The sequence below is a fragment of the Podarcis gaigeae genome (assembly GCF_964106915.1).
Source record: "Podarcis gaigeae genome assembly, chromosome: 9".
Classification (NCBI taxonomy): domain Eukaryota; kingdom Metazoa; phylum Chordata; class Lepidosauria; order Squamata; family Lacertidae; genus Podarcis; species Podarcis gaigeae.
The window spans coordinates 56,808,913-56,928,514 of record NC_139685.1 but is presented as its reverse complement, the minus strand read 5'-3'; the positions used below and the strand labels follow the sequence as shown (position 1 = coordinate 56,928,514).

Sequence of the window (119,602 nt, the reverse complement as noted above, 5' to 3'; positions counted from 1 at the left end):
ACTTGTAGAATATATTGTGTTTTAATGTAACCTGAATCCTGAAATGCTTAGATTTAGATTTACTTATGTTTTTCAGATAATACAACACAGCACAATCCTACCCAATAATTGGGATCTTTTACAGAGGCCCCCTGTATGGCAGCAGAAAGTGGGTAAGAAGATGCCAGTCAGCTGGCTAGTGAGTTAAAGCATGTGAGCCTGCAGGTGGTGTATTTGAGGGAGGTACACAATCCACCCCCATCCTCATCTGTCTGACGTGAGCCCTGGTTGTCACCTAACAGATACTTGAAGGGACACAGCAAGCAGAAGGATATTGATAAGCTAGAATGGGTGCAGAAACGGGTGACCAAGATGATCAAGGGTCTGGAAACTAAGCCTTATGAGGAAGTTTGGTATGTTTAGCCTGGGAAAGTGAAGATGGAGAGGAGATATGACAACCATCTTCAAATATCTAAAAGGCATGGAAGATGGAGCAAGCTTGTTTTCTTCTACTCTAGAAGGTAGGACCCCTACCAATGGATTCAAGTTACAAGAAAGGAGATTTCAATGAAACATCAGAAAGAACTTTCTGACAGTAAGATCTGTTTGATGGTGGAACGGTCTCCCTCAGAAGGTTGTGGACTCTCTTTAAGCAGAGGTCGGATGGCCATCTGTCATGTATGCTTTGGTTCAGGCTTCCTCAAACTCGGCCTCCAGATGTTTTGAGACTACAGTTCCTATCATCCCTGACCACTGGTCCTGCTAGCTAGGGATCATGGGAGTTGTAGGCCAAAAACATCTGGAGGGCCGAGTTTGAGGAAGCCTGCTTTAGTTGATATTCCTACATTGCAAGGGGTTGAACTAGATGACCCTCAAGGTCCTTTTCAACTCTACAGTTCTATGCGTTCATAATCAGTATCACACCACTTTAAACAGCAATGGCTCTCCTCAGAGAATACTGTAGTCTGTAGTCTGTTAATTGTTGGGATACCCTAGGTCCCCCCACAAAGCTGCAATTCCCAGAGTTCATTGGGAAGAGGGATTGACTGTTAAGCCAGTTTCAGAACTGCAGGTCTATAAGGGGAATGGGGGTGTCCTAACAACTCTCAGAACCCTTAAAGGTAAAGGTAAAGGTACCCCTGCCCGTACGGGCCAGTCTTGACAGACTCTGGGGTTGTGCGTCCATCTCACTCAAGAGGCCAGGGGCCAGCGCTGTCCGAAGACACTTCCGGGTCACGTGGCCAGCGTGACAAAGCTGCATCTGGCGAGCCAGCGCTGCACACGGAAACGCCGTTTACCTTCCCGCTGGTAAGCGGTCCCTATTTATCTACTTGCACCCGGAGGTGCTTTCGAACTGCTAGGTTGGCAGGCGCTGGGACCGAGCAGCGGGAGCGCACCCCGCCGCAGGGATTCGAACCGCCGACCTTACAATCGGCAAGTCCTAGGCGCTGAGGCTTTAACCCACAGCGCCACCTGCGTCAGAACCCTTAACAAACTATAATTCCCAATATGGTTTAACAGCTGACCTCTCTTTCCAGGGAAGTCTGGGAATTGCTGCTCTGTGATGGAAATGGGGGTTTTGAAATATACTTGGAGTCCTGTAGTGATTTCATGCTCTTTATTGCAGCTTGTAAAACTGTGATTGAATTGCGCCCCCCCCCCCACCTCAAGCTTTTATATACATTATTTACACAATGAGTCCTGTCTGATTGGCTGATTCTGCTTCCCTCCTGGAGCCTGATTGGTCTTTCCCTGCAGGCCAATCAGTTCAGTTGTTGCATTCTAAGATCCTACCAGCCTAATAGGCTGATTAACTTCTTCCTGGAGCCTGATTGGTCTTCTCCTGCAAGCCAATTAGTTGTTGCATTCTAGGATCCTACTTGCCTATTGTTCTAGGATCCAAGGTTAGTACATAACAGGTTTCCTAATACCTCTCAGCATCAAAGTTCAGTTTCTAGCATTCTTCAGGGTGAGCCAGGATCATTTAAAGTCGAATGGTGCCGTCTTAAATGTATAACACAGGTGGGGCCTAACTTAGGCCCATAGTTCAGAGGGTTTTACTCTGGATACAACACAGAGAATAGGATTGGACTGACAGTCAAAACGTCTTTCAGTCCTGTTGATAGGACAACATTCTCCAGCTGAGAACTGCAGTCTAGTGCAGGAAATACAGAGCTGGACTCGGGAGGAATGAGCGAATGAGTGCTATTGCACCCTGGCATGTGCTGCCTGAGCAGTTGTCTCATTCTGCCAATTGGTAGGGCTGGCCTCAGCCACACAGTAGAGCTACTCAACCAAGGCATGTTTCACTTTGGTTTTAATAAGCCTGATACCTTCCTGTAGAAATGCAGGGCTTTACTTTACTTTTAATTTTGATGCCTTTCAAAAAGGAGTGATGAACAGCGTATTTGTTGATCTTAACTCACTTTAGGCAGTTCATTTATTTAATTTTGTAATAACCTGCTCGTGCCCTTGACGTTTCCAACTGTGGGGACATTATCAATGACTAGTTAGGATGAAAGGAAATACTTCACCTCAGCTGTGGAGGATCCAGCATCTGTTACATTTTAGCTGTTATCTTTGGCCAGAGACCTATAACTGATCTCACAACGGAGACAGGAACCATATGAATTAGAAACATATTAACCCTCACCTAGCCATCCTGGTGAATATACTATAATGGTGACCTACACATAATGGATCCCCAACCACCATCCTGTGCATCGCAACTGTATATTCCTGGTGTGTGTGTGTGTGTATGTGGGTGGGTGGGTGGGTGAGAGAGACAGAGTTCAGCTTGTCCATCCTGAGTCTTTTTTATTTAAAAAGTAACACTCTGAGCAGCTGTAGTTTTGTATTTTAAACTTGAATAAAATTGTAGCACCATTACAGCTGCAGGAATAAAATGAGGCTTGGTTAGACCTAACAGTGAATGCGTCTACTTGTGGGAAAGTGCCTTTTTGTTGTAGAAGGTGATAATATGTATCAAAGTAAAAATAATAAAACGAACATCTGTAACCATGGACATGCCAACACACAAGCCCTGACAATAAAATGTAATAACAATAAAAAGATAAGGAAGAAAGAATGGGGCATTATTACCCATTATTAAATTCTCAGTCTTTGAGTATAGTTTTTTAATACATGCCTTAGTCTGTCTCAAGTGATTTTTATGAATTTTACTGCCAAGCCTTATTTAAAGGTAAAGGTACCCCTGCCCGTACGGGCCAGTCTTGACAGACTCTGGGGTTGTGCGTCCATCTCACTCAAGAGGCCAGGGGCCAGCGCTGTCCGAAGACACTTCCGGGTCACGTGGCCAGCGTGACATCGCTGCTCTGGTGAGCCAGAGCCGCACACGGAAACGCCGTTTACCTTCCCGCTGGTAAGCGGTCCCTATTTATCTACTTGCACCCGGAGGTGCTTTCGAACTGCTAGGTTGGCAGGCGCTGGGACCGAGCAGCGGGAGCGCACCCCGCCGCAGGGATTCCAACCGCCGACCTTTCGATCGGCAAGTCCTAGGCGCTGAGGCTTTAACCCACAGCGCCACCTGCGCCCCTGCAGGTAGTAGTAACAGTAGTTAAATTCCTCTTCCTTTCTGTTTGTGGCTTTGTCATGCAGACACCTTAGTCTGTCCCAGGTAATTTTATTTACTTTATTGCCAAACTGTCTTATTGTGTTGCTGTTAATATCATCATCATCACCATCACCATCACCATGCACTTTGTGTATGTATTTGACTTTTTCACATGGACTCCTTAGTCCAGTGTTTCCCAAACTTGGGTCTTCAGCTGTTTTTGGACCACATTTCCCATCATTCCTGACTGGTCTTGCTAGTTAGGGATGATGGGAGTTGCAGCCCCCAAACAGCTGGAGACCCAAGTTTGGAAAACCCTTCCTTAGTTTATCCCAGGTGATTTTTATTTATTTTGTTGGCTAGTCATGGTCTGCCTTATTGAGTCATTATTGTTGTCTGATCATGAGCCACGTATGCACTGCTGGCAAAAAAAGACACCACATGGCACTCCCAAGACCAGAGTGCCCAAGTGTGTGGAGAAAATACAGATGTGGCAGCAGCACTGGCTTTCTGAGTTCACCTCGCCCCAAGCTCAAAAAACACATTCAGTATTGCAAGCAGTGATTATATGCAGCAGCAGCAGCAGGTTGGATCCTGCACCAGAAGTGGGACTAAACGGCTGAGCATAGCCTAGGATCCCTTTGAGCTCAGAGTGGATCCTTGCCTGTATTCCTGGAAGAAGTTGATAAGGGGAAAGTTTTCGGAGTGCTACACCAGCAGCCTATGTCTGCACTGGCGGCACCAGTACTTTTGCTTGGGGAAGAAAATAGCCATGGAAGTCAAGCAGAAATGATGAGAGGTGTGCAAGGCAGAGAAAGACTAAGAAGTCTCTGCACACTCTCAAACTCTGCCCCACCAGCACCACCTAAAAGTTGAAGCAGATTCCAATTAGGAAAATGACTATGGAGTGGAGGACGTTTGGCTCCAAGAGAAGAAAATTTCCAGTGATGACATCAGTCTACTTCCTGAATCAAAAGATATTACTAGCGTACCATCTAGGGATACCTGCCTAATGAGATTGAATTGGTCTCCAGAACCAAAACAGCAGCTTTTAAACCTCCCCCAAATCAATTTTAAAGGTTTCTAGCACACACAAGAATCCTGAACCTATTTGTCTGAAATTTGGGGGCAACTTTCTCATGCCTGTTATTTTCAAACCAGTTGTTTACAAAACACTAGGGGAGATTAAGTGATTCACTTTTGTCTCCTATCCAGTACTGGAAAGATTGAAATTCTGGGGAAATCACTGCATCCCTCCTCCTGGAATTTGTCAGAATTCACATTCAGATTTAATCCAAATCTAGCAGGAAAACCTCCGTACTGATCTGCCTATAATTTGGCAGGTTTCAAACACTCTGTAAGGGCCACACATTTCATTCACTTCTGTCAAAAGAAAAGAGGGAGTGGGAGGAGGAGAAATGAACCTTCTTTCTTCCTGAAATTGACTTGGACCCGGATCCTGAGTCTAACCAAGAAGCCTCTGAACGTCTTCAGATGAAGCTGAGCTGTTTCCCAAGCACCAATGCAGTCCAAACCAAATATTGTGATTGGTACACATCCCTAGAACTGGTGGTCACTTCATAAAAGCTTGATTTGGCTTCTCAGTGAAACAAACAAAAATTAAATATACCCCAAACGAAATGTTATTATTTTTTGAAATGCAAATCAAAGGAGCAATCCAAAAATGGCTGTGCTAACAGTAAATTGTAGGAGAATGTGTTTGTATGCATGTGTTTTAATAAAAGGATGCGAAACTTCAGCCTAGAAAGTGTTTTATGTGCAGTGAAAACTGAAATTAAAACTTGCTACATTTTCTGTTATGTGATATTATATTGAATTATATGACACTTCCCCTTATCCCACTGCACATGTTGGCTTAGTTCTAAACTCTTTACTCACACAACTATGATTTGCAAGGTGGATGACATTGTCTTGGCAGTACAGAGTCCTTCTTAGATAGGAGAGCCCATGAGAAAAAGAACCAAAAGCAAGGATTAGTGAGGAGTGATCTTGCCTGCCTTTAGCCATCAATACTCGCCATTCCAAAACTAGTTCTACACCATTAACAATCCTTTTGGCACTGAAATTTAAGGCTCAGAGACTCCTTTTGCATTGATTCTTTGTGGTCTCACATATGTTTAAATGGTTGTTATCAGAAAAGAAATACGCTGCACATTGAAACTGCTAAATTATTTCTGTTGGATGAGTTAATTGTCAAAATGTTAATTTGTCAGATGGATATGGTGAAGTCTTCCCCAGCTTGGGAGTCCCAGTGGCTATGCATATCACTGCTTTGCCCCTTGATCAGCACAACATTAAAGCCCTTCAGGTAATTATCTGGAATTTCATCATCAGGGGGTTAAAAGGCATTTGTTATGAAGAGAGAAAGTGGTACAGTGGTACCTCGGGTTACATACCCTTCAGGTTACATATGCTTCAGGTTACACACTCCGCTAACCCAGAAATAGTGCTTCAGGTTAAGAACTTTGCTTCAGGATAAGAACAGAAATCAGGCTCCAGCAGCGCAACAGCAGCACGAGGCCCCATTAGCTAAAGTGGTGCTTCAGGTTAAGAACAGTTTCAGGTTAAGAACAGACCTCCAGAACGAATTAAGTACTTAACCCGAGGTACCACTGTATTTAAATATCTACTTCCTCTAACCCATCAGACTCCAGATATCCTTCTATTAAAACCCTGAATTCCTAAATTACAATTAAATGTAAAAGTATGAGAAGCGAAAGCTTTCATGTTCAAGTTCTGAACCAAAGAGCTGCTATGGAGTTGCTACAGCATGGAATGTCAACAATTATCTGATCAGCAATAAGGAACCCCCAACAATGATGATGGGAAAAGACCCTCCAGCACACCTCAGGTCAGCAAGCTAATTTAGGTTGCACAGTGCAGGCCGCATAGCGAGCAGAGCTTTGCACCCCATTGCCTTAGTGCTACCACCCTTAGCAGAATCTGCCACGCAAGGCAGCGACCTCACTCTGCCCAATGGTAGGGCCAGCCTTGGTCTATTGAGTTCGGTATTGTCTACTGTCAGGGAGCGGTCCGAACAGAAAGATTGGGAAGGGTATCTGCAGTCAGATCTCCGAAGGCGCGTGCGGGGGGGGGGGGAGAGACTCATCCCCCCTTCTCCCCAGCAGTTTCAGTAGGAGAGAGAGGGAGAATACTACGCAGCCTCCGCAGGAGTTACCAAGCTACGAGATAGTGGAAGGAGAGAGGGGAGGGAGAGAACAGCCAGCAGAGACATCCCTAGAGAGCCTGGGCCACCCCTCCTCCCCTCAGGCTTATAGGTCTCTCCATATTTGACAGCAGAGAGTGTGGAGAGGCGGAACTTCCTGTTGGTGCCCAGGATGTTGCTGGGGTGAAAGGGGAAGGGCTCAGAGTAGCCAACACCTCTCTTTGCGGAGAGATATGGATTCTTGCTTTGCAACCAGATGACTGAATAAAAACTGAATAAAAATACAAACTGGTTGTGATTCTCACCTATGAAGTTACCAGGGGAGGACAGGACACTCCACACATGACACCTACACTGACAGGCAGCAGCTGTCCAGGGTTTCAGACAAGGGATATTTGTAGCTCTACCTGGAAATTCCAGGGACTGAACCAAGGACCCTTTGCAAGGAAAGCAGTTGTTCTGCCGCTGACCACAGCCCTTTCTTTAAATGCGGCATCAATTCAATGAGGCTTTCAACAATAAATATAATAAGAGAGAAAGCAAATGTACTAATCGCTCCAAAACCACCTAGTGTGGGTTTTCTATGCATAAGTAATCATGTCACAACTTTTTTCAAAGTTAGGTATTTTTCAATTTTACAGAGCTAAAACACCTGTGTGTTCATGTGGGATTTAAAAAAATAATAATCTAGTTGCTTAACTTTACTATTCCTAAATCACCATGCGGTGGGGGGAGGAGGGAAGAGTCACAGCTGCTATTCAAGGTGCAAGACAGTAATATTGTTTAGTTTTGGCTTCAGAGCAATGAAAATTTGGCAGCTTCAGAGTTAGGAATGGGAGGAGATGGGTGTGCGAGAGAGCCAGGGCTTGGCATAAAGATTTCATCACTGGGCTAAGAAAATATCAGGCAGAATGGGGTCTTCTGTATGCAAATTAGACTGCAGAAATTTATAAAGCTGATTAAGGTGTGCATTAAAAAGTGCAAACCTGAGCCTCTCAGTTTTGACATACTGATTTTGCACCTAATCCTAATACTGTGGTGGCAGCAGAGCCGTCTTTCCAATTGGGTTTAGTGGCGCATTGCACCAGGGTGCTGGCCTCTCAGGGGCGCCCCAGCGAGTGGGGGAGTTGCGCGGCTTTGCCAGCAGCCTGCCCTTTCCCTGCACATCCACCAGCTGTGCCCCGTCAACCATATGACTGGCGGGCATGCAGCTTGCCTCCAAAGCCTCTGTGGGAGGAGAGTGTTCCCTGCAGAGGCTTAGGATGGAAGCTGTGCCCTGCCAACTATATGGCTGGCGGCAGCAGGAGCAGGAGCAGGAGCAGCAGCTAGGTGCTTGGTTGTGGGTGCGCACGCTCTCTCGTCCATCTGTTGGTGCCCGCAGGAGCCTCTGTGCGCTCACCATGGTGGACAGCATCTACCAGACCCTCTCACCGAGCCAGTATGCCAATGGCCACGCAGCACAGGTCTGGCAGCTCTACATTGGCAACACGCAGAGCCGCACTGCCAAGTACAAGAACTGGTTGGTGTGCTGCTGCGCACCCAGTGCTGCAACATGGTGCTCGACGTGGCCTGCAGCATCGGGTGAGTCACACGGCAGGAGGAGGACGCAGTGCTGGGTGCTGGATCATGACCCAGCTTGAAGGCCTGGGCTCCCTTCTCCCTAGGGGGGTTTGTGTCTCAGGGTACTCTAATCCGGATCCACGCATGTGGCAGCTGATCAGGACCTCCCCCCTTTATTGAAAGCACATGGCTCGACACCCCACACACAAGAATGCTGGGAACCACAATCCCCGAACTACAATTCCCAGCTCCCTCTAACAAACCACCACTTCTCAGGATTCTTTGAAGGCGTGTGCTTCAACCGCGTCAGGTGTGATTTAAATGAAAGGAAAGGGCCCCCGTCGCTTTGTTGTGGGAGAGGCTCCCCCTGTTAGGAACATGACACGTGTGTGTGCAGCTTCCTTCCCAAGCCTCTGCAGGAGGAGAGCGATCCTCATAGAGGCTTGGGAAAAGGTTGACAACTCTGGGAAATAGGGGGGGGGGGCGTTGCAGCAATCTTTGTACCACGGCGCCAGATATGCTTAAGACAGCCCTGGGTGGCAGGAAGTTCTCCTTGCTTGCCAGTAGGTGGCAACATCCACAGAGCTCCACTTTATTATCTTCATTCACCCCTTCTAAACGCTGCAGTCATTTGACTAAGGGCCCCAAAGAAATTGCCATTTAGAAATAGTGTGCATTGGCTAAATGTGTTTGATGGGAGCCTAGAGGTCCCTGGTTCAGATCTCATGGCAGCCACAAGCTTGCTTTCTCACTTTATGTCACTGGGGAACAAGTTGCAGTCTGAGGGGTGCATTATTCCCTTTGGAGCAATATTCCGAGACCAAATGCCAGTCAGTTGCAGAAGAAGAAGAGTTTGGATTTGATATCCAACTTTATCACTACCCGAAGGAGTCTCAAAGCGGCTAACATTCTCCTTTCCCTTCCTCCCCCACAACAAACACTCTGTGAGGTGAGTGGGGCTGAGAGACTTCAGAGAAGTGTGACTAGCCCAAGGTCACCCAGCAGCCGCATGTGGAGGAGCGGAGACACGAACCCGGTTCCCCAGATTACAAGACTACCGCTCTTAACCACTACACCACAGTGGCTCTCCAGTGTGCAGGCATGGTGACACTCTTGAGTTTAAGGATACAGAGAAACAGTACACAAATAAAGTGACTATGACCCATGAGGCAAGCTTGTGGCTGCCATGAGATCTGAACCTTGCCATGAGGCAAGGTGAGGCAACCATCTCAGGTGGCAGGATCCACAGAGGCAGCAGATCCCAATGTAGATCTTTATGCTCAGCTCCTCGCTATAATGTACATCTTCACTCACCCCCTTCTTCCCTGCTGGGGAAGGGGGGCACTGTTTTGTGGTTCACTTCAGCATACCCTCCAAGAGCCTCTATTTTCCAGGGACAGTCCTGGAATTACGAAAGCCATCCTGGCTTCTGATTCAATCCAGGAATCCTATTTTCCCTGCCAGTGCCGCCACCAAGGAGGATGAGCAGTGGCAGCGGCAGTGGGCAGTGGCAAGGGAGCACCCCTTTGCCTCTCCATGGCCACAACTGTCAGCTTCCTCCCTTGAACAGCTTGTAGCAGCTGTTGGAGTGCAATTGAGGAGCAAGAGAGACTGCTGCCATTAAAGCCCAGCTGGCAGAGGGCAGGGCCACCCTGGGCAGGAAGAAAGGAGGAATGGAACCCAAGAAGTTTTGATTATTATTTTTTCTGCATCCACATCTACTCTTGCCCCCTTGTATAATTTATTTATTGGTGCATGTTTTTCTTTTTGCAAATCTACCAAACAATAAAACAAAACAAAAATTTACTGAGCCAACCGAAAGAAAAATGTGTATAATTTGAGAAGAAAGAAATTTATTTATTCCCCAGCCACTCTGAGCAGCTTCCAACAAAATATAAAAAATACAATTAAACATCAAACATTAAAAGCTTCCCTAAACAGGGCTGCCTCCAGATGTCTTCTGAAAGTCATATAGTTGTTTATTTCCTTGACATCTGATGGGAGGGTGTTCCATGGGGCAGGTGCCACTACCAAGAAGGCCCTCTGCCTGGTTCCCTGTAACCTCACAGTGAGGGAACTGCCAGAAGGCCCTTGGCGCTGGACCTCAGTGTCTGGGCTGAACGATGGAGGTGGAAACGCTCCTTCAGGTATACTGAGCCTAACAGAATTAACCCTTCGGTTATAGACGGAATGATCTCTGCTGTTGCACTCCCAACACTGGGCAGCCTGGTGATTGGAAATAATTGGTTTCACGTTCTTGAGTCAGATCATGAAGGCTGGCACTCATATTTGGGAATGTTCGCATCTGGTGTTAGCAGCTCTTCTGGCCCTGATTCATGGAGCAAGTAGGTGGCTGGATTCTCCAAGATCGATGCCAAGAAAAGGGAGAAACAAAAGAGAAACAGTTTCATCTGTATTGTAAACCTCACGGGTGGCAGACTCTCCAGCCAGAATGTGTGAATGAAAGGAAGGTTGGAGGGGAAGGAAGGGGGTCCATCCGCACCGTTTTTACAATCGATGTCTATTATTCAAAATAAGGGAGGCAGTTTTATAAGGCCTGCGAGTGCAGATTTCCTAGCCTGCTTCTTCTAAAATTACCAAGAATGCAAAAAAGGAAAATAAAATAAAACCCCAATAGTTTGACCTCTTAAATCACAAATTGGATAGGTTTACTACTAAAGTGCATTGTAAATATGTTTCCCATTATTTAGCTCATTTAGCATGTTCAGCAGTGAGCATTCGGATGTTTTGCGTCTTATTATTATTATTATTATTATTATTATTTCATAGCAGGCATTTGATGATTTTCCAAGCCATGGGGATATTTAAAAGACCTGAACGCAACTGGCACAATGCTAATAGGTCATTGTAAGCCATCTGGATGCAGACAAAGAAAGATGAAAGATGTAATAGACTCAGATCAGGCTGCTTATATTGGAGCCCTGGATACTAAGATACTTAACATACTCAGCATTATGTTTAAAGTAAAAAAAAAGCTGAATAACTCTTACATATTTGTTCAAGCCTTATGGAAATAGCCTTTCTGGTATTGTTTTTGAGTGCAGCCCTCACTCTAATTAAGTAGAGATAAATCTTATGGACAGTACCCAATGAAGAACCTTTTCTAGGGATTTCTACCTGCACAAGGAAACTTCCCCTTCCTCTCCTCTCCCCATGTGCCCCTGTGTCCTCCCTGTTCAAGAGGGCTGGAGGAAACCCCAGAACAAATTTTGGGGTGAGCACGGGGTGAGTAGCAGAAGAGAAGTTCAATTGCACAATCAAAAGCTAGAGGAACTACTTATTTGGATACCACCTTACCAAATTTTATGGAGCAAGACTGTAGTCTTTGCCCAAATCCACAGAGAAGTCCTTATACGTGTGTGTGTGTGTGTGTGTGTGTGTGTGTGTGTGTGTTTATATGCATATGTGCAGCAGTGTGGTGCAGAGTGATCTACTATGACATGGGAGACCAGTGTTCAGATCCCTGCTCAAGCAAGAAGCTCACTAGGTTACCTTATGTACCTCAGGTAGGCGAACCTACCTCACAGGGTTGCTGTGAGGATAAAATGGGGAGAGGGAGAACCATGTCCACCAGCTAGAGCTCCTTGGAACAGAGGCAGAATGTAAATTTAATAAATGAATAAATAACAGTAAGAGAACAGAGTCATGCTATTTAACCCTTCCATATTGTAATACATCCAAACAGTGGTACCTCGGATTACATACGCTTCAGGTTACAGACTCGGCTAACCCAGAAATAGTACCTCAGGTTAAGAACTTTGCTTCAGGATGAGAACAGAAATCGTGCTCCAGTGGCGCGGCAGCAGTGGGAGGCCCCATTAGCTAAAGTGGTGTTTCAGGTTAAGAACAGTTTCAGGTTAAGAATGACCTCCGGAACGAATTAAGTACTTAACCCGAGGTACCACTGTACTTTACACAGTTACAATTTTCTTGTTATACCATTAACATAATATAATGCATTTTTGCATGTTGTTCTGACTAATCTATGCATTTTTATGTACACTTTCCCCACACGAATGCTTTTTTTAACACTTTATTTGCTTGAAGAATGGCATCATAAAATTCAGAAAAGTGAGGATTTCAAAGCATAGCTGTGTTCTGGTTTGTGTATTTCAGGAAGCCTGAATTAGGTAGATTCGTGTTTTTAACTAAATCCCACCCCCATCCCTAGTCAGTACAGCAGGCAGATGATGGGATCAGAGGGAGAATCCAATGGGAGAAGCTGTCGCTGCCCCCCCTTCACTACATTCAAAGTTTCACACCTTCTCTAGGATGTAGCCTGATTCACATCTGGACAATATTTGGAGGACGTGAGATCACCTGGGAGCTCCATGTATGCCACTCTGGAGTCCTCAGAGAAAGGCAGGAATGTAACAAACAAGGAAATGTGTGTAGCTGAAATCTGTAGCAAAGTGATGTCTCATTGCATGGCGTAAGAAGAAGAGAATGAATTTCTGTGACCAACTTTGAAGGAGTTTTTCAGAAGCATTTCCCCTTGTCCAAGAGGTCTACTTTTAGCACTTATTGGAAACCATATACCGTATTTTTTGCTCTATGAGATGCACCAGACCACAAGACGCACCTAGTTTTTGGAGGAGGAAAACAAGAAAAAATATATTCTGAATCTCAGAAGCCAGAACAGCAAGAGGGATGCACAGTGAAAGCAGCAATTCCTCTTGCTGTTCTGGCTTCTGGGATAGCTGCACAGCCTGCATTCGCTCCATAAGATGCACACACATTTCCCCTTACTTTTTAGGAAGGAAAAAGTGAGTCTTATAGAGCAAAAAATACGGTATTTAATGGCACACCACAAAATAGTTATAATGCCTTCTGCCTGCATTGGATTGCAGCCCAAGACTCGTGTAACATTGAAGTATAGGAAGCTGACTTATACAGAGTGAGACCACTGGTCCATCTACCCCAGTACTGTTTGTACTGACTGGCAGTGCCTCTCCAAAATTTCAGATGGAGTTTTTTCCTCTGGCCTACCTGGAGATGCCAGGGATGAAAACTAGGACCTTCTGCACGCAGAACAGATGCTCTTCCACTGAGCTATGGCCCTTCCATGTGTTTTAGCAAGGGACTATGGGAATACTGTAATGCTAGATTCTACCGCTTTGGTTAAATAAGAATTACTTTCATTTGCTTTTATTCTTGATAACTAGAGTGGGCCTATTTCCAGATTTTCCAGTGGATTTATTCCTTTGCATTTTAATGTACATCAGACTTCCTTTGCACTGTACTTTTTACATATTTTAAGCTTGGAAAAAAATGTACTGGAACAATAAGGATAATGGAGCAAGGAGAAAGGAGTCCCAAAAGCTGCATTAAGGGAATATGCATGACTTTCGATGCAAAAGCCAGTGACTGCAATCCTGCTCCATTAATATCCACAGATTTTGCCACTGATTCCTAGACGTGCAGGATTGTACCCAGAATAAACTAGCTTAGCACAACCAGAATACCACATAAACCTTGCATTTAAATCGTCTTAGTCCCCCCTGGTTTAATCGCAACAGTACTGCCTTTTGTCCTTTGCAGATGCCAGACCCGGGTCTCAAACGGAAACAGAATGAAAAGCCCTTTCACTAATGATCCATGGATGTTTCAGCAGCTTACAAACTAATAGAGCATCATTGGCCAGCTGTATCCATACCTAAATGGCGCATATGGTGAGCAAGTTGATGCACTCTCCCAATTAGGCCCTGTGTCTTAAAACTGCAAACCTGTTTAGCAGTTAGCCTGGGAGTAGCTCTGTGAATACAGTAAAATGACACTTATGCTGAAAGTGGACGATAGACTTCGCAAAAGGGTGAATTTATTGATCTGTGTTTCTAACTGGACACAAACTGGAAAAATTCCATTAAAGCCAGGAATCATATTAGCCTTCAGATGGCACAAGTGGCATTCTCCATTCTTTTTGTTCGGATGGAGAAACATTATATAGTTCTGATTGACACCCCCCCCCCCACGATTCTCCCTCATACACCAAGATGCTGTGGACTAGTAGATGATGCACAAGGATCATATAACTCAGAGGATATCAACATGGTGCCCTCCGGAGTCCAGCTCCCATTAGTCCTAGTCCAGCACAACCTTTAGTGAAGGATGTTGGGAGTTGTAGTCCAGCAGACACCATATTAGCTACCCCTGGTAAAACTGCTGCCACAGAAGTACACAAAAAACAGAGGTGTCCATGCAGAGAGAACCAGCAAACCATCTTTAACTCTGACCAAAACCATGTCAAATGATTAGGGCCATACTAAATATTCCCTAATGTCAGTTTATAATATTTGCTTTGAAATTAGCCCATTGTCTACAGCCAAACTAGTTGCTGGAAAGGTAGTTACATAACTTTAACTCTCTTGTTGTTTCAGTGCTGTTTGGCACCCCTTTCTTCCCCAGGCTTCTTTACTGAACTTCTCCTCCTTCACTGTCTACAGACCCAATTTGTCCTTACCACTGTTTAATCTGTAGTGATTTGTTCAAATCTATTGTACTAGCAGTTGCGACATCATCTGTTGTTGTTGTTGTTGTTGTTACATTTATATACCACCCTTCATCTGAAAATGACGGGGCAGGTTACAACAAAAAAACACAAAATCAAGAATACATAACGTAATAATATGTAACGGTAAAGGTACCCCTGATCATTAGGTCCAGTCGTGGACGACTCTGGGGTTGTGCACTCATCTCGCTCTATAGGCTGAGGGAGCCGGCGTTTGTCCGCAGACAGCTTCTGGATCACGTGGCCAGCATGACTAAGCCGCTTCTGGTGAACCAGAGCAGCACACGGAAACACTGTTTACCTTCCCGCCAGAGCGGTACCTATTTATCTACTTGCACTTTGACATGCTTTCAAACTGCTAGGTGTGTATTGGAGATTAAATGCCAATGAGGGCAAATGAGGGAAAGGACAGAGACAGCAAATAAGAATAATAATTGTGCTGAGATCGAGCAACAGGCAGGAGAACAAGTTGGGGCCAAGCAGCATTGAAACAACACAGTTTTCCAATGAATGTGGAAAATCAGACAATGCTTCAATAATCTGACTGTAAAAAAAATTGCTGTGGAAAAGTGTTTCCTCAAAAGCTGAAGTAATATCTCAAAGCTTGCCATATTTACCAGAGGGTGGAGAAGGTGGATGGAGAGAGCTGACAGGTTGAGCTTGTAAACAGGGGAAATTATTTTACGTGAAAAGCAAATCATTTTTAATTCTCGTCCCACCCCACCCCCCACAAAAAACTTTAAAGGTTTCTAGTATATAAGGCCCTGGACCTATCTGTTAGTAATTTGGTAGGTCCCTACCTAGGGGCACATCTCTCATCTCTGCAGTTTTCAGACTACTTCTCCACAAAGTAGTAAGAGAGATTAAGGGATTCCTTTCTTACACACTGTAAGTCCAGTCAAAGGCTCATCTCGCTTCAGGCTGAGGGAACCAGCATTTGTCCAGACAGCTTTCCAGGTCATGTAGCCAGCAGGACTAAACCACTTCTGGCACAACAGAACACCGTTATGGAAACCAGAGCGCACGGAAATACCATTTCCTTCCCGCCACAGTGGTACCTATTTATCTACTTGCACTGGCGTGCTTTCAAACTTCTAGGTTGGCAGGAGCTGGGACAGAGCAACAGGAGCTTGTCACCATCGTGCAGATTTGAACCATTGACTTTCCATTCAGTGGTTTAGACCACAATGCCACCCACTGCCTTGGACTAAGGAGCATTATTTTCCAAACCATTAAATTGGGCTCTTGAATCATGTAGTGAGTGCATTCTCTCACCTCACTTATTTCAAGCACACTTGGTATCTTTCATCCTCCTGCTTGGGAAATGGGTGGGTTATGGTTGTCCTGAGGAGGTTAAAGAATGTTCCACTATGTGTAGCAGCAAACAGGATTTGATGTTCATTACTCCACTCTGATTCTGACATCGGAGGTGAAAAGGGATTTTAGCAAGTGTGAAATGTCTTAAATTCCTTAAGCCTCACACCGTTCAAGAGCTACCAATATTAACTAAAAGAGCAACGGTGTGAAATTACTTTTGGTCACTTATAATCTATCCAGACTCTAATGCTGTGTTTAAAATTAAGCCCTGATTGCAAAGGATAAGAAATGTTCTCCTCTAATTTCTCATCTGGGGAGATATAAAGTGACTTACGGTTAACCAGAGGAAATGAAAGAGGGATGAGACCTACAGTTAGAAGTCCAGGTGGTTCTACTGCTTTCTTATTTTTCTTCACTTTTAGATTTTTTTCCATCCCTCTCTTCCTTTTGTGTGTGTGTGTGTGTGATTTTTAAAAAAACCCGCTTGTGATATTGTGAAGGGAAGAATGTAACCCTTCCATTTTATTTCTCCGCATATAAAGGCAAACGTGTTTCATTAAAACAAGATTCCAAACGTGTTTCATTAAAATAAGATTGCTGAAAAATGCTCTGCTGATGACTAGATCCTCAGCGGCGGATTAATGGAATGTATGCAGTTCTTTACAAACAGATAAAATGTTATCTGCAATTCTTAACCTATATTGCAGCAGCAGTATGCAGGATGGCTGTCCTTTAAAGTTCTCTTGGTTACGCATATGGGTTAATATAGTTACTGGGGGTTATTGTTCTAAGGGGAATTTGCCTATGAAATGAAAGACATGAAAAGATAATGATAAATCTAAATTATGCAAGTCTGTTTAACAGAAATATGTGGTTAAACACAGCTAATGGGGCATTTCTAAACTGTGGGTACAGTGTTATAAAATATGTGAGAGTTGCCTAGGAACTGCTGAGCTGATGGGAAACATGATCTGGCCTGCACCACCAGCCCAAAGACCAAGGGTCCCTGAGAGTTGAAAGCACCTGCCTCCAAGGAAGAACATTGTGGCAAGGAGAAGTATATGCAGGTGGCAGGTGGCACAAGAACCGACCCTCAGGACAGGTTGCCAGGAACGGATAAGACAAGGAAAAGTCCTTACCATCTGCTTTTATTCAATATTTACAGAGAGAGGCTTGAGAATGCAACCTCTTGGAATAATAGCGTTGTCCTGAGTAAATCTCTGTCCCCCCTTTTCTCCTACTTCCTCATTCATCATCTTCTTCCGTATGGGTGGTGCTGAGGACCCTTTGCTCCTGAGCCCTTTGCTCTATTACTTTCACGGCTCGCCAGGTTCTGGGGGTGGGGTCTGGAATGCTTTCTAGACACAGTGTCCGTCAGCTGTTGCTCTCCTGGTGCTTCCCAGCTTTCCCCATCATCTGCCTCTGAGCTGTGACCTCCCTCAAATCCCTGTTGCAATTCTGAACAGTCTTCTTCTTTGGAAGGGTCAGGCTTCAGAGGCCGTCTCCACCATTCCTCCTCTGCCCAGTCCCTGACAGCAGGATACTTGGGCTCAAGTACCTGCAGAAGCATCTTCTCTGATACCAAGTGACTTGATCCATAAGATTCTGGTGTGTATGTGTTCTGCTCATGGTCTCTATGGGGATTTCTGGTGAGAGGGTGGTTAGAAGAGCATTCTCCATAGCAGGGCCTCAATTTTGGAATGATCGCGCCCTGGAGTTTGATCTGCGTTCTTCATTGCTGGGATTTTGACATCGACTGAAGGTGTTTTCGTTCACCCAGGTCTTTTAATGTAAAGGTAAAGGGACCCCTGACCATTAGGTTCAGTCGTGGACGACTCTGGGGTTGTGGCGCTCATCTCGCTTTATTGGCCAAGGGAGTACAGCTTCCGGGTCATGTGGCCAGCATGACTAAGCCACTTCTGGCGAACCCAGAGCAGCACACAGAAACACCATTTTACCTTCCTGCCGGAGCGGTACCTATTTATCTACTTGCACTTTGATGTGCTTTGGAACTGCTAGGTTGGCAGGAGCTGGAATCGAGCAATGGGAGATCACCGCGTCGCGGGGATTCGAACCGCTGACCTTCTGATCGGCAAGCCCTAGGCTCTGTGGTTTAACCTACAGCGCCACCTGCGTCCTTGATAATGTAATGTTATCATTAATAACATTTTCTGGATTGGGTGTTGTTGTTTTTTAATGATTAACATTTTAATCAGCGTTTTAGTGACTTATTTAGGGATGCATTTTGTTGGCTTATCTTGTGCTATACGTGGTTTGGGGCTCTGAGGAGGAAGGCTGACTTATAAACATAATAAAATAAGTAAGAACATAAGCCTTTAGGATCAGGCCAACATCCTGTTCTCACAGTGGTCAACCATATGACTGTGGGACCTGAACACAAGAGCCCTCTCCCCTCCTGTGGTTTCTTGTTGCCTCTCACTGTGGAGACAGAACATAGACATCAAAATCAGCAGCTCCTAATCTCCTTATTTCCCAAGAATTGGGCCAATCCTCTTTTAAAGCCATCCAAGTTGGTGACCATCACTGCTTCCTGGGAGAGCGCGTTCCATGGTTGAACTATGTGTTGTGTGGAGAAGAACTTTCTTTTATCTTTCCTGAATCTTCCAGCATTCAGCTTCCTTGGATAGTCTTGAGTTCTAGCATCTCACCACTCTCCCCATGCCATGCATCATTTTATAAACTTCTGTCATGTCATTGCTCACCGGTTCTCTAAACTAAAAAATCCCAAATGCTGCAACCATAGCTGTCAACTTTCCCCTTTTCTTGCGAGGAATCCTATTCGGAATAAGGGAATTCCCCTTTAAAAAAGGGAAACGTTGACAGCTATGGCTGCAATCATTCTCCATAGAGGACCATCCTTGCCCTATCTATAGGGTTGAGAAAAAGCAGCAGGAGGGTAGATAATATCTCTCCCCCCTGTCCTTTCTCTGCCAAAAAAATGAACACTTCATTTGAACAGTCAGTTGCCCTGGGGCTGTGGAGCAGAGGAGGAACACATGCTGCCCCCACCCATGTGGCACAAACAAACACATACAAATTTAATGACCATTTTAAACAAACACATGGGCTTGCAAATGTCTAATATATTTTCCCCTCCTTTGAGATGTCAAACTTCACTCCCCCACCCCTTTTTGAAAAAAACAAAAGTGTGTGTTTTGAATACAGTGCCAAAGAGGCTTGGTGCTCAAACATACAAGTCCACTTGTGTATGTGGGACTGATAACGTGGAATAAGATACAATGCCATCTTAAGCAACTTGCACAATGGACAAGAAAGGACTCTGCCACTTCAGCTTCAAGATCCCTGCCTCCATCTGACGCTTTCGACTGTCCTTGTAAGGAGTCTTATATATGTCCATGTATTTCCTCTACACAGAAACCCTTAAACGCCACCCAACTTCTATTTGTTTCTGGGCATCCCAAACACTCCAGACTCCAGACTCACATCAGTATGGTCTCTGGTACCTTTAGCAGCAACAGAATCAGCCAGGGCTCCATCCTCCCAAGCTAGATGGAAATAGGTGGCAAAGCTGAAGTCTTGCAGAAATCACATCAGTGTCCATGTGTGTCTGTAAAAACTCTTTCAGAGGGATATAAAATGGATGGATGTCTGCTGGCGAAATACTGAGGGGGGCAGACACAACCCCATGTGCCCTGCAGCTCCCTCCATGTAGTCTCTGGATGGGCCTGTGTGAAGCCCCTTCCGCTGTAACAGTCTCAGTGTGCAAAGCTGTTTCTTTTCTTATTAGTGCTTCATATCAGGCACAAAGGGCTTAAAGGACTTAAATTTATCTGGGGAATCAGCTCACTTGTCCAAAAGCACTTCCTCTAATTTGTGATGTGTGGGGTCTGAATGCTGTGTACAGTAGCACTTTCAGCTATTTTTATTTCTCATACTCCAGTTATAAGACCTGGCACCGGACACAAATGAAAAGGCTGGATTTGGATTAGCTCTAGAACAAATAAAACCCAGATTCTTCTGAAAATAAGCCTTAAATTTCCAGGTCATCTGAGACATCAAACGAAGCAGGCTGGAGCCTACAAAATCTTTTGGCGCAATGTGCTTCATGGTCTTTAAAGTGCCACAAGTGTCTCAAATATTGACCCAGTCCTTAGGGCTGAACCAAATGCCACTGTGTGTGTGTGTGTGTGTGTGTGTGTGTGTGTGTGTGTGCAGGCTCCCAGAATTATCCTTAAGACCTTAGCAAGCAGGAAAGGGGAAGCTTAACCCTTTCCTTTCCCATCCATGTCCCCTTTGTGGTTGTGATGAAATCAGTATATGAGGAAAGACCCTAGCTCCATAGTGGAACACCTGCTTTGTAATCAGAGGGTCCAAGGTTCAGTCCCTGGCATTTCTATAAAGGGCTGGGAATGCCCTCTGTTTGGAAACCTACAGAGCTGCTGCCAGTCAGTGTAGAGAATACTGACCTAGACAAACCAATGGTGCAACTCAGCTTTCTATGTGACCTGCACCTGCTATTCACATTTTGTTTTGTTTTTAAAGGATGCTAGTGTAAGTTATAGATTATGGCTATGTGAACACTCATTTACTTAGCATCCAATGTGCTCCCACTCCTGGTTTGGGAAGTGTCATACATACAACATTACCCACAAGTTCCATTGTGTCCCATGTAGATGTGTTTAGGATTGCAGGCTTGGCCTTCTAATGTCAAGGCTTCGGGGAATTACGATTCCTCCCCCGGTGGCAGTCAAAAGGCAGATAACCGAAAGAGTTCTTACCACGTGATTTATTCAGTATTCACAGAGAGAGACAAAAGAACGCTGTCTCTAAAATAATGGCGCTGCTCCAACTGAGCTCCTTCCCCTCCCTTCCTAGCAACAGCACATCCCCTTACTTTGGCCTCCAGGGGCTAATTTTCTCAGAGTCCTTCGCTCTTCCACTTTCAATGCACACCGAGTTCTGGGAGGAGGGGGTCAGAAATGCTCTCCAGTGATAATATGTCAGCTGGCTGCTCTGTCTCTGTCTCTCCCTTCTCTTCTCCCAACACCCTCCTAACTCTTCTGTTCTCCTGTCTCTGAACTGTGACCTTGAATTACTACTGTAATTCAATACTGCCTTCCTCTTCTCTGGGAAGTTCAGGAGGAGGAGAGGCTGTCTCCACCATTCCACCTCAGTCTCGTCCCTCTCAGTCCAGGCCCTGACATATAATCACATCACCTGGTAGAGTTGATGCGTCACTTAGCGGATCTGGATAGGAAGCTGCATCCCTGCTTGCATTAGAAGTCGCATCCCTCCAGTTCAGTGTGATCTTCGTGAGCATCATGGTGCACATGCAAACACACCTTTTCTGAAAATATACGAGACTTGGTTGTAGTTTCTTTTGTTGTTGTTGTTCCAAAAAAAAAAAAATCAATAGAATAACACATTAGATGTTGCACGCAAGGCCCAAGAGGTCTTTTCGCATAATTGCATAAGGAGATGAAAACCCCACACCTGTTTCTGCTCGCTGCGGAAGTGGCATCAAGTAGAAGGGATTGCAAGCGAGCTCTGAAAAAAAGTAAATGGTCAAAAATCACCAAACATGCTGAAAAGTGGAAATCTTGAATTTCCACAGGTGGCTTTTAAAACTGAATGTTTCCCGTTTTGTTTGGTTTTTAAATGCCATGAATGAAAAGATGTCCTGCAGCCAGACTTCAGTAAAACAACCTTGTGTTGGGGCAAAGCTAGTTGATGGAAGTTCTACCTCTGTCAACAAAACAGAATCCAGGCGAAGCTTTGTTGACATTAATATTAGTTGATTTGCTCATTCTTGTGGGTAAGAGCTAATAATGGATTTCCACATATTCAAGGAATGCATTTGGATTTTGAAGACAAACTCTTCAGCAATTCCCTTTATAGCCAAATAGCACATTAATGCAGAGAGTAATAGTGTAATCAAATCCTGCTATGAGACAAAGGAAAGTCATTTTTCTTTCCTTTCCTTTTTTTTAACCGTAGGAATTTAGCAGCCTCCAGTAATCACACTGATATACTCTAGACTCATACTTACTCCCAGAGAGAGAAGTCAAGGGAATAAGAACAGATGCAAGGCTGGGTATCAGTCTCATGTGAAATTAAAAACAACATTGACAGTTTCGAGTGGGGAAGGTTTAAATTCAGAAAGTGTTGGAAGATCTAGTTGAAGATTAGTATTAAACCTCATGTGGGGGAAAGGGAGGTGAAGTCTTTTCCATAAATCATCCAGATACTTAATTTGATATCAAACATGAACCTTAACATGTGTCATATAATCTGGCTTAATACACCCGGGGCTTATTAAAATGGTGTGAGCCAAAGAGTACAGTTATTTAGACAAGTTTGAACAACTCCAATGCAAGGCAGAAAATCTACCTTAATTTGAAATCATCTTGGAATTGTCTTATGTAAGGAAAAAGAGGGAGGGAGGGAGGGAGGGAGGGAGGGAGGGAGGGAGGGAGGGAGGGAGGGAGGGAAAGAAAATGTTTACCAGTTCTGCTGCTATGAATTTTGATCCAAAAAGGAACAATCTCGAGACCAGCAAGATTATTCTAAGAAAAGGTCATGAAATAAGCTTTCAGAGGTAGAAAATGTTTTGCGGTTGCCCTGCATGTCAGTTTTGGAGAGAGAATAGATGAGGGCTGAGACCCATCCATGCCACCATTTGGTGAACCATTTCAGTGGTAAATTCTGAAATATAGGAGTTCATTCTCTTCTGAAAGTGCTCTGGGGCTGAAGTGATCCTGAAGGATAGTTTCTTGAAATGATATCACTCCAATGGAGTCACTCTAGACTAGACCAATGTACTGGTGTTGTCCCAGATCTAATTTAAAGTATATTCATGGCAAAATTACAATTGAATGGTGAACAGGGGTGAAGTTTGGCATGGAATGTCACAAAACTATTCTATTTGCCCAGCATCCACTTAGTGTGTATTTACTGCTATGATATTCCAAATTGGTTTGCTGGAAACCTTGAAAATTCCTTGAAAAATCCACCAGGGCTGCCTCCCTCCACCTAGTGCCCTCCAGATGTTGCTCTTGTCAACATATACACCTGAAGGTGCGTCTCTACCCCCATCGTTCAGCCCAGACTCTGAGGTCCAGTTCTGAGGGCCTTTTGGCAGTTCCTTCACTACAAGAAGTGAAGTTACAGGGAACTAGCAGAGGGCATTCCCAGTAGTGGCACCCACCCTGTGGAACACCCTCCCATCAGATGTCAAAGACATGAACAATTACTGGTATACGACTTCCAGAAGACATCTGAATGCAGACCTGTATAGGGTAGTTTTTAATGTCTGATGTTTCTCATATATATATCCTGTTGGAAGCCACCACCCAGAGTGGCTGGGGCAACCCAATCAGATATGCGGGTTAAAAGTAAATTATTATTATTATTATTATTATTATTATTATTATTATTATTATTACTTTGTAGTCCAAGCCTTTGCAAGTGCTTGAATCCAACAAATTACCGTACTGTGCTTTGAAACGCTGCCCTGAGTTACCAGCTGCTTTTATCTTTTGTGGTTTGTGTGTTGAATACGTATTTTTAAATGGGCTGTATATTGCCTTGGAGCTGGTGTAGGAGGCGGCATAGTAGTGTTAACATAATAAAATAAGACATTATTGCTAATTAGTCCTAAGCTGATCAAGATGCAATGAAGAACCTTGTGGGGCAATTATGTCTTGTTTGAAGAGAACAAGTGGAATTTTGAATCACATTAAACAGTCACCAAACAGCGGTAAGGCAATCAAGTTTAATCACATTTCCAGAAACTCATACAGACGTTCCTTTTCCTTTTGGGAAGCCAAATTCAGTCACAATTGCATTCTTCTCCATATAATTCTTTCAAACCTCTTTGCATCAATGCATACTGGCAGCTCTACAGTTTCGGCATTGCACCCTCCCAAATGATAACAGCAGACATTCAACAAGTTTTGTAATGACCAGTGATGACAGATGTAGATGCATCTCTGGTGCATATGGAGAGGGCAAAGTAAAGAATGAATATGTCTTATAAGATCTATTATAACCACAAAGAAATGTAGAAACCAGAACCAAATATGAGTTTTATTTCCACGGGGAGCGGGAGTCCATTATCTCCATGAATGCTAATTAAGCAATATACCTTTTAAGTATTGGTTGACATTACATGTATTCCAGGAGAAAATCCGCTAGATATGAACCGTGATTCCTAGTTGTGTCCTGTTGTCCTGTTGTTCAAGCCATTTTTAATTTTTTCCGTATATAGTGAATGTATTTTGCATTATGACATAATACGTTTATGTTGCTATGGAAGCACACAGAAATGTTGTCCTAGTTGTCCTAGGAAACACACAGAAACAGTTTCTGATAATGGCTGTCACCCTGTAGCTCAATCCAGACTTTTTCATTCTTTGTTCTTCTAAAAGCCAGGATGTCGTACTGAACCTTGAGCTACAGTACTGAAGTCTTAGTGCAGACCACACACAGCTTAATCATGAGGGAGTTGGGTGCAATGTTTCCATGAATCCAGTGCCTGCAGCCTACCTTTGTCCCATCCACTATAATCACCTGAGGGGATCATTGGAAGACCAGAATTTCATGGCTGGCTTCTTGCTGTGAGCATGGAAGAAGGTTATACTCATGGTGTATTCATATTTCCCCTTGCTTCCCACCCAGTTGCTCTTGTTGGTCTTCTTGGCTTGGATATGCATGCTGTCCCAGTGTTGGGAAGGTTCAACGTGCTATAGCGTTGCTTTGTGCATGAGCAAGGAGAACAGCTTTTGTCCAGCTTTTGTGGCTCTTCTGGGCGTGGTACCTAATTCCTGGCTGAAGCTTTCCGTGGACTCGGCATTGGGAGTCAATAGCGCAAAGCCCAGCACATCTGCATTTTCTGGCATGGGATGGTTGACTTCATTACTGGTAGTTTGCTACATCCATTTGGGGAGAACAGGGAATCTGCTCATTAGGGGAGGAAATCCAGTGAAGTGATTGTGCCAAATTGAATCATCCAATTAACTGCGCAAGATTTAACAGTCTCAGTGGTACCAGTTCATTTTCATACTAGACAGCAATTAAGGATTGCCATTATTATTACTATTATTTACCTTCCCTTCACTGGAAAGTCCCAGGGTGGGTTACAGCAATATAAAACACATCATTAAAACATTTTTAAACAAACTACGCTCGCAACTAGAGTGCGTCCTAAAAATATATAACTCAGGTGTCCAAGCCCAGGTTAAAGAGGTGTGTCTTCAGTATATGATGAAAGCAGTACAATGAAGGGGCCAGACACACCTTTGTGGGGAGGGAATTCCATAATGTAGTGGGTGCTACAGAAAATGCTCACCCAAACTTCTGAGGATGAATGGAATACTATGTGAAGGAATACTATGAATGGAATACTATGTGAAGGAATACTATACCTGAAGGAGCGTCTCCACCCCCATCGTTCTGCCCGGACGCTGAGATCCAGCGCCGAGGGCCTTCTGGCGGTTCCCTCATTGCAAGAAGCAAAGCTACAGGGAACCAGGCAGAGGGCCTTCTCGGTAGTGGCGCCCGCCCTATGAACGCCCTCCCATTAGATGTCAAAGCGATAAACAACTACCTGACATTCAGAAGACATATTAAGGCAGCCCTGTTCAGGGAAGTTTTTAATGTGTGATTTTACTGTATTTTTTGTTTCTGTGGAAGCCGCCCAGAGTGGCTGGGGAAGCCCAGCCAGATGGGCGGGGTACAAATAATAAATAATGATAATGATAATGATAATGATAATGATAATGATAATGATTATTATTATTATTATTATGTGACCCTCGGGTGTATGGATCAGCCTACCGTATTCAATAGAGCAAAAAGTCGGGATATACATGCATTTCCACAACACATTTTTCTCCACTTATTTCGACTGCAACTTTTAAAAATCCGATAGTTAATAAAGAACATTTAAAAAACAGTTAACAGAATTAAGCATAAAAACATTTGCATTTTTTAAAGCCATAAAAGGAGTGTAAAACAAACAAATTAAGCAAAATTACTGCTTTACCCACTATCTCCAAAGCTCCAAAACTGAACTTACTTAATTCCCACTTGAATACATGAACTAACTGCAGCCATCTTGCTATAAAGAATGCATAGAAAGCATAGAAAGCATATGTGGCAAAAATAATAGACATCCAAGGTATCATTATAATTTATCACATGTGTAATAAATTATACTTGTAGGTCTTAGGGCAGTTCACAGCAAAAAGTTACAATATACAAAGCACAAAATAAAAATAATAAAAACTTAATCAAAAATAATCAAAACAATTAACAATACTAATGTATACACACCACTAAACGATACACTCCCCAACAAAAGGCCCTAAACAGTACTCCAGCCTGCAAATACAAATACAAGAATCCAAATTAACATGTAACATTTAACAGTAATTTAAAACAACCCCACCCTCTGAATAAAACAGCTGGCATTGCCCCCGCAGCAACTGCAGACGGTCCCCTTGGTGGGGGAGATGGCAGTCTCCAGGAAAACTGTTTTGCAAAACTGTGTATGCTGGGCAAAATCGCAAGTAAAATGTGCATGTTAGGAGAACTGAAATGCTGGTGTGTTCTCACGAGGACTTTTTTTTTTAATTAAAAAATTGCAAATTAATGTGGAAATGTGAATGGAAATGGGCGGATTGGCCCATCGCTAGCCAGCAGTAGGCTCTTCTTCCTTTTCCCTTTTCCAGAGGTTGCAATTGCTGGAAGGCCAGAGCCATAGAAAGCAGAGAAGCTCAGATCATCTCAGGTAAGCTTACATTCCAAGGCAGGGCGCCGCCGAGAAGCTATTTCAGACAAAGAGAAATGTTCCAAACTTCCTTACATGAAGCTTCTTGATGGATGTGCAGTGATTTCAGATGTTTTTGATTACTTGTTCAATAAATGCCAGCTCCGTTGTAAATTCCTTCACAAGGGAAAGATTGTTTCCACTGGCTTCAGTGAAAAATCACTAAGCCTTTTTATGCTCGGTGCCCTGCCGTTTTAAAGTTTGGTTAGTTTTATACTGCTGATTGCTTTTGAATTTTTCATAAACACATATAACTGGAACTGAGGGGCAAAGAGACAGCCCCTGTTGCACATGGAAGTATTCAGGCTGCAAAAATTGGTGGGTTATTTCAGCTGGTTTCAGGGGTGGCAGCAAAACTCATCAGTGAGTTTTGGCCACTATTGTTGTTTCAAAGAAAAATGCCCAACATGATATTTACATCATGACATAACACTGCTCCAAAGAGCATTATTTGGGGGGGGGGGGAATGTTGTCCCTCACTGTCAGGTGCCATTAATATTTTGCTTATCTGAAGTTATGGCTCTGTTTGTGGTATCTGATTCAAATTGTTTTTAAAATGAGAAATCTCACACAAGTCAATGGATGTCTTTACAAACTTCAAAGCGGTACAACAGAAAGAAAGAAAGAAAGAAAGAAAGAAAGAAAGAAAGAAAGAAAGAAAGAAAGAAAGTCAGACTCCTCCCACCTAAGAGAACACAACTTTCAGTATGAACAAGGTTTGAAGGCAAACTCTACAGATTAACCATCTAGTCCCCTAGACAAAAAGTTGAGAGTAGAGACATAACCTTGTGCTACTGCATGGAGAGACCAGTCTTCCTTTCATAGAATAAGTCAGTAACTAAGGATGCAACTGCAGCAACCACAGACTAATTCAAAACACAGGATTGGCTGCAGTTTAGCACACTTTTAAGTAATGGGCAAATGTGTCGTTGTCCTCCTTTATGTACTTATGGTTTTCTGTACTTACACACAGGGCTTGTACTTGGGTGGAAGACAAAACCTGGGTTTGTGCTGGAGGAGAAACAGCCAATTCCATTTTTCTATAGTGAGGTATTGCTGTTCACAAAAGCTCGTTCCTAAAATTCATTTAGGAAATCAAGACGAGGCAACAGAAACTGCTTGGTCACAGCTCAGCGGTAGAGAATCTGCCTTGCATGCAGAAGATCCCAGGGTCAGTTCTCAGCAACTCCAGGTAGGCTAGGAGAGACTCCCTACCTGAAACCGTGGAGAGCAGCTGCCAGTCAGTGTAGGCAAGACTGAGTGAGATGGACCATTGGTGTGACTAGGTATATGGCAGCTTTCTCCATTCCTAACTTTCTGAAAAGCAATATGTTCAAATTGTGCATTTTAATATATTTCTTTAGAATAATGTAATGGTAATTGCTTACACGAAACAAAATGGGTGCCCCCTAGTGGCCATATACTAGCTCTAAATCCTTGTAACATTTAATCAAAGATCAACAATTGGCCGGTGGAATATAAAAATCACTCAATAAACTGCCAAGTAACAATGTTTCACACAGGATGATGTTTCAAATGTATTTCACACACAAACACACACCCAGTCTCCCCCACTATACTGTCTGCTTTTGGCTTTGATTGTTACATCTTTATTATCCGACACACAGCTAAATCATTGCCTTCCTGTTGTGTTGTTTATTTTTATCACTTCCACCCCATACAAACTGTGTGTGTGTGTGTGTGTGTGTGTGTGTGTGAGAGAGAGAGAGAGAGAGAGAGAGAGAGAGAAGGAGGGAGAGAGAGAGAGAGGTGTTCATGGTTTCTTTCTCTGATATGCATGATTAAACAATGCTCCTACAACCCGTTACCTTATAGCATTTGTTTTCCTTTTACAACGGAAGTGTAGAATCTGTGGCCCTCCACAGATCTTGAACTCCAGCCCCCATCAGCCCCAGTCAGCATAACACTGGATGATGGGAACTGGAGTCCAGCCACACTTGCAGAGCCACAGGTTTTACAGATTGCTAGAGGGTGAAAAGGAGAAAAACCACATGAGACACCAGACCTTCTTGTACAATTCTTTGTCAGAGCAGCCATGGGAGAGAGTGAAAATGGGAATTATCAAACCATACCATTTTCCATATTCAGATCATTTCCCCACACTGCTGTTTGTCCCTCTCTAGTCTGAATCAAATTATCTCAGCTTCTTTTGAAAGAAATTGAAATAGACATGGGGTCCAATTATGAATCCTCATCTCGTTTGACTTTAGTTGTCAGGGAGTCAAAAATCCATGCCAAGACTAACGGGTTTTTCTTTCATGTCAGGATAAGTGATTATACTGTATACATAAAAGATGACTGTGTTGTTGTTGTTTCTGATAAATGAAGATGTCAGTTCTGCGGAGAAACATAAGGCAGCTTCAGACATTTTTACCTGCACCAAAGATCCTGGACTATAACTGCCTCCACTATATTCATGATGTGATTTGTGGGAGGGGCACTTTATGTGGAAAGCATGTGTCCTCCTTTTCTTCCCACTTTTTAGATGAGAAGAAAGTTAAACAATTCAGTATCTGCATGGAGTGTCCTTGTCACAGTCACACATCTTTGTCACAAGCATGGAAGGAGAGGGATCAATGGGAAGAGGATGGTGGGCCATAGTGTGTGTGTGTGTGTGTGTGTGTGTGTGTGTGTGTGTGTACAAAATAGTCTGCAAGTGGAGTACAATTGGGGGAGGCAATTAAAGTTCTAGCATACAAAAGATGAACAGGTTAAATCTGTAATGATACACTGGTACCGGTACTGTGTGTGCTTGAGTAGCCCCAGAATAAAAGCACTGACTGTACCCATTGCATTATTGGAATATGTTATTGGAGCTGCGTTTTCAGGTGGAATAAATGAGCAATGCTGCTTAACTTCTGCTAATGCTCAAATTACTGAACAAATAGAACAACAACAACAAAAAGAGGATGCATTTGTGTGGAGGGAAGCATGTCTCTAAGTGGCCAGAAAGGATGTGCACTCAATAACAAACATCTCTAAAAGAAGATTTCCGTTTCTTAAAAGCATTTGATGGTGAGACGTGCAGCCCGAAAGTGGAGTTTCTGTGCATTTCATCACAAGGAAGACAAATTTCGTTGACGGAAAGACAAACATCTTTGAGCAAGTCCTTTAAAATGAAAGAACATATGTTATGATTTGTACATATATGGCAATCCTGCGTGACAGACGGCCTGAGAATGTGAAAGGAGCTTTTGGAAAGGTCTGCTGCTGAGAGAACATTAAACAAACACTTAGACCAAGACAACGATATCTCAAGTCTGCTACTGACAGGATGAGAAGCCTGAAGTTTTCACTGCCTGTCTTCATTCCTTTCACAAGCTCGGGTCTTCTGCGATCCTCCCTAGAAAGAGGGAGTTAGAGATGCAAGTGTTAGGTCTCTCTCGAGAGAAGAAACTTGAGATAATCTGAAATGAAGAAGAGATGGACTCCGGTGAATTCGCAGTGATGAGTTGAAGGCACAGTGCACCTACAGATGAGTTTAACAGTTGAGCTCCTCAGGAGTGCAAGCAACTTATTTATGGCAATGCAGCTGGAGGCTAGAAAACCTAGGGATTTAGTAGGCTTTAGTAATGGAAGTTTGCACTGACAAAAAGTTGGCCAGCAATTATCTTACAGGTAATTCAGACTGTCACAAGACTGACTTATTGGACTGGAAATGGCCAAAGCTATTAATTGTAAAGGAAACTCAAGGTATGGTTAAAAGCTTGACAACACAGGTCTACTATTTGACCAGTTTGGGGCTTTGCCACCCAAAAGCCATTTTGTGGTCACTTTAACATCTCTCAAGGCCCTCTGTGGTTAAGTTGCCCCACAATGAGTCAATGGATCCCATTCTGCTTTCCTCAAGTCACCCGCCAGCAATAAGCTATTAGCTTAACCTCGTAACTGAAATTAATATAGAATAAGGAGAAGCAAGACACTGGGGGAGTTATTATCTGTCTTCCAGATGCGGAGGGTGAGGAAAATATGGGAGGAACTGTGCTTTTTAAATAAAAAATAATAAAAAATTATATTCCGATGGCCACAATCCAGGACCTGACTAATGACTTTGAAATGCTGTGGACAGAAGTTAAACAGGCATCTCTATCTGGATGCACAAGGGAGCTCTTGATCAAGGACTGGAGAGGGCCAAAAGCAAGGGAAGCTCTGCAATTTGAAGTCCTGCCAGAAGCATAAAAACCCACCAGGTCTGTGCCTGTTGCAGGTACTAACAAAGGGAAAGTAGCCCTATGAGAGTAGGAGGTACAGTTCGAGGACAGAGAAATCAAGAAACAAGGAGACTGAGAAGGTACCAAATGGCCTTGTATAGATCAACAGGATGCTTTAGCTGTGGTGTCAAATTCTTTGCACCACAAAGCTTCATTCTTGACCAAACCTGTCTAAGAAGGATATAGAGATACGTGCAGTGCCCCCCCCCAAAAAAGATGTTTAGGAGTACTCTCATTTTGACTCAAGAAAATCACCATTTTGTAGTTCAAATCGGGAAAAATAAATACAGTAAATGGACAAAAGTACAAAGATTCACAAAATGTTTAGGGGTATGTGTACCCCTGTATACCCCCAGAAAAAAGCACTGGATACATGTTAAGTTTCCTCCCAACACAATGACAGAAGGTCATATCATATGGAAAGTGGGGTGGGAGAATCTAAAATGGCTTCCCCTGAGAATTTGCTCTCAGCATTGGGTGTTTAAGAACTCCTGGCTCAGTTGAGTAAAGTAGAAAGTGGTAGGAAGTTGGAAAGGAAAATATAAGTGGATGAATACGAGATTAAACATATTGAAAGTTGGGATTAAAGGTGACTCTTGATTCTGAAAAAGTTTATTTTTTAAAAAAGATATTTATTGCGATTTTCAAACAATACAACAAACCTCACACTCAAAGCCAAAATAAAAAAGGACTAAAATAAAAAGAGGCAAAAAAAACACCATCACAATCAATCAATCAATCAATCAATCAATCAAAAACAGAAAAATGCAGCACGAAACATAGATTCTGAAAAAGTTTAAGACCACTGCACTACACCCTATAGCCTGATCCTGTTTTATTCAAATTAATTATTGGGCATTGTAAAATGTCTCTCCATTCATATTATATTGCACAAAATCATTTGGATGTATTAATAATTAATCTGATGCAAAAGGTTGTTATTAGAGATGTTCTACAAATTGGCATGTCCAGGTCATTTGTCCTCTGTTTTGATCTCTCAAATGCTTAGCCAAAACACAATTGCTCAGCACAACCAGCCATGGCATTGAGAGAATGGTATGTTACCTGTTCATTTTCATCATAGCAACTTAGGGGGGATTTTTAATTGGGAAAAGGGTGGAGCTGGAAAGCAAAAAATCTGATAACTAATCTCATGATTTTATTTTTTATTTTTTGCATCCTTAGATAATGCAATAAAAATTAATTGTAAACTAATTGTTAAAATACTTTTAAAAAAGAAAATCAAAGCCTTCTGTGGAATCTTCTGCTGCAAACTACTATTAAGAATTGTTATCATGCAAAAAAAAAAAATACACATTCATTGGGGAAGTGTTATAAAAATTACAAACAGTTTTTGTTTTGTTTCTTGCAGAAAATGGCAAAATCAGAGAGTTAAAGACCCAGAATTTCCCTGTCTGTCTAAGAATGTGCAGGTGTGCAGTTTCTAATCGGCATTGCAACTGGCTCAATGTTCCCCACAATGCAAAGTCAACAGGTCTGTAAAACAGAATGTCTCAGCTTATTCATCACATCTCCTTGTGGACTGTGTTGTAGGGGTCATAAATGAAATCATTCTGCTCTACCGAGTGATAAATGTTCTGTTCATGAGAGCCTGCTTTTCAACTCTGATAAGCCTGGGAGGCTAGGAGTCCTTTTTTCCATTTGCAGGTTGACCCACAATTCCTTGAAGGTTTCTTCATACTGGGGCACCAGTTCCCCCATAGCAGTACTTTCAAATTTCTACGGGGCTCATCCTGTCTCCATGTCTGCCTGTTTCTCTCTCTCTCTCTCTCTCTCTCTCTCTCTCTCTCTCTCTCTCTGATCTTCTCAACCCAAAATCTGGTATCTCAAATCCAGAGAAAGTTAGGAGTCCTTAAACCTTATTGGAATCAGTTGCACAAGTTGTGACTCATTTATGTCTCATTCATTTCAATAGGACTTCAGGAGAACTTTATTATTAGTATTATTTCAGCCAATATGTGTGTTCTTCTTGAGCCCCCACCCACCCATTTTTTACCTCCTCACCCCATCCAATAAAATAAAAGTCTGCCATTTGGACCAAAGTTGACTTGTGCGGGAAACTTTATTTTTTCTGGCAGTATGGCTTGGGCCATTGAGCATCATACAAGCTGAATATTTTACCATCACATCATCAAATTAAGTTCTAGTCTCTTTGACTGAGGCTGGATTCAAACCAGGATGATTTGAGTGAAAAGCCACCCATTCTCTTTATAAAGCACTCCATTACTTTTCCATTTCTTAATGGATGATCGCAATGTGGTCTGGGCTGCTTCTTCGCAAGCATTGAACTTGCTCTGTCTGCAGCTGGCAGGTCAAAATTGCACCTGTCTTCACCCTTCGACAACTGACAGCAGTTTAATTCACAAGCTCTTGGTCTTCATTCAACAGGGCGAGTGGTGGATTGCTCACATTTTCCAGACAATGGCTTGAAAATGATATTCCAAACCATATTTAGCATATGACTATCATGCATCATTTCTTTTGAAATATGGGGACTGGAAGTCCCATCTACAGCATATCCACCTTCCTTGCCGGGTCCGGCAAATGCAATTTAAATCATGGCAGCACTTTAGGAGCATTTTAGAATCCCAGCTATATTAAATGCATCTGGTGTCATGTGGTGGGAATGGAGGCTGCTAAGAACTGGGCAAGCATTCAGCTTGATCCTCAAAGCTCTCAACTGGTGCCAGGACTTTTAAACTGAGCCAGGGTGGTATACGGCACATGACCACAAATTGCACCTTTGGGACAGTGCAATCTGCAGCTGTGGCCAACAGCAGCTTGTGAGTTTTGCTGAAGGTTTGGCAGACTGACTAAACCTGTGAGAAGGTTGAATCCACAATGGATAACTGCATAGACTCACTTTTGAATTGCTCGGTCATATTCTGAAAAGCATCTTTGTCCGTTTGTCATACTTATTTTCCAGTATATTGTACCATCTTGTCCTCTAGAGGGCAAGCATTCGCCAGGTGGTCCATTTTGACCAAGAAATGAAGGGAGACCATTGCCATCTTCATACAATTTGATAAATGTCGGTTGTGTGGAAGCACAGCACACCCACTGTCCTGTCCACTGTTTTCTATGCTCATTCAGCATAACTTCAGAAAGCAGTTCGTAGAATCTGCCCACGCAGCTGATAAATCCTGGAAAAGGTATGTTCTCTAACCAAGAGAAAAGATCACATGAGAGTAGAATTTGTCTGCATGTAGGAGGTGGGAGAAAGGTTGAAGGCTGCAATCTCACCCCCTACCTCTAAGGGCACTCTTGGTAATCTGTGAAGAGTCTGTTGTATCTCGGTCAGGAGTTTGGCCTACACTCGAGTAGGACCCTGGCAGAGACACATGCCCCTACTGGCATGTTCCCTCTCACCTGGTCGATCGTTCAGGAGCTTCATAAGCTTTCTTCAGCCCAAACATCACAGCGACCGCTGCCAACCGACACCGGCACACTTAGGGATCTGTAGAGTTTGCACACCTTGCGTGGCAGACCTCAGCGACTCAGCATTTTGGCTAATCTACTCTACAGTCATACCTCAGGTTAAATATGCTTCAGGTTGAGAGTTTTCGGGTTGCACTCCATGGCGACCAAGAAGTAACAGAACACATTACTTCCGAGTTTCGCCTCTCGCCCATGCGCAGATGCTCAAAATGACGTCACGCCCGTGTGCGGAAGCAGCGAATAGCGACCCGTGCACACGCAGACGCAGGTTGCATTCGCTTCAGGATGCGAATGGGGCTCTGGAATGGATCCTGTTCGCATCCAGAGGTACCACTGTATTTACATATAAACACACACGGAGCACTGCAACATGGCTCCCTCTCTCTCTAGCATCACACAGCAAAGAGAAAAGAACAAAGGACAATAGTCCCACTTCACGGAACACAATAACACAAACATTCTGTCTCTGTTGCTTCCCACTCTGTGAAGTCAAAACATATACCATCATATGATAGACAACAATCCTATGACTGCAATCATGGAGCTGGAATTCTAACAGGAATGCCCCTGGATGCTCCAATGAACTGCAGCTGATAGGAACACAAGGAACAGGATCATAAGGAACATATTGCATTAGACCTCCTGTCCTCCTTCTCCCCTCCTTCTGTATGCATCCCCCCCATATGCTCTGGAGAGTGGGAGAACCCCCAAAGTAGATTTGGGGAGGGGTGCATGCAGGGAGGAGAGGGAGGGGACATTCTGTGGCATAAGCAGACATCATCCCCTGAGTGTAATGATTTCGTTGGCTTCAACCATTGGACTTTTTTTTTTTTTTTTGCCTAGGAGTTCCCTGACAGTAGCTCTCTATGGTCTTTCCCCATTTTGATACCTTTGAACTTGATATGCCAAGGACTGAAACTGTGCATGTTCTCTGTCCCTGAGCTATGGCCTCTCTCTGGGACTGCTCATCTCTGTTTAATACACTTCAGGCAGGGTCAATAGAAGACATCAAGGGTGCCCTTCCAACTGCTGGGTAACACAAGGATTACTGGTCTGCCTCTGCTGTAGGTACATTCATTCTGTGTGTTCTCTCCCCCTAACTATAGAAGGTATGAAGGATACAGATGCTAAACAACTTGTTCATACTTGTGGGCACATTTGAAATTTTTTTAGGGAGTGCCATGGGTTCGACCCCTTCTAGCCACCTCTAGCAGAATAAGTCCAAACCTGGAAAAATACATACAGCTGAAAGAGGAAGTGGGAAAGTGTCACTCTTCTAATTTCCTCCTTCAGCTCTGTGTACCGTTCAAGGGAGAAGAAAGCAGCAGCCCACACCATCTCATGGCCAAGAAGACATCAGGGGGATCAGAGGTTTTGTGGGCACCAGGGGAAAACCTCCAGGGCTCCATTTTGACAATCCCTGTGCTAAGCTGTCAGGTACAGCACCCCTGTTCTGCAGTCACAGTCCCCAAGGTAATTGCAGATGAATTTTTCCCTGTGGAGAGCAGCGTGGATGATTCAGTTGTGGCTGATAGAACAACCTCTTCATGGAAGGAGCAGAAATATGGAAGAAGCAAGCCTATAGACTAGCTGACTGCAGCTTGTAAACATTAACAACACATCGCACATTGCTACCAGGGGTGATGCCAGATTCAAAAGGGGAGAGAGGGAGAGAGATATTCAGCACAGAGCAGCAATTTGAACACTGAAGTGCTATATAAATGATAAGCATTATTATGATGGATGTGGTCAATTTCTTTCCCTTCCTGCAGTAGTCTCTTGCATGTGTTCTAGGAGGGATCTGTGCACAGAAGCCTATTTCCGGGCACTGATCTCTTCTCTCTGGACCAGGGCCAATGCGTTTAGGCCTGGGAATGTTAGAAGTTTAGGCCAAACTGTCTGTATTCAGTAATCCAAGAATGCATCTAGCAAACACTGCTCTCTTGGACCCCCCTTTTTTTGTTTTAGTGACTTTGATTCAGCTCTTGCAGGTTTCTTGGTCAGACAGATTGGGTTGCAGTCCTGCCGTGGCCAGGAGTGTCTCATGAAACCATAAACCAGAAAAGGGAACCTGAACTGGGACTGAGAAAATGTTGATTAGATTTGAAGCTCTGGATGGATGCCTCTTATTTGTGTTGCTTTCCTGACATGTACAATTATGATGATGACATTTGAATTGTCCAGTCCAAGAGTTCAGAAAACACAAGGTTAGCTATATATGAACTTAGATTTCAAGCCGCTGCGAAGAAGAATGAAAGGGCTTACTGAATGCAAGATTATTCTTTTTTTCAAATGACTCCAAGTCAGCTTCCATTTTGTACAGGGGAGATACAGAAGATCACGTTGCACATGGTTGCCTTTGCTCTGACTGAAACTCTTGCCCTGAGTTCCTCTTTGCACTCTGGACTTCCCTTAATTTAGCCCAATGCAAATTTCTAGGTCACAACCTCAGGAAAAAATGATAGGAAGTGTTAGATGTAGTGCTGGACTTGAGAAATGATAGGATCAGATAAACTAATGGGGAGAGAGGTTCTGGAGGATGCCAGAAAACCAATAACACAAGTTTCTGGCTTTCAGTTTTGGCCACAAACTCCACAGTATCATTTCAGATCTTTGTCTAACTGACAGATATCCTGTGATTTTTGCAGCCAGCTGTTCACATAGTACTAGCGGCAACTTGAAGTTACCTCTTAATGTGTTTTTATTTGACTTCTGTTAAGTTATTCTACCCATTGCTTAAAGGTGATGAACCAGACGAACCATAGCACTATCTATTGGTACAGTGGTAAAACTAAAGCTATATGTGACATGAACTATGTAAATATAATTGTCAGGAGTAATGAGAAGTTCCCCTTGATGCCATGGTGCCAATAGAAGCTTCCCTTGAGATAGAAGTAGCTGGTCCAGAGAGGAGATTGTTGTCAGGACTGTAGCAGAGAGAGAAAGAGTTAAACTCCCCCTTGCTATCCCCCATGGTATCGAAGCTGCCTGGGCTTCCTCATGGCTGTTATTAACAAAAAAATGCAATAACATCATGTCTCGTTTGGAGCTAAAACAAAAGCCCCAGAGTTTATCTGCATATTGGTCAATGTGTTGATCTATTTGCAGAATCAGTGACTTTCACCAGTGAGCTCCCAGCAGTTGATAAACTCAGCTGTTTAATCAAGGTGCTTGAGCACAACCTTTTGCACAAGAGATGGGATACTTAGAGCTGATTCTTAGTTTTGGTGCTGCCTGGGTACCTTGGTGTTAGCCAAGGAGAATGCATAAATTCTGAAGAATACATCTAGGTATCCATACATGGAGTGGGTGTGCAGCAGGAATGTGTAGCCAATCACAGCTGCCAATACATGAGCAAGGAATGGAGCCATGCTAAGCGACCACACCTTTGATGTCACTAGCCTCAACCCCTGGCATCTGCACACACAGCTGCACACAGTGCAAACATCTGCAGGCAGATGGAGGCTTGCATGTGCCTCTGTAAACGTGAAAGCTCTCTCCCTGCTGATGTGTGGACCGAATGAATAAACATTGGGGGATGTGGCTAGTCAGCACAATGACATTAGAGGTGCATGTTTCCAAGCACAATTCAAAGTGTTGGTCTGACTTATAGAACCCTAAATGGCCTCGGCCCAGTATACCTGAAGGAGCATCTCCACCTCCATCGTTCAGCCTGGACACTGAGGTCCACCTCTGCGAGCCTTCTGGCAGTTCCCTCACTGCGAGAAGTGAGGTTGCAGGGAACCAGACAGAGGGCCTTCACAGCAGTGGTGCCGTCCCTGTGGAACGTCCTCCCATCAGATGTCAAAGAAATAAACAAACTCTCTGACTTTTAGAAGACATCTGAATGCAACCCTGTTTTGGGAAGATTTTAACATCTTATTATGTTTTGATATGTTTGGAAGCCACCCAGAGTGGCTGGGGAAACCCAGCCAGATTGGCGGGGTATAAATAATAAAATTGTTGTTGTTGTTGTTCTTATACATGGCACAATGCGTGAGTAAATCACCTGTGTAGGACTAAATCAGGGAAGAGAAACCTGTAGTCTTCTAGATGTTGCTACACTCCCAACTCCCAGTAGCCCAAGCCATCATAGTCCGTGGTCAGGGATTATGGCAGTTCTTGTCCAGAAACATCTCAAGGGCCACAGGTTCTACATCCCTAGACTCAACCATTTATATGAATCCTTCTAAGATTCATCTTCAGTTTGGAAATTTTTATCTTTCTATCCGACTGGAAATACTATGAAGAGACAGAGTTCCCTGAGCTGTTTTGGCACACCTACAGCTTTGGCTCGAACTGGAAAGTCCAGAGGTGCAGTGAAATGAAAACAATGTGGTAAAGAATATATCATAACTGTCAGTGCTAGGCATTCAATGGCCCATCAATACTTCATGGTAGCAGCAGGACAGGATGAAAGCTTCCCTAGTCTGTTCTGTAAAACAACAGGTCCATTTCTGAAGAGAAACCACTGATCATTACTGCATGCATGCATACCGACAGAAAAATACATATGTTTCAGCAATTTATAGAAAATGAAGCTTTAGGGGATCGGGAGACAATGTTCATTGGGACCATGACGCAGGGGGCAGGGCTTCCCTTTGGGTGCTATTTAAGAAATTAAACACATACATAAACACACATGGAATATAATCACACAGTTCACATATCATCTGGAACAGTGATGGGGAACCTGTGGCCTTCTGGGTATTAAATCCCACCAGTACTAGCTAATATGGCGTATAGTCAGGGATGATGGAAGTTGCAATCAAGTGAATTGTCCCTCTGGCCTTTTGTGAAGAAGTCTGGAGCTGCTCTCAGAGCCTCTCTGAGACCCTTTGGTAAGCTGGACTTTGTTTTGCGAGTCTTAGCCCATCAAGGTTTCTGTACACTCATGTTCAGCCCACATCTTCAGAGCCTGCATAGGCTGGGCGATGGGAGCACATTCTCTGACCTTCCCATCACAGGACCGCAGGAACAGCAACACACCATTCCCAAGGAATAGGTCCTGGTGCTGTGGACTCACATCTGCTGATATGAGCACCCAAATGCAGCAGAGTAAATGGAAGCAAAGCTGTGGAGGTTTTGTGGCATACCTAATTTATTTCTCCTAATTAAAAAAATAAAAGAACATAACAAACATGTACGAGAGAAGCAGCTCTCATACAGCCATCCTGTCTCTAGACAGATCAAAGGAAAAGTCTTGCATTACTAGAGATGGAAGTCTCGAAGAGTAGCTTCTGCCCCATCCTTTCTCATAGAATGAAAGTAAAACAACATGATCAGGTGATCCTTGCAATGGGAAGGATGAAAATACTGACACAAGGATGGGGCATGAAGCTTAATGGCACTTGTACATTTGGGTCCAATCAATGGGGAAATGAACTTTGAAGCTGACTGTACCAGGTATGGGGGTTGATTGCTAAAGTCATTGTAGGCTAAAAGGAAGATCTCTCCCTATAAGAGATGGAGATGTCCTTTAACAATATTCACTTAACCAGTCCAGGCTCAGATGCTTATTGTTTTTTGAAAAATTGTGGATGTGAGAAAGTTATGTTGATATGATTAAGTCCAGAGTGCTTGAGCTTTTGGCACCATGGGATCTGTTTTGATATTCAGATAAGTGATACAGTGGTACCTCGGGTTAAGAACTTAATTCATTCCGGAGGTCCGTTCTTAACCTGAAACTGTTCTTAACCTGAAGTACCACTTTAGCTAATGGGGCCTCCCGCCGCCGCTGCGCTGCAGCTGCGCAATTTCTGTTCTCATCCTGAAGCAAAGTTCTTAACCTGAGGTACTATTTCTGGGTTAGCAGAGTCTATAAACTGAAGCGTCTGTAACCTGAAGCGCCTGTAACATAGCTGTCAACTTTTCCCTTTTTTTGAGAGGAATCCTATTAGGAATAAGGGAATTTCCCTTAAAAAAAGGAAAACTTTGACAGTTATGGTCTGTAACCCGAGGTACCACTGTAGATAGAAATTAAGGGTGTGCATCAGATATCAGAATCCAAAATCAGAAGTCAAAGAGGGACACTTGGGAATGAATCAGTGCTAGTTCAAGCCAAAGCAGGATCTTTCTGAAGTGCCCTGAACTGAATCATTGAACACTTCATCAATTCAGTCAACTTCTGAGACTGGAACTGTCGTGTGTGTGTGTGTGTGTGTGTGTGTGTGTGTAGGGGATGCAGGATGATATCTATCCTTCTGAAACATTGCAGATTTCTTACCTAGGGGCACCTCTTTGATGTGTGCTTTTTTTGTACATATTGCACATAAAACAATATGTTTTAGTCTTTAGTCTTTTTTTAAAATCACCTCAAAACTGTAAATGCTGCCATTGCAGGAAAATCACTGTGACTATCCTTCTGAAATATGGCAGAATTCATTCCCATGTAAGAGGTCTGCAAATGTAATCCAATTTGGTCCGTTGTTGTTGTTTTTTAAAGACAAATTAAAGTTGGCTATTTAAAAAAAATGTTTGGATTTAGCAGGCTTCATCCACTCTAGAGAAGCTAAAATGCCTGCATCCCCCCACCCCAAATTTCATCCAATCTTGTCAACCAGTGAAAAAATAGCCGTTTTAAAAATTCCCCATGATGGTGAATGTGGAGTCATGCAATTGGAATTTTCTGAATTGTGATTTGGATTTGGATCTGAACCAAATCACTCATCTTCTGAACTGGCCTGAACCAAATCAAGCTGTTTTCCAAAGCACCAAATTGGGTTCCAAACCAAATCTTGTGGTTTGTTATAAATCTTTTAAAAAGGGGAACTATCCATCAGAACAGTTCATGCCCTCCTTCTCCTGACAATAAAAATTTAAAACTGAGCTGTGGTATTTTATATTGTGCTGCAAGCCAGTGTAAATTCACATGTTGCTATTATGATGCTGCAAAAATATAGCAATAAAATTGCCTTCTCTGGCTGTTCCAGCAACTACCCATTTTCTCTGGCAACATCCATGTTTCGTAACACTTTTAAGATCAATAGGAAATATGAAGAGCTGTCCAGAAAAGAGTAGATGAACTTTTAAAAACTACTGTTTATTTTCCTGTTGCCTGCTATTACTTTTTCTGTCATCTTTTTTTATCCATGTGGGTCCTCCTCTATTTACTTAAAAAGTAGCCTCTCTGATTCAAGATCATATTCTCTTTCAGGAGAAACTGTATGCAACAGTCAATTCTCCACAACTAATAGTGGGTTTGTATTTGGTGACAGAAACATTTATTTCTAGGAGGGCGTTGCAAGTAATTACACTCATGCAACAGTCACAAACTCTAAATAACTGAAACTTCCAGAACAGGGGGAATAAGCTCTAATTTATCAATATGAGAATATGCACTCTCCCCATGCTCAGAGGAATTTTTTCTCACATACTCCAGGAGTCAGTACTGGAAACAGATTCCACATTTTATCCCTGGGTAGCATAGCTGTCAGCTTTTCCCTTTTTTAAAGGGAAATTCCCTTATTCCAAATAGGATTCCTCGCAAGAAAAGGGAAAAGTTGACAGCTATGTGGGCAGCCATGACACAAAGGAAGCCATGGTGGTGGCAATGCTCAACCCCACCACAGTTTGGTTTGGTTTTCTTTCTTTTTGTTCTTAGGAAGTCTCTCTCTCTCTCTCTCTCTCTCTCTCTCTCTCTCTCTCTCTCTCTTTCTCTGGGTGTGTGGGTGTGTGGGTGTGTGGGTGTGTGAGTGTGCATGTGAGTCCCTTGGTTTGTATCTTAAAGGAAATGATCACTGAATAGCACCTTTCTCCTGCGTGAAGGCCCAACTGCATGCAACATGTAATATCTCCTGCTGTTTATACAGTGGTGCCTCGCAAGACGAAATTAATCCGTTCCGCGAGTCTCTTCGTCTTGCGGTTTTTTCGTCTTGCGAAGCACGGCTATTAGCGGCTTAGCGGCTATTAGCGGCTTTAAGAAAAAGGAAACAAACTCACAAGAACTCGCAAGACGTTTCGTCTTGCGAAGCAAGGCCATAGGGAAAATCGTCTAGCGAAGCGACGCAAAAACCGAAAAACCCTTTCGTCTTGCGCGTTTTTCGTTTTGCGAGGCATTCGACTTGCGGGGCACCACTGTACTTTAAAAATAGCTATGCAACAGGGATGGGATGCAAAGGCTGAATTGGTAAAAGTCTGTGTTGCCAGAGATTTGTTTACTCCCTGCCCCCCGTTTTCATATTTTCCCAATCAGCCCCAACTGCCCTGCTAAGATTCTGTATTTCCCCCTCATTTCATTTATAGTTAGGTCACGAGTTTCTATGCCAGCCGGTTTAACCCGAGAAGCAAGGCTGGTGGAACTTTTTTTGTTGTTGATAGCCATGTTCCTTTTGGGGTTAATCTGTCAGGGCCATAGATGGCCACCACTCTTATCTTCTTTTTCAAGCAGATATGAGGGCTTGGCCACTAGCCAGGCACACAAAAGATTCCACCTGTACTTCATACCCCTGTGATTTCTGCTCCCCCACCCCACAACAATGCCCTGAGCCTCGAATCATGTTATGTATTAAAGTTCTCACCCTGGCCACCAGGGGTATCGTGTATATAGTTTTCACTCAGGTCCACATCAGTTAATTTAGGCAGGAAACCCTGGGTTGTTGTTGTTACGATGTTGACAGCCTGCTGCTTATAAAAGCAGGCCGGCTGAGCTGTTTGCTGTTCAGTTCAATTCCAGCTTATTTATAAAGAACCACTTGGAGAAATCTCTGTGCCATCAGCTATGTCCACCCACTATTTAATAAATCATATATCACACAAGAAATTACTCCTGGGTTTCAAAAGTGGTTAGGTGGTTAAGGAGAAGAAGGAACAGCTGTAGAAACTGGGGTTGCCATATTTCAAAAAGAAGCAAAATAAACAAACACGGCGTGTCAGCAGATGCGGTAATTTTGCAACCTGTCCCTCAGGCAGCCAGTGCTGCTGACCCCTCTGCCATCGAAGAAGAAGAGTTTGGATTTGATATCCTGTTTTACCACTACCCTAAGGAGTCTCAAAGCAGCTTACAATCTCCTTTCCCTTCCTCCCCCACAACAAACACTCTGAGAGGTGAGTGAGGTTGTGAGTCTTCAGAGAAGTGTGACTAGCCCAAGGTCACCCAGCAACTGCATGTGGAGGAGTGGGGACGCAAACCCGGTTCACCAGATTACGAGTCCACCGCTCTTAACCACTACACCACATTGGCTCTCACATTGCCCCCATATCTGCCTCTGGGGACACCATGTGGTTTGCTGCATACATGCGTCATGGTCAAACCCAGTGGTGGTTAGCAACAGGAGTGTGACTGTGTGAGGGTGAGATACCACCAGCAAGGGAGTCAGGTTTAAAGCTACATTTCCTGCTTTTATCAAATTTCCTGCTTGGCCATTCATCTGTATTGCTTCTTGGATTCCGTTCCCTGATTGCAGTCGAAAGTGGTAGGATGTTGGGTTCCTCAGACTAAATGTTGAGAAGTACCGGTAGCTTTTTATAGCAGGAATAGAGAATGTGTGGCCCCTCAGATATCATTGGGCATTAGCCATGCTGACTGAGGCTGGTGGGAGCAGGCCATAATTTCTTCAACCCTTTATAGAACATGCAGTGGCTACTCACTCCAAGGAACAAAGGACAACTGCAAGTTCGTGGCTGTTTCAGAAGTCATTTGGTATTAAATGTTAGTGATTTCCTATTATCATCTTTACTTCCGATTGTTTCAAAGATATGTGCCAGCACGGCGTCTAAAAATACATATCAATTTCATGTCAATTTCGTGCCATTTTCTTAGCCTTCTCCAGAGGTCAAGCCACAGGAAATGGATACACAGCAGTCCAAGGTGATAAAAGCAACAGAATGGGGCTGTGTGGTCCAATCCTTTTCATGCTTAGCCAAAGTTGTTATTATTTGAATTATTTGGAACTTACACCACAATAAGTAAGCACAGAATTGCAGCCTTACAGCGCAATGCTGCTCATGTCTACTCAGAATTAACCCCACTGAATTCATTGAGGCTTATTCCCAACTAAGTGTTTATAGGTTTGCAGCCTAAGCCACAATTTTAGAACTGATTTTGCAATGCTGTTCTTAAGTTTAGTCCTGTTGACCATAGCAGGACCTCAGAGTAAATATGCATATAATCTGATTGTAATGTAGATTATAGAGCACAAGATGGGTTGCTTAAAGCATTAAAACAAGGACAGCGGTTTGGGGGTCAGTTCATACAGAGCAAGAATCAGAAATCCCCACACATATATCATCAGGTTTTACATATTTATAAAGTGTTATGTGCTCATGTAGTAATTAATATGACTATCACATTTGATATGGCAGTTGTGAAATGTCCTACACAGAACTGACTTTTCACATAAGATTTTCATAACGTGTGGGGCAATTATTGTTCACAAAGCACTTAGTGTTCGGACAGAAAATATATTAACCACTTGAGGGCTAACAGTCTGTTGTAATGATTAAAGGAACCCAAGGCTTCTGTTTTCTCTGCAATAAGGTTGTAAGTTCAAATGTTCAAGTCAAAATATTTTCATTTTAAATGTGTTTTATAGGTTGCATTTCAGGACCAGAACCAAGATATTGGGGGGGGGGGAGGTGTTGCTCTCTTCTAAATCTTCCTTGCAATTGATATAATTTGAACTGCTTAAAAAACTGTGACAAAATTTGAATCCCACCTCCCACCCCCCACCCCCCAGCCACTGAGCTGAAAATGAGCAGAGACATATTGCTGGAAACATATTTATTTATGAAAATATTTATATTTTCAGCCCCATTCCAACATGGCTCACAAAAGCCAGTTAAAATAACATACAATTGGTAAAGCGATTAAAACAAAGAACCCAGATGAAAACCAACAACCAGATGTTAAGATTGCAGAAGGGGAGAAAGAAACGAAGAACACTGAATGAGTCAACACAGCAAAATGCCAGTAAATAATGAGTCGGTTGGGCTTCTTGCAGAGCATAATTCCGCAATCTGGGTGCCAAAACTGAAAAGGTCCTGTCCCACTTTCCAGCCAGCTGAGAAATGGAAATAGGACAAAGCCTCTGATAATGATTGTACTTTTTGACCAAACTTACGTGGGAGAAGGCAATTCTTCCAAGTTGCCCACTCCCAGAGTTTGTGACTTTATATAGCTAGGGACTCAGTTCACTGAATTGTGATTGGAAATGCCAGTGCAATTTGAATGGTGTCAGTTACACCCTCTGAAAAACAGGCCCCAGACAAAACGTATCTGCATTTAGTTTTATAAATTTGATGAATATTGTTTGCACAGTCTATTGCTCACCATACAGCTGTCTTGTAATATTTCCCTTTGTCTCATCTTCATCAAATTAGTTACTGTAGAAATCAGTCCGTGTTGGGGATGATCTTCCCAAACCAAATGGTATATGTTTTGGATTTTGGATTTTTTTTTAAAGTTAAACACAGCTTTTATGAAACTTGGGGGTTCAGTCTGAGGGAGGATGATGCCTGACATAGAGAGAAGATAAGTCTCAATTATCTGATTGTGAGTTGTTTGAAGTGTGCAGCCTGTGGGCTAAATCCTGATGGGTCTTGCTCTTGTGGGTTGAAGTCGGAAAGAAATAAGGCCCCTTTTTCTTCAGAATCAGATGCATTCCATAAGGCAATACTGGGAGGTGAAAAGATAAGGGTGGTTGTTTATACAAATATTTTGCACAAATATTTCCCTGGCCTTGATGTTAAAACATGCTTAAATTCTGAGCCCAGGGGTACACTTAAAAAGATGGTAAACAATAAATGATGTTTTCTTATTTGCAGTGAAACTGGGGTTATCTGAAGGAAGTCCATGTTTGTTTGGGAATTAACAACAGCAGTAGGAAACACATTACCGGTACTCCTGTCCACTCTTCTCTGTTGGCAAGAGGAATTTCACAAGCAACAAAAGCTTCAGCCTTCCAGCTCAGACTTCCTATTTAGATGGGGCGGCCACATTTCTAGGTGGGGCATTTGAGGGAGGGAGGTGGGAAGGATGTGAGGGCCAGATGAGAGAAAGGAAAAGGCCCTCACTCCTCCTCCATGCAGAGAGTATGTTAAAAATCTGCTGACTGGCATAATTTGCTCCTCAGTGGGAGAGAAATTGGATTAAAACAAAAGAAAACCAGAAAAGGACAGAGGAGAAGAAGGCTGTTCCTATCATTTCACTTCCACCCTGCCAAAACGAGCTCAGTAAGTCATTGGATTTGACCACTTTCGGTTCTTCCTCCCCAACCGGCAACCCCATTTTAGGGTGACAGCTCAAGTGATCTTTGTTTTTTAATTGTTTCAGCAGTGGAAGAGGACTCTGTGGGTACAGGGAGGGCCTCAGGTGCTGCATTGGCATGCCCCGAATGTGAGGAAATGAGCAAAAAATACAAAGACAAATGTGGGCAAAGGGACATTTTAATATATTTAATCTTTTTATACATTTCTTTCTAAATTACAAAGTCGACAAGTTGCAAGTATAGTTTGCTGCAAAAAGCTTTCTGTACGAAATATCTTCTATAAGAAAATACATCTCATTAAACATTTCCTGTAAATAAATTACTTCAAATGCTAGTTCTTGCAGGAGAATTATGGGAAGGGCATGCAGAAGCCATCAGATAATGCTTAAATGAGTGGGAGCTTTACTTTGGCTGAGCTGAGGGACACCGACTCCTTCCTGTAGTCTCACAGAGGCAAAAGGATTTCAGATACGCACTTCCATCCCTTAAGGGAGGTCAGAAATGAAAATGTCTTATTGAAACTGTACATTTTTCCAGCCTTAGTCTTGTTTTCATTGCAGTAGAGCCATGTAGTTCTCCATGTGGTGCAGTGGGGAGGAAACTGGGGATCTCTACCTCTAGGCAGCACAGAGATAATGGTAAGAGAGGTGGAAGAGGTTTCCCACCTCTCCACTAAAGTAAGCCAATCACAGTTTCCTGTACTCAGCCTTAAAATAAGTCCCAGTGAGATACAGAATTAAGCCTTTGCATTTTGGAGTTTACATAGTCCTTTGTAAATAATATTATTATTTAGAAAAATATAACCATGGGCATACTAATCTTAGTTAGTTTCCTTCTGTCCTTAGCTACTGATATGTTGCTATCAACAGGCAAACTACATGTTGTAGACAAATGCTAGAAATGAAGACCTAGCTGTTTTTCAATGAAAAACAAAACCAGAAGGCTGAATTTTCGAATGAACTTGTGCATGGAAAGAGAGAGGTTAGTCTGCCATTTTCCCACCACTGTTTTCTCACTCAGTATGCTCCCCAAGCCACTGGTCCTCCAAATGTTGCTGGACTTCAACACCCATCAGCCCCAGACAGCATGGCCAAGGGTCAAGGAGGATAGCCATTGGTAGTCCAGTAGCACTAGGCAGGCCACAGGTTCCTTGCCCTTGCCTGAGACAGTGTACATTATCCCAAATATTGTGCAGTGGTGTTGATACTAAGGCCTGAGGTCAAAGGGCTGGACCCAGGATATATATGCACTATGCTCTTAAAACTATTTCATTGGCATGGCTTTCTTTGAAGTCCATCAAAGTAGAATCTTAGAATAATTTTCAGCACTCTCCCTAAAGGACAGTTAGTGAAGAAGCCACAGCAAATGGACTGGTTCAAATCCAGTTTCTATTTGTAGTGTAGACACATGCTCCTAGATAATTTTAGGTACCTTCCAACCCTGTGGTTTGATAATGACATGATAAATCATTCTCCTTATTCACAAATATATGAGAGTTACTTTAAAAAAAAATAGAGATAAAGAAAATGTAGCATAAGGCTTGCGTTTACTGAGAAATTTCGATACTGGTTACAAATAGACCATAATTTTAATGGCACATTGTCATAAGGTGGCTGTGGGAAGCCAGGAAAATATGGCTTGTGGAAAGTGAGATAGCCAGGGAATCCCTTTTTCATTAGACTGCTTCAGATACTTCATTTTCACATAGATACGATCGATCACATGGCACATGGTAGCAGGAAAAACTCAGTCTAACACACACAGAGACACACACACACACACACACACACACACACCGCCTCTGAGTAGCATTTAAAAAAAGGAATACCATTCTCTTCTCCAATCAACAATATTTCCTGGAGAGTGATCCTACCCCTTTTCAAGGCTCCAATGCTTACACAAATAACACATTTGAAAAATAAGTGAGTATAGTAAAAGAAAATGCAAGAGTGTTAGAAGGGTGGTGGTAGAATGACTGAACAGGTCACCATTCATCTTTGTCAGTCCATTAATACTGTGGCGGTGATAGTGAACACTGGTATCCACTACAGTCAATGGGAATCCAGTAGCAAGTGATAATATCCACATTCCAAATATTTGCAAGTCTGAGTTGTTATATTGTATCATGTGATGTCATTTGCTGATCACACTTTGGGCCTCCATGTCCATCTTGTTTTCTTTTCATTCCACCCCTGTTGCGGCTGGCATAGGATGCTTCCATTTTAAGTTCTCCAAACCACAGAAGATCTGTACTGAAAGCCCTGTTGATGCTGTTATTTAGTAGTACACACAGTCAATGGACGCTGGATGCCTCCGCCAGAGGCAAAGCTGAAAAATAGTTCACAATACAACCCACAATTCCCCACTATTTACAGCTAGCAGCTCAGCATACAATTCTGCTCAGAATGCATTCAGGGACACTTTGCTTTTTTCTCTGTTAGCCCCCTGTGTGCTAGCAGTAAACTGAGACAAAAAGAAGCCATTGGCTATGAAGATGAAATTATTTGGGTGTTGTGGTCCAAATGCTTAACAGTATGCAAATTGAAAACATCATTCCTGCTTTATTACCTCTGTTCAAGGCAGATTTTGCCAGGCACGTGTGTTGTGTGTGTTTGTGTGTGTTTGTGAAATGAGTGAGATTTTTCCATTTGCACTGCAGTCTTCCATATGTAGCCCTTGTTTGACAGGAGAAGATTTCTCATTCAGGTGACAGCCTTTGGTTGTTCATGGGTAATGTTAACAGATAAAGACATGTATGGTAACTTTCCCCTTGGCCTCTGATAGCTTCAGTTTACTAACATGGTTTTTTGTTCAGTACCCAAGAAGGTGCCGATAGAAAAGTCATTTGGCAAAGCACTGCTTTGTGTTGTAAATATGTCATATAGCAATATTTTACAATCATAATGGGGGGGGGGGGAACCTAACCACAACCAATGTGGAGAATTCACAAAGCCATACGTCAAACATGAGTTAAATGTCAAATGTCATTGGTGCGGCGCTTTTCCACAAATGTCTGGCAGCATTGGCAGAGAGGCACCACGTCACAAATCAAAGGCCAGCTGCCACCGTATTCACCTCCAGGGCAGAAATATAATTCAGTTTGGGGTGTTGTTTCTTCCCACGACAATGGACACTTTGGCAATTTGTTTCTTATTTACAATCCTTGCATTCTACGATGCTGCAATGTGTACATTTTGCCAGTTCTTCACGGCCTGTGAATGACAGTCTCCCAGTCCACCATCAGATCTTCTGGCACACGTGAAGCCTCGCTTTTGAAGAGTAAGTGGCATCTTTCCAGATTTTGCATGACAGCCCTTTGGCACAGTCACATCGCTGGAAAATCTCCAAGCCGTGGGACCCCTTCTTGCGTTGCTTGGTGCACACTTCCCCCTGGTGCAAGACAGGCTTGCAAATTTTGGTCCAGAAATGGCGAGCACAACAAAAGCCCTCAGTGCAGTCGGAAGACCTCAAGCAGGAGTCTCCTTCATGGCCTAAAGAAAGCAACTGCATAGTTAATATACAGGGAAGAGCACGGAAAGAAATCAAACATGGGCTTTCTAAAAACAAAACTCGCAACACAATATAATTTAGGGAGAAACAATGCCAGAAGTGGGACCAGCAATGAAATTTTGTGCTATAGGCTTGCCCACCAACTGGAAGGCTCCAATTTGGATGACTTTAAAGAGGTTTAGACAAATTCATGGCTCCTGACCATGATGGTTATGGTGAGAGTGCGCTCTTGTGCTCAGATCATGCTTGCAGGTTTCTCACAGGCATCTTTTCAACCACTGTGAGAACAGGATGCTGGACTAGATAGCCTGATCCAGCAGCCTCTTTTTATGTTCTTTAGCACCTTTTCCAGGCAAGTTTACTCAAAGGTGACACAGACTTTAATGCTGGTAAGTGTGTCTAAGACTGCAACCTACTAGTCCAGTCCTATGCATGTAAGTCACTTATTTATTATTATTATTATTATTATTATTATTATTATTATTATTAATAATAATACCCCGCCCATCTGGCTGGGTTTCCCCAACCACTCTGGGCGTCTCCCAACCAAATATTAAAAATAGAATCAAATATTAAAAACTTCCCTAAACAGAGCTGCCATCAGATGTTTTCTAAAAGTCAGACCGGAGGGCGTTCCACAGGGTGGGTGCCACTACCGAGAAGGCCCTCTGCCTGGTTCCCTGTAACTTGGTTTCTCACAGTGATGGAACCGCCAGAAGGCCATCGGAACTGGACCTCGGTGTCCAGGCAGAACAATGGGGGTGGAGATGCTCCCTCAGGTATACTGGGCCGAGGCCTTTTAGGGATTTAAAGGTCAACACCAACACTTTGAATTGTGCTCGGAAACATACTGGGAGCCAATGTAGGTCTTTCAGGACCAGTGTTATATGGTCTCGGTGGCCGCCCCCAGTCACCAGTTTAGCTGTTGCATTCTGGATTAGTTGTAGTTTACGGGTCACCTTCAAAGGTAGCCCCACATAGAACACATTGCAGTAGTCCAAGCAGGAGATAACTAGAGCATGCACCACTCTGGTGAGACAGTCCACGGGCAGGTAGGGTCTCAGCCTGCATACCAGATGGAGCTGGTAGACAGCTGCCCTGGACACAGAATTGACCTGCTGCTCCATGGACAGCTGTGAGTCCAGAATGACTCCCAGGCTGCGCACCTGGTCCTTCAGGGGCACAGTTACCCCATTCAGGACCATGGAGCCCTCCACACCCACCCTCCTCCTGCCCCCCCAAAACAGTACTTCTGTCTTGTCAGGATTCAACCTCAATCTGTTAGCGACCATCCATCCTCCAACCGCCTCCAGACACTGACACAGGACATTCACTGCCTTCACTGGTTCTGATTTGAAGGAGAGGTAGAACTTTCTTCAATGGAGCCTATCCAGGTAAGTGTGCTTAGGATTGCAGCTTTGATCAATTAAAAAAGACGTCATTCTTTCCCGTCATATTTATGAAGGAAACTCATTGCTGAATGTATTGCTATCGCTGTATACAAGCATCTGATTAATTCAGTATGCTAGAATGGAGTAGTTCTGCATCTTGTGAAACTAAAGATTACAAAATGCACATTGCAAAACACTCACATGGCATTTTGGGGTTTTGAGAAATATGTTATAACCCACCCCGAACATTGTTTTTGCCATGGAAGTATGGGATATAAAGAGTTGTAGCCGAAGTTAGTCTGACTGAGAGATGACGCATTGAATCTACTAGACGTGACTGAGGTTCACTAATTTCAATGAATCTTCTTGGAATTGGATTATCGTTGGATGCAACACTCATAAACAACAAACAAGCTTCCATTGCCAAGGCACGGGACTTCATAAAAGTGGGGATGATTCTTCTTTCAAATCAGGTGGCCACACAAAGTTAAGATCTGTCTCTGCAGCGGCACTCCTTGGGCTGTTCCAAGTCATCGCTCTCTTGCTTGGTGTGGGTGTCTTGTTTATGTACCAAAGAGGTGCATTACAAATGTGTCATTTGATCCTTTCAAGCAATGTGCTGCACGACTTTTCCACAGTAAATACCGTTTACTGAAAAGGGGGGAGTGGGAGCATGCTGTTTTAATTCTTAAAAGTACACAGAGGAACAGAACGAAAACATGGGGAAATGGGAAGGGAGAGAGAGAAAAATCCTAGCCTAAACAAAAGGCTGCAAATAGTTACATAGGTGGCTATAACTGCAATAATATGCTCACTTTTCAGGGTATAAGCCCCATAGGATGCAGCAGGGCTCTCTTCTGAATAAATGCACTTGCATTGCAGGACTGCACTTTTAGCTCATTGTGGACACATTTCCAACCACCCAAATTCTGTGGTGTGCGCTCACCCTTCCTTGGCTCCTCTTAGACACTAACCAGTTTATTACAATATAAGCTTTCATACTCAAAGGTTGTGTTGCAGTACTACACAAGCTGTTACTAAGGATTTGAGCAATGGGTTCTTTTTGGCTTGGCTAACCCCTAAACAGCATCTTAAAAAGCAGATACATCACCTTGCCAACAAAGGTCCGTATAGTTAAAGCTATGGTCTTCCCAGTAGTGATGTATGGAAGTGAGAGCTGGACCATAAAGGCTGATCGCTGAAGAATTGATGCTTTTGTATTATGGTGCTGGAGGAGATTCTTGAGAGTCCCATGGACTGCAAGAAGATCAAACCTCTCCATTCTGAAGGAAATCAGCCCTGAGTGCTCACTGGAAGGACAGATCCTGAAGCTGAGGCTCCAATACTTTGGCCACTTCATGAGAAGAGAAGACTCCCTGGAAATGACCCTGATGTTGGGAAAGATGGAGGGCACAGGGAGAAGGGGACGACAGAGGACAAGATGGCTGGACAGTGTTCTCAAAGCTACCAGCATGAGTTTCGCCAAACTGCAGGAGGCAGTGGAAGACAGGAGTGCCTGGCATGCTCTGGTCCATGGGGTCATGAAGAGTCAGACTCGACTAAACGACTAAACAACAACAATCCCTAAAAAGTAGTTCACCATTGTTCGTGTTCTTCCAATGGCATTTTTTTATCCCCTTCTTTAAATTGATTTGTTTCTACCTGTTTTCAGTCTTACCGTGCAATATAGTTTTTACTAATCTTTGAATTATTGCTTGTCATTGCATTCACTGTCTTCAATAATTTCGTAAGCAGCTAGAATTTTTTTGATAAATGATAGAAATGCTTCAAATAATTAAATAGAATATATGAGCAAGTGCCCAAGACCATTCATGGAGTTTGATTTGAACTCAAAGCTATGCTGGTTCACCTGCTCAAGGGAACCCATTGCCAACTGATGCCATGCCCTCACCCTGATGCTCCTCCTACATGTTTACTTGTTTGTTTACCTGCTGTCTCTGAGTGAGTAAACAGTGGCAGGAGAAAGGTAGAAGAGGGGCAGCCAGTGTTTGCCTTCCCTTTCTCCTTTCAGAGAAAGAGGATGCAGCTCAGTGGTAGAGCTGGAAAAGGCCCGCTACTAGATAGGACAACACTGAGCTCAGTGGACCAATTATCTGATGTGGTATCAGTCCCAGAGAATTAGTCCCAGAGGAAGAGGGCAAATAAAATTGGAAGCCAGATATGGCCACAGGATCAGGCTGTGATTCACTAGACACCATACTGCGCGCTCTCTGTCTCTCTCTCTAATGACAATGTTAAACATTTCACAGCAAAAAGCTTTTCAGAAGACCATCTCCTCAAGGCAGTTTATAGACAACTCGGCCTTACCCTTTGTGTGTGTCAGCTTGGTCTGCCCTTTCCCAAGATTCTGCCATCCCAAGTCCTTAGTGGGATAATGATTATTTTTCTTGTTGCGAGGTACTTCCAAGGCTGGGATGTGGGGAGTAAGAATGCTCTCAGTTACTGGTATACAAATACCTAGAAAGATGAACAGAATGAGTTACAACGGAAGGGCTCTTGGGGGAATAATATGGCAGAGGGCAATTTTCACAGAATGACACAGAGAAGAGCCTCTATGCTGAAAGAAAGCACATTTATTTGTTTGTTTGTTTGTTTGTGTGTGTGTGTGTGTGTGTGTGTGTATATATATATATATATATATATATATATATATATATATATATATAATGACAGTATAGGAATCATAAAATATCAGGGTTACACCATTAAAACCCTACAGATAGCCATTAAAGTGGCTGGCTGGCTGGCCAAATAAATAAATAGCTAGCTAGCTAGCTAGCTAGCTGCAAAGGCATAAAAAAGTCCTCAAGAGACACCTGAAAGTCAAAAGTGAGGATGCCCGTTGAATATCTGCTGGAAGAGTATTCCACAGCATGAGACGGGTGGCACTAAATCCCCAACTTAAGTCCAGTTTAAGTCCAGTCAGGTCTCTTTAACATGGCAGACAGCTTAGCATTATTTAGTGTTAATGTTGTCTGAAACACCTGGAGGGCACCATTTTGACTACCCTTGGTATGGTAGATCATTTTGTATTCGGTATTTCCACAGTGCTTCACCCAGTCTTGTAAATGCTGGCCAGTATTAAATTTTCCCATCTGGCATCTGGGGGTATTGAGAGGCTTGCCTAAGTCAACCTCATGAGTTTGTGACTGAGATGAGATTTTAATTGTTAATAATAATAAAAATAATTCATTTAAATGGTGCCCATCTGATTGGGTTTCCTCAGCCACTCTGGGAGGCTTCTAACAATTATAAAACTACAGTAAAGCAACAAACATTAGGTCTACAGGATCTGTCTATTGATTCACCTAACAATCAATACATAGGTACTTATATTTGGTATTTCAAATTCGACAAGCTAACCTTTTTGAAAAAAATTAAAAGGTTAATTTTACTTTGTTTTACCATTGGCAAATCAACAGGGCTCGTCCCTTCACTAAATCTGTCTCCAGTTTGAGAGAACATGTTTTCTTGCCTCCTTGCTGCTGAGAACCCTGCCTTAACAGGGTTTCTAATACAGAGGAGATAAGCCAAATGCACTTAACAAGTCCCTTTCAGACCTTCATGTTAAATAAGTGAAGGTCAGGGATGAAGGAGACTCACCTGTCAGTACTGGGGGCAGGGTTGATGCATTCACCCCATCCCTTCCCACTTTAGCCCTCACATGAGCAGGTTGAGCACCTGAAGAGGGCTTATATCTACGATTGTTAGATGAATCCACAGATGGATCCTGTAGACACATGTATTTCAAGTACACTTCATTAGCATATTGATTGTAAAACCCCATATTGATTGTTTTTATTGTTTATGTAGAGAGTTATGCAGAAATTCTGGTTTAATATGCTGGCTATTTGCCATAATCAACACTGACTGCCCAATCGATCCTGTAGACATCTGTTTTTGTGGTTCTAGACTTCCCTACTTATTGACTGTGGAGTTCTACAGTATATGGGCTGAGCGTCGATGGAGTTAATACATTGAGCCATTCATGTTGTTAAAAGGGCGTCAAAGTGGTACATATAGTAGATACCATTGTTGCAGCGGTTGCCAGGGCAGCACATGCCGTCTCTGTGACAACGCTTCTTTTTCCTCCTACAAATCATGCAGGCAGACGTCGCTTGATGGGGACTGTGGCAGTATTTCCCAACTTCACACTCCTTGTCATTGGTGCAAGGGTAAGCCTGGGTGGTAGGAAGAAAAGAATGCAGTGATTCATTAATAGTACCTTGCCAAATATAAAATGGAACAAATGAAGAAACAAGTTAGAGTACAACCCAGGGTAATTCCAGATGTGAAACTTGAATGGCATTCAAACTGTAAAAGTTTAATGACACTCCAAGTCCTTGATTTATGACCCTGTAATCTTTATTGGTCATAACTGATGGCACAAAAACTTGCAGTCCAAAAGTATCCTATGTATTAGAAGACTATCAGAGATATGGAAGTTGCATTGGATCAGAAAGCCATTCAGGGTCAGATGGATTGCTGTTTTACTGAAAATATGTACCCACAAATATTTTTGGTGTCCCTTTGTGTTTCTCCAACCAATGGAAGGCAGACAACTTGGGCTGAAAGCATCTTGTCAAGTGGCAAGACTCATTTGCTCTCAGAATTAGTCACCAGTTAATAAATTCATATGAACCAGAACACGACAGCAGGAAATTCAGAGTCCAATCCTTAAACACACACACACACCATGCTCTTCAAATTGAATAAACAGTGCAAATTTCACATGTTTCTAACTATTTGATTCAAACTCAAATCTCATGGCTTGCTTTGATAATTTGTACATGGAGGGTAAACAGAGAGTGTCAAGTGGTTTTTCAGAGAATAAGACATATAAGGAAGAAAATCATTCCAGGTTAAATACATGGACAGGTGTTGCAAATGTAAGTTGTATTGGTCATTTCATATTGCTTATATTTTTAAAGATAAAACATTACCCCTATGTACAGTACATTTGAACAGATTTCTTTGTATGCATAAAGGCATGGGATGCACGTGCAATACACAGCAGGATCAAAGTGATTCCCACTACATTGGCTCTAAAGGCAGGAAAAAAGAAAGTTAATTGTACATGTCCCACTGAAACTAAGTTGTGGTGACAAGGGACTTTAGAATGATATGCCACACTTTCCTAGCAACTATGAAGCCTTATACTGTATGTAGTCCTCAGAAGCAAGTCCTAATGCCTTCAACCAGGATTACTCCAAGGAAAGTGTGTGTGAATTTTCAGCCTTTGTTCAGCTTGTAGAGCATCTGGCTTCCAGCAATAATTTTATCCCAAAGACTCCTGGCCACTTTTGCTGCCTAGCTTTCCAGAAGCAAAGTAGGATCCAGGAGAACCTCAGGATTTGAACCTGCTGTGACAGAGGGAGCAACCCGAGCGGTGGAGCAAGCCGATTGGGCTCCTGGGGCGGTATGCATCCAGGGGTGGGGCCAGCCACCCGTGGGGTGGGGTGAGCTGGGGCAGGACACTCCATGGAGCCTCTGATGAGTCTGCCTGCCTCCTCCCACTCAGCTACCCTACAGCTGGGAGGGAGGCAGCAGGTGGACCATTTGGGGCAGCACGGAATCTGCGGGCACCCATGCCACGCGTCACTCCCAGGAGAGACGTGTGGCTTGGGCGTGTTGCAGGCCCTACGGTGAATGCCACCTGGCATTTTGTCACCCCCCTCAGTGGTGACACCCGGGGTGGACTGCCCCCACCGCCCCCTTCCTCTGCCCCTGAGCACCCCACCCTGTGCAAGCATAACAACAATACATTCACAGGCTTTAGAATTTTCCATCAGCTTCATTTGTGTCTTGATTCAGCTTCAGATCATTTAGCCTCGTCTATTCATCATCATTTTCAGACAGAGGATTAAGATAACAATACCTGAGTATTCAAATAAAGCAGTACAGAGCAACTGGTGACTAAACTATTTTATGGCAATATCCACACACATGGAATATGAAATTTACTATTTGTTTGCCAGCAGGAAGATAGCAAAAGCTAACTTACAGTTTTTCCACAAATCTTTAATATCTGGATAAATTAACAGAGCTCCCATTATACAGCATGCCCATAATTTAAAAGACCATAATTAATCAGATTTCTCTTTCGTGTATTTGACATGGTTGATCCTAGCTGGCCCTGATCTACGTTTAGAAACAAATGACAAACCACAAAAGCTTTGTATTCATAGCTGAGTACTTAAAAGCTATTAACGTTGCATAGAAAATGTTATTAATCAGTTAAGTTCCAGCGTTTTACCCTCTTTGGTTTCTGTACATGGAAATGCCTCCTAATGTTCTCACATAAATCTCCTCCTCTACCAACGAGCCCCGTTTTGGCAAAACATTATAAAGTTGAAACACTTATCTGAATTTATTACAGTGTCTTTGATCTAGAAAATTTGGCAATGAGAACCAGTGGGCTTGTGAGAATCCCAGCAGGGTGCTTCTTAATTTGAAGAGAGCAGGAAACACTATGAGGAGAGTGTAAGAGACACCCAGAAGATTCATTTTTAAAAATATATACATTAAAAATAGAGTGTTTTTAAAAGATAATCTAATTACCATAACTTCTTGGGTTGTTGGCAAGGTCTTGTCACTAACTCAAGAAGCTGAAAAGACTAGATGGATAGATTTTTTAAAAAAAAAATGTGTGTGAATGAAAGAAAAATATCGGGGAGGGAGCCTTAACTTTACATTACACATTTCATTGGTTTGTGTCACTTTATGACCCCCCCCCCCACTCTCTTAACAGGGTGGAGTTTGATCTATATTCCAACAATCTGCCTGGAGATGCTGGATTTAAGAGAACCAGCTGTTCTTTGGTGGTGTCTCAAACTACTGGGAATATATTAATTTCTCATGAAGCATCTTGATATTCTCATGCAGCAAAAGGAACCAGTCCATATACAAGAGCTCAGACATCAAAAGCTATAAATCGTGAAAAATTCTGTCCGTCTGTCCATCCCCCAATAACCATAAATGAGCAAGCACTGCCCTGTTATTGTCTGCTGGGTTCACATAACTAACTTTATGGCTGGAAATGTACCAAAATGAAAGCCCCACTGAATTTGAGAAGATTTTCTTCTTACTAGGATCGCACTGCAAATTGTGTGGCAATATTGGGAAAGGGCTCTCTGTGACTATATAAACTTAATTCTATTGAATATTTAGCACCATCCTGTTGTTTTGGTTTTTGTTGTGCTCTTTAAACTCTATTCCTGTATTACTCACATGTAGGGCATTTCCACGGTGACTATGGAGCAAGTCAGCACTTTGAGCCCTGTCCCCATTATAGAAACTTTTTTCTGCCAGTGGAGTGTGCTTGTCTGCTGAGAAATGCCAACACATGAACACACACTTGCTCCTGTGTAGGGACTCCACACAAACAAGACACCCATGCCATACCTTTCAACACAGGTGTCAACGAGGTGACAAACTAGGGCACTGTCTTCCGGGACTGTGCTCCCATGTGAGCCACATGACCTGGGTGAGATGGGGGGGGGGGGCCTGAGCAGGTTTGTGAGAAACTGCAGCTTTGATGTGGACAGTTAGTGAGTTGGCAAGAAGCCAAGTTAAGCAAGGCTACGTGAGAAAGTCTGCCTGGAGATAGGGGAGCCTAGCAACAGGTGATGATTGGCTAAAAGTTTTCCCTTATAAGCAGCATGACACAGTAGTTTGGTGTTGGAGTTCAGAGGTTGGTGTGTCGAGTTTGAATCGAGTCTGTGTATATAGTAACTTGTACAAAGCTGTGCTATACTCTGTATATAATAAAAGCAAATACGAATCAAGTCACCGGTCAGCAAGTTATGTTCCTGAGTCATCATCCTGGACTATACAGACTAAGCAGCAGGTAGCAGAGAGTTTTGGTTGAGATCCATCAACAGGTGAGATGGGGGGAGGAAGCTGCTTGGGCGTCTGGGGTGGGGCAAGGGCGGGGTGAGCCGCCCATAGGGGCGGGGTGCACCATGGGGCCTCCGAGGGGTCTGCCTGCCTCCTCCCACTTAGTTGCCCTACGGCTGGGCAGTGGGCGGACCGTTTGGGCAGTGCGGAACCTGCGCGTGCCCAAGCCACCATGTCTCTCCCAAGAGAAACGCGTGGCTCGGGTGTGCTGCAGGCCCCACGGTGACTGCCGCCCAGCATTTGTGGGTGACACATGGGGTGGACCACACCCACCGCACCCCCCTTCCTCCACCCCTGCCCCTAAGATGGAAAGAAGATAAAGTCCCTACCAGAGAAGAATGGCAAATTAAATTGTTGGACTATGCCGAAATGGCAAAACTGACCAGAAAGCTCAGGAACCAGGAAGACCAAAACTTTAATAAGAAATTGGGGGGGGGGGTTATAATTTATCTTGGAGACCGCTGTAAGCAGTTGAAAACACTAGCAGTATTGCAACAACACTTGTAATGTAATGAGAGATATGACTATAAAGGAGTATGGATTATTGAAAAAAGATGCAGTAGAAAAGGTTTAACAACAGAAACCATGGAGGGGAAGGTGGGAAGTCCAGAGATTCGGAGGGATCTTTTAATTGTGGATGTGTTGTGGTATTATTATAATTTTAATTTTGTAAATAATAATAATAATAATAATAATAATAATAATAATAATAATAGTTTGTGCCCCCCCAAAGCACTTTTTTGAGGCGAGTTTGTGGTGCCCAAAATGGCTGCCATGCTCTCACGTGAAAAAGAGAGAGGATGTCCCGGTTTTCCTAGGACAGTTGAGCAGTATGCCATGCAACCAGATAAGACCATAAGAAGGGCCATGCTACATTGCCTTGCTGGTCCTGTGTTGCACCTTCCTTGAATGTTTCTGACTAGCTGGATGAATTCTGATCACATCACTTGATTGCCTGAATGGAACACAGAGACAGGATGTAAGTGTGGATAAGAACTAGCCTTCTGTACAAGGGTAAAATTCACATTTATTTATCCACCCATTTTTCCCTTGTCCACCACTGTCATGTGGACCCCAGAAGGTTACCCAGAAGAGTGCATGGCCCTTGGGCAGAAAGAGGTTTCCCACCACTGCTGTGCAGTCAGAATTAGAGAGATCAGAAAGATGGCAGGCCTGTTCTTGACATGGCAAGACTATCCCCTGTGGCAGACCTTTCCCGTTCAGGTCACTTGACATAAACCTTCTGAAAATATCTATGGAATGATAAAGACACCAGGCGGAAAGATAAATATTTGTGAGGGAGCTGTGTTAGGAAATCAACTCTCTTAAAGTGGTGGGTTACAAGTTCTGCTAGTGGGAACACATAAGCTTTTGAGCTTCACGGAGATCTTTTCCAACAAATCCAACTGTTGTTATTGCTAGTATTTGGAAATGGAAAATAGATTGGTTCATTTTACCACAGACTGGCTGCTGCTTGCATCCAGGACTTCTGGCTTTGCCTTATGACTTTATAATTTCCCTGGGGTGTCCTTATGGTTCATTCAAAGCCCTTGATATTGCAAGCACAACTTAAGATGCTATTGCTAGAGGGCCCTTCTTCATTTCATGTCTAGGTCTCTTCATGACTTGGCTGGCACACAATATTCCTTGAGGAATGATCCAAAAAGTACATGCCATGGCACAGAATGAGAGAAAAACTCCCCAGAGACTCCCTGGAAAGCTTTTACTTCGTATCTGTATTTTAAAACAATCAGATGTTGGAGTCTTGTCTCCCTTGCTAGAACACGAGGAGTGTTTGTGACATACTTCAATTATAAAGAGCTTGCAGTGAAAGAAAGCATATTTGCAAGAACAGTGAATTCAGGGTGAAGTCACAGAGCTCCCCACCCACCCATTCACCATAACCCAGCCAAAAAGTCAGAATCATGTGAGCTGTGTAAAGGCTTCCTCATGGATTAGATTACAAGTTATCCCCATAGGGGCAGACTTTGGTCTTTCAAATTTCAGCGGCGCCCTGTGTGAGGCCAAAATTTGACGCCCCCTGCCTCTTACATTCTGTTCTGCTCAATTCACTACATCATAGTTGCAATGCCCAGTGCAGCAGAACTGGTCACACTGCCCTAAATTCGCCTCTGATCCCCACTTAGGTCATCCTCCTATACTCATGGAGTAAGTCCCAATGAGAAGACAGGAGTGCCTGGCGTGCTCTGGTCCATGGGGTCACGAAGAGTCAGACACGACTAAACGACTAAACAACAACAAGTCCCAATGAATTCAATGCTATTTATTTCAGAGTAGACATACAGTCATACCTGGGATCCCCAATGCCTTGTGAGTCGAAATTTTTGGTTCCCGAATGCCGCAAACCCAGAAGTGAGTGTTCTGATTTGCGAATGTTCTCTGGAACCCGAACGTCTGCCACGGTTTCTGCAGCTTCCGATTGGTTGTAAGAGCTTCCTGCAGCCAATCAGAAGCCTCACCTTGGTTTCTGAATGTTTTGGAAGTCAAACAGACTTCTGGAACAGATTCCGTTCGACTTCCGAGATACCACTGTATGGGACTGCACTCTTACCCCAAGACAGCCATGTACACATCGCTAAAAAAGAGGAAATGTGTCACCAAAAACAGTAAGAAGAAAGAGGACACAGAATTCGTTTTGGAGGTCCGTTCTTAACCTGAAACTGTTCTTAACCTGAGGTACAACTTTAGCTAATGGGGCCTCCCGCTGCCGCCGCCGCACGATTTCTGTTCTCATCCTGAAGCAAAGTTTCTTAACCTGAGGTACTATTTCTGGGTTAGCGGAGTCTGTAACCTGAAGCATCTATAACCCGAGGTACCACTGTACAGAATTGCCTTCAGACGGCTCAGGGGTCAGATAACTCCATACCCTCCAACATTTCTCCAATGAAAATAGGGATATCCTAAGGAAAAGTGGGACATTTTGGGATCAAATCAGAAACTGGGGTGGTTTCTCTAAATCAGGGATGCCCCTGGAAAATAGGGACACTAGGAAGATCTGGCAGCTTATTAATCAGTTTTCTTAAAGGAATATAAAGTAATAATGAATTTGCCTCTTATTATAGGAAAAAGTAGGGAGTGTGCTTAATGGTTTCTGGAGACTGGAGGTGACATGTTGACAAAGTACCAAGTGAAAATGAGTCTGATGATCTCAGTTTTGCCTGTGGTGGACATTTATTCCTCTCACAAGACCACATTGCTTCTGATAAAACGCAGCTATTTCCTGGTTTTCGTACAGGGAAATAACATAGTTACTGAGCCACAAAAGAACTGACTGGAAACCACTGTGGTTTGTCTAACTCTTATTAGCGGTACGTGATAATTACTTGAATGCCCATGTCTAGTACTATGACTTAATTCCAGAGGACAATCAGAACGACAATCAAGAGAAGTGCTCCTCTTGCAGTGGGTTGCCTAAATAAATCCTCCCAGGAGATAATTCATGGCCAGGAGAAAAACAAGAGAAAAAGCAAACAGGAGCGAAATTATGTGTCCCTTAGATTCTGCAGAGCTGATCACAATTTGGGGGATGCATTTTCAGAGTATGTCTGTACAGCGCATGTTGTTAGAAGCATCAACTACCACCACCATCATTGTCACCGACAGTCACATAATGCTCTCTTAATACCCACTGTGACAAGAAGACTTTCTCACTTAATTTTATGTCATGTCTGAGTGCTTCACCAAAGAGTCGCTGAAAGATGAAGCTTGTCTGTGCACTTTGTTCCCCATCCAGGTTTTGTTTCTTTTAATAATCTTACTGGTCTTTCATCTCTGCTTTTCCCCTCTCCCACCCATCCCCCATCTGCTAGTTAGCTTTTTAGTTTAATCTCTGAGTGGTTATTTATCATCTGGCCTAGAGTTAGATCTGGCATTTTGAACAGTCAGCAGGCTGCTTTGGGAGAACATAAGAATGAAAGGACAGCTCTGCTGGATCAAACCAAAGGCCTACCTAGTTCAGCATTCTGTTTCCCACAGTGGCAGCCAGATGCCTCTGGGGAACCCAAACACAGGGCTCAAAGTCAGTAGCCCTGATGTGGTTCCTCAGTGACTAGAGTTGGAGAAGTATACAAAATGAGGACTAATAGTCACAGAACAGTAGTAAGGTAAAGGGTAAAGGGACCCCTGACCATTAGGTCCAGTCGTGACCGACTCTGGGGTTGCGGCGCTCATCTCACTTTATTGGCCGAGGGAGCCGGCATACAGCTTTCGGATCATGTGGCCAGCATGACTAAGCTGCTTCTGGCGAACTAGAGCAGCGCATGGAAACGCCGTTTACCTTCCCACCAGAGTGGTACCTATTTATCTGCTTGCACTTTGACATGCTTTTGAACTGCTCGGTTGGCAGGAGCTGGGACCGAGCAACGGGAGCTCACCCTGCCGCGGGGATTCGAACCGCCGACCTTCTGATTGCCAAGTCCTAGGCCTTGTGGTTTAACCCACAGCGCCACCCATGTCCCTACGGAACAGTAGAACTCCCCTCAAATATCAGGTCAAGCCATCAAGTCAGCATCAGTTTCAGGCTTTGCAGAATACAGTGGTACCTCAGGTTACATACGCTTCAGATTACATATGCTTCAGATTACAGACTCTGCTAACCCAGAAATAGTACCTCGGGTTAAGAACTTTGCTTCAGGATGAAAACAGAAATTGTGCGATGGAGGTGTGGCGACAGCGGGAGGCCCCATTAGCTAAAGTGGTGCTTCAGGTTAAGAACAGTTTCAGGTTAAGAACGGACATCCAGAACTAATTAAGTACTTAACCCGAGGTACCACTGTACTTAGGCAAGATGCTCTCAATGGGGCTCAAGCCCTGAGTACCCCCATCCAGCTGTCCTTACAATGAAAGCTGGGACAGCTCAGTTGGTAGCGCATGAGATTCCTGCATTGCAGAGCATTAGACTAGGTGGCCCTCGCAGTCCCTTCCAACTCTACAATTCTATGTTTGACATAATTTGTTATTTGGCTACTTTGTCCAGTTCTGAGGATATAGCAACATGGAATGGATCCTGAAGATGGCGACGAAGATAGCAGAATTGAAAACAAATCCTATGAGGAAAAATGTTTTGTTTGTTTTTTAAAGGAACAAGGTGTCCTTAGTCTGGAAAGGAGAAGCTAGAGAAAGGATATGATAGCACAAAGACCTGTCCTCATTTACCCCCAGAAGGCAATATTCAATGTTTGCTTTTGAACTCAGGTTCTGCTTAAAGGCTTCTCATAGGTCTCTGGGGACTCAGCTACATTAGTCAAAAAACAGCATTTTAAATGCTTTATAAACATGCAACACCAGATGGTGCTGTAGAGCACAAAAATTTTCTATGCAATTTTACATAGGGTTTTTTTCTTTTGTTATAAAGATTTAATTTATGACATATTTATAGGTTTTTTCCCCCCTGTGTGTAAATCTTCCCTGGGTGGCCACTATGTCCAGAATGCTGGACAAGATGGGCCACTGGCTTCATCCAGCAGACTCTTCTTATGATCATATGTAATGGGCTTAAAGTTACACAAGGGTAGATTTCAGCTGAATGTTTGGAGAAATGGCTTGACAATAAGAGGGGATGGAACCTATGGTGGAACCTATTACCTAAAGGGGTGATGGGCTGTCAAGCAGAGGCAAGACCATAGTCTGCTGGAGATGCTTTAGTTCCGGATTTCCTGCAATGAGCAGACTGCTGCAGTGGTGGCTGGCGCCCATGGAGACTAGTGGGGTGGAGGGCAAGGAGGGCAACACTAATTCAGTTTTTTCCACCACCCTCCCTGCTGAATTCTACAAGGAGCAACACTGAGACTTAGGGAAGGAAGCTGCTAGGTATGGCCACCTCCCACACACACACCTTGACAGGTAAGAAGGCAGGAAAGTAGGAACTGCCCAAGGGCAGGCTGAAGTCAGTAGGGCAGGGCCCCATTACGCCTCATGGGCCAGCCTCTACTGGACTTTTGGACAAGATTGCCTAAAAGGCCTTGGACAGCTCAAAGTTTTTATAATGTGAAATCTTTTTCAGCCTGGGGCCCAGATTTCTCTCTAGACAACCTCCCAGTAATCGTAATAGTAATAGTAATTTATTATTTGTACCCCACCCATCTGGCTGGGTTTCCCCAGCCACTCTAGGCAGCTTCCAACAAAGATTTAAAATACATTAAAATGTCACACATTAAAAACTTCTCTGAACAGGGCTGCCTTCAGGTGTCTTCTAAATGTCAGGTAGTTGTTTATCTCTTTGACATCTGATGGGAGGCCGTTCCACAAGGCAGGTGCCACTACTGAGAAGGCCCTTCTGCCTGGTTCCTGTAGCTTGGCTTCTCACAGTGAGGGAACTGCCAGAAGGCCCTCCGTGCTGGACCTCATGCAAAAAGATGGGGGTGGAGACGCTCCTTCAGGTATATTGGGCCCAGGGTTGCATGGTGGTGGTGGGCAGGACCAGAGGCAAAAGCAGGTGGAACAGCAAATGTGGGGGGGGGGGAATTGTGCAGTAGCTAGTATCGTACATGCCTGGACACACCCATCTCCATCCTCCATCCAGACAAGCAAGCAGCATGATCAAAAGGCATATTCCAGTCAGACAAAAACTCTTGGGGAGCAAACCAGCACTAATGAGAGGTGTGGCCTGGGGAGATTTCATGCCCTCCAACATCCCACTGATTAAAATTGGGATGCTCGTTTTTGTGTGTTCCTTAGCTCTTGTGGGAGCACGCAAGACCAAAAAACAACCATCTTTTGGTCCAATGCTCTGGTGTGAGCCAGCTGAGTCACACAAAAGTATGAGACCAAGAAATAAGCATTGTTTGGTCCAGCACTCTGGTGCGAGCCAGCTGACTTGCGACAGAGCAGCAGACCAAAATTAGGACATTCCAGGATCTAATCAGAAGCCTGGATGGCTACTGTAACTCTGGGGTGTCCTGCTCAAATCAGGGAGGTTGAGGGGTATTAGATTTCCAAGGGGCAGCTAGAAAGACTTAGTGGGCCACACTCAACCCCTGGCCTGAGGTTCCCTGGCCCTCCTAAACCCTTTTAATGAAGAGGTGAAGTTCAACAATCTTCTACAGCAAAACGAAGAATAGCAAGATCACAATGTTGATGTTTTACCATACTGGCACTGCTTATGCTCTTCCACTCTGTAGTTTGCAGCGCTGCATTTCACTTTTCAACACTACAAAATCTTTCCTCAGACACCTTTATTTAGCTAGGCATAGATAGATGGAAGAAACAGAAATCTAAATGAAACCACAGCGGCCTTTGTCCCTGCTTCTCAACAAGAGGAACTCACAAAATGCATTCCAGGCTAGTTGTACACATGGGAGATTGTTGTCACATAATCAAGTCTGGTGGTGAAGCTTTTTGGCAAGGTAATGAAGGTGGAATGGGAACATGAGAATGTAGTTTGGAGAAATCACAGCTAGATAAGTGGAACTCTGAAATTAAAGAGCAGCAAAACTGACACACACATGTTTATCGGGGCTCCGTGCAACATACTACACAATTCTACCCATTGATTCCTATTGCAGCCCTGCTAGGCTGGGAGATGGTGACTGGCTAATGGTTGTTCACTGTGCTTCATGGCTGAGAGTCGGACACTAGACCAGGGGTAGGAAACCTTTTTCACCCCAAGGGCCACATTCCCTTCTGAATGACATACCAGGGGCCAGTGCTGGCTGAGGCCAGAGGCAGAAGTGAATGGAGCAATAAATATCCAGTGGTACCTCAGGTTAAGAACTTAATTCGTTCTGGTGGTCTGTTCTTAACCTGAAACTGCTAGTGGGGCCTCCCGCTGCCGCCGCGTGATTTCTGTTCTCATCCTGAAGCAAAGTTCTTAACCCAAGGTACTATTTCTGGGTTAGCGGAGTCTGTAACCTGAAGTGTATGTAACCTGAGGCATCTGTAACCTGAGGTATCACTGTATATTTTACGTCTGTACAAGTTGGAATACTGGTCTATCTTCTTTACTGAGCAGAAGTGGCTTATCTAGGGTTTCAGAAATGAGTTTTTCAAAGCCACACTTGCAGAGGCTGGGGACATTCTGCCTGCAGAACATGTGTTCTGTTGCTGAGCTACAGCCCTTCTTAGTCCAAGGTAGCCCACACTGGGATATAAATGCAATAATGAAAAGCAGGTCATTTAAATTTTGTGCAAATAATGCTAATTATAATAATTATTTTTGCATTTCAATTGCAATGGTTTTATTAGATATTGTATTGGGGTTTTTTATTAGTGTTTTTAAGTGCAAATTTTTACTGGGTTGCTTTAAGTATTACTGCCTGTCCTTAGGCGCCAGGGTGTTTCAAATACATTCAATGAATTAAAATGTGGAAATACTGCCCGATGTGGCATTCTGATCTCGACTGCAATGGCTCTTTTTTCAGTACACTTCAGCCTCTGCTCTTTTACAATAGCCTTTTGATCTGCTTCAGCCTACTGGCTTCCTCAAAACAATATTCCTTGAAAGTTCCGTTTGGGAACTTCGTCTTCCCTCTTGGATGTCTTTGAAACTAGTCAACGTTCAGTCATTTCTTCTTTAAAAAAGCACAAAATCCTCTGGGTTTGGCACAACATCAGACCAAGGGTTGTTCCTTTGTAGAATAAATATCTGTTGTTGTTTTCACACTGGTCACTCTTATTGTCCAGTGGGTGGCCCAATTGTCCATTCATCCTTTTGTGCTTATTTACCACCCCTCAGACAACACTGCCTGAAAGAACTCAACTGCCGCATTTTTCAAAACCAAGAAAAGGTTATTGTGATGCAATTTCATTCAAATGTGCTGCTTTATGAATCCCCAAGGAAACAACAGATCAGAGAAGCTGAGATCAGCCTCTTTCCATTCTGTGCCAGTTTTATGTAGCTCCATAAGTCCATTCCATCTACTTCTTCAGATTGTTAAAAAAAAAACACCCCACAACACCATCTTAATTTTACTTGCCTTTCCCTAATTTTTGCATTCTTTTCTTAAATATGTATTTTTGTATGCTTTTCAGTGTATTTGCACATAAAATATGTCTTACTGTTTACATTTTTCTGTAAAATATATGTGTTGTATCCAATGCCAGGAAAACTCAGAACAGACCCATTGAAATGAATGACTTACTTAGGTTTATTCGTTTCGGTTGGTTTCCTTGGGCTGGACTTAGTTGGGTAAAAACCGTAGCATTTTATGTGCATTTCCTTAAACTAAAAATGCCCTGTAGAATTCAGAAAGTAAATGGCAGCTGCCTTCTGATCCACATACAAGCCCAGGACCTGTGAATTTGGTCACTCACTTTTAAATGCAGAGTGAACTATATTTCTCCCTCCATTTCTTACAACAATCTCTTGTGAGGGAAAGTGTATATAGATCACCTGTGTAAGGTAATTAATAAAAGATTTGGCTGGATCCCTAGATCCAAAGTGCAGGGCTAAACACACTTTCCAGCAAGAGAGAGACCCCAACTGAGTTTTAACATCACAAAAGCAAGCAGTAGTATAGCATGAGGAAAGTAGGCTGTTAGGCCTTTTAAATATCCTGTTTAGTCCGCAACCAGAGCTTCCCCAATTCTACTCCTCTTTTCATTGAATAAACCAATTTTAAAATGCTTACTGTGAATCCTGCCACCTGCAGAGGCTCCTGTGAGTGGATGTATATGGAGAGGCAGGAATTTTTTTATCAATTTCCCCTTGCCCTGAAGCCCCTCATAACTATCTGTTTTGGATGATTCCTCAACAATCTAGAGGAGCTTTTCAGAAGATCCAACCTAATATCCTTTCCTCTGAACCATCAGCTCACACAAACTGTACTTTTTCGTACTATATGCAGCATTGCACATTCTATAAATGACCACACTGTTTAGCAGTATCTGCACCAACAGTAGATGTTCAATAAAATTATCTGTTAATAGAAAGGGACTAGGCTGTACATCTGTGATAGTGTACACTATAACATACATCTAATACACCTCTTTTTCTTGGCTTTTGACACTTGAGCTGTATATTTTTTTAGAACCCACCTTATTTCTGTAAGTTGTTTTAAACTGTTTTTAATATTGTGTTGTATAGTTGTGTTTTAATGTCATAACCTGCCTGGGACCTCAGGGTAAAAGGCAGGTAATAAATTAAATCATCATCATCCTCTACATTATTCATGGGTTTTTGTGCAAATGTCTATATTCCCAATGGTCTGAAAATCTACTGAATATAAAAATGATAATTATCATGGACTAAATTGCTGGGATCAGCAGAAGTGTTGAGCTGGAACCCACGTGGTTTTCAACAATTTCAGTAAGAAGCGAATTGAAGATATTCATTGTATTATTATTTTTTATGTAATCCTGACCATATGGGGGGAGAAGCCAGTGACCAAATTCCAGTCTCCTTCCAACCCTTCCTCTGCTGACTATTAATTCTGCATTACGAAAGGGGCAAAAGGTCATAAAAGTTGATGCAACTGATTATGAACTCTCTTGCCAGTTCTGAAAATTGTCAAGGAACGCAAACCCCAGAGACACATTGACTTCTCACTTTCAGTGCCCAAGGCACAAGTGCAGCCGATAGCTTCCTTCCAAACTCTGCTAATTCCAAATTTCACACTCTTGGGATAGTTGAATGAACGGGAAAGCCTGCTACAAAGTCAGACTTCCTAATACAGGAAATGGCTGCTGCTGAGAGGCACGTCTGTAAATCCTTCTTCGGCACTGAGTGTCAGATGTCACGATTCATTAGTAATGATTTGTTATATTGTAAGACATCCGTCTCACTTTGTATGTGTAACAAAGCGAGTGAAACACTGATTGCTCTGGGGGCAGGGGGGCAGAACCCACATTCGCTTCATTGATACAGTACCTGAAGGTCTCTGCTCTTTGATATTCAGGGAAGGTCCTCAAAACCCATTGCTCTTAACACAACCACACAGGCTAAGGCAACACATGGTACAAAGGCTTAGAAGCATAGAAGCATTATAACTGTATAGTTAGAAGGGACCCCTCTTCCAACACCCTGCAAAGCAAGAATCTCAACTAAAGTATCCATGACGGATGTCCATCCATCCTTTAGCTGATTAACAATCTATGGCCTTAGGGATGTGTTTGTGGGAGAGAGGGGTTATTGTTTTTATTTTGACTATTTATTTGTGCCTTTACCTTGTATTTTTATGTTATGAACTACCCTGAGATCTTGTGATGAAGGGTAATATATAGATCTAATCAATAAAAATAAAAATAATCAGGTCGGAGCCAAACAATATAAACTTAAAGCTTTTGCAGATGACCTGGTGTTGACGTTGCAGGAGCCAGAATCTAGTACGAAAAGAGTTTTAGAACTGATTCAGGAGTTTGGTCAGGTGGCAGGATTTAAATTAAATAAGCAAAAAGCTAAAGTATTGGAGAAAATATTGACTGATGCTAAAGAAAGAGGGGGGTTTGCCCTGCCAGACATGAAGTTATATTATGAATCAGCAGCTTTCTGCTGGATAAAGGACTGGCTACTTCTTGAAAACACTGACATTTTGGATTTGGAAGGGTTTAATAATGCGTTTGGGTGGCATGCATATTTGTGGTATGACAAGATTAGAGCTCATAAAACGTTTAAGAACCATATTGTCAGGAAAGCAGTCTTTAATGTCTGGACAAGATATAAAGATTTATTGGAAAACAAGACCCCAAGTGGTTGTCACCTATGGAAGCTAAGGCTCTGAAAAGACCCAATATGGAGGCCAAATGGCCGAAATATTGGGAGATACTAGATCATGATGGAGATACATGGAGATTGCAGAGTTTTGAGAAATTAAAAGATAAAGTGCGAGACTGGCTACATTATTACCAAATTAGAAAATAGGTTTCCAGGTGGAAAAATTGAAATTAGAAACGGAATTGTTAGAACCCAAAATGAAGGTATTGTCAAGAATGTATAACTTGCTGTTAAAATGGAATACTCAGGATGAAACGGTCAAATCAGCTATGATTAAATGGGCACAAGACATTGGTTATAACATTATGTTTGCTGACCGGGAACGGTTATGGACCACCGGTATGAAATTTACGGCATGTAATGCCTTGAAAGAAAATATTATGAAAATGATGTACAGGTGGTACATGACACCAGTCAAGCTTGTAAAGATATATCATTTGCCTGACAATAAATGTTGGAAATGTAAGGAAACTGAGGGAACATTCTTTCACCTCTGGTGGACGTGCCCAAAGGTAAAGGCCTTCTGGGAAATGATCTATAATGAACTGAAAAAGGTATTTAAGTATACCTTCCTTAAGAAACCAGAGGCCTTCCTCTTGGGCATTGTTGGCCAAAAGGTGTTAAAGAAGGATAGAACCTTTTTTATGTATGCAACAACAGCAGCAAGAATTCTCATCGCAAAGTATTGGAAGACACAAGATTTGCCCACCTTGGAAGAATGGCAGACGCAATTGATAGACTACATGGAATTGGCAGAAATGACTGGCAGAATCCGAGACACGGGAGAAGAACAAATAGAAGAAGAATGGAAGAAATTTAAAGATTATCTGCAAAAACATTGTAAACTATTTGAATGTTAAAGTGATGCAGGATAGTGAGACAATGTGGCATTAGTGACCAAACTGAAAGGAATGTGTAAAGATGGCTTATGAGTAATAAGTAAAGAAATATAGTTAAATTAATCAAATGTTGGGGGATTAGAAGATAAGCAGACAGCAGCGGGAATGGTTAATTTAAAAGAAATTAAGAAATTAAGGTGTATTAAATTAGTCAAAATAAAGGAGGAATTTGCTGATACTGAATTGGAAATTTGAATACAGAAAAGGGAGATGTGAGGAAGTCAGGAAAGTAAGCTATATGAAATTAAGAGTGGAGCTTATATATTTTTTGTTTGGATGGTGTGTTTGTTTGTTTACTGTTTGTTGTTCTGTTATTTTGTTTTGTTTGTTACTATAAATCTGAAAATTTTAATAAAAATCTTTTTTTAAAAAAAATAAAAATAATAAACATAAATAAAACCTCTGCTTAAAAACCTCCATCTTGCTCCTTCTTCCACATGACAGCCCTTTAGATAGAAAATGGCTATCACTCTCCTCTCAGTCTCATCTTTTCCAGGCTAGACAAACCCAACTCCTTCAAGCATTCCTCACAGGGCTTGGTTTCCAGACCCTTCATCATCTTGGTCCCCCTCCTATGCATACATTCCAGCCCGTCAATATCCTTCTTAAATTGTGGTCACAGTATTCCAGGTGTGGGCTGACCAAGGCAGAATAGAGTGGGACTATCACGTCTCTAGATCTGGACATTATACAGGACACTTACTGTTGATGCAGCCTAGAATAGCTGTTGACTTGTGTTAAGCTTGTGGTTCACACAGACCCCTAGATCCTTTTTGCATGTATTACTAGCAAGCCAGGTGTCCCTCATTTGTCGAAGTGTCACCTTTCACTGCTTTCATACATCAACTAGCTTGCAAGCAAGATGCTCCAAAGGGATGGGACAGGAAGAGAGCTCAATAGTAGAACATCTGCTTTGCATGCAGAAGGTCTTAGGTGCAATTCCTGGCAGTGATAGAGAATTATCCCACCCCACATCCATGATACAGTGGGGGAACCCATAACAAACCAGTGAGAACAGAGCAGGATCAGTAGACATAGAATGGTGGCTGATAAATTGCAGGAAAATTGTATATGCTAATGTATATGTATAGGGACAAACTTAAAGAATTGCATCCTCTTCCCTCTAATGCTTCCATATATTTAAATCAGATTTGGAACAGGCAGCCTTCAAAAAGAAGGCACCTTTGAATAGAGGACAGTCCTCTGCAGAATAGGACTAATAATAATAATAATAATAATAATAATAATAATAATAATAATAATAATTTATTATTTATACCCCGCCCATCTGGCTGGGTTTCCCCAGCCACTCTGGGCAGCTTCCAACAAAATAGTAAAATACAATAGTCTATTAGACATTAAAAGCTTTCCTAAACAGGGCTGCCTTCACTGTTTGGTCATTGTTTCTGGTCACTCTTTTCACTTTACTATGAAGACATGTGTCAGGGGTTCAGAAGGAGAGACACAGGAGGGGGAGCAAATGGAGAGTGAGGAGGAGGAGTACGAGGGGGGCGCAGGCAGTGATAGTGGCCAGAGTTATTCCACAAGCCTCTCTAGCGAATCGGAGGACTCACAGAAGGGAGCGCCGGTGGCCAGAGCAAGGGAGATTCCAAGGGAGAAACCTCAAGAGGGAGGGGCCAGCGGGGAGTCCCTGAACAGCAGCTGGAGATCAGGGCCAGCGTCTCCACCAGAGCGCAGTGGGGAGGGGGAGTCCCAGGAGTCGGGACCAGTGTCCTCACCACCAGAGGGAGGAGAGGAGTCAGGTTTGGCAACACCCACATCAGGAAGCGGGGAAACGGTCAGAAGGAAAGTCACCGGCTGGGCGCGCGCGCCAAGTTCAAATGTACAGGAGCGCGGCACAGCGGGGAGCCCGGGAAGGGAGCCAGGTCCTAAAGCCCGCCGGAGGGAGGGGCAAGACTCAGGAGGCTCCGCGTCAGAGGAGTCCAGGAAGGAGGGAACCCCAGAGGGCAGAAGGACCCAACGCAGGAAAGAGCAGCGCAAGAGGTGGAGCCGGGCTAGAATCTTAAACTGGTGTGGGTGGAGCAGTGAGTCAGAGGGGACTTAGCCGGTCTAGCGTTAAGACGTGGGCCTGCGCGCCCAGAGCTTGGAAATGGAAACTAAACTTCAATAAAGACTTTTGTATATAATATCCACTGGGCGTTGGTCCTCTGTGAGCTGGGACCTAGCGGCAGTCCTGACAGTAAGTCCCCTCACAATTTCACCAATTTTGCAACCTCGTGGAGTGCGGGAAAGCAGCGAGGGGTGAAGATTGGTGCTTCGCGAGCTCACGAAAAACAGGGAAATGACTACCGAAGAGAGGATAGCGAGTTTGCAAAACGCAGTGACGCAGTTGACTGCAGAAATTGCGGCTTCCAGAAAGAAAGAACAGGAAGCAGCTGCTGCCTGCCAGGATCTGCGAACCAGGTTAGAAGTCCTAAGTACACAGAGGCTACCCGCCACCAGACCAGAAGGGATTGGGCTGGGAAACAGAGGAGGGAGCCTGGTATCTCACTTCAATGGGGACCTGCAGGAGTATCCTAACTTCAGAGCAGATGTAATTTATGCATTGCAGCTACTTGACAAAGACTTTAAAAATGAGGAAGAGAGAGTGGGATTTATTATTTCGCATTTACGGGGGGAGGCAAAATCGTGGCTGCGCAATCTATGGAGAGACAAGGATCCAGCCCTCCAAAATGCGGCTGCCTTCATTAAAGTGATGGATGCGTGTTTTTTATCTGAGATTGATGTGGATATCGCTAGGAGGGAGATTCACGGACTAAGACAAGGTAAAGCCACTGTGAGGCAATATCATTCACGTTTTTTCGGATTGGTGAATGTACTAGCCTGGGAGAAAGAATCGCCTGCCGTCAGAGACCTGTTCTGGGAGGGGTTGAGCGGAGCTGTGAAAGACGAGATCGCAAGGGGGGGAAGACCCCAAACCACCAAGGACGTGGTGGAACGGGCACTCTCCATTGGGGTTCGGTTGGAAGGACGCCCTTGGGGCAAGGAGGAAGGGCATTTGGGACGCACGCCAGCGAGAGGACTGCCTCCCTTCCCCAAGGAGGCGGCGCGCGCTCGATCCATGCCTCCGCTGGGAGGGGGAGAGGAGCCGATGGAGATAGGTGGTGCTAAGGCTCACTCCACAGTCGGAGCCCTAACTCCGGGAGCAGTCAAGATGAAGCCTCCTAGAGGAACCAGGAAGTGCTACATCTGCGACAGTGCTCAGCATATGGCAAAAGAGTGTCCCCAGCGGTTTCACAAGCATACTGCAGCCGCAGCGACAGTAACAGACGCAATTCAGCAGAGGGAGTCGCAGCAGGAAAACTCCACTGTCTGGCTGGAGATGGCGTCTCTGGGGACCAGCCAGACAAGTCAGTGAAGCAATCCCCAGGGATCTTACAGCCCACCGACCCCCTCCCACCCAAACCAGTAGTGCAGCTCACCGCATCCCTTCAGCTCCCCAATGGGCTACTTGTGGAAATTCCCATCACCATCGACTCGGGGAGCAATGCAGATTTTATAGACATGCAGTTCCTCCAGCAACATGGCATAGCCCTTCTGCCAGCGGCGGTACCTCTGAAAGTCGTCACAGTGGACGGCAGGGAGCTACTGGGAGGGCAAGTGCTACAGCAGACGCCGCCAATGGTGATGCGCATTGGAAACCACCGTGAGGTCATCAGCTTCAACGTCACCCGCCTGTCAGACACGCCCATAGTGTTGGGAATGAGTTGGCTGGATAGGCACAGCCCGGCATTAGCTTGGTACCAGCGGCAACTGACCTTCGGCTCCTCTTACTGCGCAGAACACTGCATCCTGGCGGACTTGGAAGATGAGGGGCACGAGGATGGACCACAGCTGAACTTGGGCATGTTGCAAGCGGTGCCTAACAAATACAAGGAGTTTTTGGAGGTCTTCTGCGAGAAAGAGGCGGATAAGCTGCCACCCCACAGACCCTACGACTGCAAGATCGACCTCCTGCCCGGGGCGACGCTCCCGATGGGGAAACTGTACTCCATGTCTGAGGATGAATTGCAAGAGCTCAGGGAGTTCATAGATCACAACCTGAAGCGGGGATTCATCCGGGAGTCCAAGGCGGCAGGAGGCAGTCCCGTGTTCTTTGTAAAGAAGCGGGACACGCCCCAAAAGAGGCTGGTCGTTGATTTCCGCTTCTTGAACCTCAAGACCAAGCCCTCAGCCTTCCCTATGCCCAAGATCGATGACCTGCTGGCGACGGTGAGGAAGGGTCGCATCTTTACCAAGTTGGATCTGCGCGGAGCGTACAATCTCATTCGCGTACGGGAAGGCGACGAGTGGAAAACAACCATGTTTACGCCGCTGGGCACTTATGAATACAGAGTTATGCCTTTTGGATTAAAAAATGGTTCCCACTGCTTTCAAGCCTTCATGCATCATGTCTTGGCGGGTCTCCTCTACAAGAAGTGCGTCTGCTTCCTGGATGACATCCTAATCTTCTCGGAATCGCCGGAGGCTCACGAGAGAGATGTTAGGGAAGTTCTGCAGAGGCTGCGGGAGCACAGGCTGTACGCCAAGCTGGAGAAGTGCCAGTTCGACAAGACGGAGGTGGATTTCTTGGGCTACAAACTGTCCGACAAGGGACTGGCTATGGACGGTGCCAAGGTACGTGCAGTACTGGATTGGAAGAGCCCACGCAATAGGAAGGAAGTACAGAGGTTTGTCGGTTTTGCCAACTTTTATCGCAAGTTCATCAAGGGTTTCGCCATGCAGACAGCGGCCATCACCGACACCCTCAGTTCCAAGAAGAAGAGGTTCATCTGGACGGAGCAGGCAGAGCAGTCCTTTCAGAAGCTCAAGCAGCTCTTCGCTTCCGAAGAGAACCTACTGCACGTAAATCCCAGCAGGCCCATGAGAGTGGAGACGGACGCCTCAGACAGGGCCGTGGGAGCCGTTCTGTTGCAGCAAGACCACCAGGGGGACTGGAGGCCGTGCGCTTTCTACTCCAGAAAACTCAGCAAAGCGGAGCAGAACTACACCATTTGGGACAGGGAGTTGCTGGCCATACATGCAGCCTTCAAGGCGTGGCGGCACTTCCTCGTCGGAGCCAAGCACACGGTGCAGGTCCACACAGACCATAAGAACTTGGAGTACTGGCGCACGGCGAGGTTCCTGAACCAGCGACACATCCGCTGGGTGGAGTTCTTTGCAGATTTCGACTTCAGAATTGAGTACATCCCAGGAAACAGCAACGTCTTGGCGGACGCGCTGTCCAGAAAACCGCAGTATCTGGAGGCAGAGGCACCGGCGGCGGCCAAGCACATTTTCACACCACAGGCGTGGGCATGCGCGTCAGCCACGGTGGACCTGGACGCGGTGCGCCGCGCGCTGCAAACGGACTCGTTCGCCCGAGCCAAGATGGAGGAGGTGTGCAGTGGCAAGGCGAGGGGCGACGAATTCCAAGTGCGCGACGGCCTGCTCCTACGCAAGGGAGTCCTCTACGTACCAGGAGACAGCCTCCGCGCGAAGGTCCTGCAACAGCTGCACGACGCGCCCAGCGCGGGGCACTTCGGCAAGGAGAAGACGGTGGACTTAGTAGCCAGAGACTTTTGGTGGCCTAAGATGCGGGGGGATGTCGCGGACTATGTCAATAGGTGCGACACCTGCCAAAGGGCTAAGCCTGTGCACCAGCCGCCGGCGGGCCTGTTGGAACCGCTACAGACACCGTTCGTACCGTGGGAGAGGGTGGCCCTGGACTTTGTCACAGATCTACCCAGCTCAAGGGGCAAGACGGCAGTGCTCGTGGTAGTGGACCTGTTCACCAAGATGGCCCACTTCATTCCGTGCGCGAAGGTGGCCACGGCCGAGCAGACCGCTAAGATGTTCATAGACCACGTGTTCAAGGTGCACGGCCTACCACGGTCTATTTTGTCCGACCGGGGGCGCCAGTTCATCTCCAACTTCTGGCAAAAGCTGATGGGATTCCTGAACGTCAAGGTCAGCCTGGCGTCGGCGAGACACCCGCAAACTAACGGGCAGGCGGAAAGGGTCAACGCCATCATGCAGCAGTACCTGAGATGCTACGCGAACCAGCAGCCATCGACCTGGGTGGACTATCTACCGTTGGCCGAGTTTGCCTACAACAACACGAAGCACGGGTCCACGGGGGTGACCCCATTTTTCGCCAACTACGGGAGGCATCCCAGAACCTTCCCGGGTCTGGACACAGTGCGGGAGGGGGAGCCACAGGGAGCAGAGGACGTGGCAGCGGAGTTGCAGGAGATCCACGAGCAGCTCAGGAGGCAGTTAGAGTTGGCAAAACAGGCTTACAAAGTGCAGGCAGATCGACACAGGAGGGTTGGGGAGGACATCCAGGTGGGAGACTGGGTCTGGTTGGCAGCACAAGCAGTTCCAGCCAGATCGTTAGCCAAGAAGAAACTAGGGCACAAGCAGCTAGGGCCTTACCAAGTAGAGGCGCAGATCAACCCAGTGGCCTTCCGGTTGACACTCCCGGAGGGTTCCAGAATGCACCCGGTCTTTCATAGATCAGTGCTCACGCCCTACAGAGAGCCCCACAGGTTTCAAGCACCGGGGAAGGCGCCAGACCCGCTCAGAGAAGCGCCCAAAAAAGGGGGGTCGCCGAAAGGGGAGCCACTTAATGAAGCCACTGAGATTTTAGACTCAAGGTGGGGGGAGGACGGGATTGAATATCTTCTCGCCACAGAGGACACCCCGGCCAGCGCCAACAGGTGGGTGCCGGATTACGCAGTGGAAGAGCAGTTGCTCAAGGAAGAATTCCACACACTTTTCCCGCACAAGCCTATGCCGGCGGGCTTTTTCGAGGATTGTTTGTTCACACCCACACTCTCGGCCAGCACTTTCCGGGGTTTCTCGTCAGCTGAGGACTCGGCTCCGGGAGGCAGCTCTCCGGAGGGATCACTTTCAGGTTTTGGCATGGGGGGATCTTATTGGTGGGAGGACCAACCCGAAGTGGGCTGGCGCAGAGACATGCCGAAGGGGCCCTGGGAGGTGGACCCCCATCAAGCAACAGGGGGAGGAGGGCTCTTGGGTGATTTGGGGTCGAGCGCAGATTTCGAGCACACCGCGCAGGAGATGGAAGCGGAGGAGGGCGTCGTCGACGAGCCCATGGGGGACTTCCCGGACTTATCTCGATGGTTGCAAGCCTCAGGGGACGAGCTGTATCCTGGACTCACCCCCACAACAATGGAGCACCCGGAACCCGCACCGGAAGAGGGGGAGGGGGGAGGGGGGCTTCGAGGGGGGGATGGATGTCAGGGGTTCAGAAGGAGAGACACAGGAGGGGGAGCAAATGGAGAGTGAGGAGGAGGAGTACGAGGGGGGCGCAGGCAGTGACAGTGGCCAGAGTTATTCCACAAGCCTCTCTAGCGAATCGGAGGACTCACAGAAGGGAGCGCCGGTGGCCAGAGCAAGGGAGATTCCAAGGGAGAAACCTCAAGAGGGAGGGGCCAGCGGGGAGTCCCTGAACAGCAGCTGGAGATCAGGGCCAGCGTCTCCACCAGAGCGCAGTGGGGAGGGGGAGTCCCAGGAGTCGGGACCAGTGTCCTCACCACCAGAGGGAGGAGAGGAGTCAGGTTTGGCAACACCCACATCAGGAAGCGGGGAAACGGTCAGAAGGAAAGTCACCGGCTGGGCGCGCGCGCCAAGTTCAAATGTACAGGAGCGCGGCACAGCGGGGAGCCCGGGAAGGGAGCCAGGTCCTAAAGCCCGCCGGAGGGAGGGGCAAGACTCAGGAGGCTCCGCGTCAGAGGAGTCCAGGAAGGAGGGAACCCCAGAGGGCAGAAGGACCCAACGCAGGAAAGAGCAGCGCAAGAGGTGGAGCCGGGCTAGAATCTTAAACTGGTGTGGGTGGAGCAGTGAGTCAGAGGGGACTTAGCCGGTCTAGCGTTAAGACGTGGGCCTGCGCGCCCAGAGCTTGGAAATGGAAACTAAACTTCAATAAAGACTTTTGTATATAATATCCACTGGGCGTTGGTCCTCTGTGAGCTGGGACCTAGCGGCAGTCCTGACAACATGTATCATCCCCTGATGCAGAATCTCTTTGTTTAGATCTAGAGACCCATTACAACAATCTAGCTGGTGTAAAGAACATTCCTCTAAGATATTTTCACTTTGGCCTCATATTTTATGCACACAGAGATACTGAAAATGTTCGTTGGTTACACGTTCATTGAGGAATGCACAGTAGTATCCTTATCTGTTATATCACATACAGTTTAAGAAGAGCTTTGGGAAAGCTCAAAAGAAAAGCAACAAACAATGGCTTTCATGAGAATCCATTAGACTCAAATCTTGCTTCCAAACAATGATGAGGCTATCCACAGCTGTTGGATACTTGCAGAAACTCTGGGAAATAATTTGTTCGATAGAGTCAGGCCAGCACTTATATTGCCTATCCTGGTGGGAGGGAAATGATACAAATGAATGGAAAAGTTGTAGTGGACCAACAAAAGGACCTCACCTTGCCAAAATCAAAACTATGTTATTAACTGACTTAGCCCTGGAAAAAGAGTCATGGTCTGGACCTAACATAGCCAGTTGCATTGGCTTCCATAGGGTAAGTTAATGAGTTCTAGCAATACAAGCAAAGCCCATTTGTGTGGATAACAGCTTACAGCCCTAAAAATGTAAAGAACACCAGCCATATTTCAAACCTGGAAGCATTAATTTGCTAGAAAGAGATAGACTTGGAAATGTTCAGTTCAAAAGCGAGCATTGTCATTTGGGGGCTTAGAATCATTGGAGTCTCTTAATTAACAAAAATGGGCAGTGAATTACATCTATGGGGTGGAGGGGGGGAACAATGGTCAATGATTAAATCTTCCAGAATAAAGTATCTCTTGCTCTGTCCTGTTACATAGAGCAGTTCTGATAGAGAATAAAGCAGTAACAATTATATATTTTTATGATACTTCATGATCTCACACTCCTTTATAAGCTTATCCCCCCCCATCTTGTGATGATGTTAGATACAGTGGGTTACATATGCTTCAGGTTACAGACGCTTCAGGGTACAGACTCCGCTAACCCAAAAATAGTACCTTGGGTTAAGAACTTTGCTTCAGGATGAGAACAGAAATCGTGCGGTGGTGGCGAAGCAGCAGCGGGCGGCCGCATTAGCTAAAGTGGTGCTTCAGGTTAAGAACAGTTTCAGGTTAAGAACGGACCTTCAGAACGAATTACTTAACCCGAGGTACCACTGTATATATGAAAGGAAAAGAGGTGGTGTTTAAGGTTCAGCTATGCTCAGATCCTGAACCCGAAGTCTCCTGAGATGAGAAGCAAGCGTAGATGCACCCTGCCACAGAGCTCCACATTGCTAGTTACTCGGACAATCCAATAGATCTGAATATTTTGGTCCCAGGTCTGGAGGTCTTGGGTTCCTGGGTTCTTGGGTTCTTAGACCAACCGCAGGCTGCAGGAGCAAGAGGAGATGACAAGCCAGGTAGGAATGCCAGAGCTGCCACCAAAGTGCCTTAGCTGCTCCTCAGGCTACTCAGGAGGAAATGGAATCACATGGAAACACCTGCATAGATCAGGGCCTGAGATAGAGCAGGGAAAGGGGTGGAGCCTCCACCAATATAAGGGTGAGCTGCATCGTTATTGAAGCAACAGTTCTCATCATAGATCCAAGCTCCTGCTTGACCTGTGGAAATGGATAGGTGGCAATTGCAGTCCAGCTTAGATGACAGCTGGCATGGGTCCAACTTTACAGAGGACACCTCTCTCTCTTACTGAAGGGATTTCCAGTCCAAGCCTGGTTTCCAAATAAAGACCCCTAAGAACCCTAAGAATGGAGAGCAGGGGCACTGAAGTTGCCTATCAACTTGGCAGCAGACTTAGCAGATGGACAGGACGCCAGAACACCATTGTATTTCTGTTTAAAGTATAGTAATCATTTCTACATTTGCATCTATATATACAAATTAACATATGCAAATTATTATGCAAATCTTTGTCATTTGGTCCCCCTCATTTTGGATGATGCCTTTCTTTTTTGGTGACTAAGTGGTCGCCTAATCTGGATATAAATACCTTCAAATCCAGGCCAGTCTCCTATGTCTCTGCTTGATCAGTTCTACTTTGCTATCTCACTAGTTTTGCTCAAAGTTGTTACACTATTTTAAATGAAATTTGCCAAACTCTACACTTCCGACATGGGTGGTCATACGTCCAGATTTTCCCGGACATTTAAGCAATTTTTGCCCGGACACTGTTTACAAGGGTCAAATACCGGCTATGTCCCGGGAATTCTGGACGTATGGCAACCCTACTAGTGTCTTTTCAAGCCCTGATACTTTGTAGGTGAGGACACCACAGACTAAAACTGTTACCTGATCCACAGGGAAAATGGAATCCATGAGCCATTGAAAACTGTTCTCTTGCATGTTCTCCACAGCTTGGCTTGAATGGATTAACAACTTTGTTGTTTTTGCCAGATATGTTGTAAGGGCAGCTCTAAATTTTGGTGCGGGGCAGCTTCTATGTCCTAGTTATCCAGGAGGTGTAAAAGCTTAGGGGGGTTCCCCAGGAAATATATAAAGTACATATTGCACGTGAAGTGAGGGAAAATACCCTTCATCTATTTGCCATAACAGCTTCCTTTTTGGGTTTGTTCACTAGGGGTGCACATCAGATTCGGACAAATCTTGAATCTTCAGACAGATTCAGGGCTGGTCCAAACCAAAGCAGGCTTTTCCCAAGCACCCTGCAGGGGTCTGCGAAGCAATTTGGGATGTTTCAGAGGATTAGACATCGAAAAGACGGCTGCCAGAACAGAAATCTTTCTCCCCAAGGCTGCCATATAAGAAAAATGGCAGGGTTAGGAGAGAAAGAACAGGGAGCTATTTTGTGACTGGTGCCAAATCAGGGTCTGAACTGAATTTTGTGGTCTGTGCACACCCCTGCTGCTTAGCACATATCCCAAAAGAGCTTGTGCTGAATGGAGGTGGGAAGCTGAGTAGGGCAGAATCTCAACCTTATGTGCGCCATGTCAAATTGGCAATACATTCTTCCATCCATGCCCTGCATATTAAATGCAGATTTTATTTCATCATCGCCCCAACCACATGTGCTTGGAAATAATCTCCATTGACTTGAATAGGATTTACTTCCAAGTAAGTGGGATGAGGATCACAGCCGTAGGATTTTTTCCCCCATTTCATTTCCTTCTCTCTGTTCGAAGCCATTTTCTATGTATTTTTTCCCTTTTATGAGCTACCAAATTACATAAGACCAAATGTACCTATTTAGTGAAAATGGTTTCCATTAGTTTGTAACTTTAGCCAAACATTGTTTTCTTTTGAAGGAAGATAATGGAGAACAGGTGGGGATGTTTAGCATCAGGCTGCTGTTTCTAGTATTACATATCATCTGGGAGTCACTGGCAATCTCTGAAAGCTGTCAGGGCTGCTCGAGAACAAGTATGATCCAGAGCACATTCCATACATAAAAAGCCTTTTTGAAAATTTAAGTAGGTGAGACAGGAGAAAACTAGCTGGTTGGCAAAAGGATTTTAAAGTGTCCTTGGTCAAGGTCAGGCCTTCCTTCTGTACTTAAACTGGTCTCCAGTTCTGCAGAAGCATCTCAACATCCTTTCAGAGATGTAACTAAAATAGATCACTTCATCTTTTGCAGCCTTGAATTTAGAATTTAGAAACGTGAGCAATATCCATGCTACCAATGTGAATGTAGCTAGATTGATGGTCTTCCGGACGAAGATCATTTGAAAAAGATGACTGCAAATAAAATCATCTCCTTGAATGCTTTAAGAAGACTAATCCATCAAGCCCAGGGAGAAGTGTGTGTGCCATTTCAGCCATCAATGGCATCTTTGTTTTCACTATGGTGCTAGCATCCCTTGCTGTCAGCTTTTGGCAGCTTCAAGTAATTGTCCAGCATAACCCATTTTTCATTTCACTTTCAACTTATATACTTACTGTCTTTCTGTATTGCTATACACACGGCAGTTTACAAGCGGGAGGTATGCAACAAAGATCGCATACCTTTTAACAATCTGATCCAATACAAATAAGTCATAATAAAAAAATATGACTTGAAAATAAGCAACAGAGACAATATTCAACAACCCAATGGACTATAATAGTACACAATAAAAAATAACCCTCAAAATATCAGCAAATACTAATTAAACAGAAATTCATTCTCAACCACTTCAATAAATCATTACTAAACTATAATCAATTAAAATACAGTGGTACCTCGGGTTACATACGCTTCAGGTTACATACGCTTCAGGTTACAGACTCCGCTAACCCAGAAATAGTGCTTCAGGTTAAGAACTTTGCTTCAGGATGAGAACAGAAGTTGTGCTCCGGCGGCATGGCAGCAGCGGGAGGCCCCATTAGCTAAAGTGGTGCTTCAGGTTAAGAGCAGTTTCAGGTTAAGAACGGACCTCCGGAACGAATTAAGTACTTAACCCGAGGTACCACTGTAACAAGTCACAATACATAAAATATGTTTAAAAAACCCCACAAAAACCACCCACCAGGGCTAACACCTGCCCTAGATCCCACCCACTCACCATAAGATGGCCAAGTCTTTGAGCCATGTTTAATTTTTTCCACAATTCCCCCACTCTGAGGCATTGTGAGGAATAAAATGGTGGCTTGTAGCTATTTGCTGCTGACTCCTTGCTGCTAAGATCTGAGTGGCACAGCTGATAAGACCTGGGATACTAGTCAGTGTGCAGACCCCAAGCAATTCCATATATTAAAGTGTTGTGCTGGTGCTGAAATAGTTACACTCCATCGGAAATGCTTCTATGCTGGCTCAACGTACAATTTAACCTGCTTGCCTAAAAATGCATTGTACTAAGATTGGAAACTGCCTTATTCCAAAGCAGCCCATTTCTTAATGGAGCCCAGTGTTGCCACCCTGACTGACAGTGGATCTGCAGAGACTTGGGCTGAAACCTTTCTCATCAGCTGCTACTTGATCCTCTTCACTGGATATGCCAGGCATTGAATCTAGGGTTTTTACCATACAAGACATGTATTTTATGATTGATCTCCAAAAAAACCTTGAAAGTTCCTCTGACTTTCCTGGTGTTTCTGGGAATTATTTCTGAAAACAACAACTATAGGACCATTACTTTTTAAGCTATAGCACAATGTCTTTTTAAAGGGAAATTTTTCTGTGTCAGTGTTGTAAACTGCAAAGCCGCAGTTGCAACAAATATTTTGAGTGTCGGTAGAAAATGAGGCTACGGAAAATTACAACCCTGATGTTTAATCTACAGATCATCCATCATGAAAAGTTGGCCATCAATATATACAATGCATAGGCATGATTATAGCTCTTTAGCCTCAACACTGTACAGTGGTACCTCAGGTTAAGCACTTAATTCGTTCTGGGGGTCTGTTCTTAACCTGAAACTGTTATTAACCTGAAGACCACTTTAGCTAATGGGGCCTCCTGCTGCTGCCATGCCGCCGGAGCACGATTTCTGTTCTCACCCTGAAGCAAAGTTCTTAACCTGAGGTACTATTTCTGGGTTAGCAGAGTCTGTAACCTGAAGCGTATGTGTCAGGACTGCCGCTAGGTCCCAGCTCACAGAGGACCAACGCCCAGTGGATGTTATATACAAAAGTCTTTATTAAAGTTTAGTTTCCATTTCCAAGCTCTGGGCGCGCAGACCCACGTCTGACGCTAGACCGGCTAAGTCCCCTCTGACTCACTGCTCCACCCACACCAGTTTAAGATTCTAGCCCGGCTCCACCTCTTGCGCTGCTCTTTCCTGCGCTGGGTCCTTCTGCCCTCTGGGGTTCCCTCCTTCCTGGACTCCTCTGACGCTGAGCCTCCTGAGTCTTGCCCCTCCCTCCGGCGGGCTTTAGGACCTGGCTCCCTTCCCGGGCTCCCCGCTGTGCCGCGCTCCTGTACATTTGAACTTGGCGCGCGCGCCCAGCCGGTGACTTTCCTTCTGACCGTTTCCCCGCTTCCTGATGTGGGTGTTGCCAAACCTGACTCCTCTCCTCCCTCTGGTGGTGAGGACACTGGTCCCGACTCCTGGGACTCCCCCTCCCCACTGCGCTCTGGTGGAGACGCTGGTCCTGATCTCCAACTGCTGCTCAGGGACTCCCCGCTGGCCCCTTCCTCCTGGGGCTTCCCCCCTGGACCCCCCTTCGCTCTGGCCACCGGCGCTCCCTTCTGTGAGTCCTCCGATTCGCTAGAGAGGCTTGTGGAATAACTCTGGCCACTGTCACTGCCTGCGCCCCCCTCGTACTCCTCCTCCTCACTCTCCATTTGCTCCCCCTCCTGTGTCTCTCCTTCTGAACCCCTGACAGTATGTAACCTGAAGGGTATGTAACCTGAGGTACCACTGTATAAAGATTTAGTTCAGCTGGTTTTGTTCAACGTGTCATATGATTAATCATAAAAAAGCAAAACATGCACATGCAACTTCCTTTCCTCCATGTTGCCAGCAGCCTAGCATGTGAGGGTCCTACACAGAGCTAAAGAAAAAATTAAAAATTCTTGGTTGCTACCATTATTTGATGAAAAGTCAGCATGAAAATGTAGGTGGGAGTTAAATATTAGGCAAAACATCTTGTGAAATCTGTAAACCAGTGATTCCCTGTGTGCTGGGGCACTCTAGCCATAAGAAGGACTGAAATGTGCTTTAGGTACTTTTAATCACCATGTCAAATATGCCCACCACTTTCTGCTCCTTGGAGTCAGGAGATCTCCTGCACAACTGATGCCCCGCATGCCCTTTCTCATGGCCAAGACGGGAAATTCCAAGGAGAAACTGGTGATGCAGCCCTGGTGCCCTGATACTATAATATTCAAGTTCTGGTTGCTGAAAAGCTTCAGAAAAGGTCAACCAAAATGATCAAGACGTTGCACCAAATGCCCATATATGAGGAAATGGTTTGGAATGCTTGGGGCTTTTCAGTTCAGAAAATAAAGGTTAAGTGGAGGGACAGACATAATAGAGGTATACAAAAGTATGTATGGTAGTGAGGAATTAGACTAGGAGACATTTAATTCCCTCCCTCGCAATACTAGAACCTCAGGCCATCCAAGAAAGACTGAATGGTGGGAGATTCAAAACAATGAATGGGAAGTACAGTTTTTAATATAATGCATAGTGAACCTGTGGAGTTGGCTACCATGACATGTGGTGATAGCCACCAAATTAGTTGGCATTTGAAGAGAATGAGGCATGTTTGAGGAAGATAAAGATTATAAACTACCTCAAGGATCGGAAATAGCATGTCTCTGAATACCAGTTGTGGAAAACAAGTTCAGGAGAGATGTTTTGCCCTTTGCTTCCCAGAGGCATCTTGTTAGCTTATATCACCCCATCCTCAACACTTGCAGGCTGTAATTCAAAGATCCCTACACAAACAAGCCTGCTGTGTGCATTAGTGCATGTGAGAACCTTAGAAATGGTTGATGCTACCAGATGGGTTGGAGCCCATCACCTCTTAAAGAGGAGTGAGAAGAAAGAGGGCTGAATTCAGTCTTTCTACCCTCTAAACATGGTATTGATGTTACAGATGTTGACAGCACTGACCACTAGGTTTGTGTATGTATGTGCATCCATTTATGAGGCACTGGCCTGCCATTAAGCAGTTGACGACTTCAGGAGACAAATTTCAAGGGCAGTGGAAACCACAACCAAGCTGTTCTCCCTAATCCTCTCTGTTGGAGGACAGAAGTGTCCTGTCCCCCTGCCCTCCAAAAGCTAGCCTGCTGCCCCAGGTGTTGTGAAGAATGCTGCCAGTGTCATATGATTAGACTCCCCATCTGGTCAGCTTCTGTATGTGGACTGGGAAGGGAACACCATCTTATCCTTTGCCTCAGGGAGTAAAAAGTCTCAGGCTAGCCCTGATGATCGAGGGACTGCATGAACAATATCCAGATGTTGGGTGCAAGCAACTGAATCATCTGAAACATATGCACAGCACTGTTCTGTGTGATCAGTTACCAACCCAGCATGGAAGTTGCATGCAAAAGCTTGCTTCACTTACTCAGGGAGACCAACTTTAGCAATTGCTTCCACCGGTGCACTGATTATTATTCCACAACTTCTCATGAGTGCTTTCACAAAGGCAGTCTTAGAACAATGCTAGTCTCACCGCATTTCCTTTTAATCAAGCAGAATTACTAATGGCAGGAATGCCAATATTAAACGCTAAGACCACAGTCCAGCCGATGTTAACCTTTTACATGGCAGTTCTATGAGTAGATAAGTCCTGCTGTGTTCAATGGGACTTACTCTCAAGTAATTGGGTATAGGATTGTGCTGGGTATAGGATTGTGCTGTTGATTACCTTTACCTGCTTCTATTTTAGTTATAAGCTGCATAAGCTCTCATGAAAAGGGTGGGATATAAATAATTACAGTTCTAATTATATTTATACCTGGGGAGCATTTTCCGCCATTGCTTGAAAACTGTGAGAGGCTGAGCATCATCCATATTTTGAGGGAGGCTCTAGCCCTGGGTTTCCTGCAGAGAGCATCCTAGATAGCCTTCAAAGCTCCCTACAACTCCAACAATTCTTTGGTTGTAAGCCCAGTCACCTTCAATGGCATACATGTGCTTTACTCTCCTATTTAATTTTATTTTAGCTGGAAGCAGCAACTCAGCTGCCTCCAGCAATCCAGCAGCATTCCTGGAACAGAATGCCCCATGTGAACAATACTGCATCACAGAAAAAAAGATCAACTTTGCCATTGCAAAAGAGAGTTCTTGTGATAGTTAATCGCACAACATGGGACAAAGCCATGGCTAGAGAAGGTCGATGCCATAACAAGGCACCACTTAACACAACAGAACTAAAATGCTTTTTGGACAAGGTGAACTATCTAGGTAAGGGATGATGAGCATTTCCCAGAGGGAAAACATAGTTCTCTGTCTGGCCCTTGGTACTTTCCCCAGGTCATATCCAGAGGTGGATTTAGGGCAGTGCAACCAGTTCCACCACATGGAGTGCTGAGCCTAGGGCGTGCCGTGAGGCATCACAACTATAACATTAGCAGTGGCGTAGCAAGGTCAGGTGGTATCCGGTGCAGAAAATTTATTCCCACCCCATTGAAATTACAGTGGTACCTCTGGTTACGAACTTAATTCGTTCCAGAGGTCCGTTCTTAACCTGAAACTGTTCTTAACCTAAGGTACCAATTTAGATAATGGGGTCTCCTAATGCCACTGGCACACAATTTCAGTTCTCATCCTGACGTAAAGTTCTTAACCCGAGGCATTACTTCCGGGTTAGCGGAGTCCGTAACCCAAAGTTTTTGTAACCCAAGGTGTTTGTAACCCAGGGTACCACTGTATTGAAAGAAGGGAAAATAAGATACTTACAGTTGCAAGTGTTGTTTTCTGGTTTATTTACTTAACATTTTGTGATGGGAATTTCTTATTTTAAAAACACATATTTTTGCCATTTTGTCACCCCCCTCATTGATGACACCTGGGGCAGCCCACACCAACTACACCCCACTTCCTACACCACTGGACATAGAGATCTGAGCAGAACAGGTGAGAGGCGGGGGAGGCAGGCTGCCAAATTCTGACCTTGCACAGGGTGTGCCTGAAATTTGAAGGACCAAAGTCTGCCCTTGCCATACCCCTTCCCCAGCCACTCTCCCTCCCCTAGACTGTACATCTCACAGGCCTTTCTTCACACCCTCCTTGGGTGGCTTTGTGTGGCTGGCATTTACCCTGGAGTCCTGGTAGTGACTTTAGCTTGTCTAAATGGCAGGTCAAGGGGGGGGGGGGAGACTAGCCTTCTGTACAACAGTAAAATTTCAATCCATTGATCTGCCACTTTTGCCTCTATCGCTGCTCACCATTGGCATGCATTCCCTGGAAAGAGGCCCAGAAGGGAATGTGGTCCATGTCAATATGTGCAAGAAAACGCCATGGAGTTGTGTCTATATTAAGATGCTGGCATTAACCTTCTCTGACATTACCTGTTGCAGCACAACCTTTCTTCTCTTTGGCCATCTAGATGAATTCATGACTAACAAAGCAGCCCAATCTATGGCAGCAGAATTCCAGTAACTGCAACCAGTTTACCACTTTTGCCATATTACTGCTGTGGCAGAGAAGGCAGTACAGACTACAAAGAAAATCCCGAGGCAGAACGAGCTACATATTGGTCTTCTAAGCTACGGGCCAACACCACTGATAACAACAGGATGTATCCCAGCAGAAATGTGAATAGGAAGTCAAATCAGAACTATCCTAGAAAAGAATTTGATTCCAAAGTGACCTGGTCTAGAAACTGTCAGCTTACCAAGTTAAGAGAGGTCATTAACATTTCTATGACTGGTGCCATTCAGTGTGAGAGCTACCATGTTTAGAGCTAGCAGAGAGTTTCTGTCAAAGGACATAGATGAAAAGATATGAAAAATCCAGATCATATTCTGTTGAGACTGAACATGGAATACTTAACAGAAACTGTTGATATTGTCTTATTGCAAGAGGAGGCAATCACTAAATGCAAAAGCATCACCTGAAAACCCAAGTCCATCATCTAGGCCTGCTTGCACCATCTTATAAGGCTAACCACAGTGATGCTACTCAGAGTGACACGCACTCTGTATGAGTTATTTACCAACCTTTGAGATAAGTTACTACCTGGACGACCAAACATTTCAACATGGTCAACGGTGGTTTCTGCATGTGCTGTAGAAGATTATGAGAGGCATATGCGGATCATCAACCTGGGAAGGTAGTCCATCTATGAGAAGGAAAACTCTGATCCTAAACCTCTGCTGCCTGGCGGGATATCTTCGGGAAAAGAAAAGGGTAAGGAGTAAACCCTACACAAAGCTAGAGCCCCTAAGACAGTTGGATGTGCCTTGTATGCCTCCTTCCAGCAACTCATGCAGCGAAGCTGGTGCCAAACATATTGCTCTGCTTTTCTTTGGACCACATCAGTGAAGCCAAGAGTGTGGTCTTGTTGTCTAGGCAGCCCAGGACCTCAATACACATTGTCCAGGCTTGCACCCCAAGGAGGTCACTTTAGTGCTGCTAACACAGCAGTTTGACTTCATCCATTGCCTCTTGACAGATTAACACCAACAACAATGTTATTATTACTGTTAACTGTCCTCAGCAGCACCATTTGGTGGAAAGGTAGGATACAAATTTAACTGATAAATAGATAAACTAGGTGGAAGAAATTAGCCTCTCCCAATCCACAATTTTGTTGAGGTTCCAATAGACATACACAAATAGTTTTATTGCTATTTTGGAGTTCAAATGCATTGCACCAATTACTATTAATTTATTAGACTTAGTAATGACTTTATCTGACTTTTGGATCTCAAGGCAAAAATAACACTTTTCAAATACAAGACAAATAAGATCTAAAATTTAAAACACAGTAAGTAAATAGTACCACCTTGAGGTTATTGCTTTTTGCAAAGGCTGTCCCTGAATCTGACATGGAACTTTTAGTCCACTCGGCAGACAAAAATCTGGATTCAATTTTCAAATGCAAGACCACTTAATTAGGCACTTCAGACAACAAAACAACAACAAACAAACAAACAACTTTAGAATGCCTTTGCTGACGTTGGGGTAGAAGCCTTTGTCAGCTTCGGCCATTATTATTTATTTTGATGTTGGCTTTAGTTTTAAGCTGGTGATGGAAAATGTTTGGAGACAGTTCTGATTTATAAGCTGTCTTATTTCTAAGACAAAGAAAGCAATCAATTCAGAAAAAACTAATCTTCTGTTCACAGAGATACTGTCTGGAATGCCAGTTCCTTGTTCTAACCCAAGCAGATGGATAACATTTTAAGGAGAACACATCGATTCAGATGTTCCAGGCAAGTTCCACCCCACTGAAATTCCAATACACAATTTGTGCTGGTCTCAGATAAAAGTCCATGTATCAGGAGTTTCCTGATACAGGTTTCCATAATAATAAAATGAAACAAAACTGTGTTGGCTGAATGCTACCTTTCTACAGAAGGTAGGGACAGAAGCCTTATTCTCTTTAGGAAAATGAACAGCCTTTTTGCTTACTGTGTGTTCTAGCTGGTGTTTGTTTCCCTGTTATTTTCAGCATGTGCACCCCCTAGCTGACATAGTGAAAATGTGCAAGTACTAGACAAGAATTTTAAATCCCACAAGGATTTGAACCACGCTGGTCACTGTCATTAAAACAAAAACAAGACTAGCTTCTTCTGTACATTCAGTCAAGGGGATATTAGAAAACACGCCTCTTCCATGCAGTGATTTGTTAGTGGAAATGATTGAAAAGAAGGAAGATAAGACTGCCTGCTCATTTTTATATGACACTATTAAAATCCACAAAGAGCATTGCTAACATTTTCATTGATGGAGCAATTTGTCGTGATTAGTTTCCCTTGATTTTTAAACAGACCAAGTGACACCAGTACATTCCTCTTCCTCAACCCTGAGATGATCTTACCTTCTTCCCAGTTCTCTGCTAATATTTTTTTCCATTTCCGCAGCCAGAAGCAGGCCAGCAACACTCCACTATGATCTACATCAGGAACGGACAAGCTGTGGCCCTAGGATTGCTGGCAACTATTGGCTTAACTTCATGCAGCCCTTGACCTCATTCTAAAAGCCCACTGCAAATGATTAATTCAGACCTATGGCATGAATTCCCTGACCTACTCACACACCTACTCACAACTTGCTGGTCAGAGAGGAGAGGGGGGTGGCAGAGAGGAAGCAAAAAAGGTGGATATGTCTAGCCTCTCCCATTGTTGAATTCAGCCCCCAACAGATGATCCCCTAAGAAATGCAATAAGCAGTTATCTAGGCTGAATATAGTTCTGACTTATACTGCATTGGACCCAGTATTGTCCACTCAGAAGATGTATTCGTTGCCACCCTAATGGAACTGCACCTCTGTGGGAAAAGCCTATTGTGTGTAAGAACTTCTGCAACACATTTTCCTTTGGGTATCTATGAGCAAAACCAGCACAGGTCATTAATAAAACTACCAATCCCAACAGTGCCCAACCTGGTGAGTAAAAACAAAACAATAATTTAAATAACTACTGAAGGTGTTCCCACTGAATAGTGTCTAGGCCCTGTCTTTGGGATGCTGGTCTTAAGCCAGCAGAACATTTGTTATGGTTTAAAGCATTTAATTGAATAATAACTACATTTTAATGGGTATTTTCTGTTTGTTCCTTAATCCGTTGTTACCATAAGGCTCTTGGGTTATGAATTCAAATGTATTTCCCATACTTCCACATGAATATTTATTTCTGGCTCGGAAAACGAAGCAACCCTCAGAGATCAGCCATTGAACGCATTTTAACAGGCAGAAGGAGGCTAGTGATCAAATCCTTGGCTATACCCCAGGCAGCATTGCAGAACTCCCTGCTTGTACAGACACACAGAGAGGTCAGCCGATGCCCTAAGATGAGAAGTTCTTTTTGTACTCTGGGACAGAGGAACCCAAAGCCCCGCAGGAACCTTCAAAGCAACGTAGGAGGCATGGTGCATTGTATGTGTGTGATAGAAACCATGAGTTACGATCATCAAACGCAGTCGAAGGCTGTGGGTCTTGCCACATTTGTTACAATTTGCAACACTATTATTGTCTATCTCACCAGGGGACTGTTTCTACCATCCAAGAAGGTTCCCTTAGGGGATTTTTTTTACTCCCCCAAATGTTCTGCCCTGTTTTGGAATCAGTTAGAAGCAGTGTAAGAAAGCAACAGAGGAAGCCTTGGGAGAGATGCTTGGAGAGTTTGGGTTTTTCCTTTTTTTTCCAATGAAGTATTTCTGTAAATAAAAGCTGGAAGGAAAAATGCCATGGGGCTGGAAATCTGCAGCTGGGATGTTGGCTGGGGGAGGGGGAGAGGGATTCTAGGGTGGAATGGCGATTATTAGTTTCTTTGGGGAGGGGGAGAAGAAGAAATTAACATATGTATTTATCGTGACTCCAGCTGGAAGGGAAGGGCATTGTAGAAAATGATTTTTTTAAAAGAAAAATCATTATTAAATATATTTATTAAATCACAACTTGTAACAGGAAACTGCAGCTGTGGGAGGGAATGAAAAGAATGGGTTTTTTTCTTCTTCTTCAGACCATATGCAAGCATTTGCTTTCACCCGGCATAGGAAGCCAGACCTTTCTGATTCAACATCAAAGTGGACAAAAGGTCTACTTCAAATCTATAGTAACCTTTTATTAGCATTCTTAAACTTCCTGCATGCTTGCTCTAGCAGCTTTAAGTAAAAAAACATGGAATAATAGGCCTGAAAGGGAACTCGGACCATTTAGTCCTGGCTCAAGACAGCAACGCCTCCTCCCCCAGAATCCCCTTGTCTCCCACAAGGAACCCATGTAATCCAGGCCCATAATGAACCTTAAGCAGGGAACAGGGATAAACTTGGTGCACACAACATAGAGGATCCCTGCTGAATTGGACCAAAGGTCCAGTGACCCCAACATCCTTCTTCCCACAGATGCCTATGCGAAGCTTGCAGCAGGACTTGCATAGAAACCTAGGACTTGCATAGGAACCTTATATCAAAGTAAGACCATTAGTCACCCCAGCTTACCACTGTCTGTGCTGACTGGGAGAGGGTCTCCAGGGTTTTGGACAGAGCACATTCCCAGTCTGACCTGGAGTTGCAGGGAATGGAACATGGGATCTTCATCATGCAATGCATGTGGCTTCCCCACTGAGCTGCAGCTTGCAAGGTATCTGAGAAGTGGCCTCTCTCCCTACATCCCATCTTGGTGCTTCAGATATGTGGCAATAGATCTGTTGGCAATGCCACATGCCTCTGTAATAAAGCATGGGGTGACTCAAGCTCATGCTTTTATTGCTGTGCCACCAGTTCTCCAGAATTCACTTCCCTTACTACTGAAGCAAGCCCCAACATTGTCGCATTTTCAACATTTGCTGAAAACCTTCACAATCATAGAATCACAGAGCTGTAGAATTATCTGATTTCTCATTTTCATATATGTGTATGGTTTCTATTGTATGGTTTTATGCACCACTTTGATTTTTTTAATGAATTTTTGATATATAATATTGCTATAAATAAATAAATTAGCCATTGATCCTCTATGAATTTGTCTGATCCCTCTTTTATAAAGCCAATCAAGATGGTGGGCACCACTACATCTTGTGGCAGCAAATCCAATAGTTTAACTTTCTGAAAAAGTACTTCTTCTTGTCTGCCCTGAATTTCTCATTGCTAGATAACCCTGGGTTATATAATACTGGAGTATTATATGAGAGAGGGAGAATATGCAGGGTCATTCAATGAAGCTCCCAAGGCAGTCATGATGAGGTCAATTATGCCTTTCTGATTCGGAGCGTGTTTCATTGGTGTGGTTGAAATTGCTGTATCCCCGTCAAGAGTCTCATTAAACAAAGAACTCTGTCCCCACAGATGTGTTGTTAAGAGACTACCCAGCACAAAATAAACATATTACTCAGGCTCTAATCTCTTCAAGGCTCCCTAAGAATGTATTAAAAATAGAGGAGAGGCCCTCCCCACCTAACGTTCTGGCTCTGGGGATCAGTTTGGGCAACATTCCCCATGAAGCAGACATACTTCCACATGAGTTGGGATTGGGAAGAATACTGAGGCCTGCATGCTTCCTTCACACTCCATTCCTCCCACATATCGTTCCTCATGCATGGAAGATAATTCCCAAATCCCTCAATAATGTGAGAGCTGTCCTCATGCACTGAAACCTCAATAGCCCCATTCATACGCAAGGCCAGTGCTACTGTGAGGCAAACTGAGGCAATTTCTCCTTCCTTCAGTGGAGACAGAAGGCAGCCAGTTAGCACCCTACACACCCCAATTCACTTATCTCACCAGCCAATGCATTTGTCAGCCATTGACCTTGCTGCCACTCCCACCCTACGAGGCTCCAGTGGGTCAGAGCTGCAGCAATGACTGCAGTTTACCAGGAGGACAAGTTGCAGCCTGGTGGTGCATTTACAGCTGTGCAGAAATGTTGTTGGAGTGCCAAATTGGTTCCACTGGTGCGAGCCCTCACTTTGCCGCCTCGCCTTTCTTGGAAAGTGACCGTGACACTGCTGCCAGGAGCTCTGGCTGTGGCTCAGTCCCACCAGATGAGCCACTCCTTTTGTATATGGAAGCATAGATTGGCAGGAGCAGAAATGGACTTGCTGGAAGCACCCACCTTCATATCTTCATCCAGAGTTCTGAACAGAACCTAGATTACCAAGGGCAACCTACAACTTGATTTCGCATGGATGGGGGAGACCACAAGGAGAGAAGGTTGGAAACCCCTGATGTTTTGTATTGTTTGGGGAAACCCAGCCAGATGGGTGGGGTAGAAATAAAGTATTATTATTAGTGGTATTATTTGCTTTTCGTTTTATTTTCTCATGTTTAGTTTGACTTGTAGATTCAGTCCACTGCTTGGTGAATTGCTAAGTTCTGCTTTTTATCTCAATTTTTTTTTATCCTATTTGTTTTGTTTCTGGGTTCCATTCAGCAGAAAGGCCGGGCGTACATGCAAAAATGAATGAATGAATGAATGACATTATTAATGCATGTACTGAGATCAATGTCTCCCAGTGGCCTAAAGCAAGATTTTGGTTTCAAACACCCCACCCCCCCAAACAAATGTAGGGCAGGAACAAGTGTGCTCTCAATTGTGGACCCAGCATCTCTGGCACCTCATACTAACCCCACTGGATTTGTTCTACTCTGGAACTTCTGAATGGAACCCCTGAGTAAAGTTGATCTCTGCCAAAGTAGATTTGCACATTAAATTCAATGCAGACTGCAAGCCCCATTTGGGGCAAGAATCTGCGTCTTGAATTCAATCCACGGAACCTTCCTCGGCTGCCCCAGCTAAAGTCAGGGCTTTAAAGAAAGAAGAGAATTGGGAATACACTTAGAATTCTGCCTGTTATTATGGAGAAAGCCTCACATTGCAGGTATTCAACAGAGGATGTAAAAATGTTCCATTTTTAGACTTTTGCATCAAAGCAGCAGTGTTTCGGAGTGCATGTGTGCCAAATTGCAGCTTTCTGTCTGATGGGGAAATGCTCCAGCAATTTACTGATACCCTCTGGGTCAGTAAGTGAGTGAGGCTCAAATGTCTTAATAATACATGATATACCAGGTTCATCTGACAGCCGTTGTTTTCTATAGAGATGATCCCTCTGTATTTTACCGCTGACCTTCTGCCCTTCCTATCAGGCAGCCAAAATGCTGATTGCTGAAAGGTGAGCGGCAGAAATGCTGTGCAACAAAAGAGGGAAAATCAAAACCAGAATTTTGGCCCTAGTTAAGTCTGCATCTCTCTCTCTCTCACACACACACAGCTCTCATTCTGAATTTAGGGAGTCTCACCTCACACACTGCTTCTACCACTAGCACCATATTCCTGGTCAAGGGAAAATCGCTTAGATGCTTTTCTGGGGAACAACGCGGTGCCTGAGCTTCTGGAAGGGCAAAATCAAAACAGACACGCAGAGCTGCCGGTCTGAATTGGCACAGCGCTCCCAGCTGCAGAACACATGGGGCACCAGTTTGTCTTCTAAACGTCGGCGAAGCCAGGAAGGGATTCATTAAAGGAAAGAAAAAGGCACAATTCTGCTTGTAACATCCTTGCATCCCTGTCCAGTTTTATATAGAAAGCATTAGATCAGTGTAGGAATAAAGGATTATGGGTTGCTGGTGAAAGGGTTGTTTCATGCAGATGAAATGCATCCTGCCTAGCAGTTGTCTCTCAGATTGTCAGTGCAGTGCTGATCTCATTGCTACTGAATGAGGGCTACAGGCCTCAGACTGGCAATCGTCTGGAATACACATATAAAGCATCACAGTAATCTATATAAAAATTCCTGGGAATGTATGAATGACTCTGCATAAAGAGACACAGAATGAAGAGCTTAAGGAAAGCATGACACAGAGACAGACAGACAGACAGACAGACAGACAGACAGAGAGGTTGTAAGTAGCAATCCCTTCTCACAGTGCTGCACTGGAACTGTAACAGCACGTTGCAATGGGGGAAATGCCATAGCTCTTTGGTAAAACCTCTACCTTTTATGCAGAAGGTTCCAGGTTCAAGCCCCAGCATCTCCAGGTAGGGCCAGGAATGGCCCTCACCTGAAACCCTAGAGAGCCTCTGCCAGTCAGTGTAGACCAGGGGTCAGCAAGGTTTACCTCACCTGGGCTGGTTCACTCCAGCAGATATCCCTCCGTGGGCTGGATCATGTACAGACGTGATTTCCGGGGAGGCAAGTCCCCACGCCATGCTGTGCCGGTCTAGCGCAGCGCGTGGAGACTCGCCAAGCTGGCGTTTCAGTTCGGGGGTGACTCGGGGGGCAGTTAAACAACCCACTTGGGCCACTTGTGGCCCATGGGCCTTAGGTTGCCAACCCCCTGGTATAGACAATACTGAGCTAGATGACCAAAGGGCCAGCCAAAGTGAAAACCTTTTTTTTTTTTTAGGATTGAAGTTGTTGAGCTTTTTTTACTGGCAGGCTGGATTAGGCCCCCAAAATGGACTTTGGACGTGCCTGGTCTAGCTGAATGTAAGGCAGCTTTCTATGTTCCTTATGGAGTCAAAAGAGCTTGTGAAAGCGCCTCAAGTGGCAAGGTCGTGTCTCAGAAGGAAACAAGCATCACAATACATTTGTGATTTCATTCCCTTTGAGCTTTATTATGAGACAGGCAAGGGTGGGGAAAGAAAGAAAGAAAGAAAGAAAGAAAGAAAGAAAGAAAGAAAGAAAGAAAGAAAGAAAGATAGATTTTGGGAAATATAAATGTATGAACATCTCACAGAAGATGAGGTTCAAAACAGGGGCAAATAACCCTGAATTCTACTGAGAGATGCCTCAGTACATCAGATATCAGGGATAGTTTTGTGAATAATGCCTGTTGTTCTGTTTCTCTGGTAAATTCTGTATCAAAAGATCCAATTCCTAAGAGTTCAGATAATCCTGAAAAATGTCGTGCTATTTGGTGGGATTTTATCTTGCATACTTCGAACATAGCTACACAAGACTCTCTCTCTGCGATATAATGTGAAATCTGGCTAACTTGATAGATTCAAGTACAATACTTTTCTATTGATAAACTTTTCTCAAAAACCCCTGCACTGCTTTTTATGTATGCTTGCTGCTTTTTTGTTTTGTTTGTATTACCTGCTTTATTTTAATAGAATCTGGGGTGGGTTTTTGTTTTTTGGTTGTTGTTTTTTTTAAAAAAAGATCCAGTTCCCAATAAGTTGTCTTGCAGGTTATAATAATCATAATTACTTGGTCACTCATACTTTTAAATCTGAAACACCAATTGAGAGTAAAGCTCACTTTCAATTTGTTGCAGCTGCTGTGGCGAGGACCCCTTTGGAAGAAAAAATATTATAATTTCAAGAGGATTCTTCTGGTTAAAAAGCCATTTCCTTACAAGGGAAGTTCTGGAAGATAGCAAAGGTGGGGGGAAAACAAGCCCAGAATTTTACAAGCACTCCTAAAAAGCATTTTGGAAGCATTATATTAATTCAAACAATTGCAAAAAAAACACACACACACCCAAAAACATTTTTACTGAGTTAAGGAGCCCTTCCAATGAAACTTTTAATATCGAGTGAATTTTTAACTTAGCTTTTGACAGACAGCTGTTCTGCTTCAGTGAACACATTACCCTTAACAAAACGCACATGAGGTAAAATGTATCACTCGGATTTGCTCTGGGAACCATAGAAAGGAAGGCTGGTGGCCAGTTTTGCTTTGTAGCTGTCTGGAAGCCACTTCAGTGGGGGGGGGGGGGACGACAACCCATGGTTTCCCTACAAATGCACACCTTATACATAGCCCAGCACAAGCTCTCTCAGAACAGTGCTATGCTAATTGAACTGTTTCTTTGTAAATAATGCTTGTTACAAATGGAGTCCCCAGATCCTTCGTGACCAGATCCTGATCTCTACTGTTTCATTTGTTATTGGCATGCGTCCCCCAAAAACCTTGGATGAAAAAGCATTCAGCCCATGAGTGAATAGTAAACTGTTGTATGTCATCTACTTGAGGCTCAGCATCTGGGGGCTTCCCATTGGTTACTGCAGTCATGTGGTGCAACATCTGCTCCCAGACTGGCTGAAGAACTTCCAGCACACTAAATAAATACCCGTGCCAAAATGTGTGCGTGTGGTGGGAGAGAGCTTCTTCTTCTTCTTTTGCAAGACATCTGGGATTTCTGTACACCTGAAGGCCTCCTTCCATATGTTCACACATAACTAATAATATTATCCTACAACAATGGTACAGTGCATATATTTATGAAATGATTTCTCAGGGCTTGCAGAGTTGCTCTGTTTCCTAGGAGAGTCATCTGCCTGCCATGCCTGCTTAATGTCCCATACAAAACCCTCATCTCATTTATATACTTTCTCCTCCACCACCACCACAAAATATACATTTTCCCTCTTTTTCCAAGATCTCTTTATTCAGTACTCCATAAACCCTCATTTCCTCAGTTGGCTACTAATTCTCTAAAAGAAATAGCGGGAGCTGAGCAGTTTCTTTAACATATTGTCTTCTTCTTAGGTGTGAATTCTCAAATCAGTTCTGTCATAATAATTTTCTGGAGAACCTTTAGCAAGAACAAAGTATTTTCTGGATGGATAACTTTTTGCAAAAGAGCTAGAGACAGGACAACAGATTGTTGGGAAATATTGAGGGCACAAGGAGAAGGGGACGACAGAGGATGAGATGGTTGGACAGTGTTCTTGAAGCTACCAGCATGAGTTAGACCAAGCTGCGGGAGGCAGTGGAAGACAGGAGTGCCTGGCGTGCTCTGGTCCATGGGGTCACAAAGAGTCGGACACGACTAAATGACTAAACAACAACAACAACATGGCTGTCTATACTGTAGTCACCATGCATCTACTCAGTGTTGCAAGTTCTAGATGTTGCAAGTTCTGGAACACTATGGACAGTGCAAATGAGTGCTTACATCACAACTGAGGAACGTTGTTTGTGCTGAGGGCCATATTCCCTTATGCTAGTGGTGGGTGGAGTCAGAATCAAAAGTTGGTTGAGCAACTAATGTTTATTTGCTTGCACATCTCTCTCCCTCTCAGGCAAGAGGCATTATCAGAGTTCAAAGACACATTTTAGCCAAAACACTGCATGCAAAGCAAGGCAGGTCAGGGGTATGACTGAAGATAGGCTGCGAGCTAAGGAGAAGCCTAGAGGTCAGATAGAGAGGTCTAGAGGGCCACATTTGGCTCCCAGACCTGAGATGCCCCATCCCTGGTTTATACAATCCATAATGATGGTGCGGCCAAAGCATTTTCAGCTCCCGGGAGGGGGAGGAATTTCCAACCAAATATATGTTGACCCATCAACCTCCAGCATTAGGAGGCATCTGCATGTGCAAGTCAAGAGGTGCACCTTAGGAGGTCCTGCAACGATGCTTACCAGCAAGACCAGCATCCATATCTGACATCATATGGCAGTTGCCATTGCTGCATTTTGATTTCTTTTTCCTGCCTTGGAGTCAAAACAGCACAGTCAGCTGGACCTAGACACCCTTTTAATGTATGCAATGTTCCTAGCCTAGCAATATTTCTGGGGCATTATGGGAAATTAGAAAGGGTAGCCAGAGACTCAGCTAAGAGCTGACTTACTCCATCATCCTGTTTTGCTGAATGGCCAACCAGATGGCTCTGGCCTGTTCTCCCTAAACTAGTATTCAGAGGCATGCTGCCTGGAATGCTCCCACCACAGCCGCATGAGAACATCACAGGAGCAGGCTCACCATAGGACACCCTCTTCAAAGTGAACAGAGGAAGCTGCCTTATATTGGGTCGGACCATTGGCCCATCTAGCTCAGTATTGCCTAGGCTAAGTATTGTAGATGCTTCACTGCATCTTTCAAAGAAGGAACTGTCCCAGTCATACTCGGAAATGCCGAGGAATGGTCCTTTTACCTGCAAAGCAGATGCTCTACCATGGAGCTGTGGTCCCTCAATCAGGTGTCAATTCTGGAAGCAACATTCTAGTAGAGAGAGATGTACAGGGAACTTTCTCCCTACAAAACGCTATTGACCCCATGGGAAAAGTCAATCAGTGCCACAGCCAATGGGTGGGCAAAGTGGGTGGGGTTTGCAGCATGGCAGGATTCTATAGGGCTATCTCTCTCCCCCTCCCTCTGCTATCCATCTCTCCCTCTTTCCTTGTCTGTAGCTCCCCCTCTCTCACTCAGCATTATAAGATATGGGGAACTGTCGCAAAACTAATCTATGCAATCAACGCTTGAAGGCTGTGGTTGTCTATGCCCATCACCCGCCCGCCCATCCCATTGTGGAATTGCATTCTGTCCCATCACCCGCCCACCCATCCCATTGTGGAATTGCATTCTAAATATGGAGGGCCGTTATACAGGGGAAATCATTATCATACCAGTGCTTTCCTAGTTTCGCTGTATTACTGGTTTGAATTACAAGATCATCCAATCAAGGATGCTCTTATCCTGGTGGGTTTTTGTACATGGCTCAGCCAAGTAGGACTCTGATCTCGACTACAGGCTGGGGCTTATTATAGTAGAGATAATAAAATACATTATGGTATTTTCCCCTCTTTCAAGTTGCCATATTAAAAATGCAGTAAATCAAAGGAGCCTCCACATGACAAGATGAAATCCCTGGAAGGAAAAGCGAATAGGAACACCAACAGTAAGCAAGGAAGCTTCATCGTAATAAACACTTAAGACTTTATAAAGCAAAGCAGAATGGCAAACAGCTCTCACTGCTCGTCCAGAACTGCAATTGCTTCTGGTTTGCATAGTGAAATTTTGCTGAGGTCCCATGGTTAAGGATTTGGAATTCTCTGGGTTACTAATTATTTAAGATACTGTGGTTACATGTTTGGTGTTCAAGGGGGCCTATTATGGCTGTGCCTTCAGGATACTGTGGTCAATTATTCAGTGTTGTACAGTTTTATTTGCCCACTGGTATGAAACTCCAGCTAGGGATTCTTCTCGGGATGTGACAAACTCAGTTTTAATGGTATGCTTCAGCCCAGGGGGGAAATTGTACACAAAGGACCCAAACAGAAATGTTCTGGTTTGGATTTAAATTCTCCACCCATGGAGCTTCCTTAGAAATCCGAATGAATAAATAATAATTGCAAAGATAATCAAGTGATTGATAAATGTAAAAGAAGTTCTCAGATTATACCCCATCAAAAAACTGCATCACATATTTTCTTGGTTTTTACCTAACACTGTTAATGTCTACAGAGAACTAGCTCTAAGAAGCCAAGATGGGCAAGGGACAGGTGAGTGGTTTCATTTCTTCAAGGAGCTTGTCTGCCTCCTCATGCCACAATCATTGAAACTGAGCCGTACAGATGGAACAGACAATACTTTAGATAGTTCTGCTGGTTGCCTCCAAATCTGACCTCCAAGGGTGTCAGAGCAGTGTTCTCTTTGCCAGATGACAAAAGCCCATTCACCACTCAGAAATGCTCTTCTGGACAACTACTTGCAGATGTAACGGCAATGAAGACGTTAGTTTTTCTGCCACCAACACATGGTAGGCACATTGGTGCAATCTCATCCATGTTTGGTCAGTTTTTGGACCAAGATTTACACCACCTGTGATCTAACTGCTGACCCTCCTGTTTTATCTCACATAGGACACTAGAGTACCAAGGTGACTTACATGCTCCAAAGCAATGACAAGGGCACTCAGGACCAATTATGTCAATGGCTCTTCCCATCTTACCCTTCCAGAGTGAGAGAAGAGGCTCAACAGGAACACCAGGCAGGTCAGCTGGCCCGGAAATACCTCCAGAGCATTCAGGAATCCATTGGATTCCATCAGTCTCCCAGGGTGGAACATCTCAATAAGTGTCCCACCATTGAAGAGTGGAGTAGCTGCATTCAGCCCAGACCTCAAATTTAGAATTGATTGCTATAAATTAAATAGAAATAAAATGTGTATCACCCTAGTGGGGAATACGGTGATCAGGTGATCTGTGTGCCTGTTCAGTCTGCTGTCCAGGTGCTGATCTCAAGACTGCTGCTCTCCCATCTTCTGGTTCTGTATTATTAAACCGGGCCTAAATCAGACTGTTGTCTGTAAAGAAAGACAGGTACCCGACTTCAAATGCTGTCCTCCATAATATCAGAAGATGGGGATGTGATTTAATGCACATAATGAATGCAGAAGCAGAAGTTCTGGTCCCTTCCCACCAGGACTGCCTGAGATGAAGCCTTCACCCTTCCACCTATAGAATCTGACCAGATTGGAAGCTGAATTATGCTTCGGTTGCAATGAGACAGTGTCCTCAACTGTATCCAAGGGCAGCAGGCTAGCTTAGAGGGTGAAGGGCATGGCAGGTGGCATGCACACACTCTCAATGACCTGAAGCAAATATCTCATTTGCCCAATGGTGGTGCCAGCACTTCTCTCCCAGCTTGGGTAGTGTCCACTATTAAACTTGGCAGCATGAAAAGGGACTTTTGAGGACAGGTGGCAGAGGTAACAGAAGCAAACCAGGGGGTGCAACACTCCCCACCCAAGCACCCTTTGGGCATATCAATCGTATCCTGAACACTCTGCTTGTAAAAGGACACAGGAAGTTGCCGTAAGCCACATCAGACCATTGGTCCAGCTTACTCTAACCAGCTTTGGCTCTGCAGGATTTCAGAAAGGAGTCTCTCTCCTGGGACCTCGTACCACTGAGCAATGGCCATTCCCCAGAGTGACTGGGGCAGAGTTACACTGGAGCACATTATGCTATCCTGCTGACACAAGTTTCAGGCATTGCAGGGGGTTGGAATAGATGACCCTAGGAGTCCCTTTCAACTCTATGATTCTAAGTTTTGTGACTAAGGAATCAGTGCCCAAGCTGGCACTTCCTTCAGGACAACCTGATGGTTCTCTGTTGTCAAGAATCAGGAGGGGTATGCTTGAAAATCTTAACCAGATTCTGGCAAAAAATTCAAAGCACTGTGTAATGGAGCACACCGCTTGCCAGGAAAAAGAAGAACCACAAGTCCAGTCTCTAGACCAGCTGGGCAAAAACTCAGGCCTTTGTTTCAAAAATAGGCATGGCCGAAGCACATGTTATTTTTCAAGGTGTATGCCTGGATTGCAAAGTTTACACCTAAAAATGTAACGTAGGGATATGACAAGCAGGAGTTTGAAAACTCTTGCATCATACAGATACACCTTCTAAAAAGCCACAATTGAGTGCAGCTCCTGGTTGTGTATACACTTGGTGGGAAACCCCATTTGTCTCATTGCACACAGCATGAAATGGTGCCCACACGTTTGTGTGCAACAGGAATGCAAATGGTAATGGAATACACTACAGACTTTGGCCTGCTCTGATGTGGATTAGCAGTAGCAAATCACATGAAAAAACTGCTGTTCTGGACACACCCTAACAGTGCAGTCCCTTCCACGTCTAACTCAGAAGGAAGCCCCATTGAGTTCAATAGGGCTTACTTTCAAGAAGTGTGCACATAAGATTGAAGCCTTTATTTATTTATGAGTTCTTTTGTAGGCAAATTGGTTCATCGGCTTAACCCAACACACATTGAACACTGTTCTTTTGTGTAGCCTGGAATCATTTTTAATGTGCAGGGCAGAATCATTCCAACTGCACTCCCTTAATTTACAATGGGATCGCTTTTGGTAGCTTTCTAATAGCTACAAGTAGCAAACAAAGCCACTTTATCCCATTCATTTTGTGCATTTGCCTCTTTTTCCAGTCTCTCTCTCTCTCTCTTTATGAAAGGAGGCAACCATCTTAGAAACTAATCAAATCAAAGAAATAAAATGTCATAAAGGGAAAGGAAAAGAAAGCAGGCAGAGAGAGAGAATAAAAAAAAGGAAGCCTTGTTCTTTTAACAAACAGAGTTTTGTGTTCCTCCAAACAATATTTTGTAGTCTAAACAAGTCAGGGAGAAGTACTAATCTAATAAAGGTTCATTTGAAACAAAAAAATATTTGACTGTTATGTGCTAATTATTTAGGATATATGAAACCACTCTTCTTAAAGGCAAGACTTCTAGCTTTGAAATCGTTAATGCCATCAAAGCAAATGATCAGCTGAAGAAAATCATTATCAGTTCATAAAAGGATAATTACTGCAGATACTTGCAGGGCTAAACATACTGGCCACAATTTGGAGTGTCAAGTCATACAAGGATGGCACCCAGGAATACCTTAGGGTGCACCCCCAAAACACAGATCTCAGCCACAGTATATTAAAGTCTGGTCTTTATAACAGAGATTAAATATTTGCTCATATAATAAACACTCTCGCTACTCCTTGGCTCCTCCAAACTAGTCTTTCTATAAAACGTACTTCCCATAATTCTGTAGGTGACAATGAATTTCCTGTGTCTCACCACAGGCTCTCCCTCTTGCCATGGGCAACTCTGGAAATGTCATTTGCATAAGAGCCTGCTGGATGGCTCACCTAGTCTAGCATCCTGTTCTCACAGTAGCTGTGAGAAACCCACATGCAAGATTTCAGCACAAGAAAACTTCATGCTCCCGTGGTTTCCAGCAACTGGTATTCAGACGTATTGCTGCCCCAACTGTGGAGACATCATGGCTAATAGCCTTTCATAGCCCTCTCCACCAATTTCTCTAATCCTTGTTTAAATCCCTCTAGGTATGTGTGCATCACTCCCTTTGCAGGAGCAAGTTCATAGTTTTAACTATGCGATGTGTAAAGACATATTTTCTTTTCACTTTCCTGAACAGGCCCAAACAGAGTTTGCCTGAGGCAGGAGTCTTGTTAGCATAAGGTTATAAACTCTTGGCATGATGGTGTAAGTCCAAAAGGCTCCTGGCAGGAGCCCCCACCCAGTTTAACTCTCCAAGGCAAGTGTACCTGGCTGCCCCTGGAACACACTCCGCATGGCCCTGGCCCTGAATCTTCCAACATTTAACTTCTTTAGATGCCCATGATTGTGTTACGAGAGAAGAAGAAGAAAAACTCTTCTCTACCCCCTTTCTTCATCCCTTGCAGAATTTTAAAAACTTCCATCACGTTACCTCCTAACTAAAAGAAATCCCAAATGGTGCAACCTTTCTTCATAGAGTTGCTCCATCCCATTGATGGTTTTGTCCGCCTTTTTCTGAACCTTCTAGGCTTCAGAACTACAACTTCGAGGAAATAAACCCAACTGATTTCAGCAGAACTTACTTTCAAGTAAGTGGTCTGTGTGATTAGGCAAGTCATGTTAACAAGGCATAATAAAATTGATGCATTGTATAATCATTCTAGCCGCCTACTGCTTTCCACTCTGTTGCTATAAGTTGCTTCATAGCGGAGATAAAGGGATAGCTTACATGTTTAGCAGAAACAAATGGTTATGTTCTTTCCGGACTGTGTGATTTCAGGCTTCAGGGTAATGTCTAAATGCTCTCTCTGCACACTGAAAAGCAGCATGTCAATGGGAAAATTCCCTGCACATAGAAAGACAGGAAAGTAAGGAGATAGTGGAATGAGCTTTCCTACTGGCATGCTAAGTTTGTAGGTCTGGGAGGGGGGAGTATTCATTGGAGGAGAAGCTTTCAAGCTTTTCCATTGTGCCTTCCATCTATGGAAGTAGTTCTCAAACGTTATTGTCTGGGCCATACTTTCAGAATAAAATTTTGCTCGTGCCGCACCAACTTTTCATTGATAAGAAATACGCTGGGAAACCAAAAGAAACAACTCCTAGCCATGCTTGATTTACAACACAGAACATGACCACTTTATAATATGATCATGGGACATCCAGGAAGAATAAAACAATGCAGCTATATAAGAACATCAATCATTCCCAAAATATAAATGAGCCACTTAGATATGTACCATAAGTATATAAGAACTCATTGAGTTTGACTGTCCTTGAATCGCCCCGCCATGCTTGCCATCCTCTCCTGCCACACCAGAGTGATGCGCCACACCCAGCGGCAGATGTTGGGCTTTCAAATTTCAGCAGTGCCCTGTGAGGTGTCAAAATTTGGTGCCCTCTTGCCTTCCATTCTAAGTCGTCGTTGCAGTGCCTCCTGCAGCACCCTCTCACCTCAGCGCCCAATGCAAGTGTTCCAGTCATGCTCCCCAAATCTGCATCTGCCACACCCTATGAGAACCACTGGTCTATGGAATGCCTTGCCAAATGAGGCTTATCAGTCTCCATCACCCTGCCGCTTCAGGCAGCATAACTGCCTAATTGTGCTGGCTCAGTTCTGTTGCATATGTGCTGTGCTGGGATTGGATACTATTCTTTTTTTAAAAAAAAATAATATTGAATGTATACATTTTAGTGATTATATCTAGGGCTTGCTGATCAGAAGGTTGGCGGTTCAAATCCCTGCGACGGGGTGAGCTCCCGTTGCTCGGTCCCGGCTCCTGCCAACCTAACAGTTCGAAAGCACGGAGTGCAAGTAGATAAATAGGTATTGCTCCGGCGGGAAGGTAAACAGTGTTTCCGTGCGCTGCTCTGGTTCACCAGAAGTGACTTAGTCATGCTAGCCACATGACCCAGAAGCTGTACGCTGGCTCCCTTGGCTAATAAAGCGAGATGAGCACCGCAACCCCAGAGTCATCTGCGATTGGTCATAATGGCCAGGGGTCCCTTTACCTTTAACCTCACTGAGTCTCCCTTGAGAAATAGGCAATACAGTTTTAAAATAAACAAAGAAATGAAATGAATCATACCCCACCTGAAGCCTTTCATGGAAGAGTCCAGACTTTGCCACTTGCTTTTGTTGGGTGAACTGACCCCAGTTTACATCAATGATAGGGAGATCCAATACCATTTGCTAGAATATTTGTTCACTGTGTAAAACCCCACTGTGTAAAACAGCACAGACTTGAACAGTGTTTCCTTAGGAGCAGAACGCCTTTGAAATTATCATATAGATCATAACGTTTGGCAGTTGTCATGTACTAAAGTTTTCTTGCATGGCATTATTTTAAACCTAACGGCTGTGGATGCTGTACGTTAAAGGCAACCTTCGCATCATCTTTTTAAACTGAGCAACCCTGGTTGCTGCATAAAGACCTTCTTAGGCAATTGTACACAGCGGTGAAGTTGTGAGATGATAAAAATATCAGCAACTACAATAAGCAAGGAATCTCAACTTGAAAGGAAAAGATGCTACAGTACTCTGGTTTTCACTTATCATCTAAATGGAAGCCCTTCAAGGATCTATCAAGCAGATCAAGGATGTTTGTATATTCCCCCCACCCCGTGATTCAGCTACTTAACTTACACATGAAAACTCTCTTGATAGTTAATCAGCTTCTCCTCAGGCTGCTTTACTCTCACTGTCCCATGATGGACTAAGGAGTGCAATCAGTCAATTTACCTTAATTCAGTGGACCTCTTGTATTGTTAAATAAATTCTTCCTTTCCGTTGTCTGCATTTATAACTATTTCAAAATAAAATTCCAGGCAAAATCAAAAGGAAAAGGGTTTACAGGAGTTCACTGAAGGCAAGGTTTTTGCCATCGTCCTCATTTTAGCAGCAAATGAATTTTCCACTACTGTTGTGGAACTTCATGTCATGTAGTTCTAGGTCTTATTATTTGACCCTTTAAAATCGTGTTCAGTGGCATCCCAGACACTGACTTTCAGAGAATGAAGTCAGTGAATAAACAGAATGAAAAGCAACCATGGCCATAGCTCTTACTTCTGTCCCAACTACTGTGCTGTACTGGGTATTCATTTATTTGTTATTATACACACTGTAAATAATGTGCAGGGTGCATAAAATTCCTTCATTGCAGGGGATTAGAATAGAATAGAAGACCCTCATGGTTAAAGTGAAGGCAAGGCTAAGATGGAACTTTAGAGAGGGCTTGGCTCAACATTAATTATCAGTGAAGAGCTTAAAGGGAATGAGCGATATTTTCGGTAGACCTTGAATGGCAGGATTTTCAGGTAACAAAGCTAGATTTTTTTTTTTGTCTGGCCCTGAAGATTCTGGGCAGATGGACTGAGTCATTCTGGATCAATGGACTGACTCTGTATAATGTCGCTTACAATATTCATAAGTCATTTGCTGAATGTAAAGGAGATCAATCCAACCACATGGGGCAGCATGGTATAAGGCATGGAGATAGAATGGAAGAAGAAAAGGGAGGGAATGGCTCAATGACTTTGTGATGGAATAAGCCAGACCCTCTTTATTTTATTGGGGGGGGGGGTATTTTAAAAAACGCACTTCATTGGAAACCCCACTGGGAGAAAATCCTATCAATATGGTGCACATTATTAGGGTGGTACAAGATCAAAACTATTTTTGCAATACCTGTGTTTGCTACCTTATCCACCAATGAAGCAGAACTCTTGCAAAGCAAATGATCACAAATACACGGTGACAACTTCATTCACTGATCTAGTGTAACTGTCTATAGTCTGGGCTAAATTCCAGCATTGTTTTCTGACATTCTCAATGGGTAAAAACAAACAAACAAGCCAGAATGCTCATTAATTCTCCCATTAGCTGGCATTACAATCCCTCATGGCAGAATTGCCTGTCTACACTCACTATCCATCTTAAATCCAAGGCTGGCGGAAATTTCCTTCCTTGAGGATGCCACTTTGACAATTACACTCAGTTGTGAATGGCAACACATGTTTCATACCATCCCATTAAAATGTAATCTACTGTAACATCTTTTGTTAACATCGTTAACCAACGGGTTTGCAGTTAACAGAATGGAGGAAGGTGGTCAAAATTCAGACAATGAATCTGTGACTCACCCCCTCCCCAACTATTATAAATTTTCCTACCTGGTAACCACATATTCCATCATAAACTGTTACCGTACATCCTATTATTCAGAAGGTACTGTTAAAACGTTAGGAGAGCTGGTCACTTGGTCAGCAAATGAAGTGACTTAGAAAACCTTTCTCTTAAAAAGCCTGTTAAGGATAAAGAGGGACTGTACCCTTTCATTGTTGACTGAATCTTAGCGGTCCAGTTGCTGCACTCTCTGTCTCCTTGTGGCTCATATCAAACAGTCGTACCTTAGCAGCCAAACACTGTCTGGGCAGATCACCACCAATACACAAATTTCTATGCCCTTTGCTTTTTTTGTGGAATGCAGAACACCAAAGTTATTCAAGGCAGGAGGCAAGGGGAGAAATCCCATGACTCAGGAAGAGTACAATGTCCCTAATAATCTCCTAAGTATTGAGAAGATGGGACAGGAGGAAAAGAAACCTTATTGTCAGGCAAACTTGGATGGATTCCTACCCAGTTGGCACCTCCTCTGTGCTTAAGGTTTGACCAAAAACAATACCACCTTCCATTATGAACATCTAAGGGCCAAAACAGACCTGGTGCAAGAGATCCATTATCAGATCTCCACACTTAAAAATAAATAAATTAAAAACAGCTATTGGGGTGTGCGCAAATTGCACCAGGGCTTAGAGAGGTAGAAGTAGTAGCAGCTATTATGGAGGGGAGCAGATAAAATGCTCACTCATCCAGTTCCACTATCCTATTCAGTTCCCTTCCCTCAGTTTCAGTAGATCTGATCACAGATCTCCAGAGTTACCTTCGTTTTGACTCCAAAACCCTGGCTAGCAACTGATCTGGTGGTGTGGGGACACTTCAGTAGTGGAATGGAGGTTAGAGTTGCAGCTTCTGTCTCATCCCCACCCCACCCCCAGATAAACTAGAAACAAGTCTTTTTTCCACAGCCACTAATGTCTTTCTTACTGTGAGTGTATGTGGTAGAGATTTGTTCTCTCAGGGAGCTGAATTTGATTCCTGGGCTCTCCAGCTATTGACCTCTATTATGTGAGTGAGCATTGATGCCCTTATCCTCACTTAGGAGAGCAACAACTATTCTCCTATAATTGGAGACACATTTATATCCTAATCCTTAAGCACTTAGCAATCAGTCCCACTGATTTCAATCAAGCTGGCTTAGGATCACTGTCTTACAATGTTCTGATTTCATGCTCAACTTTGCAGTTTTGCACCTCTGCCAACTGGATGCACTAATGTCACACGACAAATAGCAAAACAATGAGAAATTATCATTCTTCCTAGTAGCGCCCACTGTTTCTACTACTGTGTAAAATGTAATACATCTCACATTTCCTCCATGGAGCATAAGGCAACATTCATGAGTCCTGCTCTCCATTTTATCTTCACAACACCCCTGCGAAGTGTACTATTTGTGCACACACACAACAGAGAGAAAACACTGTGATAGGGGCTGTATGGGCTTGGCAATCAATACTCTGTTGCCATGTTTTTATTTCTTTATCTTTGGGCTGCATGCAGTGCAAGTCCTACGCAGAGTAGGCCCGTTCAAATCAGCCAAGTACCTAAAGTCCATTAATTTCAGTGGGTCTACTCTGAGTAAGACCAGCATTTGGCTACAACCCACTGTTAGCTAGAGATCCCAAGACAAGAGACCCTCCATGTTCAGGAGCAGTCTATCTCTGAATGCTGTGGACGGACCTGAGAGGGGAAGGAGCTCCCGCTAATCCTGAAACTGGTGTTTGTTTGTTTTTAAGAAAAGAGGGTTGGAGCTAAGTTCCTGAAGCATCATGTGGGCTGATACAGAGCAGTTTGGTCGCAAGCAGAGGAGCGGGCTGCGCAAACCGGATGGGAAAGGAGGAAGGCAGGGGTGGTATCTTACCGAGAGAGAGAGAGAGAGAGAGAGAGAGAGAGAGAGAGAGAGAGAGAAAGAAAGAAAGAAAGAAAGAAAGAAAGAAAGAAAGAAAGAAAGAAAGAAAGAAAGAAAGAAAGAAAGAAAGAAGCAGGCAGGGAAGGACCTCCTACCTCGCCTTGCCGGTGATAATGCTTCAGCCCCTTGCCCCCCTGGCCCAAGATTTTGCCCTTCTTGCTGCTCCCGAGAGCCAATCCTTGGTGGAAGGTGGTCGACCTGTTGGTGGTCGCCTGCGTCGGCGTCTCGCCCATTAGGGTGGACTTGATAGAGTTCACCTTGGTGCCGTCTAGCTGGGAGCTCTCCACCACCAGGAGCGCGGCCAGGAAGAGTAGAGGGCGCGACGTGGAGAACTGATTCCAGCTCAGCATGATCATCTCCCCTCGCCCCAGAAAGGAAGGCTGACGCTTCTTTTCCGGGGTTTGGGGGTGGGGGTGGGTCTTGTTCTTGGCTTGACTGGTGCGTTTTATCTAGATTTTTCAAAGCACCTTCTGCTGCTGCTTCTTCTATTGCATCGCGATGTTCTTCTCATTCACGGAAGCGCAGGCGATGCGCATCAAAGCCCCCCAGATCGCATTTTGGAAAAGACTCCGAGGAGCCTGGCGCGAGAAGCGCTCCCTGGAGGGGGCGGGCGGCTCGGTCCCTGCGGTAGCGGCTGCGCTTCTGGAGAAGGAGGGAGCGAAAGGAAGGCAGTCCCTGCTCGCCGCCCGCCTGCTCCGCCTCTAGCTGCTGCCGGAGCAGCCCGCGGGGCGAACTCCAAGGCGACCCGCTCCCGGTCGAGGCAAGGCTGGATGGATGGCCGGGCGGGCTTAGCGCCCTCTTGCTCGCGCTTCCGTCGGGGAAAAAGGGACACACGCTCGCCTCCTTCGCGCTTGCAGTTAGCTGGTCCCGGACATCCCGAGGGGAGGCCAGGCGAAAGTCCTGGGTGGGTGCTGGGGGAGAAGGACCCAGCGCGCCTAGCCGGGCAGAAGTGGATTCAAGCGCCTCGTCCGTCCCGTCGGTCCGCGCTCCAGCCCAGTCCCCGGCAACTCGCCTAGCTCTCCTCCTACCCCCTTCGCTTTTATAGCTTCCCCCGGCGCAGTTTTCCCTCCGCCCCCCAAAAGCCGAGCCGAGTCGAGTTGACAGGGAGGGAAGCTGACTCATACGCCCTCCTCTCTCCCACTCCCCACATCTCCTCCCAAGTCCCACCCGGCGCCTTCCTCCTGCTCCTCCTCCTCCTCCTCTCGAGCCCTCGGAGTACAGAAGGAATAAATAAAACGGTCTGCCCTGTCTCTGTCCGGGTCTAAAGTACCTTCCCGCCTTCGCACTTATCTCTGATGCGGTCTTTCTTCCACCTACCCCGGGGAAAAAAACCTTTCCTTTAAGAGGGCTTTTAGGGTGGTTAGAGCCCTCGTTTTCTTTTGGAAATGGAACCCCCCGCCTCTAAGAAATGTTGGGGACAGGTCAGAATTGCCAGGCCTCGGGAGGCACAGAACGCTTCCCCGCTTTGCGCTCAGAGCTCTGTGCGAGACCGGAAGCCTGCGAACCTTTGACACAACGTTTTGTTCAATTGGGTTTTCTCGCCGGCGAACACACTGCACAGTTTGATCCGGAATCCGAAAGGCATGGGGTGGGGTGAGGATTTTTCTAGTTGCGCTTAAACTGTAAGGCGTCCGGCGGCACCTGAGAAACTCATAGGTTTGCCTGGCGCATTTCATAGTATATATACCTTCTTCTTTGGCGATCACTCGCCGTATATAGATATGGAGGAAGATGTGTGTGTGTGTGTGTGTGTGTGTGTGTGTGAGAGAGAGAGAGAGAGAGAGAGAGAGAGAGAGAGAGAGAGAGAGAGAGAGCTCTGTCTAAGTCAGACCAGACCTCCATGAAATACAAATGATATAAGTATATGCTATTATTCTGCAACCTTTAAAATATATCCAAGTTCACATCAGCAGGACTTGGCAGTATTGCTCGCATTACACCTGATATTGCAAAGGGCATATTTCGATATCAACCACCAACCGAGGCTCCCCAGTCATACATGCCGGGCAAAGTGCGCTCTGGTCCTGAGAAGCTGTCGCTGCGATCAAATCTGCTGGCCACCAAACTCCTGCTGCAACAGAACCCACCACGGGACTGGGTCTTGTCCCTGACGCCCGAGAAGACCCTTGGCTTTTATTGCTGGGTGAAGCCAAGCTGAGCCTCTCTCCCCACCCCCACCCGGTGCCTGAACAGAACCCACCACCCATGATTTCGAATCCATCAAAATATTTCCCCTGTTCTTGGCTTAACTGAAATTCAAAACGCATCCATTCTTTGCTTCCGCGGGCTTGTATGGACCAGGTTGAGGAGCCCTTGTTAGAAAGTTATCTCGGTGCCCCATGGGCATATATTTAATATATCCCCGACCTGTATTGCAGGGGGCTGGACTAGATTACCCTCGGATCCCTTTCACCTCTACAATTCTATGGTACTTTGAGCTCTTATTCAAGGGGAGCTCTACCGTCCAGGCGGGGAGGGCTCTCTGCATGTGCTCAGAGAAACACACTTCTCTCTCAGAGCCTGGACCATCTCATGCTACAGCCCCCTTCTAATTTTGGTACTTAAAAAAATAAAATAAACCCTGGTCCCCTCCATCTCTTGCTTCGCGAAATCTCTTGTCTGATAAAGTTCTAGAGAACTCTCTAAAGTTCTAGAGAAGTGTCTCGCTTTCTGTGGCATCTTTGGCTGGTGAACTTCGGGTTTTGGAGTTTCTGCTTGTTTCACGTGTACCACGGTTGGGTCCAAGGCAGCAAGAGATACTAAATCTCTGAAAGTCGAGGACCCCTTTGCCCAGAGCTATAACGCTGCGCTCCTCTTCCATCCGGTAAGCGACTGTAGAATAGAGTAGTAGTCCCAACAAATATAATAGACTCCGCAGTCCAAGGGGGTTGAGGTCAGAAGGACCATTGGACTGACGTGTCTGTGTACTGTTGCCATAAGTTCTTTCCTCTTCCTCTCTCTCAAAATATCTTTATAGGCAGCGATGGTGGAGTGGTTAAGACTGTCGGACGAGGATCTGGGAGTCGAGGGTTCAAATCCCGCTGGGCCATAGAGCTCCCTGTGCGTCCTTGGGCTAGTCACTGCCTGTCAGGTCGACCTACCTCAAAGGGTTGTTGTGGGGATAAAATGCAGAGGAGAACCATGTACACTACCTCGAACTCCTTAAGAAGAAAAGATGAGATATAAACGCAATAAATCAATAAGAATATATGTTCTAAGAGATGACTGTCCTTGCGATAAGGAGTGGGATGGGATCCGGAGGGGGGGGCAGCCTTCAGCCTTCACCTGCTTTCTTTTTTACTAGATCCCCCAAATGGAGCCAGGTGCAAGACACATCCATTGGGACGAACGTATTCTGAGCCGAGGAATATGAGCTGCAGAACTGAGCGGAGTTCAAGTCCTTCTTCCACGCAAAGATCCTCTCCAGCTTTCTTCATTTCAGTCCTTTCTTTTAAAGGGGGTGGGGGGTGATTTTGTCGTGGCCCTTTGCTAAACAACAAGGCTCATAAATCCTTCCCGGTCTACTTCAGATCACCCAGAGAAGGAGCGGAGAGGCTGCATTTTCTGGTCAATTTCTTTCCTCCCTGTGTAAAGAGGCGCCAAGGGTGCAACCTTATAGGTGTCTTGCTCAGAAGTGAGTGGGTATCCTCCTAACCCCACTTACCTGAGAGTAAGCCTCATTTTCAACAGGACTTACTTTTGAGTAGGCACAGCCAGGACTGGGCTGTAAACCACTGGCATTGGAGGTCTCCTCCGGATTCGCCTGGTTCAGAAAAGTGACAGCATAGGAATCCTGTTGATCCAGGAAATGTCGATCTGAGGAGGATATGACACACACACACACACACCCTCGCAGGACGGTGCTTTTGAAGTGGCTCCATGGTCCTGAACATTAGCTTTCAACGCCCCCCCCCCCCCCCCATTCCTGGGCGCAAGAAATCCCCATTTGTTATCAACCAGAAGCAGCGAATCTGAATCAAATTTCTTCTCCCCATGGGATCTGCCCGGGGTGGATCTGCTTCTGAGTAAACACGCATGGGATCGGGCTACAAGCCCTTGTCCAGAGAAGGATGAGAGCGTACCTAATCAGAAAGATGGTGCACGGTGTTCAACGGTGCTTACTCCAAAGAAAATGGGTATTGGTTTGCAGCATAAAAGCAGCGAGAAGAAAGTTCTATTACATTTACGGGACGTATTTCGCAGGAGATACGCAGGGGGTTGGACGAGATGAACCCTGAGATACCTTCCAACTCTCTAATTCTTTGATTCTATGAAAAGGACCCAGGTGCCAATCCCCTTTTTCTTCGGGGGGGGGGGGCATTTAGACACCCTTTGAGGTAGTCCCATGGACTGATGGTTTACACGTGTCAGACAGACTAGGTTTAAGTGCCTATACGGTCATGGTCTTTACTCCCAGGAAAGAGGACTGAGGGGCGCGATCCTTTTGCAAAGATTTATGCGGAACGTGGCGCTCCGGAGTTCCTGCCCCGAAACACAATCAAAAATTTCTACTTATCTGGGAGTTTATGCTTCTCTGTGTGTAGGCGCCTCTCACACAACAAACACCTTGTGAAGACGAAAAGGAAATGTTTCATCTGCCTAGAAGAGGACTGATAACTTGACGGGCTCTTTCCAGCTGAGACCGGCAGGAAGGAAGATAGCCAGGCAGAGACTCGAGCGCCGATGTACAAACAAGGGACATCTCGACGTTTTTCTTTGATGGGGTTTCGGAGTAAATTCCGCTGAAGTCACTGGGATTTACTTCCAAGTCTTCCTGCTGTGATCGAGTGGAAAAGATTTCGACTGGCAGAAAAAGTTCACACGGAAGGCCTGGGGAAATGTAATCTTCCTCAAGGCGGGGGTGGGAGATTTTCCAGCAGCCTTTGCCAACCTGGTGCCCTCCAGATGTTTGGCACTACAGCTTTCATCAGTCCCAGCTAACACAGCTGGGGAGTACTGAGAACATGCGTCCCCACTCCCTCCGGCAGTCTGAAGTAGTACAAATCCATACACTCTCCCTGTAACCAAGAAATCTGATGCCCCCATACCGCTATTATTCTGCCCCCTGTGTAGAAGCAGAATAATAGATTTGCCCAGTAGGAAGGGACCCTGAGGGATCAACTCCTGACTGGAAACCAGTGGCGTAGCGTGGGTTGTCAGCACCCGGGGCAAGGCAAGTAATTTGCGCCCCCTAACCCGGTAGGGGCACAGAGCTGCGAGTGCGAGCGCCCCCCCCCGATGTTGCGCCCAGTGCGGCCGGCCCCCCCTGCACCCCCCACGCTACGCCACTCCTGGAAACCACTGTGGAAGGATGTGTGGATCCAGAATTAGCCTCCACAGTCACTTATGGACTCACTGTTAAAACCGTGTTTATGGAAGACAATCTTACTTGGCTACCAGTGATTGCCAAAGAAAGAAAGAAAGAATGCAAGAATCTCAACTTGATCATACATGACAGATGGCAATCCAACCTCTGCTTGGAAACCTCCAAGGAAGGAGAATCCACAACATCCAGAAGAAGTCCGTGCCACTGTCAAACAGCTCTCACTTTCAGAAAGTTATTCCTGATGTTTCTCTTGACTTTCCTTTTTTGTAACTTGAATTGATTGGTTCGGATGCTAGCCTCTGGAGCAGGAGCAACCAGGTTTGCGCCATCCTCCATGAGACAGCCCTCCAGGCTATCAGATCTCTTCTCAGTCTCCTCTTTACCAGGCAAAAGATAGCCAATTCCTTGCCCCAGAAAGTGGAGTAATGTCCAGGAATGACGGACTCATCATTCCAGCAACATCTGGAAGATCAAATGTTCCCTACACCTTTGCATATATTTCATCTCCCACTCCGCACACACACACCGCCAAAAAAAAAAAAAGTTCTTTGATACCATTGCTAAAAACAACAACCCCTATGCTATGGGTATCAATAACAGCATAGTAGTATCAATGACAGCTGCAAACTAAACAACACTACAGCCCAACAGTCTGTTCAGAGTCCTCAGCTTTTGCAGCTGGAGTCAGGGCCCTGCCCTTCCAGACCAGCTGCAGAAAGTCCTGCAACGCAAGAGAGCAGGTCTTCCAGGACACACAGCCAAAATGGCCTCTGAAGCCCTGCAGAGCTGCAGCCAATCAGTGTAGCAGACTGAGTGGCGTAAGGGAACTTCCTCTAATTATTCAAAGTTCCTTGGCTTCATAGTGAAGGACAAGGATGTTTGATTCATATTTGACAGATGTATTTATTTACAGAAAAGGGAGTATCAGCTAAAGTTTGCTTAGTTAGTAGTAAACAGTGTACTTGGCCTGGGAATATCGAGAAACATTTTCATAACAACTTGGCTTAGATATATGCAAATCTATTCACTAGTTTTAGGCTTTTGTGAAATCTAAACCACACCGAAATGTGAGTGATGGTTTCAATATTCTACATGGTTGCTGTTCTCATCATTCTTATATTCTGCATGGAGATGTTAAATTTCAAGATGGGGAGGTTATGACAGGTCACAAATACCCTTTTGGCATCACAGAATCACAGCAGGGGGCACATGGAAGTGATCAATAAAATATTTAAAATTTAAAAGAAATTGGAAAATTGGGTGAGAAACCCCTTTGGGCATCATTGTTTTATTGCTATGACAGCAGCAATTCAATTTAATTAAAAACTTCTTTTTTAATGGACAAATTT

The 119,602-nt window shown here is 44.4% G+C and overlaps 1 protein-coding gene across 1 annotated transcript; it reads right to left on the bottom strand.

The window, feature by feature from the left end:
- Positions 1-47,016: 47,016 nt before the first annotated feature.
- Positions 47,017-114,216, bottom strand: DKK2 (dickkopf WNT signaling pathway inhibitor 2). Its single transcript, XM_083756925.1, has 4 exons — positions 113,023-114,216; positions 55,809-55,959; positions 54,086-54,235; positions 47,017-50,347 (listed from the first exon to the last, which is right to left on the bottom strand). The coding sequence occupies exons 1-4, from the start codon at positions 113,281-113,283 to the stop codon at positions 50,097-50,099; spliced, it is 813 nt and encodes a 270-aa protein (XP_083613051.1). The 5' UTR covers positions 113,284-114,216; the 3' UTR covers positions 47,017-50,096.
- Positions 114,217-119,602: the final 5,386 nt, after the last annotated feature.

What these genes read in the sequence shown, in the direction of transcription:
- DKK2 (XM_083756925.1), bottom strand. Translation starts at nt 113,283, where the DNA reads ATGATCATGCTGAGCTGGAATCAGTTCTCCACGTCGCGCCCTCTACTC. An exon ending in ATTATCACCGGCAAGGCGAG is followed by an intron (nt 55,960 to 113,022) that starts GTAGGAGGTCCT and finishes CCTACCACCCAG; the next exon opens with GCTTACCCTTGCACCAATGA. An exon ending in CAAGCTGACACACACAAAGG is followed by an intron (nt 50,348 to 54,085) that starts GTAAGGCCGAGT and finishes TGCTTTCTTTAG; the next exon opens with GCCATGAAGGAGACTCCTGC.